The sequence below is a fragment of the Talpa europaea genome, assembly GCF_964194135.1.
Source record: "Talpa europaea genome assembly, chromosome: 4".
NCBI classification, from domain to species: Eukaryota; Metazoa; Chordata; class Mammalia; order Eulipotyphla; family Talpidae; genus Talpa; species Talpa europaea.
In genome coordinates, this window is record NC_140070.1 from 91,686,993 (window position 1) to 91,831,171 (window position 144,179).

At 38.0% G+C, this 144,179-nt stretch overlaps 1 protein-coding gene across 3 annotated transcripts; it reads left to right on the top strand.

Annotated features, from left to right (window-relative positions):
• Window positions 1-28,237: 28,237 nt before the first annotated feature.
• BBX (BBX high mobility group box domain containing) lies at window positions 28,238-113,740 on the top strand (the record flags this gene model as incomplete). 3 transcript variants are annotated; one of them, XM_084231188.1, is made up of 15 exons in its annotated part: window positions 28,238-28,403; window positions 32,908-33,150; window positions 40,664-40,859; window positions 44,361-44,428; window positions 55,297-55,377; window positions 58,982-59,056; window positions 67,336-67,416; window positions 81,695-82,703; window positions 83,667-83,805; window positions 86,727-86,875; window positions 98,275-98,364; window positions 99,684-99,743; window positions 107,056-107,250; window positions 109,193-109,382; window positions 113,653-113,740. In XM_084231188.1, exons 1-15 carry the CDS (start codon window positions 28,242-28,244, stop codon window positions 113,738-113,740), a joined length of 2,826 nt encoding a protein of 941 aa, XP_084087314.1. In that variant the 5' UTR covers window positions 28,238-28,241. The 3 variants fall into 3 exon arrangements, with proteins under 3 accessions (XP_084087314.1, XP_084087315.1, XP_084087316.1); XM_084231189.1 differs by lacking the exon at window positions 98,275-98,364; XM_084231190.1 differs by lacking the exons at window positions 98,275-98,364; window positions 99,684-99,743.
• Window positions 113,741-144,179: the final 30,439 nt, after the last annotated feature.

Sequence of the window (144,179 nt, forward strand, 5' to 3'; positions counted from 1 at the left end):
TTAAAGGAAAATAGCCTGAAATTCAAATAGCCTTTCAGAAACCCTAAGATTTGTAAAGCAGGGACCAGAGAGTGCAAGTGGCAGTAGCCATGCAAATAGCAAGGGTGAATAAAATAATATTATTGATTGGTTTGCAACTGGTGACAGAGCCAACTCGTAAAAGTATTTGCATTTACTGTACCTGATAGTATAATAGTATATTATTATTGGAGGAAGGGGTAGAAAGAGGCTGGGTTTTCAGTTAGAGACACTAAAACCACTACATGTAGCATTTATAGACCATTTGTCACTCTTGAATTACTAAACCTTGCTATTCCAGTTTTTAAAGACCTCTTCAGTTGCTGACAGGTCCTTTAGGACCTGCTGCTCAGGTAGATAAGAGAAACACTCATGTTTCAGCTTCCACTCTAAGTGATCATTCTGTTCTTATAATTAGAAAAATGTACAGATTTACAATTACAGATAACTTTTCATTAATTGAACAAATTGGATCTTTGTTGCTCTTCTGAAAGTTTTTAAATTGTACTTCCTGTCTCAGAAATATCTTAGCAGCTTCACATAGCTTGGCTGGCCAGAGACCCTAAACTTAAAAACACATTTCTCACCAGGCTTTGGAGTGTGCATTTGTGTGTGTGTCCTATGGTGGTAGCCTTGCTCAACGGGAGTAGCAGTACACTCCCTTCCCGTGATGCTTTTTATTTACATTTTCTGATGGCCAAACAAGTGAAAGTTTATTCTTCAGAAGAATGATTAGAAATGCTTTTTACAATCCTTTTAAAATTATTTTTTCTATTTTTGAGGTAATTGGTTTACAGCACTGTACATGATTTAGAGGAAGAGGTTCCACATCTGAGAAGGCATGATGCTTTTTACAATGATAGCTAAATAGTGTAAGCCATGATAATCATGGGAAGAAATAATGATTTAGAAACCTGTTTTAGTGGTCAGAGGGTCACATAAAGAGAATGTTCAAGCTGACCAAGCACATCTTAAGAATATAGTATAGGGCCTCCCTGGTGGCACAAGGGGTTTAGCACTGCACTATGAAGCAATCCGCAGCCTTTGCAGCACAAGTTTGATCCCAGGCCGGCCAGGGAGAAACCACATGGTGAAGCAGACCCCTCCTGTCTTGCCCGCTGCTCTCCTCAGCAGTGTATTTCAGTCAGTCTGCCTGTTCTGTTGCCCACTCTGTCTCTGGAATCCTCTTAATCCCCACATCTCTGGCCTGTACTCCAGTCTTGTGTGCATGTGTAAATGGATCTTTTTTTTTTTTAAAAAGAATATAGTATAGGTGAACTTTGCATATTCCTGAAAATGGGAGCGAAGTAGTTAATGTAGTCATTGAGGGAAAAACACAATGAAGCTTATTTCTTAGGGAGTTTTAATTAAATTATCTGTAAATTGTGCGTGTTTATATTTTGCATTTACTTAAAACAGTAATTCTCAACTTCCACAAGGAGTGTTTGGAAACTTGTGCAACATAACTAATCTCAGTGTTCAGGAGATGCAGTAGCCTACAGTTGGGCATGAAGGTGAAAGAATGGGGAGGGAGCCTTGATATATGTTGACTTAGCAGTGAGTGAAAATCTTGATTAGTAAGTGTTATCCCACCCAAGTTGACAAAATTATCCTCACTGAGGTATTCCTGGCAGTGGAATCAAATAAGCAATTGGATTTTGGTCTCTTGAGAATGCATGCCACGTACATCAAGAGTGAAGTGTAGAGGGTAAATGGTACTGTAATGCTGTAGAAAATTTGGAACTCTCAACCTTCACAATTTTATTAAGGTGGATTATCTTGTGAATGGTGTTTACTGAATTGCTTAAGTGCTGGTAAATTTTACATCCCAGTCTCACAGTAAAACTAGCAATAAGGGGGATTGCGAATAAGAATTTCCAGAATTTAACATCTGCTTGCTGGCTGTAGAAGTCTAGATCATAGAAGAGGCTGCACCTAGAGCTGCACATTAAGCATGTTCTCAGCAGCTGCTGGTAACACTAGCATGGTTATCAAACACGAGCACAGTGGCACATGCCCAACATTCTTTGTAACAGAGTGCAGTGTAATGAATTCCAAAGGATAATTCATAGTGAGAAAAAATGAGGTGTTGTAAATGTACTTACGGTACAACTAATTTTATTTTTATTTATTTAATATTTTATTTAATATAATTCTTACATCACTTTTCATTTTTGCACAATGTATGCATTTTCATTTTGGTTATATTCCCCATACAATTGCACCATCCCTTGTTTTGACCCTAATCCTTCCCCCCCCACCCCTGGTCCCATTGTGTGTCTCTGGTTTATAGTTGCTTGTTGATTTTGATTTTCACTTTCTATTAATTAGTCATTCTCCTGGTCCCTTATTTAGGTTTTCTAAATTCCTGCTATGAGTGAGATCATCCAGTATTTTTCTTTTTCTTTCTGACTTATTTCGCTGAGCATGATCCCTTCTAGCTCCATCCATGTTGCTGCAAACTGCATGTGTTTATCTTTTTTGATTGCTGAGTAATATTCTATTATGTATATGTACCACATCTTTTTGATCTAGTCATCTATTTTGGAGCATTTGGGTTGTTTCCATAGCTTAGCTATTGTAAATAGTGTTGCTATAAACCTAGTGGTGCAGGTGCCCTTTGGAATTAATGTTTCTGTGTCCTTTGGAGTGGAATTGCTGGATCATATGGAAGCTCTATCTTTAGTAAATTGAGGAATCTCCACACAGCTCTCCATTGCACTCCCACCAGCAGCGCTGGAGAGTTCCTTTTTCTCCTCAACCTCGCCAACATTTGTTGTTGCTAGTTTTTTTAATATGTGCCATTCTCACTGGTGTAAGATGGTATCTTACTGTAGTTTCGATTTGCATTTCTCTGATTACAAGTGATGTTGAACATTTTTTCATATGCCTGAGGTACAACTAATTTTATTACCCCCCCCACCTACCTTATTTTTAAAAAAGGTAAATGTTGAATAAATTCATGAAGATGTTAGGACATGGGTGCCATGGGTAGAAGTAAAGAAAGGAAAAACTTAAATTGTTTGAGACTGCTTTTAAGGATGGACTTTTTTGTGTTACCAAAATTATAGATGATGCACTGTGATTTCTTGAGCGCTCCCTCATAGTGTTCCTAAGTTTAGGGGTTTTTAGGGCTGTTCATTCATTCATTCATTCATTCATTCATTCATTCATCTTTCTTTTATTACATTCTTTGTAGTACATATGCTTCATACAGTATGTAATAAAAATATGTAAACATGAGAATTTCGACTCATGGTGACAGTATAGTAGCTGTGTGAATAACATATTATGGAGATAATACCACAGGGGCCAGTGAACACAGTCTTAACACACCAAGTCTGGCTTCTCATTACCATATGGAAATCATGTAAAGTTACCTGAAAATGAGACAGAATAGTGTGTCTACTCTCCCACTAGACTCAGAGTATTGGGTAATAAGCTAGGATGACTGTGGTATAAATAGACAATGGAATTTAAAATTCACTGTTAATTAGAATATGATATGTTGGGAATCTGCTTTATTTCTATATATAGTTAAGTAAATGCTTCACTTCTTAATACTCAAACTATAAAACCTTCCACAGTAATTGAATTACATACAAAAAGGGTCATTTGCTGTAGTTGTAGTCATTATGTAGTGAAGCAGTTAATTTTGAACAAGTGTGAAAAGATGTCAGTCACATGGTCACAGACAGGATCAGAAAGAGAAAATGACTTTCCACTGCAGCATATTGATTTAGAATCTCAGAAACCTGTTGCTCGTTCTCTCTAAATTACATATAAAATACTTGATTTTAAAATATAAAGCATAGCATTTCTTTTTTGCTTATAAAATGTACATGTCAAAAACACTGAGGAGAATGTAGACAAGTAGAAATCACTGAATGCATATACTACTCCATGTCTACTGTGAACATTTTGTTGTTTGTCCTTCCAGTGTTTTTCTAAGCATACTTTTACAATCTTTTAAAATATCAGAATCATGGAATGTAAATATAAGTGTAGTTAATGAAAAACATTTTTCATTTATGTCTTATCTGATTTCAATGCCCTTTCTTATTAGAGTTTTCTTCCTATTTTAGCATTTTATTTGTATTTCACAAAGATAATGAGATTCAGGGTCTGATGTGCTGTGGAGTTGTACATTTTAGAAATGTATACTTCTTTATGTGTTCCCTTTATAATTGATATTTTGCTGGAGAGGAGAAGCTTTGGGGGCACATAAGGATTTATTTATGACATTAGTCTGATGCTGACCGAGACAGTGACACTTTTGATTATCTTTCTGTAATTCTGCTTCCTAGGGCTTGACCACAGATGTGCTGAGTCACTGTGTTCACATGCTGCTAAGTCATCAGGCTGTCAGTCAAGAACATATGAGTACTGACTGTAGGATGAATCTCAAAAGTTAGATTTGGCTGGGGTCTTTTTCAAAGAAAACAGTATCTTATGAGAGAATGGGATACTTTACCATCTGAGAGCAGATAACACAATCTTCAATATCGTATCTGTCTACCAGGTCTACATTTTGTTAGTGTCTGTGTGCACTTATGTGCATATGTGTGTTGACTTTAAAAGCATGGCTCTTTTCATTTGAAGGTAGTTTTTCTTGCCTACAAAGATTCTATCATTGTGTGATGGGGGACTTTTAACCTAGGATTGTGAATCTTCCTTAGGTTTCAGTTAGACACCACTGTTTCTCTCTAGCAACTGAATTTTAAGGACTATTTGTTACCAAAGATAAGAGCTTCTTCCATTATTTTACCATGTCCAATGTCTGTTTCCTCCTTGCATCAAGAGATCCACAAGCACTGACACTGTTAGAGCTAACAAAAATGTTTTTGAATAAATGATATCATGCAGTGGTATTTATCTTCTTAATTGTGAAAATGGATCCAGGAGACAATTGGAGATATTTTGTTTACGAATAGACTTATTTCATTACTGAAGTTATATATTATTATTAGACTTTTGCTGTACTAGAAAATGTCACAGGTCAGGAATACATCTTATTTTTAAACCGGACACTTAGAAATTCTGTTTAAGGGCCTGAAATATTTTCCCACAGTTGTAATATATGTCTTAGTGAATAATAATCCTGTCCAAGGAGATGCTGGATGTCTCTGCCAGGTGGTCAGCTGGTTGCTGTTTCTCCTACCATTGTAGCAGGCAGAAACACCCTGGGCAGCATCAGTGGTGGAACGTAAGCTGCTAGTTGTAGGCTGACAACTGAAAGCTAATAACTCACATGATTGAATTTCAGGGGACATTTTTCCCATAGTTGGGAGCAGGATGCCGAACTGAACTGTCAAGGTCATCTATGAACAGTGAGAAAAATGCTTTTTCAAGATCAAAGACAGATATTGTATTTGGAATGTGTTCAAGAAGAGTAACTTTGCAATTACAAATATACTTTAAACTGTGGTATTTTGTTATCTGCCTTCAAAGGAGAACTGCTTGTTGATAGTTAGGCCACTTCCTGCCTTTCATCTTTTTTTCTGATTGTGACAACACAGGAGAAAAAAAAGCAGCACAATAGTAGTGGTGATCCTTTTTTATGAATTGTTTAAAACATGGGCAACTAAATTAGGTACTTTAGAAAGTAAAGTTGGCTCTTGTAGAAATGCAGTTCTAATTTTGTGGTAGGGCTACTACAAATGGATTCCAGATAACTTCCTGCCAGATCAAAGCAGAGGTCAGCATTGTATTCTGTAGAGAAATTGGAGAATGGAAAATGAGAATTTATAAGCTTTAGGATATTATAAGAGGACATTATATAGACATTTATAAGAGGACATTATAAAGACTGACAGGAGGCTGTCAGAGTGGAGATGTAAGTTTTAAGAAATAGGAAACTGTTCTGACAGGAGAGAGTATCCTACAAAGTAAAGAACACTGATTTGTCAACTTGATAGGTTCTTGTTCTTGAAATCAGCATAAAACGACCTTAATCCGCTTAACCAGAGGGTATTTAATCAGGTACTTGTTGTAAGGAATGTTAAAGGTGGCCATTAGGGACCACATTAGGCTAGTTGCAAAGTCACACTCAAACGACCTAACCAATATGATTTTTCTAAATGAGATTGAGGGATGGAAAGGAGGGAAAACTCATTCAGAATTGAAATTCATCCAAGTTTGCTGAAAATTACATGTAAAAGATACACTATTCCCATCCCTTCTTAGCCAGCATTTTTCTTCATCACACATCTCCAGTGATGCATCTGTAAGAGGACAATGCAGGTTATCCTGCCGTGAGTAATGGACCCTGATTTCCACTTTCCTGATTGCATGCTATCTGCTAGTAGTAATGCCTTGTAGAAATTCTCCCTATGTCCTAGAGCTTTTTAACTAATGTTCTGTTTTTGGCCAAAGTTGCAATTACCATAGAATCCTTCATTCAACTTTTTGATTTCTGTCATTATTTGATTTCTCAATGCAGGTGTTTGTTCTCTTAACATTTTGTGACCACAGGGTTTTTTTTTTTTTGTTGTTGTTGTTGTTGTTGTTGGCATGTACTTATTTATTTGAGATATTTTATCTTTTCAAATAGCAAGAATCCTTGACAATTGTAAATTATCCTCAAAACAGACCATTTCTTCCCTGTTCCAATTTGTAGTGACTTCTCTCATTAGGATAACAGAATAAAATTGCCCTTTAGAAGCTTTTTCTATATTGATCTTGTTCATTTCAGAGGTTGAAAGTGAAGAAGAAAGAAACCAAAGACTCCTGTTACACCATAAATAAACCTGACAATTTAGAATTTTAAAAAATAGCAGTTAATCCATTTGTGTCTTAACTAATAATGTAACTTCAGAGCAATCTAAGATGTGCAATTTAGTAAAAAAAAAAAAAGAAAAGAAAAGAAAAGAAAAGAAAGGCAACCGTTTGCTCAAAAGGGACCCACATCCATACCAACTCAGAGAATAAGAACATTCAGTTTTATTTATTTTAAAAGCACTTAGCTTTAAATTTAACCTCTTGAAGCTTTAGTTTTACAGATCTTTAAATTGATGGGGTTTAAACTATGATTTCTAAGGTCCCTATCAATGCTAATATTGTGCAGTTTTAATAGAGAAACAAGACTTATCTCATAGAATCCTGTGTCTAGATAGCCATGAAAGTAAGTAGCCTTTTGGTTTGCTTCTGTTTTAGCAGTAGTTCTCTAATATAACTTGTCCTTTTTTTTTATACCTTTAAGAATAATTCCTTTTTTTTAGTTTATTCTTTTTTATTTTTCCCCTATATATATTATTTTATGTATTTTTACATCATTTTTCATTTTTGCACAATGTATGCATTTTCATCTTGGTTATATTCCCCTCCTTTTTTTTTTTTAATGTTTGGGACCCGACCAGTAATTTCTTACTGCAGTATGTTTAGGGAGCATTCCAAATACATCTTAGGAACTATGGCTAGAGAAATCCAAATAGCTAGCTATTGGTAATTGCTCAGATCCTGTAGTGTTTATGATTGAAGTAGTTAGGGCTCCTGCATCCCTCCCAGCCCCCAGCAAACTTTTCTTTATCCTATCCAGTTAACCAAGAAGGGAGATTAGCATCAGTAGAGGAGAAATTACAATTTAGGTTTTCATGTAATTCTTAGGTAACAGTGATAAATTTCAGATGAATTGTTTTGATAAGAACAAAATTTTATAATTTTTTATATGAAGGTAACATTTTTGTTAATATTTACTTGCTATATATAAATCATTAAATGAGCTCAATAATTATTTAATAATATAGCACTGTATAAACTACCACTTACAGTCAATGATTTAATTGTACTTCAGGTTCATAATGCTAATTAAAGTGACCTGAGTACTTTAGCATGTCACTTGAAAAAGAAAATCACAGGTTAAAACTGACAAAGGCTTTTATTTCGGAGAACTTCATTGGAACCTTTTAAATTTAATTCTATTTTTAAAAATGTACTACAACACTCTCAGAGTTTATAATTTTTCAAATGCTTCTTGAGCCACCTGTATATGGACAAGCAGTGTTGACCAGCAGTATAGTGTGGCAGGTGGACCACCTGAGACCTGGCTGCCCAATGTAGTAGCATTCCTACTTGTGTTACCCTGGGCACATTTGCACAATGTGGATAATTATGGTTCCTATTTCATAGAGTTGTTTTGGAGATTAAATGAATTAATGATTATAGTTAAAAGAGTGCCTGGAATGTCAGCAAGTCCTGAAAGAAAAAGATAGCAGGCATATTTAGCCCCGCTTTTCTGTTTTGTTAATAAACGAACATTTTATTTTCGGTTTTAAACTACACATCTTCCCTACTTGAAATATAAAATGTAAGTGAAAGTGCCTCTGTTTCTGAAAAAAGTTTTTTTTTTTATCATTTTGAATTTGTAAATTCTCAGTATTAACTACAGCATATTCAAATGGACATAAGTTGACTAGATTTTTAGTGCTATAAACCTGTGGTAACTTTCAAGTAGAAAAGGTTTTTAAATTGGTCTGGAACATAGGTGTTGAAAAAATAGTGACAATAGATGCCTGAACTTGACAGAATTAATGGTGTATCCCTTTTAGTTGTCAAGGATGTATCCTTTGTCTACTGTCCATGTATGGGGCTCTTGAAATTCCCTACTAATCTTTTCATCATGAGGGGGCTTTTCAGTGTTCCAGGTAGTATCTCTCTTGGCACATGAGTGGTTTGGATTGTTTAGAAGTGGCCCAAGATTTAAAGTGTAGATTTGGTCACATTTATTATCTGTTGTGTAATATATTGCTAGTATTCAAGTTTTCAGCATCATGGGCATAGTTCTACTGCTCCGTATGTGGCTTGTGTGATTCTTTTTTTTTTTTTTTTTTTGTGGGGGTGTGTGTGTGAATGTCTGTTTTCTTTATTGAATTCTTAATAGATGCAAAAAGTAGGGTTAAGGTGTCTTAATCCTGTCCAATCTGCTAGAGGTCTAAAATTCCTAGTCTCAGAAAGTTTAACATCTACATGATAAAGCATATATTAAGTATGCATATATTTATTACGTAAAATAATTATAAAGGGCTTGTTTTAAGGAATTTAGAAATTAACCTTTTCTTTTAAGGAAAAAAGGTGCTTTTCCATATGCTCTCTAAAAAGATGTTGGCAAGTATTCATTCAAGTGCTGCAAAAGTTACATTTCCTTAATACAAAATTCTAAGAATGCACATGCATATTTTAAAATGATAGTAATTATTAACAATTTAGGGAAGATATACAAAAATTAAAAACTGCTCATTTTTCAAATTATAGAACCTCATGTTAATTAATGGTGGAAGGGGATTGGAATAAACTATGAGAAAAACAGTACTGGAAAAATGCACAAAACAACTGTTCCATTATTTAAAGATCTACCTGTGTAGGTAAGAAATAGTCAGTGGTATATAAAGACTATGTGAGGGATTGTGAAAGCTGGTGTAATGGGTCTTCATCATCCTGCAAGGGGATGAGGAGGGAATGGAGACTCATACACAGGAGAAGGGGGCATTCTGCAGTACAGCCTGGTCTCAGTTGGAGATAGTGAATCAAATCATGTCAGAGAATGATAATATTGGGCCATCAAAATCATGTAGACCTATGTTAAGGAAAGAATATAGATGTCTAAGAAGCAGACTGAACCCACATTTCTAAATGTGAAACGACCTATACCAAGACATATCATTGTTAAACTATCAAAACTTATTGATTGAAAAAAATATTAAAGGCGACCCCGAAGGGGAAAAACATAAATACAAAGGCACTTGGGTCAGGCTGTAATCAGACTTTTCAGCAAAAGCCCTATAGGCTAAAAGGAGTGGAATGATAGGTTCACAGTTCTGCAGTAGAAAAACTGTCAGCCAGGAACACACTCTGGCAAAATTATCATTCAAATATGATGGAGAAGTAAGGACTTTCCTAGACAGACAAAAACGAGTGAAATTTATTACTGCCAGACCTGCCCTGCAAAAAGTGGTGAAAGAAGTTCTTCCATATGAAAAGAAAGCCAAAAACACAAGACCTTAAGCAAGGTGATAAACAGAAACACAGAATCAGAAATAAAACAAGAACAATGTGGACAAGAATAAAACATTAAAGGGGAGGAAGAAAAGGACAGAATGTATGAGTCAAAAGATGATGAACTGGTACCAGCACAAAAGAGACTATTCTAGATACAGGAAGTTTAATCCCTCATGGTAACTACAAAACAGAAATCTGGAACAGATGCACTTAGAAGAAGAAATGAAGAAATTGAGAGAACCACAAGAGAAAGCCATCGAAAATTAAAAAGGTAATGAGAAAGGCATGGGGGGTAAAACCAGCAGAAAGATAAGACAACTTAAATCTAAAAGATAGATGGAAATAAACCCCATATAGCAATAATCAACCTAATTGTGAATGATCTGAACTTACCAACCAACACACAGAAAGTCACATTGGATAAAAAAGCATGACCCATCTATATTTTACATACAGGAGTCTTACATCAGGTCTGAAGATCATCTCATCCAAACTTCCAATGTTCAAAGGCTAATCACAATTTTCCTACTTCATCTTTTTCTTTTTATTATAGGCACTGGACAGCCTAGTCCAGCCTGTCTGGTACTGCCATTGGTCCCATTGTTTTTAATCTCTTGTGCAAAAAAATAAATAAATAAACAAAACCACAAGCCAGAGAAAACAAGTATGAGAAGCATCAAAATGTTTTTACACTTTACACCTATTCTCAGATCATCATTGATGTTTCTGTGTGAATGCCAATAAAATTTCCCTTTAGCATTACTTTCTCATAGTACCATGTAATTCTTCTCAAGTCAAGTCTGAGGTCTTAGGAATGGCTATTCTCTTCCAGCTACTTCATTTTCCAAACCTACCCCAGTTTTAAATAACTGCACAACAAGGATCGGAATAGTTCTTTTCAGGATTTTTTTCAAAGGGCTATTTTTGCTGATACTCAGATTAACAGAAGCCAGGCCAGAGTTGGTGAAGTTTGCAGTGGTAGGGAAGTCCCAGAACCTGGAGTTCACTCCTGACTGAGTCCTCAGTGACACAGATAAGTTTAGCTATTAGTTAAATGGTTAACAGTGGAACAAATCAGTGTCATCAAGGTAAATAAAGAGAATTGAACATTCTCCATTGTTTTTTTTTAAACAACTTTTTTTTTTTTAAAGATTTATACAAGAACCGGGGCACAGGCCAGATGCGTGGGAGGGTGAGAGACTTCACCAGAGACAGAACAGGGAACAGAACAGGCAGACTGACTGAAATACACTGCTGAGGGGAGCATTGGGCGAGACAGGAGAAGTCTGCCGTGCCATGTGGGACCCTCGCCAGCTGGCCGGGATTGAACCGGCGCTGCAGAGGCTGCGGACAGCCTCACAGCACGGTTCTCAACCGCCTGCACCACCAGGGGAGGCCCTCCATTGGTTTTTGTAATTGCCAAGTATCTGGGTGCTGAGAATGTTTTATATGCAATCTACTCCCCGATGGTTTGTACTACATTTGTTTCTCTTACTACATGTTGTCTAGTTCAAAATGTGCCATTGTTGGTCTGTGTCATCTGTTATAACCACTTTCATCTTTCTTAATGCTAGTCCATTAGTAGGTCCTCAAAGGTGATTTGGGATCAGGAGGTCTCCCCACAAGAACTAGGTAAGGATGTAGGAGGAATTTGCTTACCTCTCAAGTCAAGAGTTGATAGTTATCAAATCCAAACAGCTGGGTGTTCTCAGGCAGCAGAATTCTTAGACTCTTTAGTAAGGCTTACCTTCCATTGTGAGAAATGCTATCATGGGATATAAATAATGGGCCTGACATTTGCTGTTAGACTGTGATTTCTCATACAGAGCAGTTTTTATTTTTTTTCCTAAAATGGGAATGGTCATTCTTATTTCATTTATTTTAGGCTGTACCTTTTTCAAATTATCATCCAAAATAACCTTTATAATCTCATGTGATGTACTACTACATATTTTAAAATCAAGTAAATACTTGGGCATATGTGAAAACCTTTTTTTGTGTGTTGAATATGTTCTGAATTTTTGCTTGAATCTACAAATATTTACAACAAACATAGGAAGATACATACTGTTCTGGGATTATATGGCAGATATGTATAGTGCCTTCCTTTACACATTGTGTTGCTTATGAGAAGTGACATGCTTTCACGGTATCTGTTAAACTGTAACCTGTCTATTGTGTTCAAAGCAGAATGCTGAATTTAGTTGAGAAATCATGTTGTTTGTTCCACCTCTGCCTCTCAGAATAATTACATGGAGATGCATGTGCTTTCCATCAATAAAGCATATTTGTTTTGAAAGACACAGCACTCATGGGCTGTCAGTCACGACGACTTCGAGAGCACTTTACAAGCTGCAACATCAATATTTACAAAATGCAAAGTGAACAAAAGTACTCTGCGTCACAGATACATATGCTCTCTTGTTTCCTTTCTCCCCCATGTATTGACAGTCTATATGATTAATTTGAAATATGAATGGAAAGTTGGAGATTCTTTAGCCTAATGTAAAGACTGAGAAACCAACTAAATGCTAAAAAGACTTGTAAAATGGAATTACTTTTCTTTCTAAAATACATGTATCAGTTAAAAACAAAAATCAATGATATGGTTAGATGGAAGAAAGTGTCTGTGTTTTGGGATTAAAATCCGGGACCTTTAGACTCTATACCTGCTTTGTCCGTGAGGGCATTGGAAAGATGTGTAAATCTGAGGATCCACTTACTCATCTGTAAAATAGGCATAATTACAGCCACTTCACAGGATTGTGTAATATTAAATACATTAACATATAATATAATGTATATATAACATATAATAACATATAATACATTAACATATAAGTAAGTTTATAAAGCAGTGTAAGTTTATAAAGCAGTGTATAATTAGGCAGTAGTAATTAAGGTAGCCCAGAATGTTTTAAAGATAGTTCATTTTTCTTATTAGAAAATGCATTTAGGGGGGCCTCCCCGGTGGCGCAGCGGTTGAGCACTGGGTTGCAAAGCTGCCCGCAGCCTCTGCGGCGCCGGTTCGATCCTCGGCTGCTCCCCGGCCACCAGAGGTGGGTCCCGCATGGCACGCGGACCTCTCCTGCCGCCCGCTGCTCCCCTCAGCAGTGTACCTTGGTCCTTCTGCCTGCTCTGCTCCCTGCTCTGGCTCTGGTGAATTCTCTCACCCTCCCGTGCTTCTGACTGTACCCAGTGCTTGTATGTATAAATAAATAAATAAATCTTTAAAAAAAAAAAAGAAAGAAAATGCATTTAGGACTCAAATTCCATATTATAAAGTGTTTTATTATAAAATTCAAAACAAATTTCTTAGATGTCAGCAAAAAGAAAATGAAAGAAAAAATGGAAAGGGAATATGGGTGACGCTACAGTTCCTGTCGGTGTTGATTATGTAATTCATGTGACAAATCAGTGTGGAAGTGCTGACATTTCTACCTGGCTGCCCGCTCTCCATAATGCTGTGTGTAAATAGAGAGAGATGTGGTTGGATACTCGTTGCAAAGTACTGTGGAGATTTTCAGGTAGGAAGGTATTGAATTAATGAGACATGATCTCTGTAAAGAATCTTGCTTAGGGGAAAAATGACATTCAGTGGGAAAATTCCTGAGTTTGACTTAATACTTGGATGATTGCTTACCCCTATCGTCAGCTAACACCATTCCTTATTGATGTAGAAGAGGTTAAGTGATTGTGCAAGCTTGTATGGTTTATAATTCTTCGTAGAGGAACTTTTACTTTCTTTGTAATTATGTATTATCTTTTTTAAAAAAAGAATTATGTATGTATGTATTTATGTATGAATGTATGTATGTATTTATTTATACAAGAACTGGGGTACAGGCCAGATGTGCAGGAGGGTGAGAGGATTCACCAGAGACAGAACAGGGAACAGAACAGGCATCCTGACGAAATACACTGCTGAGAGGAGCAGCGGGCGAGACAGGAGAGGTCTGCCGCGCCATGTGGGACCCTCACCAGCCGCCTGGGATCAAACTGGCGCTGCAGAGGCTGTGGTCAGCTTCACAGTGCCGCACTCAGGGAGGCCCAATTATGTATTATCTTTATAGTTAAATGGATGCTGGATAAAATTTTGGCCAGCACAGGGAGCAAATTCATGCAAATTAGGCTATAAGAAAAATAATTCAAGATGTCTCAGTAAAATGTGTATTTTGTAGGTAATGTCCATTTTCACACTGTGTTTTAAGAGAAAAATGAAAGGAAGGATTAATGGATTTAGGGTCATAATAAATCACCTATCTATATTCTCACTTTGGTAGTTTTTAAAAAGGAAAAAAAAGTCAAGTAAATATACAAAAAGGAAGTCGTTTTTTTAGAATTCCATGAACTGAAGAACCTTTAAACACAAATACCATACATTTAAGACACTTAGTAAACACACACTTTCAGTACTTGACACTGAGGTTAAAAGAATATTCAGCCCAAATATCTAAAAGGAATATAATACATGAGAGGAATACATAAGGAATGGTTAATGTTCTGAACAGGGCATAATGATGAATCAGCAAGTAGCACTTAGATTTTCCATCATGCGTGTTTAATTGAAAAACAGGAATATATTTAAGAAAAATATTTTACCAAGTGTGAAAAAGTATAAGACACATGACTTTCTCCTTATCTGTAGTTAAACAAGAAAATGGAGGGCCTCCCCGGTGGCGCAGCGGTTGAGCGCTGGGTTGTGAAGCTGCCCGCGGCCTCTGCGGCGCAGGTTCGATCCCCGGCTGCTCCCCGGCCACCGGCGGAGGATCCCACATGGCGCGCAGACCTCTCCTGCCGCCCGCTGCTCCCCTCAGCAGTGTACTTCAGTCCTTCTGCCTGCTCTGCTCCCCACTCTGGCTCTGGTGAATTCTCTCACCCTCCCGCGCTTCTGACTGTACCCAGTGCATGTATAAACAAAACAAACAAACAAATAAAATAAAATAAATAAAAAACATGCCTCTATTAAAAAAAAAAACAAGAAAATGGATATATTTTCAAGTATTATTTATAAAATGCATATTATATTTAAGATATGTATCCTAACATTTGGGAATATAAAGACAAGCAACATCCTGCCCTCATGTGTAATGTGTAATTCTAGTACATGATATTTTAACTCAGTTCTAGTGTGCAGAAGTATAAGGCAGGTGTTACAGAAGCTAGCATACTGTAACAGGGCTTCCCTGGTGGCGCAAAGGGCTAAGACACAGCACTATGAAGCTATCTGCAGCCAATGCAGCATGATTTCGATCCCCCGCCAGGGAGGTGACCCTCATGGCACAGCAGACCTCTCCTTACTCACCCGCTGCTCTCCTCAGCAGTGTATTTCAGTCAATCCGCCTGTTCTGCTCCCCACTCTTGTCTCGGGTGAATCCTCTCACCCCCACACCTCTGGCCTGTACCCCAGTTCTTGTATGCATAAATAAATAAATCTTTAAAAAAATAGAAGAAATAAATACTGTCACACTAAAATAAGAAATTGTTTTTTTATTTTGGGGAAAAGAAAAGCTTTTTGCTTTGCAATCATTAAGATTGAGAGATTTGTTATTAAATGAACTAAATTTAGCTAAAATTATTTTTCACCTTTTAAAAGAATAGTAGCTTGAAAAAGGGTTCCAACTGGAGATTTTTTGGTTAACTGAACCATTGCTTCTGTTTTCCTTTTTTAAATTTATAATTAGAGATCAGGATGATGGAAGTTTCAGACCGTTTCATCATTTTTAAACTTAAAAAATAAGTTATATAAATGAAAAATGGTTCTTTTAAGCTTTTGCCATTTTAGACAAAGGTTAATATATTTACTTTTTAATAATGTGTGATCATTCTTAAAACTTAAATTTAAAATATAAAGGGCCATAGGTAAACTGATGCACAGAACATTAAATAATCTGTGTTTGGTAATGGGTACAGGAAAAAGGGATGGATAATTTTTTCTGTTGTGAGGTTAAAATTATTAAGAGCCCTTCCCCTCCTCCCCATTCCCTACTCTTTTATCACATCTGCTGTATAGAAACTATTTCCAAGTAAGTAAATTTGGCATGTGTTTTAGTTTGGTAATTTGATTGTAGTGGAGGTCATTTTGAGAGTGAGGATGAAGCAGATTCATGAGCTGTAAAAGTAAGCAGGGGCCAAGTTAGGAAGTTCTGTGTGTGGTATGAAAGAGTAAGTCTGGGCATTTTCCTGAGTATATGGTGGGTCTACAAAGAGATTCATACAGGAGGAAGTCATGAGCAGATATTTATAGCGCGGAGAATTGAAGTTAGCACAGTTTTAGGTAAGCCCACCAGATTTCCGAAACTGTATGATTGGGATAAAAGAGAGTGATTTATAAACAAAAGGTAGAAGGGACAGAACTTGGTGAAAGATTAGCTATCAGGACAAGAATCCAGGTGCAATGATAACGAATTTATGGAAAGAAAAAAAAAATACAGGTACAGTTGACCCTTGAGCAGTGTAGAGACTAGGGGTGTCATTCCCCCTCATAGGAAAAAGCTGTTTACAACTTTTCACTCCCCTAAAACTTAACCACTAATCAGATTGCTGTTGACCAGAAATCTCACCAATATTTTGTATATGTATTATATATTGTATTCTTACAGTAAAGTAAATAGAGAAAATGTTAAGAAAAATCCTAAGAAACACACCTATAGTATTGTACTGTATTTATTAATGCTCTGAATTTATGTCACCTATTTACAAGAAAAATCCATATGTGAGTAGATCCATGTAGTTCAAAATCATGATGTTTAAGGATCCAATTATATATACTTTCTAGATGTTTATATGAAGAGAAAAATATCTAATTTCTGTGCACGGGGCTTTGCATACTCTCCAGGGATCTGGTAGAAGCAGAGGCCTCGCCCAGACAAGGTATTTTCTCTGAAAGACTAGAAATCAAGGGTATAAGCATGAATCATATTGAGGTGGAGAAGCTGTAGCCTGTGGCATGCTTGGAATTAGTTATGAGTACTTTCTAGGAAATTGATTCCGGGGTTTAGAACCGAGAAGATTAGGAACCAAGTCAAGTCAGTGAGAGCAAGGTGGAATCTATGAATCAGGCAGGCCAGTTTGTGTGGGTGCATGACTTGGGGTTAGTTTCCTGACTTGATGACTGTAGGATAGTGTGTGTTTAAAAAAAAAAAAAAAATTAACCTAGGAGGAGAGGGATTCAGAGAGGACTTTAGACTTGAGACTGTGAATGGGCCAAAAGAAGAGGTAGTAACTAAAAGAGATAGTTGACAGTTCATCAATAGCTCATCAAAGAAAGAAACTGGACGACTAATTGCCCGGGGTAGCAGGAAAAAAGATTAAAAGCACAGATTGGCCATGCAAGGAGTTGACCTTGAATTTGTGCTTTTAAAAGATAGAAGAAAAGAGGTTTGAAATTGGTAGGGAAGGTGGGACAGGGCGAGTTCACATATGAAGACCTTCCTGTTAAGCACTAGGCAAAGGTATTTTCTTTGAGTGACTAGGATTATATGGTGGTAAGGAGAGGCTGGAGAAGTGATTGAAAACTTCAGCTCCGGGGACAGAAGACATAGGTTTGACTCCTGGTTTTGTGTGCTGGCAAAACGCTTTGGGCACGATTAAACTTGACCGTTCTCAGTTGCCTCACATGTAAAAGATGATCAGTATGGTACTTTTCTATAACGGCTTGTGTAGAAGATTTTAAAAATTAATTCATGTAGTGTTTATCATATAGTGCAGTGAAGTCCATTGTTAGGAGTCAATATTGTATAATGGCCAAGAGGACCGTGGAGGCAGACCATCTGAGTTCAGATTCAGCAGGTCCTCAAACAACTTTGTTTTGTTCAACGTTGTTTCATTACAACATTGATGAGAAAAATCCAGGATTACTTTGAATGAAATGATGTTGTTTGAGGATGAAAGTCAGTTTCCAAGAACCTATAGTAACTGAGGACTTGATGTGTTCGATCCACTAATTATGTGCTAACAGCGTGACCTTGGGCTTTACATAATTTATATACATAGTGCGTAGCTCACCAGGTGATCAACAAATATCTATTCAGTGCATTGACAATAAATAAGGAGATTCCATGAGCTTGTCTTCTTGCACTTCAACTTCTTGCCCTTGTGATACTTAAGTAAAAACCTTTCTTAATTCATAAGATAAAAAAGACAAAAACTGTATGCTCTCTGTGCTTAAGTTTTCTCATCTGTGAAGAAGAGAATAATAATATCTACTTCTTAGGCTTGTTGTGCGTTGAGAGAGTAAATATAAAGCTCTTGGCTTCTGGCACATAAATGTAGGCATTATGTTTATGTATATATATATAGCTGTCATTTTTCTTATTATCCTCACTCTTCATCTGTAAAGGTTGAGGAGAAACTGAGATTTTGTAGTGGATACTGGACTAAGCAAGACTGCTAAGATAAGTAAAAGGGACCTCTGACTAACATTGGACCAAGATGAGATTAGAAAGTTTCTATAGTAGTGTCAGACCCCAGAGCAGCCGGCAACCTGGGGATAGCCTTACAGGAGAAAAATCATTGGATGTGTTCAGAGTTGGGGTTTATTAGAAGAGCAATTATGAGAGCAAAAGTGAGCCAGTGAGCTGAAGGTAATTTGCGTCATTGACAAATAACCAGGAAAAAAAAAGAAAAAGCTACTAGAACACGTTTTTAGACTAGTACTGACAGCTGTTTGGAAATCACTTAGATTTCATTATATTTATTATATTGCTCTGTCAGTTGCCTGTTTTGTTCTGTTTCTCCCTCTTCTGAACAATCCTTCTTAGTTCTTACTTTTTCCTTCTCTGTATATTTTCTTCTCAAGTCTTACATCTCTTCTGTCTTTTACCAAAACAACATAAAGGAAAGCATTAGAAAGCACAGTATTGTTTCCGTGTTCCCTTCCTTACATATTCTCCGACCATCTATTTCCTGTCTAGCATGGGTTTGTTTGCTCTGACAGATACAGAAAAAAGCATCTGTCATGTTTATTACTCTCAAGGGTCTCTGTGGGAGGAATTCACATGAAAGCATTGTACACATATTGTACAGAAAAATAATAATTGTTATATAATCTAGTGTTAAAAATATGGCACAGCCATTAACTGTGGATGGTTAAAAAAAAAGGTGCTCAGGAAGGAAAGAGACATGAGCTGCGGTAAGTAAAGACAGCATTTTAGAAATGGGAGTTCACAGAGGCCTTGCTCAGAAAGTGAGAATTGGGGTGTGGAGGATGGCCCTGGGAAAGCAGAGGCAGGAGAGGGCAGAAGCACATGACAGTTGCGATGAACGGGACAGACAACTGCCTGGCAAGAGAGCAGAGACAGGTGATGAATTGACTGGAAGGTAAGACTGGACACTTAATTCCCACAGTGCATGGCTCACCAGGTGATGGATGAATAGGTGTTCACCTCCTGTGTTTCAGAGTGTTTTCAATATGATAATTATGTCCTAACCCATATAATAATGCATATTAAAAAGGTAAATGTTTTATAGTAGGTCTATTAAAGAACAGGAATTTGGTGACTTTCTTAGGAGGAATGTACACTACCATAAAATTATAGAAAGCAGAAAGTTCGACTTTTGGGGGGATAAAAGGGAGAACATGCCTTGGCCTGTTACTGAATTTCTGTGTAGCAGCTTTTCCTCCCTAAGCAACTCCTTTTTGGTCTTATCTTATCCTACGTTGTCTCTATATGTAGCCTAGAGCAGAAGGCATTTTGAGAATATGTTAAGCTTTCCCAAGGCTAAATGTCATGGAGTGTAAGCATTAGAAATCTTTTTTTTTAAGGATTGATTTATTTATGAAAATAAGAACTGGGGTACAGGCCAGAGTTGCAGGGGGTAAGAGGATTCACCAGAGACTGAGTGGGGAACAGAACAGGCAGATTGACTTGGCTAGGGAGCTACCCAGCATTAGAGGTCTTAAAATGTGTATTTCTTCATGAGGTAAGGCTCAGGGACCAGAGCTGCCAGTACAGCTAAATAGTAGGTGCCTTGTTGCTATTCATGAAGAGCATATAGATAACATCTTGACAGAGTTAAAGTTTCAACTTGATAAGAGCTACTGCTTTTCAATAAGAAATGTGTTTAAAGACACACTTTGCATAAAGAGTGAGTGAATTGTTTCTAAAATGAGAGTTTTACTTTATTGAATATTTTTTCATTTAATCTATCTACAGTTTAGAATCACCATTAGAATTGCAATAAATAATAATGGCTAGCACTTTGTAGGGCTTTTATCTGCAAAGAGTTTCAGAGTTAATCTAATTGGTTTATGAAGTCATCAGAGGTGTGTACTTTTTGCCGCCTATGAAATCCAATGAAACCCTGTTAGTGTTCACTTTCCAGCCTTTCATGGTATTTCTATGGCCCATAAGCTATTTGTTCTGTGGGAAATGCCTGGAAAGTAGACAGAAGGTTTTATATTAGAGCGCCTTGTCCTAGGTAAGCATTTGGGTTCTAGAGTTAGACTTCTTGGATCTAGTGCTAACCCCACTGTTACCTTGCGTGACACTAGGCTCTTCATCTAGGATTCATAGGACTACCTGTTTCAGAGGGTTCTTAAGAGTATAAATGAGATAACAGCATGAGCCTAGCAAATATCTTTTCTACTTACTAGCTGTGTATTTAAAAATTATTGTGCACACATATTTCTGGAGAGTTATAGTTAAGTGTTAGATGAGAAAATTACAAGCCAATGAATACCCATTTCAGGGATTGCTATTACCAGACTCATACTATGCCCTGGGATGGAAAGGAAGAAACTGTGGCACCTCCCTTCTAGAAGTGCACAATGTGTTGCAGCAGGGAGTGCACAGATAAGACGGTGAATCGCTCTAAAGTGCTTGACCTGAGCCTCCTTGGTGATGCAAGGGGTTAAGATGAAACTTATGAACTATTTGCAGCCACAGCTGCATGAGTTCCATCCCTAGCCAGCCAGAGAGCTACCCATGTGGCGCTGCAGACCTCTCCTGACTTGCCCGCTGCTCCCCTCAGCAGTGTATTTCATTCAGTCCACCTGTTCAGTTCCCTACTCTGTCTCTGGTGAATCCTCTCAACCCCACACCTCTGGCCTGTAGCCCAGTTCTTGTATGCATAAATAAATCTTTGGGGGAAAAAAAGTGCTTGACCTAACAAGGTCAAGTGTAATCAAAGCTCATGAGCAAAGGTGGATTTTAACCAATGGTTCTCACAGGAAGCTTTAGAGAGGAAGGGATATTTGACTTGGCATGGGAGGATGGAAGAAGTTTGATGGAAAATGGAAGAATTTTTTAGGGTGAACAAGTCTTCAGAGTTGGGTTTTTTGCCCAACCTCTGTGCAGGATTCCTGAACAATAGAAAACAAGAGGTGTCTTGAAAATTATAGGACTCTCTTGGAAGAGAGCCTAATTTATGTGGAAGCTCTAGCTATCACTTTGTCAGTGTGTCTTTGGGCTGCTCACTCTTCTCTGTTGACTCAAGAAAACCAAGAGGCTTTGTAGTCTCACTTTGACCCAGCAAGACCTTGCTTGTGGTTAGAATATGTAGTGGTCTGACAGTGAGATTTCATGAGTTTCCCTCTCCTTTCGCTGTCTCATTGGGTCTGAATTCCTATTAATGTGGTTTGATGGGTGTAGGGTCAGGAATGGACCACTGAGCAGGTTTTCTGATCCCATGCAGACAGGTTAAAGGAGGAGTCAGAGTCCTCAGTGGGTTTTTGCAGGTCTTTTATTGGGGTTCACCAGGCATATGTCAGGCAGGGGTGCTGGGGGGCCGGGAGGCTGGCAGCCTCCCAGCCCCCAGCAAATCCTCACTCTATCCGGGCTCTCTGCCATTCTCTGCTTCTCGGCTTCTCTCTTGGCTTCTGCTGCTGCTGGCGTCCCCGTGACGCCGCCCTTAAAAGCCCAGTCTCAGCCCAGGTGAATCCCATCTACCTATGCCCACACTCTACTCCAGGTGCCCGCCATCAGGCATGCATTCAGGACCTCAAGGATCCATCATCTATCCTGATGGCGGGAGGGCAGAAAAGCCTGACGTTTTTCCTTACCCTACAATGGGGATTTCATTAACCATTTTAGAAATAGTTTGAACTTAACCCCTGTGATAGTTAAAGTTATACAGTGTTTTAAAGACTGAAGTGTACTGATTACTTAAGTTGTAAGATAAGTCTAAGAGGATCTTAAGTACAAAATTTGTGAGTGTGCCAAGGCACTATTTCTGACTGTGTATCTTTTAGATAAAGGACTGGAAACTTTTCATCTTTCTTTTTTAGTTTCTAAGCCTGGAGATTGGTTATATCACCTGGAAAGTATATCGACCACTGTTGATGGGAGGTGTCTGGACTTCCCTTGAACGGCATCCGAGGCTGGGTTTGAGTCAGATGCTGTCTGTTAAACCTATTTTCCCTCTAAAAAACTTGTGGGTAAAGAGGATTTACTAACAATGAGTGGGAAACTTCTAGGTGCAGGCACTATGCCAGGTAGTAAATCTAATGTGTTCTCACAGTAAAGCTGTTATTATACACATTCAACATATGATGAAAGATAAGCAAGCTTAACAACCTTATAGCACCTAGTTAGTGAAGGATTCTCCTTTAGGCAGGATACTAAAGCAGGCTGTCAAGCTCCAGTGTCCTTTTTTTTTTTAAATTGGTTTTAAGTGTGGTGTTTGCTTTCTACTGTTTCTATGATACTCCTTTAAATTACTTGTTGAGATTGATCTCAGTAAAGGTCTTCTGTAGGGGCAGGAATGGCCACTGAGCAGGGTTTCTAGGATCCCATGCAGACCGGGTAAAGGAGTTCTGAAACCCTCAGGGGTTTTGCAGGTCTTTTATGAGGTTCACTAGGCATATGGCAAGGGTGCTGGGGGGTCGGGAGGCTGGGAGGCCTCCCAGCCCCCAGTATGTCTTCACTCTGGGCTCTTCAGCATTCTCTCAGCTACTGCTTCTCTTGCTTCTCTCTCAGCTTCTCTTTTGGCTTCTACTGGCGTCCCTGTGACGCCGCCCTTAAAAGCACAGTCTTAGCCCAGGTGAATCCCATCTACCTATGCCCACACCCTATTCCAGGTGTCTGCCGTCAGGCATGCATTCAGGACTGCAAGGATCCATCATCTATCCTGATGGCAGGAGGGCAGAAAAGCCTGACATTTTTCCTTACCCTGCAGTCCACCCCTTCAGGGTTTTCTGCCATATAGTCTTCATCTAAACAATTAGCAAACAAACAACGCAGCCATGGCCCACAATAGCAAATACATCACACTGTAACAACAAAATACAACAGAACATAAATAAGTTCAGGCAGGGCCCCAACCTAGTGGCAAAACACAATTATTGGTACCAGCAGTTGGGTAAAGGAGGAATTCTGGAGCCCTCAGGGGTTTTGCAGGTCTTTTATTGGGGTTCACCAGGCATATGGCAGGCAGGGGTGCTGGGAGCCCGGGAGGCTGGCAGACCTCCCAGCCCCCAGCATGTCTTCACTCTGGGCTCTTCGGCGTTCTCTCAGCTACTGCTTCTCTTGCTTCTCTCTCAGCCTCTCTTTTGGCTTCTACTTGTGTCCCCGTGATGCCACTCTTAAAAGCACACTCTTAGCCCAGGTGAATCCCATCTACCTATGCCCACACCCTATTCCAGGTGTCTGCCGTAAGGCATGTATTCAGGACCGCAAGGATCCATCATCTATCCTGATGGCAGGAGGGCAGAAAAGCCTGACATTTTTCCTTACCCTCCATCTTCCTCGGTGGGATTGTTGCAATTGAAGAATACAGTTCAATGAAGTTTTTCCTACTTTATCACCAAGTTGATTTACATTTAATTCAGTACAATGAGTATCTAATTAGGGTCACTCATCCTGGCATAGAAAAGGGCATAAGTAGGTTGGTTTGCTTTTACAAGGTAAATATTTAGTATTTTGGATAGGGACCTTCAGTGTCCATATTTGACAATCTTAGCAGCATAATTTGATGATACTGACTCAAGTACAGATCATGAAGTAACTTGATCATTGAGTAATGTGATTTTAGTTATTCTAGAGTTGTATCAAGGGGCCAAACTTTACAACTTGTGGAGTTTTAGTGGCAAAATAATTACATGGGTAGTCCTCTGTTAGAAAAATTAACAATTTTTCTTCCTCATTGGTGAAATAAATAAGGTGTAAGCCATAGGTTAAATCTCAAACTTCTGCCTTCTTTGCCCTGTCTTTCCCACTTTTTCTTCCATTTTTTCATTTCCTTACTTCTGGATGATAATCAGGAGCATCATTTACCCCCACTTTTGGTCTTCTTTCAACAGTTTGAAAACAGATCCATAGGGAATTAAAAAGTAATTAGATCATTATAAATTATTAAAGTATCTGGTTTATAGTTTGAGATATTTTGTAGTCATTATATCAGTTACACTTCTCCTGACTCTTTTTTCAAGGTATACTACCTGCAGCTCACTTATTTATACATCTTTCATTCATGCTAAAAATATTTATTTTGCTCCTCTTCTGGGCACTGTGCCAGGGATTGTCAGCTTTACTTCTCCTGAAGCTCAGATTACTGATGGTTCTCACACATACCATGCACCTTGTCTGCACACCAGTGTTATACATAGTTTCCAGCCCCTGCACCCTTCCCCCTCAGAAAAAAAAAATAGCTGAATTCAGGGGAAGGAAGAAGATGGGGGTTAAACTTGAAGACATTTTAGTATAGGAAGTATCACTGTAATTTAGCAAGGGTGTTCATATGATTACTTGTAACAACCCTCACAACTAACTGATCTTTGGATCATTAAGGAAAAGGCCTGGTGATGAAGTTATAGGTTGTTCCAAATTAATGTAATTTAAAAGAAATGTAGTGTCATTAGCAATACAAAGTCTTTCTGGTATATTTCTGGGAAAGATTAATTTTAGAGTATCAGAAAAGATAAAATGTTTGAAGTGGCATGTCAGCTATAAAGAAAGAATTTAAGCAGTGTTTTGGGAGGGCGGGTGGTGGTGATCATGAAAGTGATTATTTTAAACCCAAAGCCACATACACCATCCATTAATTTGATTACTGATATTTTTTTCTATTTGAATATTGAATTTATGTGCATAAGTGTGTATACACACACACAGGCACATAAACTCTTCCACATACAATTAAATAGCAATCAAAACTCTTTAGGCTAAGTGACTTTTTTTTTTTTTAGGCACTAGCAATCATGTAGACATCTCTAGTTGGTAACAGCTGCCTGACTTAGAGTTTCCCATTGATTTCTTTAACTGTTTAAAAATGTGTTATCTTATAAAATATTGGGACCCCAATATGGGTTTAATTACCATTCAAGAAGCTCATCCTGACATGATTAATAAGCCACAAAAATAACCGTTTCTTCTTTTCTCTGTAAAGCTTTGGTAATTTTGGAAATTGAGTTTCCTTCTTTTGCCAGATTTTATTTGTAAATAGAAAGGGAATTGTTAAATGGTCTGTAGGCTCACAAGAAATCTTTGTTCATTTATTAAGAGCACACTATATAACTAAATCCATTTAGAGTTTTCAATAACTTCTTATACTCTTGAGGCAACCACACGAATCATGTAATTGTTTCAGATAATTCAGCAGAAATTTCTTGCTAAGAAAACCACAGTAACATGTTTTTCTTATCTTCCACTCACTTTTTTTTAACTAGACATGGCTCTTAATAAATTAATGGAGGATTTTTGTTATAATGACTGTTTCTTATAGTACAAGAAATAATCTGAATGTCCATTAATAGTAGAATGATTAAATTGTGATACATTCTTACTTGGAGTATCACCTAGTTACTTCATGAGAGTCATCAAGGTATAGTGACATAGAAGAGCATGACTGATGCAATTTAAAAGTTTAAATGGCTATGTTTACTGATATTTTTGTATATAAAAAAGTACAGAATGATATAATCCCTAAGGATATTGAAATTTGTCAAAGGACAGACAAATCAAGGAGATGATTATTAGCAGAAGAGAATTCCAGAAGTAGACTCATGCACGTGTGGTAATGTTTTTATAGAATAAAACTGACATTTCAAAGGAATGGGGGACAAGCTGAATAATTTAGTAAATGGTGTTAGGACAGTTGCCTGTCTATTTGGAAAAAAGAGCACACTTTTATCAGAATGATGGTCAGATTTATCAGATACTTAAATTTTTTTGAGAATTAAGTCATGCAAATTCTAAAAGGAAATAATGGTGAATATATATATTTTTTATTTTGAAGTGAGGAAGACCTAAACACGACACTGAATCTAAAAACAAGAAGGATAAATTTTCCTATGTCATATCATTTTAAGGCTTGAGAACTGGATGAACCTTGAAGCTTTATGTTCATGGCCTCCAGTTTCACCAGCATGGCATTGAAAGTGTTTTTGCTATCACCTGCAAGCATTTGGACCAATGCAAACATACACTGATGAAAAAGAAATCACTACCTTGTGATTTCAGCACCAACCATTGAGATTGATGGCAACTACTATTTGAATATTTGTATGAATATAAGCAATATTTGTATATTGTTACTTCAAATAATGAGTGAGAATATCAAATCAGAAAGAAAGTTGTGATAAAGCATATAAAAAACTAGTTTATTTCCGGAATGTGGGTTTGGAAGTGATAGAGAAGATAAACCTCATTTTATGCTATTTTCACCTTTATAATTATAAATGTATTGTTTCATCATTGAGAAAATAATTTAAAAAATTTTATTGAGATAACATTAGTTTACAGCAGTATATTATTTAGGGGAGTAGGTTCATGCGTCCTTAGATGTTGGTTGCCACACCACTCTGAATATCAAAGCACCCATAGTCCAACAACTGGGCTCCATTGTCTCTTTACCCGCAACCCCACAACATCTCTAAACCTCTAGTAACCTCAGTTCTGCAGACATACTTGTAAGGTTTGTTTTGGCTTAGTTTTGTTAGTTCATTTCCTTTCTTTGTATTTCATATATGAGTGAAATCATCCAGTATTTATCTTTCTCCATTTGACTGCTTCACTTGGAATAATTCCCCCCAGTTCTGTCCATGTTGTTAACATATGACAAAAGCTCATATTTTTTTTTTAAATAGCTGAGTAGTATTCCATTGTGCAAATACACTATATCTTCTTAATTCACCAGTCTGTCGTTGGGCACTTGGGTTGCTTCTGTGACTTGGCTGTTAAAACTAGTGTTGCAGTGAACATAGGAGTGCATATTTCCCTTTGAATTAGCGTTTTTACATTGCTCGGGTAGATTCCTAAGAGGGGAATTGCTGGATCATATGGTAAATATAATTTTCAATATTTTCGTAGGGACTGGGTCAGTCTGCATGCCTACCAACAGTGTACGAAAGTTCCTTTTTCACCAAATTCTTTCCAACGCTTGTTTAGGGTATTTTATGGGAACTGTTTTCATGGGATTGAGGTGGTACCTCACTGTGGTTTTGATTTGCATGTGCAAAATAGTTTTAAAGTGCATTGAAAAATAATTAGAATCTAAGGCTTCTAAAAGATTTTGTCACATTCATAACTTGGCTGCTACTTAGCTGTGTCAGCCAGTCACCCATTCAGAGGAAAAAACGCCTAGGGAACTATACTTTGTTACCCGATTGCAGTACAAATGTAATGAAAAGGTATTTGTGATTTCTTGCGCCATCCATGGCATAGAAAGTGCTCTTTTGGCTAAGTGACCTACAGTGTTGAAGTTCTGGATGCTTGGAGGCTGCACAAAGCTAGTTTTAGAACAGTGTTTGTCATCCTATGAGACAATCTTATTTTAAATCTAAAACATGTACAAAGCATTTATGTTACTTAGGAATACTCCAAGCTCAGATTTATCATAGTGTAGGATGCAAAATTCATGTAAATTGTTAATAATAAAATAGAAATCCTCAGAGAACATGTGACGGGCCACCTCTGAGCTGCTCTGCTCCCCTAAGAGACATCACTTGTATTCTTCTGATGTAAAACTGCGAAAAACACTAACTACCCTGAGTAAATGTGTACAAGTGACTGTGACTTGTAACCATCCTAAAGTTTTATTTGGGTTTTGAGTTCTGAAGTTAAAGAGTGGAAGGAAGTAGAATTCATTAAAAAAAAATTATTAGCCCAAATTTGCCCCACTGAAATGAATGTTTAATTATGTACTTAGGATTCTCACTGAATCCAATAAATGCTTGAGCTACTAGATAGTTTAGTCATTAAAACTATAATGTGATTAAAGCTAAGGAAACTAAATTTACTTTGATTTTTCTCTATTTTCTCTTTTCCCTTCTGTGACCACAGGTCTTAGTAATGAAAGGCAGTAATAGAAATAAAGATCATTCAGCAGAAGGAGAAGGGACTGGAAAAAGACCAAAAAGAAAGTGTCTTCAGTGGCATCCATTACTAGCAAAGAAACTTCTTGATTTTTCAGAAGAAGAGGAGGAGGAAGACGAAGAGGAAGATATTGATAAGGTAATTCCTCTGTTTACTATAGAAATTTAAAATTTATGCTCATATTAGAAACTACGGTGAACATGTATGGTGCAAAAGACGCATTACTAAAAGTCTGCTTAACGTGCATCCTTTTGCAGTAAATGGCAACTCCCAACATTGAGGTTTACCAGACTTGCTCAGATGTCACTTCCATCCGTCTATCAGCAAATTCTCAGTCTGCCACAATAAGTTGTTCTCAATTTGAAAAAGCTTCTCAACCATATCATGACTGCAGTCTTGATCCGGGCCACCACCATTTCTACTGCATATTACTGCATTCTGCCTCTCCCCCTTCCTCTGCTCTTGCCCTTCTGCAGTCTGTTCTCAGCATAGCAACAGAGGGATCCATTTAAAATGGAAGGCTGGTTTGGGCTGCTTTTCTGCTTTTGCTTCATGAGGGCTTCCTGAAGGACTTATGTGCTCACTGCTGTCTGCATCACCTGGTCCATATCAGGTGCCCAGTAAACAGCTATTGTGTGAAAGAATAAAGTCATTGAAACCTGCTTTCATTCTTCATTCAGTGATTTCATCCTCACCCTTAGTCTTACTTCTCTGTACCAGTGATGCAGTTTGCTACCCCAGATGAGGCCTCCCTTTAGAAAGCCTGTGTTGTTTAGTTCCTATAACACCCCATATCCACCTCAGGTTCAGCCTACTCAATACTAATCTTTCTGCTCACCTCAGATCTAATTTCTCTCATTTGAGCAAAAGTATCCCTTTTGTGCATGAAGGAATCTTGCCACCCAGGGTAGAAACACTTTTATAATTTGTAAATCCACTTATATCCCAGTCAGCCTTGGTTCTTTCTCATAAATATGGTCTCTGTTCTTTATTCTCATTATTGCTACTCATTATTTGATTCAGCCCTGATCTTTTTCGAGCCTAACAAGTAGAGTGACTTTTTTTATTGGTTTCTCTAGTTTTGGTTGCTTCTAGTTTTGCTAGTAGGATTCATACTCTATGCTGTAGACAGGAATTACCTTAAAAAAGAGATCTAACAATGCCTTTTCCTTGGCTTAAACCTATTCAGAACTCTCCATTGCATCCAGATGTGGTTTCCCTGTCCTGGTCTGGTACTAGTGTTGATTTAGTACAAAGTGTAACTGGGTCCTAAGTGGAAGATAAATAATTTAATGTTTTTAATTTAATGAAATAGTTATAATATTAAATAGTAGTAATAACCTTTTTTATTAATACTAAATAGTAGTTAATAGTGGTTAATAACTTGCTCATACTTGACAAAAATGGAAGCCCATGTCTACATTGGTCACCTATTGGTCCATACAGTATGAAACCACTCACTCATAGGATTAAATGTATGTTTTGAAACATGGCAGAGCACATTCTTCAGGAATTGGCCATATCTTCTTCTATAATCTCATGTTTTAGATCCCTGTTACAACCTTTTGTAAATCAGTCCTACTGAACTACATGTCTGCCTTCAAATAAACCATCCAGGGGCCTCAGAGTTCGATCCCCATATGGCCAGGGAGCTAACCTACATGGCACAGCAGATCTCTCCTGCCTCGCCCACTGCTCCCCTGAGCAGTGTATTTCAGTCAGTCCGCTGTTTTGCTCCCCACTCTCTCTGGTGATTCCTTTCACCGCCTGTGGCTCTGTCTTACACCCCAGTTCTTACATGCATATATAAATAAATCTTAAAAAAAAAAACAAATAAACAATATAGCCTTAATTCCTGTCAGTTCTCTGTCTCTCCATTTACTACCTGACATATTCTGATTCATCTTCAAAATTTATCTCCAACACCACCTTTCTAGGGAGACTTACTGTGCTTCTACCCATTCACTCATGCTTCATTATCAGACTGGTTCCTTTATGCAGTCGTCATACTGTTTTCAAATTTATTTGTTTATATATCCTTCTCTCCTCTAAGACAGTAAACTCGTTGGGCCAGAAGTTTGTCTTATTTATCTCTTTTTCTAGCTCTTGGTTTGAGCTTTATAATTTAGTAACTGAATCAAAAGTTATTCTTTTTTGTAGGGGAAAATATAATTACTTTTCAGCCTACTTTTTAAAAAATTCCTGATTTTTCTCTAACTTCTTAGTTTTAGAATGCTAAATAGAAATCCCTTGAAAATGCAAATCATTGCTACTGATTGTATACATAATGAGGAAGATGCATCTTTAGCCTTTACCCCAGATAATAATCCCTAATGCATTTCCAAATCAGATAGCTACGACTTCAAGATTGTTCTGTAATATTTGTATGTGCAGTTAATTGATGATTAATTAAATGCATTTCCAATACTCATTTAAACTTAAAAATCATCTTAAAAACTTCCAAATTGAATTAAGCTAGTCATTTGTCCTAGAATATCTTTCTATAACAGTTTCCAATAGACATTTTATAAAAGAACATGGTTGCCATATAGTAGTGGTGATCCTCGAAGTGTGATCCTCAGACTAGCAACATCAGCATCACTTGGGAACTGTTAGAAATAGGAAATTCTCAAGGCCCACTCAGATCTCCAGAATCAGAAACTCTGGGAATGGAACCTAACAATCTGGGTTTTATCAAGACCTCCAGGGATTCCAGTGTACATTCAAGTTTAAGAACTCCTGCCCTACTATATAATGCAGACTAACAGCTACCTCAATCCTTCTTGATTTTAACTATGAAATAAGAAGTTAGAGAAATGGTTTCAGTAACCATTCTGAGCTTCTGTCATAGTTGTACTATTTCCAAGAAATATCGTTGAATCCTATTTTAACCTTAGAAGATATTTAGCAACCCTAAGGTATTTTGGGATTCTGTGATCAAAGATGTGCCTTTAGAAATTTTAACTGCAGTCATGTGCAGGAGGTATTACAAGGAATTAAAAACAGGAAGAATAGGCCTTAAGTCAGAGCAGTACTAGGGCAGAGGTAATGAGAATTACACGAATGGAAGGGGCAGCATGAGAGGTTTGCAGAAGACCTTGAAGACCTTAAATTGAATGAAGCTTAGGAAAAGGGAGGGTAGCTTATTCCTATTACCATAGTATTTCACTAGACAAGTGAGTTTGATATTAAGGGACCTTTCTTATACTCTTGGTGGAAATGTAGACTGGTCCAGCCCTATGGAAATCAGTGTGGTTTCTCGAAAGACTAAAAATGGATCTGCCATATGACCCAGTGCTTCCACTCCTAGCTATCTATTCAAAGAATGTAAAAACACTACTTTGAGAGGAAACCTGCACTCCAATGTTTATTGCAGCTCTTTACAATAACCAAAGTATGGAAACAACCTAAGTGCCCCAAAACAAATCAGTGGATAAGAAGATGTGGGATATAGTCATGATGGAATGCTGTTCACTGATCAATAAAGATAACTCATGTCAATTGCAGCAACACGGATGGAGCGGGAAGGGATTATGCTAAGCTAAATAAGACAGGAGAAAGATAAATACTGGATTGATGGTGTCATATATGAAATATAGAGAAAACAAAGGATCAAAGACTGACTTTAAAACCACCCCTTGAAAACTGACCATAGATCTGAGACATCCAAAGGGGGAAAGAGAAGGCGGAGGGGGTGCTCACAGGACTTTGGTTGAGGACTGTGGGTGTTTTGGTTGTGGGAGTGCTACTGCTAACAGTGACTCCGTCCGAGGGGGGACATCCTATATTGTCAAAGAACTAAAAAGGATGTAAAACAATAATACTTCCCGTTAAAAAAAAAAAAAAAGAAAAATGTAACTACAGGATGAAGAATAGATCAGTGGTTATTATTTTGTATCCCAAAATAATGCTTGAGAAATGTCGAGTAGTTCTTTATCTGATTGTGATAGTGATTACATAAATTTATATATGTGTGTTAAAATTCATAGCACTGTATATATCTATCTCCTCAAAGGCTTGGTTTTAAAAAAAAAAAAGTTTGGTATTTCCGAGCTTGAAATTAACTACGTAGTTCTTCCTTCAAATAATGTCGGTTTGGATTTTTATGGTAGAAGGCTCTACCTACTTGTGATGTGCTCAAATATTTTGAGTATTCTCTATTTTTTATTATTTAATTTCATTTTAAACATTTTCTTCTTACTGTATGCAGAAAATTACATTTTACAGATGAGAAAGAACTAATATTCATGTATTTGGTGTGAATATTATTTATTTTGAGATCTATATACAGAATGGAGTTATTCATCAGGAGTTAAGTATTAATTTTATACTAGATGTTGAACTAGACACTGTGGTTGTAAAGGTAAATAAGAGAACTTTTGTCCTCAGCTCAGTCACTATTCAAGAGAAAAAAAAAAGCAATTATAGCACAATGTAATATATGTTGTAATAGAGCCAATCACAAGTTGCCTTAGAAACTGATAGGAGAATACATCATGACATTGGTTACTAACCACTAACAGTTGATTTTTTAGAGATCGTTTTTTTCAATTTGTAAGTTGTAGAGTGGATTAAGAAGTACAATCTGAAAAGACTTTCAAAGAGATGTTAAATATCTGGCTTTTGTTTTGGTTGGTAATAGGTTCAGCTTCTTGGAACTGATGGCCTAGAGCAAGATGTTGGTGAGACTGAAGATGATGAATCTCCAGAACAGCGAGCCCGGAGACCAATGAATGCATTTCTCTTATTTTGCAAACGCCATCGCTCCCTTGTACGTCAGGAACACCCTAGGCTTGATAACCGAGGTGCTACCAAGATACTAGCTGATTGGTGGGCTGTTCTGGATCCTAAAGAAAAGCAGAAATACACAGACATGGCCAAGGAGGTAGGTCATAATGAGAAAGTTTTAGGGTGGCTGTGGGCAACCAATCTTGTAATCCCCACTCAGCAAGTATGAAGTATCAGCTGAATGTCTCTAAGCCGGAAAGTGAATTCTGAATTGAGTGTTAAGTGAAAACATAAGAGCCGAGTTTCAAATCCACCTTGCAAATACTGGTGTAGGTGTCAAGAACAATTACTGCCAAGAAGTTTTTTTTTCTAATTATATATACCCCAGTGATATTGAGGATGAATTTTTATGAAACATGTCTTATTTATTATGAATAGTGTTTTTTCTTTTTTTTTTTAAGTTTTTCTAGGAACTCAACTTCTGGTGTCAGATGTAAAGATCACAAACTTAGGTTACTCTAGTTGTGTCATGGGAAAGAGTCTTGATCTGTCTCTGATGCTAAAAAGCTTTATGATCTTATTTAAGTCAACCTCTGAGTCTCTGTTTTTTCTTTTTTTTTTTTAAAAGATTTGTTTATTTATGCATGTAAGAACTGGGGTACAGGCCAGAGCTGCAGGAGGGTGAGAGGATTCACCAGAGACAGAGTGAGGAGCAGAATAGGTAGACTGACTGAAAACACTACTGAGGGGAGCAGCGGGCAAGACAGGAGAGGTCTGCTGTGCCATGTAGGTAGCTCCCTGGCCGACCGGCTGGGGATCGAGCTTATACTGCAGGGGCTTCAGATAGCTTCATAGTGCTGTGCTTAATCCCTTGCGCCACCAGGGAGGCCCCTGGGTCTCTGTTTTTGGTTTTTTGTTTGTTTGTTTGTTTGTTTGTTGTTGGAACGAGGAAGTTGAACAAAGGTTTGTATCCCTTCTAGCTCTAATATTTTAAAACTTTGTCATAAACATAATTATTAAGAGATGTGCTTTGACTTGTTTCTATTCTGCAGGTAGTGCAGCATGAATATTTAAAGCCAGTAAACGAATGAATGATGGTGAACAGGATATGTGTGATGTGTGCTTGCGTGTAAACATTGGGTAGGTAGTAGTTGGTGAGAATCATTTCCAGGCAGGAAGAGTAGTCAAAAAGGTGGGGTGTTAACTCCAAAACGATAGTAGTTACTGAATTTTTTCAAAAATTGTATATCGGTCTCTCTGTGCATTTATCTGAAATTAATGTGAGTTCAGTGTGGGTCTAAAAAGTATTATTTAATAGACTAAGCCAACAAGGGAAAAGCCAACAATATTGTGGTTAACTTGAAAAGAACAATTCTAACATTTCTTCAGCATTGCAACTTATAGTCTTGATCCATCCAAACATTTTAAGTTCTTTGAAAAGATGAACCAGCGGGGTGCAAAGTATAGTTTCAAGTGACACATTTTATTAGACATCACAGTATGTGAAAAATATTATCTTTAAATTTCTGTGGTTTTATTGAGTTGTTAACAAGGTACATGGAACATAAAATTTTCTTATATAATGTTAAGGGAAATTTAAATCCCAAGTAAGTGAATAGCATAGTCGCTGTGTAATTAATGATCACATAAGATTTCAGGAGTACATCTGAAACTAATATAATGTATTTTAATTATATGGCATTTTAAAAAAAGACTTCAGTTGTTGACTATTGTTAAAGATGGGATATAGAAAATCAAAATCTTCCAGTAACCTACATGATTGTAAATGTTTCTATAGATTTTCAGTAGCATAGCAGTAATTAATAGTAAAATTTACCCATGAAGTGTTCACAGGTCTTTTCATACTCATGCTTATGTGGTAACATAAACAGTATCTGAAACCTCATAGGGAACTGCATTAGCTTCCTATAATTAAACTTTTGAACTTGTTTTTCTGTTGCTGTTTTTTAATAACATGCGGCCTGTCTCCTGTATATTGTTTGCCTTTCTTAAATAATGCTAATTTACAACCCCAATAGGTGGCCTCTTTTAAGAGGAGGAAGTATTATTCTCATACAGGAAATCCCTCACTAATTACTTAAGTAGGTTTACAATATTTGCCATTGTGGTGCTGTTAGGTGGCCCCCTGCAATCTACTACAAGTGGCTAATACTTTGCGTTGTTTTTAGTTGCTTTTATGAAATGTCTTGTCCTGTGAAAAATGTGGGAGGTTCAGTTACTTTCAGAATCATCATACAATGGTTTCTAATCAAAATGGTTTCTGAATCAAAATTTTCTAAGACACTGTTTCAGTGTATTTACTAATTGGTTTTGAAATTACATTACAGTGCAATTAGTTGTGTTAGTACCTTTTTGTATTAATATTGCAACCTTAATTGGAGTATCAGGGTAATCAACAAATACTTTTTAAGTCACGTCAATATACTAGGTCCTGTGGTGGTTGTTAATGATACATATAGTCTCTATTAGTTCCTTAAGGTGCAACCCCCAACAACTCTCTCTCCCCAACTTCCTGGGCAATCATTGAAAATTCTGTTTTATGTGGGTCACCTTCTAATTTCAAACCCCTGATTTTAAAACTTCTCTACTTAGGCACAAGACATATTCTCTCAGCATAGTATGCATGTGAATGCTTGCCTGATATTCGACAGTATCTATCTGCCATTATTAGTTGAGTGAGAAATACCTTATTTTTTCCTCTCTTTTTTTTAAAAATGAAAAACCAAAGTGAGTTGTAATTAGTAGAACTTTGGAAAGTAATTAATATAACCTTTTTTTTCCCCCTGTAAAACATTTCCCGCGACTCCCCTTTACTCCTGATTATCTTCTATGAGTTCATCTGTTGAGAGGAAGCACTCATTTTGGATTTGTTTTCACTTACTTGATTTATTGCATAGTGCTGATTTAGACTGTGGAAAAAAAAGGTTGAATGACGGTATAATGTTCTCTGATGAATCTCACTAAAGCAGTAATTGGTTATAAGTAATTAAAAAAATACTATCCTGAGAATATAACCTGGGCTGTTTCCTTCAATTCAGCAATGTTGCACAATGGTGTACCGTAGATGTTCACAGGTTATGATTTCTGTGTCACTGCTCATTAGGTGCAGAAGTGTTTCACGTTTCCTTTTAGTATCTTTGTGTATGTATCCTTAAAGGACAAGAATACCAGTCTACATTTAGAACTTTCTGTTTCTGTAGCCAACTCTCTTGCAGTCAGTTATTCCTTGATGACTTGTCCACGTTAAGATAAGTAATTACTTAGTCAAATCACTTTTTGAGGTGTGTAATTTTTATTGCAGTGGCACAGAAACATTTTTACAGGCTAATGCATAGAAAAATTTGTTTTGACAAAACCATAAACTTGATGTTTTGTCATTAAAAAAAGTCTGATTTTCTTACTATTAAAGATATCTGGCAACAATAGTTCAGATCAGATAGTACTTTTGAATCTTATTATCTAAGTGATAACTTTTAAATTTTTATGAGGGAAAAATCCTAGAGCTAAGTAGTACAGATTGGTGTAATTTCTAAAATATCTTTCTCTCCTCTTCCATCCATATATAATGTCATTTCTGCCTGTTTATGAGGTGTTACAGCTGTCTCAGAATTCAGAGGTATAGTTGTCTCAGAATTCAGAGGTACAGTTGTTTCAGAATTCATTATGCTAGGGCTCTCTAATCATCCCCTGCAGAGTTATAAAATAAAAAATGTTTTTTATATCTTAAAAAATCAGATAATTTCCTATGTAATCTCTCCTCCACAATTCTGGTAGTATTTTCATAACACTATTTCACACATTTGCCCTAGAATCGGTGGTCTTTCTGTAGACATTCCCAAGGTGTCTCTTAGTACTGATCTCACGGTGTTGCCATTCACTCTCACTTAGACTTTAACAATAGCTAGAAATACTGCTGGATGTTTAGATAGCACCTTCTCTCCCCCCCCAATTCCAAGCTGACAACAGTTGGTACCTTTCATTAGCATTAAGGTGCTTTAGATCAAATTCCCATTCTTGTAAATGATCTGGAAAACTATTTGATGTTGAGACCCAGCTTCTAAAACATTAATATAATATTGTCTTTTGGTACATAATAATGCCATTGTCATATACAAGGACAAACGGGGTGTGATGAATACTGTTACTAAATAACAGTGACCTGTTGTTGTCAATGAAATGTGATGGTAACTGAGAAGGGAGCCAAAATTCCTAAATACCTTGTGTAAGTCAGGAGCTGTATCTGTAAAGTAGATTCATTTAGGTTATCTAATTGGTTAGAAATTTATAGAAACAAAGGAAACCATAGTTAAATTTTTACTTCAGTGGAAGATTTTGAAAATCAGTTTTATCAAGAGGTTAGTTTATCTGTGAGATAGGACTAGTAGTTTGTGATTGATGTTCTTGGAGGATAATGAGCTTCCCCTCCCACCCCTGTATGAATAGCCCCACCCTGGAAATCTGTATGAGAGGGACCTGTCTGTTTGCCTCTTCCAGTCCTGTGATGATGGATTTTTGCCCACATGGTTGACCAGCATGCTAATTTGTTCACTCAGCTATTTGCTTCAGACTGTATCAAATTTCCCCTCATTTTTCCCTTCCTCAGCCTTCTCTGTAATTCCTTTCCTAATAACCTCATCACAACAAGTGATTAAGCCTTTCTCTTGTCTCTGATGAGCTGAATCAGAGTAAGTGATTGATGAAGTGCCAAGTTCCAAGGACAGATAGACATCCTCACATGCTGAGGCTCTCTTTGCTTTGGTCCTCACCCTCATGGGGCATTCATACACTGCTGCTGTTGACATGTGTCTTTACATGAATTTATGGCATCTTCAGGCAACCTCTGAATTCCTTAAGGACAATGATTCTTTTCTCTATTCTCGCATTCTTAATCCTCTTGTGCAATATAGACTTGATCGAACTAGTGGATCTTGCCTTGGCATTGAACATTTACATGGAGTTTAAGAATATGGAGTACGAATATTGGGATAGAGTTAACTCCCAACAGCGAATTCTCAGTTACCTTTTTTTGTTCCATAGAACTCCACATACTCTCGGCTTTTCTCTTACCCTTAATTCTTCACCTCATAGGTTGCTTTCCCTTTAATAGGCCCTTTGCAAAAACCAATTTTCATGCCTGAGCCAGGGTGAGACTTATTGACCATATGTAAAAAGAAAAAATATGTGTGTGTGGCTAATTACGAATTAGTAAACAATTTGAAAAGAGACATTCATGTTCTTTTCGTCTCCAGGAGTCTTTATCATCTAATTGGATGCTCAGAAAGTATTGAGATTGAGGCGGGTGGGTGGAATATATGCAAGAAAGAGAGAAGTGATTATGGGGGAAAGGATTTATCTAGCAGATCGATGTTAGAGTGGGGAGAGAGCACGATTAAGAAACAGGAAATCTGAGTGCTAGTGACATCTGTTTAGCATCTTTCACAACTGGGACTTTTTAAAAAAATCCAGGCTACAAAAAAATAATTTTCGCATGACAATATGTTAATCAGCTTGCTTAAAAATCTTACAAAATAATGTCCTTTGTCTAATGATTTCATGTGACCTATTGGTGTGCCTTTTACAGGGACACAGTCACTATGCATGTGTCTGTTACTTCCACTGCACCCTACCATTTGTCACTTCCCACCTCCAGACAGCAGGCAGGACTATTTGTCTGCTTCAACTTAATATGTAAAATCTCTGGTGCCTGTGAATGCACTGGGGAAGGGTGTCGCTTGTCACGTTTGATGCCTCATATTGTGATGGTATATAGTAAATTCTGGCTTGACTCTAGCCTTGTATACCATTTTAATTATTTTAGTAAGAAAAGTGGAACTGTGTCTTACAGTTTTTTATGCTTACTTTCTTTTTATATGTAACATGTATCAATATGCAAATATATAGCTTTTAGCAAAAGGGGGGAAGGATTATTCAGAAAACGAGTTAAGATCATTTGGGCTGGTCTCACTCATAGCAGGAATCTAGAAAACTTAAATAAGGGACCAGGAAAATGAATAACTATAAGAAAGTGAAAATCAAAATCAACAAAACACTATGAACCAGAGACACTTTTTGGGGGATGGGGGGCGGGAGGGGAGGGATTGGGGTCAGAATGGAGGGGGTTGCAATTGTATGGGGAATATAAAAATAAAATTTATTATTTAAAAAAACAAAAAAGATCATTTGGGCTGTTTCTAACCATTGCCTATTAACATTGCATTATGTTTTCTACAGTACAGTTTTCATATATAATTTTAAAATGAAGTGGTGAAAAAAGTCTAATTTGGACTATGTATACTGTCCTTAACACCAAGGATAAAGGAAACATTTTTCCCTATTGGGTTAAATCATAAGGTATTTGATGCTTATACTAAATTAGTTAATTTTACACATAATCATTTTCAAGAACAGACTTATGGGATTGAAAGAATTCTAGTAATTTAATAAAGGAGCAATAATAACATACAGAGAATACATAGAAATGTACATCTTATCAGATGATCTAACTTTTGGCAATATGAAATTAATAGCAATAAATGTATTTTAATTTAATTGTTGTGAAAGAGGATAGAAGTGGCAGAGTTGGGAGAAAGGGTTACTGAAGAAAGCCACAGAAGGAGGATACTGCCAGTACAAGCAGAAACCCCCAAGACAGATGTAAAGTCTGTGATGAATTAACTGCAACATCCCATATCACAGTTCTTTGCACTTTCACATTGTGATCATGGTGCTCATTACTAAACCCTGGCATGTTGGCAGGTGCAGTTATACTTTATAGACAGAGGAATTGAAATTGACAAAGGCTTAACAACTTGCTTAATGTCCATAACTGATTAATAACAGAAGTGTATTTCGAACCCAGTTCATCAGACTGCATCCCTATTTTCTCTTCTCTACGTGACTCTGTGTCTTTAAATGACTGAAGAGTTAGATGTCAGTTTGCCCTGCCTTGTTCCACATCTCCCATGCTCAATCTTGATTTGTTTATCCCATCACTGATTAATTTGGCTTGTTAAATTTACCTGCACTGGTTTTACTAGATCACAAAAACACAGAATTAATTTTTGATAGTGCTTAACATATTAAACATGAGCAGAATCTGATTACTGGCCCCGATAGTGACTCACATTTTGTAATGTGTACCTGATAATAGGTGCTTTGAAATAGGTGCCACGAGATCCACCACTGTTTACACTAATTTTTGTAAAAAGACACAAAGATATGTGTTTATGGAAACTAAGACTGAGACCCAACCTTTGTCACCACAGCCCTCAATGTACTAGGGTTTGAACTTCGGTTTTTCTGTCTTCAAAGCCCTTGGCTCTTTTCCCTTATAAATAAGTTCCTCTCTCCACCAATGTCAAAAGCTTTTTGGATACTGAAAGTTAGGGATCAAAAGATACAAAATGATCTGCTTCTGTCCTGCATTCCACAAATGAACTTTATAGTAGATAAATTCACCTTCTATAGTAGATAATGCACGTTCTCTAAATCCCTGTGTTGAGATTGCCATTCTTTTGTGAGGAAAACCACAGAAGTTCTTAAGGGTATTTTTTTCACTCATTATTTCAATGGGGGGATGAGGTGAAGACTATTAGGGCTTTTCATATCTGTATGTTAATTGTAATATCTTACCTGCTCTTTCTTTATAGTATAAAGATGCATTTATGAAAGCAAATCCTGGCTACAAATGGTGTCCTACTACAAACAAGCCTGTGAAATCTCCAACACCCACTGTCAATCCACGAAAGAAACTGTGGGCCTTCCCATCTGACTCTTCAAGAGACCTGCCAAGCCCCAAGAAAGCAAAAACTGAAGAAATGCCTCAGCTTAACTTTGGAATGGCTGGTGAGTTTAAATACTGTTACATTTCTACCTGTTTTTTAAGGGGTGGGGGCAATATATTTAAGCAGCATTTTTAACAGTACAAAGTGAGAATGGAATAAAATTGATGAATAATATGAAGCAATGGCAGATACATAGCATATATTAAAGCTTCGGAGTATGACATACATAGATTGTGTAAAAAAGTAAAAGGTATATATGCTCAGTAGTAGATTAATAGAGACATACGTGAATTGCCAACATTGACAGTATGGAAAAAAAGAGCAAAGTGAAGATAATCAGGAACTTAGGGAATTCTGTAATGTAACAAAATAGTTTACACGCACATATACACAAGCTATCCCAGTAAGCACTTTAGTTACAAGGATGCTTGAAAGTCACAATTACATAGACCATCTGAGGATCTGAAACATGGAGTGCAAGAAAATGAACAACTCCATCACAATCTGAGATGGATGTTGACAGCTGTGTCTCAGGGAGAATTCCCATCCTGCCCCCTCCCACCTTCATTCCTGAAAGTGCCAGGCCAATTTAAAACTCCAGATGGTCCCATTTGTTATGGGACTTTAAATACTCTTTGGGTGGTAAAGGAATGCTAAAGCCTTTATTACCATGAAATAAAGTATTTATATTCACCCTGCAAGGGCTCTATCTTCCCTGGCTATTGCAGTTTGGTAATCAACAGAGGAATTTGCCAGGGTGAATTTAGGATGGAAACAGTGGTGTTAAACTATAGGGTTCCTTTTTCATTATTTCAAACAAGTTTTCTTCACATTTAGAACAGTGAACCATGTGTAACATGAAAAGTTTGGGAAAGGAGATTGAGCAATATTGTGATGACACTTCATTTTTATGTAGTAGCCAATAGGAGCATCATATACAGATGCTAAGAAATGTTGTCTAGTATAATGACAACATTCTAGGCAAACAGAGTCTTCAGGTGATGGCTTGTAGGTGACTGTAGTGTAATTCTAGGTAAACCCTCCCAAATGAAGCTTCTACATATCCCAGAATAATCAAGACATAGAGATCTGTCTTTGTTAGCTTTAACCCAGTTGCTATTAGTCTTGGTGAGTTCTCTGGAATTTCCAAGTTATATCAGAGTATTTTCTAAAATATTTTATTACGAGACCAAAAGAGGATATATGAGTGATTGACTTCTCATTGAGTTCCTTTGATTCTCATTTGTCATCCTTTACTTTTTTCTCCTAATTTTAAATTATATCAGTCTGTGTAGGTTTTCTGGCATCACAACTGCTACCTACAGCCAAACAATAACTTATCAATGAACTGTAGAAAGCCATGAAAGCTGTCTCTTTGTGGCACCATTTCTGATAGTTTATTAATCTACCTTTTACCTAGAAATTGAAAGCACAACCTCGACTTCAGTGAGATATTTACAGGTTAGCTTTTAAAAATAGTGTTCTTCCGTGTAAAATGTAGGACAGAAGGAAAACACTTTCCTCAAATTTATCACATCCTGTAAGGGCCTGTGTTGAATACTGGTGATCCGTGATCAGCCCTTGTTAAGCTTGTGTATAGTAGAAAACATTGGTTTGATATTTCTGTTATGTGCCTTTGAACACAAGAAAAACAAATTAATTGGCTTTTACTTGTAACGTGGTGCTTAGTTTTTTTAATATAGAGGCTGTTACAGGGGTGACAGAGGCCAGTTTAAGCTTTTCGTCAGCATGGATAAATCTTTGTTTGTGCAGTAGTCCTTGTCATAACCCCTTTGCTATTTTGAATACACCAAAATAGTCAATTATTTTCAAGAAGGCAATGCTGCGTAGAATTTAATTTAGTACAGACTCAGTGATGGGAAAGTATGCTATTTATATAACTATATTTTTATATTTTTAAATAGTATATGTAAGTGTAAATTAATATAATTGATGGAGGATGGTGATTTCTTGGTCTGTGTTTTAGTATATGTATAGAAACATTGTAAAATTACTTTAGATATATACTTAAATTATTATGTTAAAGTGTGTTTCCATTTTACTATACAATTGGAACCAGCACATTTTTATCTTTATTATAAAGCATTCACTCAGTCCTCCTGATCACTACAAAAGTATTGACAGCTACGAAAGTATTGACAGGTACGAAAGTATTAGCTGTCCCCAAAATCAAATCAGACTTTTATTTTCTGTTAAATTAATTCCCCTCTATTGATTTTTATTTTTAAATAGATTTGTGTTTATTTTAATCATCAAAAAAATTTTAGTTAATACTTTAGTAAGGATGGAATCATAAAACAACAAAGAACTTCGTTTCATCAAACCAGCCAGTGTTCCTAAGTATTCAATAAGTCTGTCTCCCTTTGTGGCTACCTTCTAACTTCTAAGTATTTCTTGACCACCCTATCATTTGGTGACATCTTTTCCTTTCTAATAACCTCTTTTTTAAATACCACTTCAGATTCTTAATTTTTTTTAAAATTTGACTGTATATAAGATGTGGTCAGACTTTCTGCATGATTGAGACAGATTGTATACAAAAATGTGCGTAAGGACACATCTTTAAACTAAGATACCAAGCTAGAAACCAAAATATAAAGAAGAAAAAAAATCTACATTTCATCAGGTAACATTATACCTAATCCTTGTTTTTAATTGTAGAGAGATTCTTACAATTAAAAATGCATTATTGAGGACCTGTAGAAGCTAGGATAAGCATTGAATTAGGTGTTTTTTTCATTACAGCTCTGAAATCCACTTCATTTACGACAACTTTAAAGGATATTGGTTTCTTATTGTCTATAATACTTTCTTTGCTTAGATATAAACTGTTATAAATATACCACTTTGATGCTTTTATTTTATCTCACTGTTTCTTTTGATTATTGAAAGAATGAAAACAAAGACCTTAGTAATATAAAAAGGATTAATTTTAAGTCTTAGTTATATCAAGCAAGGTCCTGATTATACCCCTAAGATTGAAAGTGTCAGAAATACATCATTGTTTAAATTATATTTCTTTTTAAAAGTTTTGACAAAAACATGATTTGAACAAACTCACTAGATTTTAGAGATCTATTTTTAAAGTTTCTCTCTGTTCTCCAGATCCTCTGATAGCCTGGTTCTTTTTATCAGCCTAGATTTCACATGGCAGAAATAAGTCTCTTGGAAGACAAACATAAGCACTCTTTTCTTTTTTAAAAAAAAAAAAAATCCATCCAAACTTCACTCATGCATTAAAGAAAGAAGCATCACATTATAGATAATTCTTGTTTAAATGGCTATAATATTGACAAAGTGCTATGATGTTTTATGATGGGACAGCAGTGAAATTTAAGACTCACAGAAGTGTGAGTACTAAATACGTAAATGCCAGCCAGGTTATTGCTACATATATATTGTTAAGGAATTTGAAAGTTTTCTCTAAAAAGTTTTAGATAATTCTGTTGAGTTTTTGATTGATAATCTTTGTAATAGTTTTTTTATACTCTGGATCAGACATCATGCTTGTAAATTGATTGTTTGCTTTTGACTTATTTAGATCCTACTCAAATGGGAGGCCTGAGCATGCTGCTTTTAGCTGGGGAACATGCTCTTGGCACACCAGAGGTAAGCCAGCCCCCCCACCCCCACCCCCAATCCCTCTACTCTGCTCATGACAGGGGTTGAGAACAGTTTCACTGTTTACAGCTCATGAACAAACTTGTAATTTTTTCCATTAGGATCTGTGTGTGCGTTATATTGTGCCTGGAGTCTGGCTAAACCTGAGAGCACAGACACTGGTGCAGATTTTGAGGAACCATGAGGCTAGTAGTTAGAAATGCAATATACAGATCATTAGCATTTTTTTACCATGACTGTTTCATAGGTCTGTAGAGTGGGTCTTATGATTCATTCCTTTACTCAGTGACATTCCTTCCTTTTGTGACATTCTCCTTTAGATTTGCAAGTGAAAATATGAGAATTAAAAAGCATGAAACTGTTGATCTATTATAGTATGTGAATAATTTGAAACTGAAAATCAGGAAGCATGGTGTTCTAAGATTGTTTCGTTATTTAAAGTAGAAAATGAAAAGGATCCAGGCCCTCATGATCTTGGTTTCATGTTCTTTTATTCCCTTGTGTAGTTATTGGACTGTTCTTGCTAAACATTTTTAGATATAATTTTGCTGTGCAGGTAGGAGCAGTTAACCATGTGTAATTTGCATTTGTGGAAGTCCTCTATTTTCCAGACCCATTTAATAGAGGCCAGAAGAATTAACCTGCATGTCATGTTATTTTACCATACTTAGGGACCTGAGATGGACATTTTTCAATGCCCAACCTGGGCATTGTTGAGGATAATAATGCAGTCTGCTCAATTTTATCACATGTACATATTTTTTACTTGATTTTTTTAAAAGTTGGGACTATGTCATACATATTACAGTTGAATCCTAATCAAATGGTGACTTTAAAAGATACTGTGTAATATAGTTACATCACAAAAGGGTTTTTTTTAGTTTACACTCATAGTTTACATAATTGTTGACATTTGTGATTTAACTTCATTTTGTTTCCATTCAATTCAGAGTTGCAAAAACCAAAATTTGTCAATTGGTGTGCTGGTAGTTATTTACGTTGTATTAATAATCTTCAGCTAAAAAAAAATAAACCTGTCCCTTTGTACCTTTGCATAATTATTCAGCATGATTGTACTTCCTAAAACAATAGCAGTCTGGACAACAGTTCATTTATAACACATGGTGGCTACTGAATAGAAAATGAGACCAACTCTCACTTGGGTGTAGAGTAGCCTAAGCATGTTTCAAAAGGTGAATGTTGGAATAATAATTCACACTTGACCTTTCCAGAGTCTCACTCATGATTTCCAAGAATACACGCTAATGTCAAAGTCAGCACCATCTTTTCTAACAAATTAGCTTATAATGGTGTTTTTCTTCCTGAGATTTATTGGCATTCTTTTTAACTTTCAGAAGCAGATATAAGCAAGTAAGAATCTATAAAACTTAACAGATAGATGAAAATGCTAGTCAAAGAAAAGAATGCTTTATTTTTCCTTTGCTTAAAGGTTGCTTCTTAGGTTCCTTCCAGTGATTTTTCTCCCTCCTTTTAAGAACAGCTGAATTTTAGACACAAGCAATTTAAACAATACAGTGGTTGACCTTTTATTTCTGATGAACGTTAACTGTTTATAGAATTCTTAAGCTAAGGAAACAAAGCTAAATGATTCAGAGAAGGGAGTCTATGTTAAAAAGTTTCCAGCAGTTCAGTTCTTAAGAATCATTTCTAAGAACACAACTCTTTCTTCATATTCTTAGACATCTCATCTCACCAACAGCCCACTATTGAAAAGAATCTGAAAATTCTGAAATAGTAAAGCAGTTTTAAGTTGTATACAATAGTGCTGTCTCTAAATAAATTAGTTGGAGGGTTCATGTCACATAGGAGAAACGTCACTTTGTTTAGTATCAATAGACTTCATTTAGTATCTGATTTTCTATGCAGTCTTATTCCAAAATGTGGAGATTGTCATAGAACTTTAGGGGCTTATATACGCAGGCAGATGATAAACATAAGACAAATATAGTAAGCAGGCACTTTTATTTCCCTAAGAAAATTGTCAGGATAAGGAGATAGGAGGAGAGATACAGAAATTTCATACTTCTGACATTTAGAACAATTACTGTGAAGTCTGTTTATACTATTAGGTAGGACCAGTCAAATAAAGTGACATTGGACAAAAAATCCTACCAAATAGAAGGTCTAATCATAATGACTTTTTAAAAAATTATTATTATTTTTTTATTTTTTACATCATTTTTCATTTTTAAACAATATTTGCTTCCCCCACCCCCTCACGTGTAGTCCCCATAGAGTTTCCTTCCCCAGTGCACCATCACCTCAGTCCCCTGTGCTCCTCCCTCCCTCCGATCCCTTTCCCTCCTCCTCCCCTGCAGGATGTCTCTGATTTATAATTGTCTGTTTTTGCTTTGTTGTGTTTAGTACTGTTATTATTTTTTTACACTGATGTCTTATTTGGTTTCCCTATATTCTCGCTATAAGTGAAATCATCCGATATTTTTCTTTTTCCTCTGGCTTATTTTGCTGGTGGAAGTGCAAACTGGTCCAACTACTATGGAAAGCTGTCTGGAGGTTCCTCAGTCTACTAAAAATGGAGCTACCAAATGACCCCCGCAATTCCACTCCTAGGGATCTACCCAAAGCACACATGACTTTTTCAAATGCCATGAAAGAGGGGGCCTCCCTGGTGGCACAGGTGGTTGAGCGCAGCCCTTTGAACCTGTCCGCAGCCTCTGCAGTGTCTGTTCGATCCCCGCCGGCTGCAGAGCAACCCACATAGTGCAGCAGACCTCTCCTCTCTCGCCTGCTGCTCCCCTCAGCAGTGTATTTCGTCAGTCTGCCTGTTCTGTTCCCCACTCTGGCTCTGGTGAATCCTCTCGCCTTCCCGCACATCTGGCCTGTACCCCAGTTCTTCTACAAATAAATAAAAAAATAAACCTTTTTAAAAAAAAATAGAAATTCTAGAAATAATTTTCAGGACTAAAAATCTCCTATACTGTCTTTTGTTACTTACTTTAATAAAAATGTTAAAGCTAAGTTAAATTTTAACAAATAAGCTAGTGATACTATTCACAGAGTTAAAGAGATGGTATTCAACATGTAAATATGAACAATTAGGATGACTATGGGGAAGGACAACGTTCATGTTACAGACCAGGAAGTCATCTTGGCTAGAACAGAAAGGTTTGAAAAATAAGGGAAAATAAAAATTAGATAGAATAACCATAGCTGAAAGAAAGATTTGAAGGGATCCATATTACTTGAATAACTGAAGACAAACATCAAATATATGGGAAGTACATTTTGTTGGAACCAATAGACAGTAAAGTTATAATTAAACCACTTTTTTTCTTTGCCTTCCATTAATAATAATACCTGCTTGCTTCTAACTCCCAAGACAACTATGAGGATTAATTAAATAAAACCTTAAGGCATTTTTAAATCTCCTGAAATGCATTCTTGTAGGTACATAAAATTATTGCCATAAATTATTCTAGGTACTTCATACTTAACTTGAACGCTTAAATTATATCAGGAACTAGTTCTATAGGCTGCATTATCTTCACACACACAGAGAGAGAGAGAGCGCGCGCGAGAGCATGAGCGCTCCTTGTCCATTGAAAGTTTGTAGGAAATTGCAGTTTATATCTCTTTCATTTTATAGCTGAGTAGTATTCCATTGTGAATATATACCACATCTTTATCCACTTGTCTGTTAGTACTTAGGTTGTTTCCAGTTCATGGCTAATTCAGATATATCTCTTTGAATTGGTGTTTTTGTTTTCTTTGGTTAAATATCCAGAAGGAGATAACTGGATCATACAGAATTTCTATTTTTAATTTTTTGAGCAATCTCCATATTGCTTTTCGTAATGATTGAAAATTTCTATTCCCATTTCAGAAGTTAAGTCTTAATTCTCATAACAGTGAGTTAATCCATACTATGAGTTAAGTCTTATTTCCCTCATAAGTAAATATTGAACCATTAGGTGAGAAAACAGTGGCAGAAAAGGGTTAAATAACCCGCCCAAGATTGTGCAGTTGTGAAGTGACAGAATTGGGATATTGAACCCAGAAGGACTAGCTTCAGTCTTCATGTAGTATAAAGGGGCCTTTGTGGTTCAGCCTCCAACCACTTGACCTCAAGTTGGGTCACTACTTTTATGGTGTCCTGTGCTGCATCCTTATGGGAACACTTCATGAATGCTTCTTGGGGGAATCAGGCTCTGTGCTAAGCACCTCCAATGATTACCTCATTATATCCAAGAACCCTATGATCTAAGTTTATTGTTATTTTGTTGTTGTTATTGTCCTCCTTATTTCATAAATGGAGAAACTACACTACTGAGTTTAAAATAGCCTCTCCACAGTTTCCGAGCAAGGAAGTCCTAACAGTGGGGTTTAAACCCATATATTTTCCATTAAATGATGAGATAGGTGACATCGGAGGTAAGGAAAAAGTGGTTGTAATCAGTATTTGTTAAGTAATGATTATGTTCACATTTTAAACTGAGTTTTAAATAAACGTAAACAACAGGGTTAAATAAAATTGAAGTTTTCATCTTTATTATAATATTTGACATCAGTGAAATGCAGGAAGTTATTTTCTTACCTTGTTGGTACATGAGCTAGTTTGTGCATTTTTAAGGCTACTACACTTTACTACTCCTAGGTAGGTGCTTATTAAATTCATTGAATTCCAGTCCACCCCCATCTCGTTAAAACTTTTATTATCTTCTTGTAGTTTTATAAGTTAATTTTTTTTCTTTTTATGTGAGGAAATCTACTGTATTTAAATTTTACATTAATTAGAAAATGGGCTCTTGGAGCTTTCTCTCTTTTGGGATAGACACCGCCCCCATTTGTGTCATGGTTTTCTTTTCATTTTGCCTGGAGCTGCCTCTCCCCAGCCTAAGGACTCATTCTCTACCATCTCTGAGCAGTGGGGCTCAAAGCCCAGAGAATCAGGTCCTTTTCCCAACTTGATTGCTAGGCATCTATCTGGAATAGTTCCCAGATGGCACTCTTCCCAGAATAGTTCCCATCATGGCAATGATGGAATTATATCGACTCCTGTCTCCCAAAAATGATGGAAGGATAGTATAGAATGTGGGCAGCAACTGAGATAGGCTAGAAAGAGGAGGATGGAGATCAAGAAGATGAAAGAGAAAGGTGATTATTGCTGCTGCTGTTCAGAGCATGCTACATACCTCTTTTCTGGAGAATGCACTCGATTGCATTCTGGTTCCATGGCATCCTGTAAAGAAGGCATGAAGGTAGTAAGCATTGTTATTTACTTTATCAGGTGAGGAAACTGAGGCAGAAAGATGCTGTGATTTGTCTTATCAGCAGTTATTTGTGGAAGTATCCTGGTGTGTGTTCTGGTCTCTCATGCAAGTGCTCTGCCACAGAGCTCATTGTGAGAAAACCCGACTCACAGTGTGAAGTCAGTACCTGGTAGCCCTTCTGCCCTAAGAAAAACTAGAGACTTAGTAGTCCTTCCAGCCAGCTGACTTCACATGTATTCTGATTTTGGGGAGCACTCAGCTTAATGCAGTGTTACTTGGTTATACTCCCCAGGGTAGCCCAGACTTCTTCCCGGCTGTCGCCCAGTCCGAGTGTGAGCTAGCCAAGCGCAGTGCTTTAGTACTCGGCTCTCAAGACTTAATCTAATTTAGGTCTAATTAAGGGTGGCTTCATTTTAGTCCTTCAAAATGTTTTGAAAGACTAACTTGGATGTAATATGTTTATGTTTAATTCAACAGTTTAAACTCAAGTTCATTTTAGAGCTTCATTTAACATCTCATAGTAAATGTAGATTAAATGGTCATTCAGGTACTCTTGTCACAGAGTGATACATGATAGAAGCTGCCAACTATAGGAAGGCTGGGTCAGACTGGACTAGGCTGAGAGTCAGTTCATTGGGCCTTGGAGTCATATAAGATCTTTGCACTCCAACTCTGAAACAAAATGCTCCACCCTCAAACCCTTTCCTCCCACAGAGTACAATCCTTCTTCACCTCCAAGCCCTCTTCTTCAAATTCCTCATTTTATAAAAGGCTCTAACCTATCTTAGAAATACAGCAGACCTAACCTCCTTCCAAAGAACTGCTGGTACTTAGCAAATGCCATTTCTCATTTAATAGAGGCCCCATTACCTCAGCTGATTTCCTTAATTTTCCAATTGGTCTTCTGCCTCCAGTCACTCCCTCGTTAGGGTCATCCTGTCCTCCAGTGACAGTTACCTCCCTGCACATTTCTTCACCACTGCTCTGACTACAAACCTTGATTAGGTCCTCATTGCCTTCTACCTAGGTTCCAAACTTTTTAGCATAGAATTCAAATTTCTCTCAGTCCAAATCACTTCCCACTACACTCCCAAGCATCTTATTTATTCATCCACACTGGAAAGTCATTGTTTCCCAAGCACACAATATACTTGTTTGCCTCCATGTTTTGCCTCCTGTTATTTCCACAACTCTGATTCTAGGCATATCTCAGATGCTGCTATCTTAACTTCTTCCACCCCTCCCCAGAAAAAGCGAAGGCTGCTTCTCCGTCCTTCCACAGGCTCTGTAATCTTCCATTATTATGCACTTACGTTCTTAATATGTGCTACTGTAATGCACAATATTGCACAGAAGTGAAATGTAATCTGCTCAAAAGCAGTCTTTGTCAATAGGTGCTTGTTGAGTATTTGTGGGAAGAGTGGGTAATCCATAAATGTTTATATGAGCAAGAGCAGTAGTATGTAGCTCAAATAAAGCCAATGTACTTAACCCCTATTGTTGAGTAAGTATTCATCACAGTCCAGATGCTTGAGGCTGTGTCTTGTACCGTCTGAGGTAGGAATGCACTCTTGATAAAACCTAACTTATACAAACCACTTATAGTGCATCTAACTGGCTTAATCTTGTTATATCAGGAGACTGGATCAAGTTTCTATCTCTACAGTTTTCAGAAGTGCCGAAAATACTACTTCATCGCAATTCTTAATTACATTAATCTTTTTCCTTCCTTGGATTTTTAGAGTTATAGCTAAATCAAAGGGAAGATTAGATGTAAGGGAAGTTGAAGATGAGGTTAACAAAACTGCTTTTAAAATCCCTTTAACTATTTTCTTTCTTGGGTATATAGCAACACCTAGTGGCCTTATGGATTATTTCAGAGACTCATTCTAGAAGCAGCTTCTTGGGTATTTTTCTCCTTTTATTTAATCTCCGCTTATTTGGTATCTTTTCTCTTAATTAATGATCAATATCTTTGGTTCTATATTCTATTAGAAAACAGTCTGGCTCTAGCTTAGGAATGGTTGTCAAGGGATTATCCATAGAAAGCATGTCCCATCTACTAAATAAATAAATATATATATATTACGATACATAAAAGATTAAGATATATATGTATATTTCAGGATATGTACAAAGATACCCACTTAAATTGGCATTGTATGCCTTATTTATCAAGCACTCAAGAATGAATTTTACATGATTACATTTTACATGTCATTGAACCATTGTTATATTTTGAGATTTTAGAAGGAAATATGTCTATCATGGTATCACTTGCACTTCTGCCTTTTAATGAAGGATATCCTTTGTAATTATCCTTATCTCAACAATTTAAGATCATAGTTATAAGTTTTAATTACTGCATTGAACTGATGCCTTCAGGGGAAACTTTGGGACTAGTTTGCCCTACTTTAATTTGCTTGTTATACATTATATTGCTTTATAAAACATTTGCATCTGTTCTATACAGTTTTTCTGTCGTCTCTTCTTGCTGCTGGCCTTGTTCCTTTTACAATCCTCTTCTTATCCCTCATCCTGATCTCTCCTGATTTGCTGCTTCTGTTCTAATGTGATTATAGAATCAGGTTAACCGCATAGTTTAGTACCCATTTTTCTTGGTTCCTAATTTTGTGTTATTTTTCTGTGTTATACTTCACTAAAGATGTGTGTTACATCCACAGTACATTAAGAGTAAGTAGATTTTTGAGAGAGGATCTCATCCAGTGGAGTAAAATGCATAAGTTTACTGATTCTGTTACTGCTTCTGTAACTAGTGGGCAGCCTTTGTTGTGTGATTTCTGGTCATTGAGATTCGTCATACTTACAACAAAGACACGGAGAATCAGGCCAGTTATAACAGGTATTCATTGTGCATCTGCCTTACAGTCAGGTCCATGATGAGCATAGTGCACACATAGACTCCTTTGATTGCATAGGGAAATTGATAAAATGTGGGCAGGATTATTGATAATGCATTGATAATTACTCACATTTGAGTTCTCATTCAAATAGTTTTATTTAAGAACAGATCATAATGAATTACAGAGGGTCTTCCATGTCACTTTTTAAAACTTTATGACTTGATGTATAGCTATGGCCAAATCATCTAAGTGGCACATAAAATAAAGTTGACAAGTTGACTTTCTTATTTTTTTTTAAAGATTGATTTATTTATCCATACATATAAGAACCGGGGTACAGGCCAGATGCAGGGGAGGGTGAGAGGATTCACCAGAGAAAGAGCGGGGAACAGAACAGACAGACAAAATACACTGCTCTGGGGATCGAACCGGCTCTGCAGAGGCTGTGGACAGCTTCATAGCCCTGCGCTCAACCACCTGCGCCACCAGGGGAGGCCCAAAGTTGACTTTCTTTTTATACTTAATAAGAACTCTGATTAAGTCAGAGGGTAACTAATCTCATAAGTGGTAACCATTTCTTATACATTGTGGGGCTGAAACAAGAATACATATTATATATACTTTATGCAATATAACTACCCTAAATGATAATATACTTAATTGTAAAATCTTTTATACATTTCTGTTATGTGTACAACCTATCATCTTATGAAAGGTTTGTAGACACTACAATTTTCATTTAGTCCTAGTCTTGATTTTTAATCAAATTTTGATTATTTACCAGGATATCCAGGGGTAAGAAACACTAGATTTCTTTATAAGCAGAGCAGTATTGAATAATTGTTTTCATTACTGCTAAATTACAAAGGGAAAGACATTATTTTGTATAAGTATTTCTTCCAAGAAAGGAATTTTTTTGGTGGCTAGTTACTTCAGGATTAGTTGTCCTCCTTTTTAGTGTGTCTTGTGTCTACTTGCCTTCAAATTCTGGGGAAGTACAAGCATGATTGGGCCATTTGGCACACCACTCCTCCATCAGGTGACAGCAAGGGACTGAGGCTTGGCAGCCAAACCGCAGGTGGCAAATTAATTGAAGTTGCTGCACCTTCTCGATGGAGCTTATCACTGAGAAAAGGTGGCCTAAAATTTACTCTTTCAAATCCAAAGGTGACAATTAAAATTTCAAATGCTTACTCCTGCCCAGTGGCCTGTGACACTGTTAGAGAAACACATCATTAATATCTAATGAAGAGGTTCAGTGAGAAAGTCTTTTTAGGCGCATAACCTGGCTAACTGTCAGCTCTTCCCATAGGATTCAACCATCCATATCACATACATCTATTAAAATTGCATTGGAAGAAGTTTAATACAGGAAAATTAATGTTTGTTGAAAAGGAATATTCTGCAACTGTAGCATAATACCTACTTTTCTTGCAAAGTTATCTACATATGAAACTGGAAGAACATACATGGAACAGGAAAATCCGTTATCTTTAGGAGGAGATTGTAGATGATTTTTCTTAAATATTTGTCTTTTCCCCCCCTCATATTTTCTACGGTGAACTTGGATTATCATCAGAAATAGATCATTAAAAAGTGTTTTGCACTTGTGTTTTTCTCTTAAAGCAAACATCACTATTTCCCTACGACTCCCTAACCTTGACATTCAGGAAAAGAAAGAAAAGGAAAGGAACAGTCATTTGGGGTTTAGAAAACATGTTGCCTTCTTTTAGTTACTCAACAAATACTTGCTGAGTATCTACATTGTGCTCAGGCAGTGTTGAGGATTCTGCATTAAACAAAGCCCCTGGAGAAGATGGACAATAAACAAATACTAATGTCTCTTGATAAGTGCTAAAAGTCATGTTGTAAAGAATATGGGGATTATTGAATGTTGAGGAGGGGAAGTGTCATTTGCCTGTCTGGTCCTGGGTTTCATCATTTGTCAAAAGGGTTAGATCAAAGGAATAATGAGATCCTTCCTTCTCTACCATTCATGGACTCCTGTGACTTTTGAATTACAGTCAGCGTCTTAAGTGCTTATGTCACCCAAGTGCAAAATGGGTCAATTTTAACATGGAGATAAAAGAGGAAATGTGAATCCTGAGAATTCTTAATAAATAGCAAGAATTAAAAAAAATGACTTTTGTTACTGTAAATAGCGATTGCAGATGAAGATAGTAAGGCATTAAATGTCCAAAAGAGTAAATAGCACAAAGAAAAATATACATTAGAAAAGATGCTTCTTTTATGTAAATACTAACCTTTCTATTATTGGTACTTTGTGTATAAACACGTGAAAACAAGAATTTGACTTTAGTTTTGTAGTTTTTCCCAAAGGTTCATATTATCAAATCTCATTTGTGTTTCCCTGTGGTAGGATAAATATAAAACATTGGGGGACACACAGAGCATGGAAGAAGTGGATTTTCTTTGGATTTAGTAGCAGAAGACTTAAAAGATCAAAAGGGCTTTATTGTAGAAATTTCTCTTAGGTGAATATTAGCTTTTCTAAAGTGCTTTACCTTATCCATCTCCTATTTATGGCATTATTTAGTAGTTGCATGGCCTCTTGTGTAAAATTTTGCAGAATATAACTACTCTTTTCCACAGTATTGTCTCAAATTGGGGGAATCAAAACCATTCTTTCCTCAAATAGAAACATTTTAGGTGGCATTTATCTTCTGTTACCTTGCAGAACTATTCTTGTGATGTCTCATACCATCTTATTTTGTTACAGATATCCTCTGGCACTTGCAGGCCTGATGTTTCAGAATCTCCTGAGTTGCGTCAGAAGTCACCATTATTTCAGTTTGCCGAGGTAATATATTGCAATTCATCCTTAATGAGGAAATTGGAAGTGAGTTTAAATTTGGACTGATGACAGTAACATAAAACAGTGAAGAACTCTACTTAGCTCAATTAGCCATAAATGGGTAAAATAGAATTAAATTTTAGAAACGTTATTTTTGGAACACCAGAGTCTCTTAATTAAAGAAAAACTCTGTGTATAGAAGCTTATATTACTGTGTCATACTAAATATTATGCTTAAGCCCCATCACTAATTTTTATTCATGGATAGTAAAGTATATAAAATGAACTATTTTTAGAACTTTTGTCATTTATCAGGTGGTAATTTACCAACTGTTAAAACAGAAAGCAGAATCACTTATGGTTATTGGCTCCACATTCCTTGTTATTTTTTTAACTACACTTTCACTTTTTCAGAATTAAAACTGTAGCATGACTTTGGCAGCTTCCAAAGTCTTATGTTTTGTGGCATAACTCAATATGGTTATAATATTGCTTACAAAAGATAATGTAGAAAAAGCGCACTATCTTTGATTTCAAGTCTAAAGGTCATGACTGCTTCCCAAAATATCATTTAATCCTAGACTCTAATACAGGTCCATCATTGATGGATTTTTTTCCTAAAATTTAAGCCTCATGGCCTTCCTTAGTCATTTGAATGCTTCCCCAAAAACCAAAAAGTGACTTCCAGCACTGTCATCCTATTATATACTCATTGTGTTACGCTTTTACAGGAGGAAAGCATATTTTTAGTTTCTACTATTTTTCCCCTTTATTGTTCTTACCTAGTGCTTTTCAACATTTTATTGGCAAAGCTACTTTTCACGCTGGCATATTAGGCAATTCCTTTTAAGACGTTTGTAATGTGCCTAAATACTTGCTGGTATCACCAGAATACTGTATCTATTTTGTCACATGGTACTCTTATCTGTTGCTTTCCTTTCTGCCCTCTGTAAGATGTGCAGGAATTCCCATTACTATTTTTTTAAAGCCTCTTTTTTTTTTTTTAAAGATTTATTTATTTATGCATACAAGAGCTGGGCTACAGGCCGGAGGTGTGGGAGGTGAGAGGATTCACCAGAGACAGAGTGGGAAACAGAATAGGCAGATTGACCGAAGTACACTGCTAAGGGGAGCAGCAGGCATCAGGAGAGGTCTGCTGCACCATGTGGGTTTCTTCCTGGCAGGCCGGGGATTGAATTCGTGCTACAGAGGCTGTGGACTGCTTCACAAGTTGTATCTTAACCCCTTGTGCCACCAGGGGTTATTTTGTATAGTGTGTTCAAGCATTTAATATAATGAGAATTCACTTTGCCCTTCCTTTTCAATAGTCATTACAGATGTATTAAATGATATTTAGTCCCAGCTTTCCTCAGAGATGCTTAACCTATGATCCCTAAACCTATAAAGACCTATAAAACTCTTAATATTTCAGGTGAAATTTTGGGTATATTGGCATATGTACATATTTGTGGGTTCTACAGCATAGCTAAGATTAAGAGATCCTTGATGCTATTTAATATCTGTAGTCTTATAGTTCTTCAGGAGCTCCTTGTTCATGTAACTAAATGAATATCTCCTTAATCTCAACATCAATTTTTGAAAACAGTTTTTTTTTTTTTTTTTTTAATAGAGGCATGCTTTATTTATTTATTTATTTTGTTTGTTTGTTTTTTGTTTATACATTCACTGGGTACAGTCAGAAGCGCGGGAGGGTGAGAGAATTCACCAGAGCCAGAGCGGGGAGCAGAGCAGGCAGAAGGACCGAAGTACACTGCTGAGGGGAGCAGTGGGCCGCAGGAGAGGTCTGCGCGCCATGTGGGACCCTCCTCCGGAGGCCGGGGAGCAGCCGGGGATCGAACCGGTACCGCAGAGGCTGCGGGCAGCTTCGCAACCCAGCGCTCAACCGCTGCACCACCGGGGAGGCCCGAAAACAGTTTTTTTCTTAGAAACTTGTGAAAGCTTTTTGAGAAGTCTAAATGGCTTGTATCACTGGTTCTATTTTGTTCATTGATGCACTTCTTGAAGAAATATCAGTTGTATTTTGGCACTTCATATTATAAGAACTGTCTATTTTTTTATTTTATAAAGGGTTGTTAGGAATGAAAAGGTATATATGAAGTAAGACCTACCCAGTTTAAAACTTCCAGAATTTGAGGGAAATCCTCAGGTGTCATATTTGTGGTTTTTCACACTTGCACGTGGTTGTCATTTGAATTGGTTTCACTGATAAGGCTTGTTCTACAATTTACCCTCCAGTCTTCAGAAACACTTGATTCTTTGTCATTCATGATGGTTGGTTTACATCTAGATTATTAAATAGGATCTGGGGAATCTCTTTTTCTTGTAACTGATAATCTAAAAATGTCTGATTCAAAAGATAACCTTGAAATTAAATTGTTCCTCTAATGACTTCAGCAGTGTATAAAGTCAGTAATTTCATCAGTCTTTCTCATCCCTAAATATTACTTTGATACCATATTGGTTTTCTAACCAACTTAATTTAAATGAAAGGATAAATGATTTTTGTGATTGAAGAGCTATGATTAAGGTCATTTATTGCTTAGTAACTACCCTTTCATGCAGTTGGTAAGTACGGTTAATTGAAGAAAAAGACTTTTATGGGATTGGAAATAGTTGAATCTGTAATGTCTAGACTTTCTGCTTTTGTTACTCACTTTCACCATGTTTTGTAACTGGACAGAAACTTTGTTTGCTTTGGAACCAAAATTGATAATTAACCTTGTTCTCAAAACATCCTTGGAAAGTATTTCCATGTGGCCCTCAGAGGAAAGTTTTAATATGGTTACCATAATTATCAAGTAGAAACAAAAGGCTTCCTAGTTGAACCAAGTGTGGTGTGGCACCATTTCTCTCCACACTCAGATACCTGAAGAGTGTGTTTGGAGGGAGGGTTCATATGGTGTTATAAAAGAAAGAAATGATGTTCATCACATTCCGTGAACAGTTTCTTGAGTTCTGGTGCCGGGCCAGGCAATGTTATTCCATCACTTACTTTCTTCCTACTATAATCCTGTAAAATTGAGATGATGATGATAATAATCATCATCATGTCAATTTACAGATGGGAACAATAGATCTCAGAGATATTAGCTGACTGCCCCAGGTTATGTAGCTAGTGAGTAACAGAACTAAGATTCAATCCCAGATACCCTGACCCACATCCGCATGCTTTTCCAACACTGTTTCACAGCTGCCTATAAGCAGAGAACAGCTTGGGGAATGTGGGGGAGTGCTGTAGAGAAAAGAGTGCCTTTACGTGCTGCCTCCAGCTTTTAATAATATTTTAAAATCATTGAAATAAGAAAATTCATCTCTACAAGTCCCCTCAACTGCTGTTTGATACATACCTGGTACCTTAACAAGAGCTAGAGAAAATAAGACAAACTCAGTCATTTTGTTCTTTCCAATCATGTTTTTGGAAACATGGCCTTTGTCTTTCTTTATCATTTATACTGCTTTAAGAGGGATTGAGGGTGATGACTCATGTCTTAACCTTTATCGGTGTCTACAGTAGAAATATATGGCAGAATCTATTAGTCTGATACGGGAAAATGTCCTTGTGTATTAAAAATTACTTGTTTCCTTTTAGATATCTTCAAGTACATCCCACCCTGATACTCCTTCAAAACAGTGTCAAGCATCAGCCTTGTTTCAATTTGCAGAGGTATGGCCTTTTTAATTTTTTTTAATGCTTATGGGCTCAGAAAATTGAGTTCGGGAAATATGTGAATGGAGTTTTAATAACGTATATTGAACTTTAGGCATGCTTCTTGCCATTACTAACATAATACATGGGACAATACTTATTGCTTTTTGCTACTTTGGCTTTAATCATAGTCAGATCAGTTTCAGATTTTATGCCATTTTATAAGCATCATTAAAGAGTTCGTTCAGAATAGACACTTTCCAATAATTCATTTATTTCATTTTACCTTTTTTTAAATTTTATTTTAAAAGCTTAGAAAAACTGCTGTCAACATGACTGCAATAGCATTCCAATTTATTACATTTTTCCAATAGTGAAATTAGGTGCTGTAATTCATAAATAACTCCCATGGAGAAGGCAGTGGTGAATTCAACCTGTTAAATCATCAGTGCTTAGCTTTTGATGTGATATAGCTTCAGCCAGTATATTTTTATTAGTGTTTAATCCCAGGCTTCAGTCAGGTCTTGCAGGATCTTAGATTTCTTTGGTTTGTCAGCAAGAGAGAGCATTTTCTTGGTTGGTATGATGAGGAGGCAAATCTGATATGCTTGACTTTGCCACAAAATCCTTGGTGTCAACCATATGCTCATTTCCACTGAGCAGTACATGACAAATAAGAAAGTATATACAGTTCATGAAAATAAGATGCTGTCAGCTGTAGGCCTTTCCTATCTTTAAAATTCCAACCAAAAATGCATATCATAAATTAAGCAGTTTTTCATAGGGTTGAGAGAAAACGACGAGCAGGGCCGTTCTGTTTAATATTGATGTATTGAATCATTTTGGTTCATTTGAATAAAGAGTTCTGCATAAATGAAATGTAAAATGATATCCTTTTGGCAGGAGAAAATCCAGCATCTTACTTTGAAAATGAGAAAAAAATTACTTTCAGTGCTTACTTTAAAGAAAAAAATTCTGCTTCCTCTTAGGCCATTTGTGTCAACCTCCATTCATTGGTCTGCTTATTTGTTAAACTTCTCTGCCCGATGTTTGCTTTAGTGGTGAGGGCTATTCTGTAAAGCTGGTAACAGAAATATCATGTAATACTATCATTTTAGGGGGAACAATTTGCTTGATGAATCGAATAAATTAAGATTTTATTATAATTTTTCATTATGATAAACAGGCTGTTATTTTCACTGTCTGGGGAAGTAGTGTTTTTTAATACTTACTTGGTTTCCTCCAGTTAATGACATCCATGTATATTTGATAGTAATAGTTTTTTTGAGTTAAAACAGAATTTTGGCATGGTAACGAAATTATCTTTTAATGATTCCTGAGACACTCCCATTCAACTTTTTAGAAACTTTGCTTTCAAAACAATTTATTTTCCATATAACTGTAGCATGAATATTAGAAAATTAATGACTCATCTTTGCCATATCTGCTATTTGCATATGCATTAACTACTGAGAGTGTGCAACTTAATTTAAAATGTCAGAATGGGATATCTCAGCTGCTGCATTTCTAGTAGTTATCACCACTCAGACTGTGATTGTTAGGTAACAATACCATCATTAGACTTATTAGGAGCTCCTGAAGCGGTGGATAACTCTGAGGGACCAGTTTAATGGTGTAATAGTTCCTGTCCTGTGATTCTGAAAAATAAGATTCTGTGTCTCAAACTAATTTGTCCTTGCAGCTCAGCATAGTTACTCATCAAAAAATGAGAAGGATTTCTTTCCTGGGGAAGAAGAGGTCTTTTCTTGGAAGTTGTTCAGGGAGATGTTTCCATGTGTCACTCCTCTACTATATGGCACTTGTTTCCTGAGGATATTTGGGTTTTGACTGTGAAACATAAAAGATTTGAGGAAACTTAGAGAAATTAATTTGAAAAAGTATTAGGAGTTATTCCAAGGCATTGTAACAAAGGGAAGAGTACATAATGGAAAAAAATACAAAATAAAATGTTTTCACTAGAATCAAATGCAGTTCCCCCTCCTACCTCTGTATATTATTTTTCCTTGTTATATTTTGCATAGGTTGATAATATGAGCCCCTTTAATTATTATGTAAATAAAATTTCTACATACCTGGTTATTTCATTGTAAATACTATATGTGATTATAGAAGACAAGTCCATGGTGTCTCTAAGGATATATAACTTCCAGTCACTTTTCTAAACTGAACCAAGAGAACCCCAAATTTTAATCTTGACTATCTTAAGACCTGACCATGCTGTCAGCCCAGTACTAGGCTGACTTATTCAAAGCTAAATAAGAGCTGACTAGATGAACTAATATCTACTAAAATCTGCTATAAGTGTGTATCTATATAAAACAGTAGAAATAGAATAGGCTATAATTATTATGATCATATCCTTAGAGCTCTTAAAATGATTTCTAAAATGTCCATTACTTTTGAGAAAAACAAAGATTCTTAAAATTCTTCTAATTAGTCTATAGTAGAAGTTCTGAAAATTAAAATACATCAGAGTTACCTCAAAGTTTTGTTTAAACATAGATTACTGGGCTCCACCCCAGAGTTTCTGGTTAGACTGGGATGTGAGGATTTGCATTTCCAACAAGTTTCCTGTTAGGAAACCATGGTTTATGACCGATGCTCTATAGTTTATAATTTGGAGATGATTTGCTTTTTAAAATGTTTAGCTTTTTAATATCTTAAGATCACACATGCAAAATTCTTAGACACCATTCCTGCTCGTGTCATTTTTTTTTTTTTAAGAGTTGACATGGAAGATCCTTTATTTTTTTTATTACTATTTTTTTTAATATTAAATTTTATTTAAACCTTCATCACTCTAGGAAGAGATTAGCTAGATTTCCTCTTAGAAATGAGTCATTTAAGGCCTCCTCGGTGGTGCAGCGGTTGAGCGCTGGGTTGCGAAGCTGCCGGTGACCTCTGCGGCGCCAGTTCGATTCCCGGCTGCTCCCCCGCCACCAGAGGAGGGTCCCACATGGCGCGCAGACCTCTCCTGCCTCCCGCTGCTCCCCTCAGCAGTGTACTTTGGTCCTTCTGCCTGCTCTGCTCCCCTCTCTGGCTCTGGTGAATTTTCTCACCCTCCCGCGCTTCTGACTGTACCCAGTGCATGTACAAACAAAACAAACAAACAAATAAATAAATAAAAACATGCCTCTATTAAGAAGAAGAAAAAAAAAAAAGAAATGAGTCATTTAATGTGTAATATAATTACCCTCAAAACATACTTTTAAAAAGCAGTAAGCCCTGGACATGTTAAGTTAAAATACTTTTTTTCATTTACATCAATTCCTGAGTTTCTCTGCCTTGCAAACTGAGAAGGATATTTTTCCTTCTTAACTAAATCTGATAGTTTTACAACCCATTGTAGTTAACCTGTATGTAACCATGAAGCTGAATAAAGAAAAATGTTGCTTATAGATGTCTCGTGAGTGTCTGCATTTAAATGGAGAAAAATATATGTGCTTTATAAGAGGTACGTAGAAAGAAATAGTGTCTTTACACATTTTGACCTGTCTCCCATATTGATGCTCATAATTCATCGAGATCCAGCTTGGCTCATTTGAAGAGCCATCACTCTGTTTCCAGACTATGATCCATTAAGTTGATCAGAATTAGTTTTCTCTCTGCATCTTTTGTTGTTCATAGTAGAGTGGAATATCCTTCACACTTTCAGATCTCGTTTCCTGAAGAACAATGACCAAATGTAATGCCAGGAGGGACTATTGTCTTCCATTATTTAACAAGTCTGAAAGTCATGGCTAGTCTGCTTAACCCTCCTCTCTATAGTGTGGCTAATTCTTACATTTGGAGTTTATTTTTACACTGAAAAGTTATATATTTCTATTGAATACATAGCTAATCTGGATGATTTTCACAAATACACATTAAAGCTTTCCTTAGAAGGTATTTACTTTGGCAATATAAATACAGCCATAATCTTACCTAATTTGAGATATTGTCACTATTGGATATAAGCAATAGATGAAAATTTAAAGCATTTTCATGATGAAATGCTCAGTATGTTATAAGGTATTTATGCTCAACAAAAACACCATATACTCACACTGCAGCTAATCAGTGTGAAAATATTATGTATTTTATTGCACATATTAATATTTCTGTTAAGGAAGACCAATCATCTCATATTTTTCATTTAATTCATTTATTTATTCAATAATTATTGGTCATTTCCTCCCTGGTTATGGTGTTTATATTCCCTAAATAATTGCAAAAGACTTCCACCATTACATTTTTTTTAAAGATTTATTTATTTATACAAGAACCAGGGTACAGGTCAGATGTGTGTGAGGGTGATTCACCAGAGAGGAGAGGATTCACCAGAGACAGAGTGGGCAACAGAACAGGCAGATCTACTGAAATACACTGCTGAGGGGAGCAGCGGGTGAGATAGGAGAGGTCTGCCCCACCATGTGGGTATCTCTGCAGCTGGCAGGGATTGAACTAGCACTGCAGAGGCTGCAGACAGCTTCACAGCACTGCGCTCAACTGCCTGCGCCACCAGAGAGGCCCCATTACTTTTCTTTTTATCTTAACCACCTGTTTCCTTAGCGTACCCTCCCCTACCTCACACAAAACATAAAAATTAACAATTTAACAATCAGGGTAGTTATTTTTTGTAGCACCTTTGCTGTACCTCACATATTCCCACTGCGTTTTTTAGAACAAATACAGAATAGCCAAGGAAGAGATTGCGGCAGACATGATGTCCAGCATGGGAGTGTACCTCACACACTGTCCTCCACCACTCACCAGTTATTGATGAACATATTAACTATATTGCTCTTACTTGAAAACATGTAAATATCTATTAAATGGGAAAAATAGGGGGATGAACAATGGTATCATAAATCAGAATTGTACAAGCTGTATATAAGAGCCATCAGAGTAGATGAGATTACTGAGAGATAATGTGCAACTAAAAACAAAGATGGCCTTAAACAAAACCCTGAGGAAAAACATTTAAGAGAACACTATAGAGGGAAGAGCCAGCACAGGAGATGAGCAAAAAGTGGCCTTGTTGAGAGGTAAAGGGGAAAACAGGGAGTCTGTGGTCATGGAAGCCTGGAGAATAGTTTCCCAAAAGATAAGGTCAGAGAAATTAAGATAAAGTCTTGAGCCATAGACAATAAACATGTTCAGTTTCACAGTCTCCTCTCATTAAGAAACCAAAAGAGAAAACACATCTTACTACTAAGTCATTTTATGAAAATTTTATTGTTATGTGAGCCTGAAAATGTTAGACAACCAAAATAATTTGACCTCTTTCACCCTTCATCATGCCCCTTTGGAAATCAGCCTCCCAGGAACCTTGACCTTGATTTTATTTTTAAAGGTTTTTAAATTTATTTTTACGTAAAACAGGGGTACAGGCCAGAGGTGCAGGGGTTGGGTGGGGTTAGAGGATTCACCAGAGAGAGCATGGAGAGCAGAGCAGGCAGAGCTACTGAAATACACTGCTGAGGGGAGCAGTGGGTGAGACAGGAGAGGTCTGCTGTGCCATGTGGGTAACTCCCTGGCTGGGGATCGAACTCATGCTTCAGTGACTGCTGATAGCTTCATAGTGCTGAGACTTAAACCTTTTGCGCCACCAGGGAAGCCCCACTGACCATTTTATTTTTATTTTTTTTTAAGATTTATTTGTTTATTTATTTGTTTGGTTTGTTTATTTATTTATACAAGCACTGGGTACAGTCAGAAGCGCGGGAGGGCGAGAGAATTCACCAGAGCCAGAGCGGGGAGCAGAGCAGGCAGAAGGACCAAAGTACACTGCTGAGGGGAGCAGCGGGCGGCAGGAGAGGTCCGTACGCCATGTGGGACCCTCCTCCGGTGGCCGGGGAGCAGCCGGGGATGGAACCGGCACTGCAGAGGCCGCGGGCAGCTTTGCAACCCAGCGCTCAACCGCTGCGCCACCGGGGAGGCCCCCACTGACCATTTTAAATAATACCCTATAGGTAAAAATCTTCCCATAGTCAATGAGGAAGATTGTTCTTACTAAACATATGTGGTTCCTTTTGAAAGACAAGGAACTATTCCCAAGCCTTCACTGTGGCAGCTGTGCTTTAATTCAGATGATAATCCATGCAGTCAGTTCTTCATTGAGTCTTGTCGGTGTTCCAGGTATTGCATTAGCAGAGGGTATAAGGTAGTGCACAAACACACACACACAATGTGAGGGAGCAGTAACTATGGCAGCAAAAGCTACAGCAGAGAGATCCAGGGGAAGAACTAGAAACACTGTGTAGTACAGCACCACCAAATTCATCTCCTTAAGTAATTCTTGAGGGTTCTATGTGATTATGCAACAAATTGAATATTCTATAAATTACTAAATTTAGCAAATATCTCTTGACATTGCAATCTTTAATTCTGTTTTCAGTATATAACCAATTTTGGGGATGGTACTAAAAGTTTATTAGTGTTAATAATGACAAATGCCTATTACTAATAATTGCCCCATTTACTGAGGTAATAATATGGACTCGAACTCTTCAATAACATAAAATCTAATTTTTACAGCAGTAACAAAGCAGCAGGTATTATTGTTTCTATTTTGAAGATAATGTTAAAAGTCTTAATTATTTGCTTAAATTCACAAAGCGAAAAGTAATGAAGCAGTGTCTATTGACACAAAGGCCATGTCCTTTCTGTTACACAACCTTGGTCAAGGGACTGACATTTATATTTCATTCCCTCAAGTCACTGAGAGTTGATGATTATATTAATATTTGTTTCTCTTAGTCTAGTGATAAAGTAAGTAATAGAATTCAGCTTATCTGGGGCCTTCCTGGTGGTGCAGGGGTTAAAGTCTCAGTGCTAATCAAGCTCTCACCAGCCACTGAGGAATGAGTTCGATCCCCAGCCAGGGAGCTAACCCACATGTCGCAGCAGACCTCTCCTGTCTCTACCATTGCTCCCTTCACCAGTGCATTTCAATAGATACACCTGTTCTGCTCGCCACTCTGTCTCTGGTGAATCCCATTACTCCTCTTACCTCTGGCCTACACCCCAGTTCTTGCATGCATAAATAAATATTTAAAGACATTTAAAAAAAAAAAGAATGCAATTTGTCTAGGAAAAGTAGAAATGGAATTTATCAGAGAAAATACAGCTAGAGGAAAATGTTCCAAGCCTTAGAAAGACTAAGTCCCATACACTGATTTTTCTAAAGAAAAAGTAAATGATCAGGATGAATAGGAAAGGACTCTGTTAAAAATGATTGCACCTCAGAAGGACATGGAGTTTAAGAACTAGACCCTGGAGAGTTCCCTCTATAAGCAAACAACCCAGTCTCCTCTGGAGCTGACAGCTTCATAGAGTTCCCTGTGGGACTTGGGGTTACCTGTAGTAAGACAGGATTGCCTCTTAAAACTGAACCTGTTAGCTCTCTTTTAAACCAAGAATGAATTCAGTATCATGAAGAGTCTCAAAAGGTAAGTCACAGCTTTAATGATGATAAAAATTCTCTAGAAAAAACTTTGTAAGATCCTTAAGAATGTCCTCAGCTTCTTACTAAGTTTGGCTAGAAATTGAAAATGAAGTTATCATGTAAAACAATGCTGTCTGTCATTGCTATCAACATGTGTGGTTGCTGTTTAGCTACATTTGCAGACGCGTATGCAGTCAGTGTAGTGTTGTAGAAATGTTAATGTACCATAACATAGGGCCTTAACTCCAAAATGTCATTAGATTTGTGATCTTGTCAATCCTTGTGTGTAATTTAGAGCACACTCTTAAAGCCAGGACCAGTGTTGTTTTTTTTTTTTTTTCAATAAAACTCTTAATAAAAGTTTCTCTAGATCCTGTCATATTGCCTATCCCATTAATAATGGGTTCACAAATACTTGTTGACTGATTGATGCTATCTTTCCACAGAGATCCCAAAACCAATCCTTTAACCGTTTTAAGTAATTGCTTTGATAAATACAAACTGATTCAAAATCTCTGTATTGGGCCAACCTGTGAGTTGGTACTTGTATAGAAATGGAAATGCATATCTGGTTTTAAGGTTATAGGGTTAAATTTAAAGCCTGGAATATATAAGATAATACTTTTGTCACTAAACGACCGCGGAAGCCATACTTTTTGTTACTATTTTTTGAGGTTATTTACTAACATTGTTTTCAAAATTATTGTTTCAAGCATGACACATTTAAAGTTATTTGCTACCTGAGAGCAATATTTCCACAAATTAAAGAAAGTTCCTAAAAATGACTGAATGGAAAGAAAGGTTTCTTATATGACAATATTCTTTATGTGAATTGTTTTCATTATAGATTTCTTCAAACACATCGCAGTTGGGTGGTGCTGAGCCTGTAAAACGCTGTGGAAAGTCTGCACTCTTTCAACTGGCAGAGGCAAGTTTCTGAATAATATATTGCACTAAGTTCTGCAAAGGAGGGAACAAAAAAGTTTATCTCACTAATGTTCCTTAAACTGTACCATCTCACTTGTGACTATTAAATGTTGTTATATCTACCTTTCAGCAATGAAAGTGTTAACTTAATTTAGAATAAATGAGTTTTGCTACTAAAAGTCATGAGGCTTTTGAAAAAGGAAGATTGCAGAATCTTTCACAAGTAATGTTTAAAATATTTTAAGGTCACCTTTTGTCTCTTCCAGATTTATTAAATAAGTTCTGCCTGAACCCAAGAAAATCACCCATACCATTTTCCTCTTCTCTGATTTTCTTATAGCATTTACAAATCCCTAGAAAGCACTATTTTTACACCAGGTGGCTGTGTTTTAATTTTTTTTTTAAGTGAAGAACTCAAATGACATGTTTTAAAGTCTCATCTGTTAGTTGTACATTTAATGTGATATGACATGGGAATAAAATGCTACATTCCTTCAGCAGAGTAGGAAATGTGATTTCATAAAGCCTGTGAGGGCAGATCCCTCACTTGGTAGGGGATGGGTTGGAAAAGAGAGTGCCAGAAGCAGGTGTTGATAAGGTAGGCAGGAGGAAGCTGTGACCGTTCTGCTTTAAAGGGAACATGTGGGAAAATGTCTTCCGCACCAATGTAAAATGTAAAAATGTCATTTACACTATAGTAAAAATGTCTCTTACACTGTAGTGACAGTTTTCTCCTTTATTAAGACAAATTAGGAGCTGCAAAACAGTTGACCAAAATCTCTTCTGTTAAACTCTTTCTTTCATCTTTCTGTCTTTCTTCCAATTAATTTCTTGTGAGACTTCAGAAATGATGTGGTTCTTTTATAAATCCCTTGTAGTTTACTTAGTGGGACAACCTGTCATTTTCTAAAATTTATAGTAAGCTATAAAAATTAAAGAGTTATAAATATTCTAAAGATGAACTTTTAAAGTCCAGCCAGGTCCAAATTAGCAATATAAAAAATCCAAAGGCCTGAAACAGTAAAGAAGTATATAAACAGTAAAACAAACTAACCCATTGTTGTCTGACATTAAGCCAACTGCTTCTTTTGTAAGACAAATTCAGACCCATAGAGGACTTCCAGTAGAGGGCTGGAAAACTTATGAAGTCAGCAGGGAATAGTTCTAAAAAGAACTGGCTGAGTCACTGCAAGTTACTACTTCAGATGCAACTGAGATGGTAAAGATCTGGCAATGAGTGTGTCCTTGGAATTAGTTGTAAATTCGTCTTCGTAAACAGAATATGAGGTCATGCATTTGTCTTAGTATCTTTAAGGCTGTATAAATTGTCAAGAAAATTTATTTGAAAGAAGTTATTTTTTTTCTTGAATAATATGAATGTATGACCTTCCATATTTCTTGAGGGGTGTGTGTATACACTTATATAAAACCATACATATACTAAAAAAATCTAAACTAAATTGCCAACTAACTTTCAACATTAATATGTCTTTATTAAACGGATCTGTGTTAGAATATGTGAACCTTTGTGGTACTTAGCTGTGGGGGGTGCTAAAGACATGAATTTGTCTTCTCATTTTCTTTCTTTGGCATAACAGTCATAAAAAAAAGGATTCCCTATTAAATCAGCGCTCATTAAAAAGAACACTCTTCTAATTTGTAGGGATGCATCCCAAATATGAAACAGATGCTATGGTTTAACAGATGTTTGAATGCTGGTATCATAATTTAAAGGGGTGAAATGACTGCAGTAAGCCTATTCCAATTATAGCAAATCAGCTTATACTCAGACTTAGTTTTTTATAACATTTGAGTAAAAATATATGCTTTTGATGAAACAGGGTTGCTAAAAAAGAACTTGCCAAGCAGATCTTCACATTATTATTTGTATCACTTGAATATGAAGCCATGACGCTAGTAGACTGTGTTTTAGAATAACATCCTAAAGCCTTCCTAGTTTCTAATTAAACATAAATACATGCAAAATGGGTTCATCAGTATCTCCAAATAGTCACCAGTAGAATGCTTCCTCAATATTTTTATTCCATGTGTCTATAATGTTCATTTTTTTTTGCAAAATATAATATTTAATTATTTTGGATGCCTATTTAAATAAGTAAATACAACAGTATATGGAAGAGGATTTTTCACTGTTGCCCAGAACTGGTGCTGTTGTCTGAAATCTGAAGGAACAGCTTTAAATTCACACATTCCAAAGGGAGAACTGCCAAGAAACTACCTTCAATTTGGGTCAGACACTTCTCTTACAATTTATAAAGACATGACCTGATCCAACTACTACTCTTGTAGGGGTTTCTCCTTTTGTCCCCTCTCCAATCCACATGTTATCAGTGTGGAGGAGATGTCATAGACTGTCCAGTCATCTGGAATGTTTGGCTTTTCTCTCTGTTCTGAGGAGAGAAGGAGGACATTTTCTTTATTCATTACCTTGCTCCCTGTCAAAGTGGAAGTAGCCCCAAGAGAACCCCTGTTAAAGATTGGAGGTGGAGGTGGTCCTTGCAAGATGTGTCTTCTCTTTCTTTGGGAAAAAGCAAGAGATGTTTTAATCATAGACTTACTATTATACACTTCACCTGTCTAACCAGGCAAAAAGAGAACTGCAGGAAACTGGCAGCAAGGAGAGATGTGGAATGACCCGCTGCATGCTCTGGTTTGGCATTGTAAAGATCTGTGAGTGTCCCAAGGGTCAAGTGAACAAATAGAAAATAGTTCTGCTTGATCAGACAAAAGGCCATGGGATAGTCATGGGAAGGGGCAGACTCTCACATTGACAAGTATGCAGTGCAGATGCCTTTGCTCAGGATCCTCTGAAAGAGCTCCTGCAAGCAGGAGTGGTGTACATCTGGTTTGCTGTCCTGGGACCGAAATACCAAAGTACTTCCTATTGTTAGTAAGATGGTGACTGAAACTCCCTGAGGAACCTGGCAGCAACACTGCCAGCATTCCTGGGCTCCCCCTGATCCAGCAACTGGAGGGCTCAACAAGGGGTGTACAAGACCCTCTTCTAGCTCTGAGACCACATCCCTTCTGAATAATTGGCCCCCTGCCTGTTAAATATTTTTGAGTATCATCTCTGCCCTTGGCACCCCCCTTACAAGGTCACTCAACCTTTTGTGGTTAGTAGGAACAAACAAGAAAAAGGAAAAGACGTAAATTATTTTTACCTCTACGATTCCTTCCTCTGTCTTCTAAGCCAGACATTCTTCCTTGTAAAGTAAAGGCCAAGTATCAGCTTAAGAACCAACTACTTACCCTTTCCACCTCCATTTCTGGGGGCTACCATGCAAGGAGTCAATGAACAGGTCTCCCCCACTAAAGATAAGGGTTGTTGTTTATAAGAACTGTCTTCTTGGCAAGAAATACTGTGGGCATACACACTGCTGTGCCAGCACCCACTGGAGCAGGCAAAAAGAGAACTATGAATGCAGTCCCCACAAAGAGCATTGGGTCAGCCTGCACACAAATGGGGACCTCTCCCCATTTCCTGGGATCCCAGCACCAGGAGATACCCTGGGGAAGGCTCTGCTTCAAAAATTTGATTGGTATTTTAAACTGGGTGGATTTTAAGTAGCTGAAAGTGACCTGCAAATTTTGGGATCTGTTCCAGGTATTTTTAAGGAATCTGCTTCAGCTAGGAAGGGAGATTTGGCATGGTGCTGCTGAAGTCAGGGGATTGAGGAAAACATAATCCTTTGTTTGAACTTCCAGGCAATTCACTGTTCAGTTAATCAGTTTCTTAATTGGCACAGGTAATAAAATGTATTGTGTTCCCTTTCATTTTGAAATTAATTAGTTTTGATTATGTAGAGATCATCAAAGCAGCAAAGCATACTCAGAGATGATTGTGTACAGTAGTTGCTATCATTGGAAGACACTTTGAAGAGGGTCAGAGACATCTTAACCTTTATATTTTAGCAAATGTAGAATTTTGGCAACTTCTACACTTAGAGATCTCTAGAAACAAAATTGTCTAATGTAATAAGGGGAGCAGTTTATTCTTTTATTATAACTAATGGTAATTATTTATTGTGGCTATTCTCTGCCAATAAAAGGCTGCTGAAGCTGCTTGCATATGGCAGTGCAGATATTTTTATTGAAATGAGATAACCTAGGAGCCTTCCTCTAAGATCAGTGGTATGGGAACACTTTCACCTCCATGCACAGTTTTGGTGTTTTGGAGTGCCTCCAGGGACTGGAGCATAAGCAAAATGTTACTATTTGTCTTCTCATTTTTCTGAAATAATCTCATGTGTGATCTTTAAATAGATTATACATCTTAATAGAATTTATCTGTATGTAATTTTTATTATCTTAAGGGATGACGTAGTGTTAGGTATTTTTTTTTGAATATGTTACATGGTCTCATTTATTCTGACAACTATCCTCAGAGATAGGTACTGTTGTCATTTCTTTAGAATACATTAGGAGACCAAAGGGCAGAGAGGTGTTGTGACTTGGACAAGAAGCATTAAGAATCTCAGTGGAAAGGTGGGCAGTCTGTCTCCGTAGCCCAGACTCTTAAACACTGGGCTGTTGTGTCGTCTTCTTAAGATGATATAAAAGGGCCATGCTAGTTGCCTGTTCTAGGAGTTTGCGTATTATAGAAAGCTCTATGGAAGACAGCTTACTCCTACACATATGTGTATAGCTGAATAAGATGACAGATTGTTCAAGACTGCTGTCAAAGAAATGGAACTGATATTTCCTTTTTAAAAAAATGTCTGTACTTTTGAAATTGCCAAGATACTTGTTACAACTTTAAGTGCCTGTGTCAGAATATATTTTGTTAGATACTGTGAGGGTTATAGAAAATGATAGCATATGGCTCCTGTCCTCTAAGAGCTTATTCTCTAGTTGCAAAGTGATGAGATATGAAAAGTTAAGAGATAAGAAATAATTAGTACAATGATTTCACAGGCAACCATGTACTGAAATGATGAAGCTCTTCTTCAGTGATGAGTGATAGACAAAGTGAAGATATGAAACCAGGGAGGGGAGAAATTAATGTTAGCTGGAGTGTTCTAGGGACTCAATGCAGGGAACAGAGCATGAAGGTCATTCTTGATGAAGTTATTTAGGACAGTGGTTGAAACTTGAATTTTTCGGATCACATCCAACTTGCAGAGATTCTTTGTATGACCCACAGTTTATTATGCTATACACATTTGAATTAGTGGATCCTATTTTAAGTTTATATTTTAATTAATATAGATTTGTGACCTCTTAGGAAAATTTAGAAGCTCTGGAGAAACTGGACCAGCCTCCTTACCTGAGAATGACTGGTCAGAACTGTTCAGTGGCTGCCCCTGTGTGTGTTCGCTGTACGGATATCACTGTCCTTTCCTTTTCCTACTCAGCCCTAACTCTGATGCCAGCAATCAGGGAAACATCCACTTACACTTGCCCACTTCCCTCTTAAACAGTCCACTCATATACCCACTGTGACCTGTGTATAATTAAATGGAGACATAGAGGAGACAGAACAAAGGGATAAATAAAGGCTGTCAACCATGAGATTGGTAGAGAACAAGTAAATCAGATTGGCAGGCACTCTACATGCGGTGTTTGGAGATTTATGGAGTGTAGTACAAGTCAGAAAGGGAAGAAGGGTAGGTTAGTATGAAACAAAAAAAAAAGAAACTTGTACTTGAAAATAAGGCGGAGTGACTGAAGATTTGGGCAGGAATGTGCAGTGATGAAAACAGCGCTTGGAGGGACTCATTTGGCAGCTCTGTGTAGAATGGAGTGGAAAGCCTCTGTGGACATCCAGGGGTAAGAAGACACGAACCAGATTCAGGGAGTTGACAGTGGGTACGGGAGGCAGAAACAGACACCAGAGGGACTGCAGGGGATTCAGGTGGATTTGATGATGAAGTTGAGATGAGAGGCAAAACAAAGGAGGAGTGAGAGACAACTGCAACCCTGAGATCATGGCTTCCAAAAATTTGGCTTTGACTGTGGACCCCAAATTGGATGTTTGTGAACCAAGGGGAAGCCCTACTAGTAGTAAAAAAGGGGAAAGATGCTAAGGGGAAGAGGAATAACTGAGGAGATCCACTCCTAAGAGTCCGGAAGGAAGGAGAGTGGCAAAAGGTAAACAGCATTTGGGAGCAGAGATCCATGTTCCTTTAGCATGTTCCTTCTAGACAGGTGTAAATAGTCACCACTGGACTGCTGAATATTGTCTGTGGTCCCCATTGTCTGTGTCTATGAAATTATAAAACCAGTTTTGTGTCAAGGTGAAGTTGAAGAAAGGATGCTAGGTTCTTCTGGATATACTCCTCATATATTAAAAAAGCAAGATTGTAGATCAGAGGTAGACTCAAGGTAGAAAAGTTGTCATTAGTCCTATTTGTTGAAAAAAGGATGAAGACACCTTCTGAGAATTCAGCTTCCTAGTTTTTCTTACATTTTACCTGGTAAAAGCTACTTAAAGTTAAAAGCATTTAGGTAGGTAAAGATGAATTTATTCTAGTATCTATAAAAATTAAATCTTACAGAAAATTATGGCTCACTAAAAACAGCTGAATTGTGATAAAATTATGGAAAGTATTTATTATTCCATTTGGAAAAAGTAACTGATCCTTTTCCTCCAACCACATTAGCATTCACCACCACTGCATTACAGGTGGCATTTGACTTGAGGGGACTCCCTTTTAGTTTTTTGTTGTGTACTAATGTATTATGGAGATGCACTAATCCTGCCTTCCTGTTGTTAACCCCAAAAGCCCAGAACCAACAAGTGTGGCTCTCATCTCAACTCCTACACTATCACCATATATGTGAATTCTATATATTTGAGGTTGTCTTTTATTTGAACGTGGTATGTTTCTTTCCTCATCTTTTTATCAGACTTGCAAGTCACTTTGAGAAAATTTTTACTCTAAAACCTTTCATTTCCTTTTCAATTGCTCCAACTTACTTTTTAAGAAACTGAAGTTAGGAAAGTACCTGATAACTTCCTTTGATGCCTTTGGGGAAGACTTTAGTAGATGGCCTTCAGAGCAAACACCACTTCTATCCCCTTTGTCCCGACCTCTCCCCCAGAGTCTTCAGAAATAGTACAACTTTGGAACCAATAGTTAAGAGAAACATTTAAACCACCCAATTAATTGTCTCATTGAATCAAATAGAAAACTGTTTATTACACTCACGTTTTAGGTGAGAGGTGCTTAAACCACTGTCTTGTGACCAGTTATATTATATAATAAAGAAAATTGAATTTTCTTAGCAGCAGTGCTATTCTTTATTCTCTGAAACCATCAGCCAGTTTATTTTTTATGGCAAAAACATTCTGGTTTTATTTAATTATGGGAGACATGAACATCCTGGAAGATGCTGCTAAGTGTCATCTGTGGGTTATGTCTACACTCCGTTGGCAGATAATAAGCCAGTATGAAATGATTGTAAATATACCTTGGCTGCAGAAAATTTGTTTTGTATTAAAGAACATAGATTTTGAAATCGAAACTTCCTGATCAGTGTCAGTGGGTCTGTTTTCACACTGCCTTGTTTTTAATCTAGCTAGGTCCTTGATAACAAGACAAAGCATAATTAAGAGTGAAATGATGTGGTACATTTTGGAACTACTTACCCGTTTCTTTGTACTAGTTAAAGTACATCTTCTGTTATTTCTTACCTAGTACACCATTACTTTAAGAAACGAATCCCTATCTTAATATTTGTAGAAAGGAATACATTTTAAAGAGATAAAGAGGTAAAGTGTGATGCTGCACAGATTTATTATATCTTTAGAGTGAGTCCCCCATATTAATTGTGAACCTCAGGTTTGGTCTTACCTGAAAATGGCAATTTCCTGAACCCAAGAACATAAAAAATAATTCCTCCACTGCACATTGTATCTCACCTTGTCAGTATTCCTATTGCATTATTTCTTTGTAATCATTTTGAAGAGAATAATTATTTAAATATCAGTCAGTCATGTGCATTCTTAGAATCTTGGTTTCAACAATTGGTTTTTATTTTTCTTTTGGGGTTAGGTTGCTTTTTTCCTAACAGATCACTTTGAGACTATTATGACTACACAAAGAGTAATTACCTCAGTATGGTTTCAGTCGTCAAAGGTAAAATTAAAATATTGATGATTAATTTTCACTGATGCTCTTGAGAATTGTAACTAAGGACAGTGTGATTGCTGGTGTCGGCCAAGCAATAGCATGGTCATAATTAGCATTGTTTTTTATAGACTTGAAAAGGAACTCTTTCTTGGTATGAATCAGAATGCATTTTAGAACTCATCAGTTACCTCAGAACTAATGAACCAGTCAATTTAACACAATTAATCTGTTGAATGCCTTCTCTTTGAAAGGCACTAGAATATTCTTAAAGAGAACACAAAGGTGAACAGGATACATTTTTATGCCCCCCTGAGTTGCAGTTATAAAAAACAGAGTAGTACCTGAGGGACTAGACAGTAGATATCAAATACTGTGTCCAGCATTTGATTTAAAACATTAACATTTTAACTTCTTTGAATATAGACATGGGAATTCCATGCAGAAAGTGCCCTACAGATGATTTTACATCCTCACTTTTAAAGAAGGTTATTGTTCAATTTAAAGTAATAATAGAAAAATGAATTGTCATTGTCTAAGGCATGTTCTGTTTCAAGGCCTGATTAACAGCAAACCCTCCATTAAGGACAACCTGACTAATTAATAACAGGCATTAATTCTGTACTTCCCACAGTGCAGTTTTACTCACTTCACATGAGTTTTGTTCCGCTGTGTCTGTCCTATGCTTATCTGTGGGCATGTCCATGCATGAATAGGGAATGAATTTTGTATGTACTTTTGTAAATCCTACTAAGTGTTAAACTTTGCACCCCACAGCAGATGTAAGTAGAAATGCTGGTACCCAGTAGAATTGAACTTAATTATATGTTTAGTAAGAGTTGTTTCTTGAACGATAACTGATGAAGATCTTCCTGACTTTAACTTTATTGTATATGCTTTCCCCCAACTATAGGATTATTCAACCTTAGAATGAAAAATTAGAGGGAAGCAATTAGTCTACCAGAACCATGACCTGTGCTATTAATGATAGCAGTGCAAATATTACTGCTAGTAATAATAGCTAGTTTTTATTCTATTTGGTATAAGACTCCAGAGGAGTCATTGTTCATTATTCTTGTTCTGCACTAGGCACTATTTTAAGTACTACATATGTGTGAGTCATTGAATCTCATAGTATTTCTAGGACAAAAGCTATTAGCATCCACAATGGGTAGAATGAGAAACTGAGGCACAGAAAGGTTTAGAGAAAATGAACTAGTCAGTGCCCGTGCCAGTTTGAATTCCTAGACAATCTGGCTCCAAAATCCCTGCCTTTTGAAACTATCTTTCAATATAGAATTTGCTCCCCTCTAAGAATGATTGTCTTCTGAGACCTGTAGCTGTTCCCAGGCCCTGTTTATTTTCCTGTGGAAATAGAGACTATTAATACCTAGAAACTTTGGAAAATTATTTCTGATACACTGTTTGAACTCACAGAAAAGAAATCGAAAACGGAATTATTGAAATCTCCTCAAAAAAAGGTCCTAGTCAAGTGGACTATTCCAGTGACTGTTTGCCCTGCATGCTGGCTTATGTCCCAGGTGACTGTAGACTGCCTTTCCTGGGTTCTTGTGTCCGCCAGTTGAATCTGGGTTCAGCCAGTGGGAGTCACTGGCCAGAGACAAGAGAATGGAAAGAAGAGCAAGGCCAGGAGTTCAGGGGAGGATTGAGAAGGGTCTGCTGAAGCAAAGACAGTCTCTTCCGTGTTTCTGTTTCTAGCTCCTTCCATATAGGCTTAACCATGGCTCCATCTTCCCCTGGGACCATCTCCCACCCAGCTCTACTCTGTCTTCCTGCTCCTGCTGCTGCTTCTCCCTGGGTTGGCTCACCCCCTCATGTTTGACTGTCTCTGTTCTTCATGATCTGTGTAACCAACCTATTACCTGAATTAAATTCCTTCAGTAGATAAGACTTTAAGCTGTTCCTTGTTGCCTAGTCAGACCCTGACGAGCATAGGCCATTCTCATTTTCTTTTTGATATGGTTTATAAAACAGACTAAGAGAATGCTGCTTGCATACTGCATCAAAATTTCAGTAAGACCTTTGACAGATAATCTTATGATGCCCTTGTGAACAAAATGAGGGCGGGGCAGTTTAGGCTGGATTATAAAATGTCTTACATTGTTGAGATTTTTAAAGGTTCAAGTCAAGCTGACGAAAGGGTTATAGAATTTTGCCAGAATATTTTGCCCTTGACCATGTCTTACTCAACATTATTATCAAAGATTTGGACAAAGACGTAAAAGGCAGCTTTATCAAATGTGTCTATAACACAAAGCTAGGAAGTACTTTAGTTCCAATTTGGGAAGGATAAACTTTATAAGGAAAAATGGAAAACTCTTGCATCTAGGAAAGAAATTATAAAAATTTAGAAGGAAAGAGACCAAACTTACCAGCATATTATATGGGTAAAGAAATTTTATCCAAGATTTTAATTGACCACAATGTCATAATAAATTAGAAACATGAATGGTATTTTGTCCTACCTTAGAAAAAAGGGATTGCTTCTTTGGGTGCACTAAAAGATAAATCATCCCCCCCACCATCAACTCACACCTAGTTCCACAGAGTACTATTGGAACACAGGGCTAGGGACTTAATCTAAGAAAGATAGTGCTAAATTGAAGCATCCACATTGCCCAGTAAAGCTGTATGTCAATTACAAGCTGTGATTGCTCACATCTGTTCTACTTTTACCTCCTATCACTGCAGTGAAGGATGCACTGTACCTCCATTTCTCAGCCTTTATTTCCTCATATGGGTTCAAGTCTAAATACATAGCACACTGAGTGACACTGGACAAGCAAGTTACGGTGCTTGCTGGGGAACCCAACTTATTTAAGTAAAATCCATTCTCACTTCAGGACACTACACTGCATCTAGATTAGAGGGACTCAACTTTTGAAAGGTTGGAAGCCTTTACATGTGATGAGCAGTGATGGCAACTGGGACATTATGCCTTTTATAGGAATATAAAGTCTGTCTTCCAGGACCTGAATGTCTGTCACATGAGAGAAAGAATGGATTTATTTACGTGCCTTAGAGCAGCTAAGACTGGTTGGATGACAGATTTTTGCTCAGTATTTTAAAAATTCAAACAGAGCTGCCTTCTAATAGAGTAATATGCTTACTGTCTTTCTGCAAAAAATTGGATAACTTACTCTCAGGAATATATTAGTAAACGAAATATCTACATTGGCAAGAAGGTTAAATTAGATAACCTATAAAATGACACTCAAATCTGAGAGCCTGATTTGTGTTTATTTTGGGTTTTGGTTGGTGAGATTTGTGATTTGTGGTTTTTGATTTGGAGTTATTTGTTTTACTTTATAGTTTCACTTCCAGCAATGTAATTGTTTTTTTAATATAATTTAGGATTAACACATTCTATTTGTGAAAAAAACTTTTAAGAGCCTGAAACAAGGAAGTAAAGCATGACTAGTGCTGGTGTAATTACCTTCACAAGAAATATTATGCTATTTCCCAGAGTATGTCCCCAGAGTAAATGTCTGATTTGTTCCATTTCATTCCTAGCTGTAGAATCCTATCAGGGGTGATGAGGAAAATCATTTTGAAATATATTGAAGCAGAGAATAGAGTTTGCAGAGTATTATTAGGTTTGCTAAGATGAACCTGTGGAAATGCATGCTGTTGGCATACCCCAAGAGAAACCAGCACCTATAAGGGGAAAGGTCCCTAAAATGACTTATTAAAGGCCACTGGAGTGATAGTTGTTGAAAAAAAAAAAAATTTACCTTGAGAATGCTTCTCGAGCCTTCTTTCTTGAGTAGTATTGTGTTCCCCAAGTGGCATCATTATTCACAAAAGGCTAGCATAACGAAGAAAGGAAAACAAAAATTATTTCAAAATTGACACAAAAGCTGTAGATTTTCCCATGATAGTGAAACATGCAAGGAAGACTAAATGTTTCAGTTTCAGAATTAACATTTTGCTTTGATCTTAGTTTTGGTTTAATAAAGAGATGCCCTCTGTTCTCATAATTACTTGCTGAAGTTAACTCACAAGATTTCCTGAGGGAAAAAAAAAACACCTCTTCTGTAAATCTATACTATTTCAGATCTTCTCTGTGAATGTGAAGGGCTGGGTGCACTTGTCATATTCATGTTTTAAATAAAACTTGTACCGTCTGCTTACTAACCCCACCCCTTCTCCAGTTTCTTCTCAGACTTACTAATCATAACATAATTCTCACAGAAAGACTTGAGATTCATTGCAAGTACCAAATGAAAAAATGAAGTGAAAGCAAGTATCTTACATTTAATTCAACGTGTTATCCATAAAAAAATGAATTTCACAGATATTAGTGGTCTCTCGCAACTTGCAATTTGGTAAAAAGATGATTTTTTTAAAAAGATAAATTCATTTCCTACTCATGTGCTTTATTTTGGGCCTTGATATGTGGGACTCAGCAAACCTCAATGCTCCTTTTCCACTAAATTGCTAAAGCAGATACAGTGAGTAGTGGCTTGGAATTCCTGTGTTGCCCTTGACCTACTTGGCAGCCTCAGCCTCCAGATCGATTCCTCAAAGGCAGAGGGGCCATTTTGATCTTTGTATCTTTAGTGTCCTCCCTGGAGGCTGGTATTTGGAATTGTGTGTAGGGAGTGTTTATGGATGAAAAACCCAGGTTTTTGTCCCAGAAAATGAATTTTACAATAAGCTGTAATTGCCCCTCCTAGAAAACAGTTTTAGACTGATGTTTTAAAGTACCTGGTAGCTGGAGAGGAAGATGGTAAATTTCTCCTTTAATGTCCTATATGTGAAATTTTGGAGTTTAAAAATGTAACCAAATTGCTGCCAGATGTGTTTTGGTATTCAGAATTTTTCACATTTTAGGAAAACGATACAGAGTATGTATTTTACACTGTGCAATTATTCCCTGCAGTTCGTATTCAAATACATGAAGATTATGATACCAAAAGTGTATGAATAGTCACATTAAGTAAGATAAATTAAGACATTAAGCAGTTTCACATTAGTTCTGGTCAGAATTTGCAGTTAAGTTCAGATCAGATTGCATTTGCCACCAAATGAATTAGAAAGGGAAAGAAAAAAAAAACCACTGCCATTAGTTTTCTGAGAGTATGTGAATTTCAAGTTATTTGTCAGCATCTGTGGACTGGTAACATTTTATTAACCAAAACCTTCTGTAGTGATTTAATAAATCGTTTTATCATTTCTAATTTCAAGGGGTAGGTGGAAATTGTTACTGTTTCCTCACTCCTCCAATGTAAGGAGCAGGAATAGACACAGAGCAGGTTTTCTGATCCCATGCAGACCGGGTGAAGGAGGAGTCAGAGTCCTCAGTGGTTTTGCAGGTTTTTATTGGGATTACCAGGTACATGGCAGGCAGGAGTACTGGGGGGCTGCGGGGCTGGGAGGCTGGCAGGCCTACCAGCTCCCAGCAGGTCTTCACTCTATGGGCTCTCCGGCCTTCTCTCTGCTTCTGCTTTGGCTTCTCTTGGCGTCCCCGTGAGGCCGCCCTTAAAAGCACAGCCTTAGCCCAGGTGAATCCCATCTACCTAGGCCCACACCCTATTCCAGGTGCCCGCCATCAGGCATGCATTCAAGACCGCAGGGATCCATCGTCTATCCTGATGGTGGGAGGGCAGAAAAGCCTGACATTTTTCCTTACCCTACACCCAAGAAAAAAGAAAAGGCAAACATCTAAGTAGAGTTTTGCGGTGATTTACCAAGTACTGCCATTAAGTCATCATCTCACTTAGATCTCACAGAATCGTCAACTCATCATTTTTGTTTTACAAAGTTGACAAAAGAATGAGGAGTGAAATGACTCCAGGTGCAAGTAGCAAAGTAAATCTCAAAATCAGGTCTTTCAACTCTGGATCCTACCCTCTTCCCAGCAAATCTTGTTTTCAAATCACCATTAAATGGAAACAAGCACCAGGAAAAGCTTCTGATAAGGCTAGAAAATGAGAATTCTGGTATACACTTGTCCAGAGTTTAATGACTTTATCATCATATGCAAATTCTTTTACTAATTTGAATAATTTATTTCGGCAACAGTGAAGTGATTATTGTAAAGTTCGAAATTTGTTTCAATTACTTCTTAAAAGGGGATATAATTTAAAAGTTTAAGCTAATTTCAGATTTAGAATAATGAAGACATTTTTTGTTCTCTCTCTTTTTAAAACTTTTTAGATGTGCCTGGCATCGGAAGGCGTGAAAATGGAAGAATCAAAGCTAATAAAGACGAAAGAATCAGATGGTGGAAGAATTAAAGAATTGGAGAAAGGAAAGGAAGAAAGAGAAATAAAAATGGAGAAAACAGAGGGAGCTAGGTTACATAGAGAAGTAGAATTTGAAAAATCAACTAAGGAAAATGTAAGAGATTCTAAGGAATTAAGAAATTTTGAGGAGCTGCAAATGGATGATATAATGGCTATAAAAATGGAAGATCCCAAAGAAATTAAAAAGGAAGAATTAGAGGAAGATCAAAAATGTAGTCATTTTCCTGATTTTTCTTACTCTGCCAGTAGCAAAATAATAATAAGTGATGTTCCCAATAGGAAGGATCACATGTGCCATCCTCATGGAATTATGATCATCGAGGATCCCACAGCATTAAACAAACCAGAAAAGCTAAAAAAGAAAAAGAAGAAAAGCAAAATGGATCGACACGGAAATGATAAATCCACACCCAAGAAGACTTGCAAAAAGAGGCAGTCTTCTGAGTCTGACATCGAGAGTGTCATATACACCATTGAAGCCGTTGCAAAGGGAGACTGGGGCATTGAGAAACTCGGAGAGACCCCTCGCAAGAAGGTCCGCACGTCCTCAAGTGGCAAGGGAAGCATTTTGGATGCCAAGCCACCAAAGAAAAAAGTGAAGTCAAGAGAGAAGAAAATGTCAAAGGAGAAATCTTCAGACACCACCAAAGAGTCAAGACCTCCAGATTTCATTAATATTCCTGCCAGCAAGAACATTTCTGGTGAGGTGCCAGAGGGTATAAAAGCAGAACCATTGACCCCCACGGAGGAGGCATTACCACCCAGCCTGTCAGGACAGGCCAAGCCTGAGGACAGTGATTGTCACAGAAAAATAGAGACTTGTGGTTCCCGGAAATCCGAGAGGTCTTGCAAAGGTGCTCTTTATAAAACCCTGGTGTCTGAGGGCATGCTTACCTCTCTGCGAGCTAATGTTGACAGAGGTAAGTGACACCTACAAATCTAAAAAAAAATATGGAAATCTAGCAGAGTTCCTCCTTTAGGCTTATCTAAAAAGAAATGCTGTGAAGAACAATATGGTTCTTTGTGGTTCATTCACCATATGCATTTCTCATTTTGCATACTTGTTTTCTAGCACCTTTGAGGAGAGTTTATATTCGCTTTGTAGGTAGTTCTTTGCACATTGTATCCAAAGTAATTTAAGCCTTGATTGAAAAATTTATTTATCTTACTGGTATGGCTGGGTTTTTTGTCAGAAAGATCTGCATTGCAGGTTTGGAACTCTTATTGTGATTCTTTAAACTGATAGAGTTCCTGAATCAAGCCAGTATGTTTGGCAGAATCTTAACCTGCAGGCTTCAGAAGGAAATGACTTAGCCCTTTCCTCTAGGTAATCAAAAGTATAATTACAGTAAAGGGCCTTTAAAATGTAAATAGTACCCAGAAACCAAATAACGAGTATACCTTAAAGTGTTTTGTATAAATTCACCTATCTTAATATATATAGTCTGAGCAGATGATTTCCTCTGGCCAAGCTAAATTCCTACTAGAGGTGCAGGAATAATAGGTCTGGCAAGGCTCTGAATGAAGATCCTTGGACTACTGAGTTCACCAAGGATGTCATTTACATATGTCCTGGGAAAACTGCAATTAATAGTACCTATCAACAGAGGTTTCCTGCAACTTAGGCTCTTTTTCTAATGGAAAAGCTAATGTTCTTAATCTGTCTGGAATCGTTCAGTACCTGTTAAGGACAAAACAACTGATCTAAGAGACTGTAAATCACTTTTTTGCATGTTTTGTTATTAAGGGTGGTCTGAGGACTGAAATACTAATAGTTATGAATAGCATTATGCAAATTATACCTCAGGGTCAAGTTGAAACAACAAGGTGATTTCTCTCCTATCCCAATATAAATGAGCACATCCTTTCTTGAATTTCCTTAGGGAAACGAAGCTCAGGAAAAGGAAATTCCTCTGATCATGAAGGGTGTTGGAATGAAGAAAGCTGGACGTATAACCAGAGTGGGACCACTGGAAGCAAGAAATTCAAGAAGACAAAGTCAAAGGAAGACTCTCTCCTTGGGTAAGTGCCTGTGAGCACAGCCAGCACTGTGCAGACCCCATATATAGTAGGATTGTCAAGGTAAACCTAGATCACTAACTGCTTATTCTTTTAGTATTTGTTAAGTACTTACTACAGTCTTAGCACATGAGGGAATACAATTCAAATATATCAGGATTCCTGCTGTTAATATGGTTGATGAGTGACAGAGTCATACACACTTTAGACATAGTACAAAGTATGTAGATTTTAGACTGAGCCATAAGTTTGAATTGAGGTCTACCATATGTTAGTTCTGTGATACTGTGAATCCTTTCATATTACCAGGACACATTTTCGCACCTAAAGTTTGGTCATTTATATACTGTATATACTTCACTTATTATTTCTAAATGTGTATGCATGTTTATAAAATAATATGATGGCTGAACACGTAGGTAAAGCAAATTGCTTCTATTGCTAACCTTGTTTTCTTTAAACTATGTTCTGTTGCTCTAAGATGAAAATAGTAGATTGAATATTTTCTCGCTAGATTATTCTCTCTCAGAACATTTTCTTTTTCCTAGAGAGAATATTCAGTAATTAAATGTGTATTGAAATGTATCAAGCTATAGTACATATCAGGATAAAACCATTAGGAATTATTTCATTTTTTTATGTTGTGACAAAAACTCAATATCAATTTCAATTAAAGTACTTTGTTAAGAGAACTAGTACTTTATATTGGTGAGGAAAAATATCTGCATATTCACTTGTACTATTGGAAAATCCTTTGAGATTTCTTATTAACCCAATTTGAAAAGAATACATTGAATAGAAATAACTAACATTTTTAATATTCTCCATATTTTCTCTAAAGTATGTTTAAAGGTATGCAAATTTTATGCATTGGGAGTATTATATTTGGTTTATTCATAAATGTTTGCATTTCTCTTGGTGGTATAATATATTTTTGCCTTAAAAGTTATAGTGTTTTGAAGTCTGATTAATTCTAAGACTGGGTCATCACAAAATGGGAGAATGGGAATTATATTTCTTATGATGATGATTCTTCCAAGATTATTTTGATTGAGATGATGGTATTGATAATTTATTTCCTTCCTAATTTTTTATAAAGCCCAGAGTAGTTCAGATTAGTTTTGCTTACATTATGCACCATCAATGACATGAAAATCCTTAACATTTGTGACTGTCAAGTGATACTTTCAAATAGTGCCTTTTAAGTCTACACATCAAGAAAGGAGGATGTGTCCTTGCAGACATTTTGAAGTACTCAGGAACAGAGAAGGCGCTAAGGTTTCCCAACAGAAAGTTTTCTTTGTTTTCACCAGTCTTTTTTGAGGGATAAGAAAAGTGAAACAATCTTTTGAAAATTTGACCCTAAAGAGATTTGTGTATGGGTTGTTTTTGTTTTATCATTTCTAAGGAAACACATGCATATATGTGGTTTTTCTACAGACTTAAAACAATAAACCTCTGATCTTCCCCCCTTTCACTCATTAATTATTGGCCTGTCAGAGTCAGACCATCTCGGTTTGCCTCCATTAGAACATGGTGACATAGTACGTGAGCAGCGACATTTGCCAGTTCCTGTCAGTTCTCTCTGAGATTACTAAATATGTATTTTAAATCTTTTAATCACAGAAAGTGCGGTACCTGTTTAGCTAACTGTAACCAAGAAAAATTCAGTGTTGACAGTTGTAATTTTATAGACTTGGCCAAGAATAGAAAGGTGACAATTCCAGTTGAAGAAAGGAAAAAAAAATCTTAAGGCACCTTATGAGTTCTATCTTGTATTTGCACATTTTTGTTTGGGTTATTCAGACTGAAAATTCACAAGTTATAGATGGCTTTCTAATAGTATCTGATTCCATTCATGAAAGAAAAAAGACAATTAAGGGAGGAGCATCACTTCTACCCATGACCCTCTGCTGCTTTGGTAGACTATACTAGTAGCCTTTCCCTTTTGACCATTCTGCTGGTCATCTGGCTGTCTTGTCTATGCTGCCCAACTTTTGTGCATTCCTGCAAAACTAAGAACAGTTTTAGGTGGATCCATCTTAAGTTTTCCTCCCTTAGGTAGCAGTCTCATACGTTAGCTTCTTGTAAGTCATGGGCTCAAATCTGCTCTCTTTGCATTATGCCTTCCATTTACCAAGGACAGCAGTTGTCCTACAGCTTCTCCCATCTGTTTGGGTGGCATCTTAGTTAATAAGTCTCACTAAATGAAAGCCAGCAGCCAGCCCCAGGCCCAGCAGGCATGCTGCCATTGCTGTGTTAGGACCTTAGAGGCAGTCAAAACCAGCCCAGGGATTTCCCAGTTTTGCTGGTGGCATTTCTGAAATCATTTGTTGTTTGCATTAAAGTGGTGTCGCCTTTCTGCCAGGGTGTTCACTGAAAACTGGCTTTGTATTTCTCATTAAGTGGTTTATCCTTGTCCTGGTCATCGCTGAGAGAATTTTTTTCTTAATATTCAAGGATTTGTTTATATTTTCTTTCTGTTTTAACCAAGTACTAGTCAATAGGTTAAAAAAAAAAGCCTAATCTTACAGAATTTCTAATACCATGTTAAGCTTTCAAAATACATATATATCAATAAGAAACCGTTTGGAAAGAATATGCCTTGTACTGAACTTTATGAAAAATTCTTATGCACATGGAGAAAATGGCAAATTCACCACTTCAAAAATAATTTTACATGTTTCTATTTTTCTAAGGTAATAATGTGACCTGTCATGTGAGTTTATTAAGAAAATTGTGTTGTTAAATCTTCTCAAACATTTCTAAATAGATGTGTTCTACCCTTTCACAGAATTTATCAACAGTTCCCTAATTCTCAGAGACTTGTTTTGAAATGGAATATCCTAATATATCTTGTATCATTTTCTGTTCAAATATTTACATCATGTACTGATCAGCTACCTTCCTTTCCCTTTCTTTAGCTCAGCAAAGCTGGATGAAGAATTTGAAAAGAAATTCAACAGCCTCCCTCAATATAGTCCTATTACATTTGACCGGAAATGTGTCCCTGTCCCAAGGAAAAAGAAGAAGACAGGAAACATGTCCTCAGAACCGACTAAAACCAGCAAAGGTTAGATGTGTGCTGTATCTTCCTTTATTGTGTTCAGAATTTCAGCTAAACCCCTCTCAGCTGGACAGCTCCGTCTCAGTATGTAGATGGTTAGAACTGAGACCCTAGTGAGTTGGAATTTCAGGCTACTTTATCTCGGGTCCTGTCTCACTTCTCTCTCCCTTCCTGATTCGTTCCTTTTAATTCTCTACAGATTCTGTCCTTTGGCATTTCAATCTCTATGTTTGCACTTAAAGGTATATAGCTTTTTTGAAAGTGTTAACACATGGTCTTCTGCTCTCCAGAATTCTTACTTAGGATGTTGAGCTTTTGCTGAGCACAAACTGCTGGGTTTAATTGTTCTGTTCCCTGTGTCTGCAACGGATTAGACTTCTGTTCACCTAATAGGCAGTATAAATGAAATGAGATGGAACTCCTTATAGTACTTCAGCAAAATATATTTTTAATTGGCTTTGTTAAATTTATAAAAATGGTACATTTACAATATTCATTTTTAAGAATATCAGGTTTTTGCTTGTGTATATGAAGGAAACTTTAAAAATGAAACATGACTTGTGTAGATCTCAGCACTAATGAGGGCCAACACAGTAGTTCCAAGATGGGGGTGGGAGGGTGTTAAAGAGTGTGGGAGTATTTTGAGTGGTCTCAGCACCTGGGATCACTGTTGGTTTTGTGAGGCAAGGGCTGATTTTCTAAACTTCGTAACCTGCCTACCTTCCTAACCTGCCTCAAGCACAATGAAGGATTGTCCTGCTCAAAATAACAGTATTCCTCCCTTTGAGAAACTTGCCTTCTGGTTTTACTTTAAAGATTGGTGGGAAAAACATACCTCTAGCTTACCAGATAGCCTGAAAGACTTCATCTGGTTAGCTCTCCTATAAGAGCAATGAATGGAGAGATGAACTGGTTTGGCCAAGCTTTTCATACTTTCAGGATTAAATTTTCATCAAGATTCGATGGGGGAGTTCTTATTATTAATTACCCTGTTACAGTAATTGCCTATTGCCTGCTTTATGTCAAATCAGATTAACTCCCTTTTGTGTATTTTAGATAGATATTTATCTTTATATAAATCTTGGCTAAATTCTAACAATCATGGATAATGATTTCAGATAAATATTAATGAAGAAATACTATTTCTTGAATTTTGAAAGATTAAAGTATATACCTATGGAAAATTATGGTTTCTCCTCTGAAGAAACCTAAACCTTTGTCCCTCCAGACCTAAACATCCTTTGTGCACTAGAATTGACAGGACTGAGGAGGATTGCTTTGAGATCTATATCTCAAGATGATTCTGAAAGGCTGAAGAAAATTCCCCCTTTGTGATTAAACTCAGAGAAGAACTTAAAGTGATTTTAGAATTAGTCCAATTTTCTGTGTGGTTAATAAAAACAAGTCTAGTTAATAAAGAACTAAAAAGAAATGTTACATTACCAAGTTTTCTCACCTGGGAAAATAATACAGAGTTGTATGGAGAATCTTCCAAAATAGGTAGGAAAAAAATGAAGTAGCCTTATTGGCCGGTAGGTAGCTGAGCACCATAATGGATTATCAAATGTAATGACAATCTCTGTGCCCTAAAGTTATTTAGGAATAGGCAAAGTAGTTCATGAGCCCCGAGATATTAGTTATCTTGAGTTCCTGTAATTCTGGGATTTAAAGGTGCTGATAAATACCTGACCAATCATTAAAATGGAACTTGATGGAGGTGCAGGATGTAGTCTCTTCCTTCACTTCCTGTAATTCTTGACATTTACTTGAGAGCTCTGAAGTTGATCTATCAAGGAATGTAACAACAGACTTGGTTTTTATACGGCTATAAAACCCTAAAGTTAGGATCTATTTTCTTAAAATCATCTTTTGGGTGTTAGTTTTCTGTTATTTTTCCCTTCCCATCCAAGATTAATAGTATTTCTTTTGAAGAGAAATAGCTTTTGGAGCTTTGGATTCTTTTTCATACGGTATTATCTTAACTATTCCTTATACCTCTGAAGGCACAGTCACTGGTTCTTTTTCTTTTTCTTTTAAAAAATATTTTATTTATTTTTGTGTAGAAGAACTAGGGTACAGGCCAGAGTTGGAGGGGGTGGTGGTAAGAGGACTCACCAAAGAAAGAGTGGGGAGCAGAACAGGCAGATTTACTGAAACACACTGCTAAGGGGATCAGTGGACAAGACAGGAGAGGTCTGCTGCACCATGTGGGTTAGCTCCCTGGCTGGGGATTGAACTCAGGCCATACAGGTGATAGTGCTGAGAATTAACCCCTAGGCCACCAGAGAGGCCCTGGTTCTTCTATAGTATATCAATAAAAATGTAGGTGGGAAGTCTTCTAAGACTTGCATTTTTGTTCTGCTTTCTGACTCATGGAGCAAAGTGCAATTAAATAAAGCAGAAATTAAATAATATATTCTCTATTTAGCAAACTAAAGAAATAGTATTTGTCGCTGATTGTAATTTGGCATCAGCACCAATGTACTATCCTACAAGTTATTAATGAAATTATCATACCAGCTGTGCTGTAATTGCCTGGTCTTTAGAGGATAGAGGAGATTGTTTTCTTAGACTCTAGACCTTTTGCACCTTTGCATAATGAATTGTTCGAAGCAAACACTGTGTATGAGATCATTAGTTCATTAGTAAAAGAGCATTTGTCCATGGGAAAGCTCATTTTCCTCTAATAATTTTGTCATTTATCTATATTTTATTTTCTCCTATAGTTATTCAGAATTACCCTATATTTTTTCCCAGACTTGAACTATTTTTTTTTTTAGCTACTCCATATCATATAAAATGTATATAGAAATTTTTCTAAAATAGGATTTCTAGAAGAAATGACTATGAATGCACTTACACATTTAGGAATCTCAAAAATCATAGTACTTGCTTGGGTTTATGCTTCTTTTTTCACAGTGGTCCCTCATTTATGTCTGGAGTTTGAGGTAGTCTCTTTCCCTTTTCCATTGTTCCCTCCAGTATCTCTTCCCTGTCCTTTATGTCTGTGTAATGGGTCTACAGTGATACTCTATAATGAAAATGCCACCTCCTTCCAATTGTGCTCAGGCAGAGCCTGATGACTTTAGAATTTACCTTTACTTCTATAACAAATTATGAAATTGTAATCTAACAAACAATGCAGTTCAGTTTAAGCAGCCCATTCCGACAGTGTTTTTTAGTGTTCATCTCTCAAAATTGCTTTTGTTTATTGAAATGAAAGCTTTAAAACTTAATCCAGATTTAATGTAACTTCTAGATTTGTTTTGACATGATTTTAACTACACTGTGTATGAAGCACTTTTTATGGAAGTATCAGGAATCACAGTGCTCTGCAAAATAGTAATTTTCAAACAAAGTAGGGTCACAGAGAAAAAATAAATTGGATTCAATTTAGAGTCTTTAAATTATGTCCTCGCTTGACCCTTGACTTCACTTCTCCTCTCTTTTTTCCATTTTCTCACATTGTTCCCTAGCCTATAATTGAACATTCTCTTGGTCTCTCCCATTTTGTTCCAGTCCACACTTACATTTTAAGATTGGAATTTCAGATGGTTACAGATTTGAGTTTAAAAAAGGAAAATCACAGTGGTATGCAAAAAAGCAGGTTCACAAAATGTAAGGTTGGGGACAGAATGCCTTGTTTGGGATCCAGTGAACCTGATGATAGCTAGGAACAGAGAACTGTGCCATGATGACAGCCAGGCCAACCTTCCAGCCAGGCAGCTACAGCTTCTCGGTTGGACAGAACTCTGTAGTTTGCCCTGTAATTGTTTGAGAGTCTTCATTGCCACCAAACCTTTTCAGGACTTGGTGAGACAGCACATTTTCAGATGTCAAAGGTATACCTGATAGAATCCCCGGTTCCTTAATAAGCCATGCCTGTACAGCCCAATGAGGTGGCTCCTTCCCCTCAAAGAGCCTTAAATTGATTGTGGTTGATTACTTGAACTTAATCAAGTAGCAGATCCATGCTGAGCAGCTGCGAGCACTTTGCTGTAAATTATTGCGAGTGAATTTATTGTTTTACTGGTTATTCATGACTTATGTGTCCATTACAAAAAAGACAGCCTAGTCTGAGAATAAAATCCCGGAGCTCCCTGGTGGCCAAGGGGTTAAGTCTCAGTGCTATCAACACTGTACCTTAAGTTTGATCCCTGGCCAGGGAGCTAATCCACATAGTGCAGCAGACCTCTCCTGTCTCGCCTGTGGTATATCTCAGTAGATCCGCCTGTTTTGCTCCCCACGTTATCACTAGTGAATCCTCTCTCCACATCTCTGGCCTATACCCAAGTTCCTATATGCAAAATTTTTAAAAAAAAGTGTGAAAAAAAGAAAATCCCTGCTCTTTATAAAACTTAAAAACCTGAAAGTGTAGCACCTGGGCATAATTTGAATCAAGCATTTGTTTCCTACAATAGCTCTAAAAACACCATGGTTCACTTAATTCTTCTTACCTGCCTACCTTGAAAAAATTATCAGACCAGGCTCTTTTCTCACTATGGTTTCTAACCCCTCAAATGTCCATTTCTCAGCAAACTGTGAATAACATTAATGTTCTGGATATTAATGTCTTGATGACAACACTTTTATCCTCTCAGATTGTGGCTTGTCTCTTTTCTATGCAGTTATGAAATTGGGGTGCAGAGAAGATTGATAATTCTGAAAATACAGGCCTACCTGCCTAAAACCTTAAGGGAGTCACAGTACATGTCAAAAACAAGTGATTTAGTCAGAGGAAGCAGAAAGCGGATGCAAAGACTCTAAAGAAATTTGTTAGGAAGATGAGGGAGGGATGGGATGGAAACTTGAGGTGGTAGTTTGGTGAAAGCAGTTGCCAACTCTTTGTTTTCTGAATGATTTCTTCTCAAAATTCTTTCCTCTGCTTTTGACTTCCTACTTTCTTTTTCCCACATGGACATTTCTACATTAATACAATTTCTTTAGACAGAATATCAAACATATGTCCCATATTGGTGGGCAGAAATCAAACTGTTCGCTTCTTGACTCTAAAATTGCTGCTTTTCAGTGACTACAATTATACCTATCTCTTACTCCTTCAAGTTTGTCATTGTAGTTTTTTTATCTAAGTTGTCATATACTTAGATTCATTTTATAGCTGTAGTGTAGGGATGGTTATGAACAAGGAAGCTTAAAAATGTTAGTTTACAAAAACTCCTTGTCTAAAACAACTCTGGATGTTCTTTTTGTTGCTGTTAGTATTGACAAGCTCTATCTTTAGCTTTGTCCTTAAATTGTACTTGTTAGATTTTTCTGAACGTGGTTGGATCTGAAAATAAGTATCCTTTTCTACTTTCCTAACCCATTCCATGCATCAAATCAGTGTTCTTCTGTGAACAGTAGTTCATATACATTGTCTTTATATACAGCAATGAATACAGGAATCATTCTCCCTATAAGCCAGCTTTATTATTATCTTCCTATAGGTAAATCAGTAGGCTCTGTATGGTCCCGAGAAGTCTCAAAATTGTTTTTCTTCTTTCTTCTGTGATTGTCCATGTATCTGTCATGCAGGTGCACCAGTCCGCAGTTTCCTGGGTTGTATAAAATATGCATGAGGCATTGATTGCTAATGGATTATAAAGAATGCCTGTAATATTAGTGCAGTGTGTACACCTGATATATTTCCTTTGTGATTGTTAAGTTTATTTTCTTTCCCTTGTTGCTCACTCCCCCGCCCCACCAAAAAGAAGAAAACTAACAACGAGGCATTTTCTACTTTAATCTCAAACCACCAGCAGCAAATTCAGAATTATTTGCTATTCATTGCTTAGAAGGATGATGTGGTGTAATGATTAAAACACACTTTTACAGCTTTGTAGTAAATAAAGTAATAATAGTAATACCTGTCATTTCTTGAGCTTGTTGTGCCAAGCAGTGCTTTATTTATTTATTTATTCATTCAAGAAATATTGAGAACCAGTCCAATACTAAGCACCTTTCTTGGCACACAGAATGAAAATAAGGAACCCTGCTACTATAGAAGTTACATTATGGTGGGGATAACAGATAATATACAAGCTTGAACAGTAAGGAAAGCATATCATGGGTTAGATGGTAAAAAATGCTATGGAAAAAAAGAATAGGTTTGCTAGAACAACTAGACAAGAGATAAAAAAGGAAGAAGACTTTAATACTATGTACCAACTAGATCGAAGGGACATATTTAGAGCACTCCACCCAACAATAGCAGAAAAGACATTTTTCTCACATGTACATGAAGCAAACTCCAGAGTCAACCATATGCTAGGCCATACAATTAATCCATAAATTTAAAAGGATTTAAATAATACAAACTGTTTCCTGACTGTAATGAAATGAAACTAAAAATCAACAGTGGGAAAAATTGGGGAAACTCACAAATGTATGGAAATTAAAAAACACGCTTACAAATAACCAATAGACAAGGTCATAGAAGAAACCAATAAGGAAATTAGAAACTGCTTTGAGATGACAACATCCATACCAAAATTTATAAGAGATAGGTAGCACAATGCTTAGAGCTTAGTTATAAATTTATAGCTATAAAGGTATATATATTAAGAAAGAAGAAAGAGGGCCTCCCTGGTGGCATAGGGGCTTAAGTCACAGCTCTGTGAAGGTATCCACAGCCACTACAGTACAGCATGAGTTCGATCCCAGCTGGCAGGAGCTAACCCACATGGCGCAGCAGACCTGTCTCATCCACTGCTCTCCTCAGCAGTGTATTTCAGTCAATCCTCTTGTTCTGTTCCTTACTCTGTCTCTGGTGAATCCTCTCACCTCCACCCCCACACCTCTGGCCTGTACTCCAGCTCTAGTATGTATAAATAAATAAATAAATCTTTTAAAAAAATGAAAGGGCCTCCCTGGTGGCACAGAGGGATAAACAGTGCACTATAAAGCAATCTGCAGCCTCTGTAGCACAAGTTCGATTCCCAGCCGGCCAGGGAGTAACCCACATGGCGAGGCGGACCGCTCCTGTCTCGCCCACTGCTCCCCTCAGCAGTGTATTTCAGTCAGTCTGCCTGGTCTGCTCCCCACTCTGTCTCTGGTGAATCCTCTCACCCCCCCCCACCCCTGTGTCTCTGGCCTGTGCTCCAGCTCTTGTATGCATAAATAAATAAATCTTTGGGGGAAAAAATGAAAAAAAGAAGATCTCAAGATTAGGTATAGCCTAATCTTATACCTTCTTAGTGAAAAAAAAAAAAAAAGAAACATAAAGGGAGCAGAATCAAGAAAATAATGAAGACTAGAGAAGAAATTAATGAGATAAATCTATTTAAATGAGAAAACAAATGAAAATGAAAAACCACAAATTTGAGAACTTTTTAGCTAGATCAAGTAAAAGAGAAAACTCATTGGTATCAGAAATGTAAAAAGGATTATTACTACTAATCTTGCAGGAATGAAAGGAATACTATGAATACAATTGTATGCCAATAAATTCTACAACCCACATGAGATGGGCCATCACTAGAAAGACACAGACTATCAAGACAGACTTAAGAAGAAATAATCTGAATAGAGCTATAATTAGTCAGGAAAATGAATTTGGTAATCATTAAGCACCCAGAAAAAAACAACAAACCCAGATAGACCACTTCACTGATGAATTCTACGAAACACTTAAAAAGAATTAATTTACCTTTCTTTTTACAAACTCATTCAAAAATTAGAAGAGGAAGAAATACTTTCCAATTCATTCTATAAAGCCAATGTTAAAATTAAGCAAATACATCACAAGAAAGAGAAACTACAGTCCAACCTCTCTTTCAAATGTGGCCACAAAAATCCTCAAATAATAACAAACCAAATCTATCAACAAATAAAAAGAACTGTACACTATTATCAAGTGGGATTTTATTTCAGGAATGCAAGATTGGTTTAATTTGCAAAACTCTGTTAATGCATTGTACCATGTCAATAGAACAAAAAATAAAAACCACATCATGTTATCAGTAGATGTTAAAAAAATTTGACAACCCCCACCACCCTTCTGTGGTAACATTAAAATACTCAGAATAGAAGGGAGCTTCCTCAGCCTGATAACGGGCTACTGTATTAAACCCATAACTAGCATAATACTTAATGGTGAAAGATTGAATGCTCTCCCCCTAAGATGAGGAAACAAGATGAGGATATCCACTCACTCCATTTATATTCAACTTTCTATTAGAAGTTCTAGCTGGGGGAATTAACAAGAAAATCCAGATTATAGAAATGAAGAAGAAAAACTGTTTCTATTTACAAATAACTTTTGTAAATAGTCTTTTATGTAGGACACCTAAGCAACCCACCAGGACACTTTTGTAGGTAATACAAAATAACTTTTGGCTCAGCAAGGTTACAGGATGGATACAAGAACATTATACAAAAAACACTGTACAAAAACCAGTGTTTTTCTATACACTCGGATCCAACAATCTGGACAAATAATTCCATTTACAATAATGTCAAAATGAATAAATTCCCTAGAAATAAATTTAACAAAAGAAGTCCAACACATTGAAAACTATAGAAATGTCAGTGAAAGACCATTGAAGTAAATGGAAGTATCCGATGTTCATGAATCAGAAGACAGTTGTTAAGATGGAAACACATGTCTTTATAGAGGTTAACATATGGTCCTAAAATTAATTTGGAATTGCTAGGGATTCAGAATAGCCAAAACAAACAACCCTCTTGATATCAAAAATGGCTATAAAAAAATAGTGATCAAGATAGTGTAGTACCAGTATACAAATAGAAATGTAGGGAATGAAATGAAAATTTTATTTATTTATATATATTTTTTAAATTATTTTTAAAGATTTATTTATTTATTTATTTATATAAACACTGGGTACAGTCAGAAGCGCGGGAGGGTAAGAAAATTCACCAGAGCCAGAGCGGAGAGCAGAGCAGGCAGAAGGACCGAAGTACACTGCTGATGGGAGCAGCGGGCGGCAGGAGAGGTCCACGCACCATGTGGGACCCTCCTCCAGTGGCCAGGGAGCAGCCGGGGATCAAACTGGCATTGCAGAGGCTGTGGGCAGCTTCGCAACCCAGCGCTCAACCGCTGCGCCACCGGGGAGGCCCTGAAATGAAAATTTTAAAGGGCTTAGAAATGGACATATATCATTGGTCAAAATATTTTCAGTAAGTATGCAAAAACTATTCAGTGGGGAAAAAAGTCTTTTCAAAATATGATGATGGCACACCTAGATATCCACACATAAATAATAAAGCTGGATCCTAATTTTTTAGCTCACACAGTATACAAATATTAGCTTGAAATAGGTCAAAGACTTATATGTAAGAGATAAAACTGTTGAACTTAAAAAAGAAACATAAGTCTCAGCGATGATAGATTTGGCAATGGATCCATCTTATGATTTGACATCAAAATGCCAAAGCAATAAAAAACAGATAAATTATATAAAAATTTAAATTTTTTGTGCTTCAAAAAACACTAAGTAAAAATCCCACAGAAGGTGAAAAAATATTTGCAAATCACACCTGATAAAAGGTTTTTATCTAGAATATATAAAGAATTCTATCAGAAAAAATCAACTCAGTTTTAAAATGGGCAAATGATCTGAATAGACATTTCTCCAAAGAAGGTACACAAATAGCCAGTAAACATATGAAAGGATGCTTAACATGGTTAGTCAGCAGTGAAGTGCATGTCAGAACCACAATGAAGGAGATACTACTTCACATCCTTATGATGGTTATAATCAAAATGATAGATAATAACAAGTGTTGTCAAGAATCCTCAACAATTTGGCAGTCAATGGTAGAGTTATCATAGTGACATTGCCAGTTGTACTCTTAGGAATATGTTCAAGAAGAATAATACAAATGCCCACATAAAAGCTTGTTATGAGTGCTCATAACAGTTTTGGTTATAATAATCAAAAGGTGAAAATGACTCAAATGTCTATTAGCTGATAGATGGATAAACAAAATCTAGTGCAGTCAAACAAAGGAGTATTATTGATGTTAAAAAACGATAAAATACTGATAGGTAGTACAACATGATTAAACCTTTCAAACATTATACCAAGTGAAAGAATCCTATGTAAAAGATCATGTTACATGATTTCATTTGTATGAAATTTCCAAAGTAGACAAAATCTATGGAGATAGAAAGTAAATGAAGGATTGCTTGGGGCTGGGGAAATGCAGATAGGAAGAGGTGATAATAAAAGAACATGGGATTTATTTTTCAGGTGATTAAAATGTTCTAAAACTGGTTATGGTTACCATTATCTGAATATTAAAATACAAAATATATTAAAAATTGTATATAGGAGCATAGTTTGCTTCTAGAAGGAAGGCAGAACATGTAAGTGTAGATGCTGGTAAGTGCGTAAACAGGGAAGTTATAGAGCTACTAATTTTTTAAATCAAATGAACCCTATGAGTTATGCACCATTTTTGCCATTTACAGATGAGGAAACAGAAGTTACATTAAGTAATAAGTCAGTTTCAAACAGAAATATCAGCAAGATACACAAAGCAACCTGCTTTGTGGAGGTATTGGCATTGTTGCCATTTCAGTTGGTGAGAGATTCTCCAATTGATTTTCTTCTCCTGAAAAAACTAAGGTACAATCTGAGATTTCCCTCCTCTCTCCTCCCTAGAGAAGAAAATGGGGGGAAATATTTTCTATTTTGTAATCCCCCTTTTCTTCCTAGAATATCTTCAGGAAATCGTATCCCACCAAACTTTTCACCTGACAGTGTTGTCCTTGTGAAAACCAGTTTCTTAGGAGAAGTTAAAATGTCCATGGCATCTTTTCCTTCATGATACTCAATAATCTAAAATAAAACTTTATTACAAAATATAGCTGCTCCACTACTATTGTTTGCGGTCTGTCTGGAATCACTCCATCTGCAGTTTCTGTTTAGGGAGTCGCAGCCCTAATGGACGCTTCTGCTAAATAATACATTTGTAAGGAAAATCTCCCTCGGTTTTATTTATTTATTTATTTATTCATTTATTTTATTTGTTTGTTTGTTTATTTATACAAGCACTGGGTACAGTCAGAAGCGAGGGAGGGTGAGCAGATTTACCAGAGCCAGAGCGGGGAGCAGAGCAGGCAGAAGGACCGAAGTACACTGCTGAGGGGAGCAGCGGGCGGCAGGCGCCATGTGGGATCCTTGCTGGCGGCCGGGGATCAAACCGGCGCTGCAGATCTGCGAGCAGCTTTACACCGCTGCGCCACCAGGGGAGGCCCTCTCCCTGGGTTTTAAAGAAGCCAAAGGAAGGTCACTGAGCACTAGTTGGATGAGTTAAAAACACAAGATGACATTTCTTCTGACTCGGTTTACTTATTATACAGGTGGGAGGAGGGTGTAGTTTGTTCTATGAAATATTGTTAATTTCAATTATATTTATATTAATATTGTCTGTAGGTCCTTTCCAGTCTCAGAAAAAGAACTTATTCCACAAAATTGTCAGCAAATATAAGCACAAAAAGGAGAAGCCTAATGTTCCGGAAAAAGGTATTGGTGCCTTCCATCCTCCATTAAGGTTTCTTAGCCACTTCCATTATGTCTTCATCTCTGAGCATTGCTTCCATACACTGCTTTGCCTTTTCCTCCCCTGTGCTTGCTTCAGCATCATCCACTCCTGATGCAGGCGGATTCATTATTTCTAGACTCTGCAGCTAATTGCAAATAGAGATCTCCTTCACTTGGATTTCTACTCAACTCTCATATTTATGTCTATTTTCAGAATTCCATATGAATCCTAAAATTGTTCTTTCTCATCTATATTTGGTACATTTTGTAATTTAGTCTTTTTGAGCTCCTATCCACTTACTTTCTTTGACTTTTCTTATTTGGCAGGACCACATTTTCCTCCTTCCTGAAACCTTACCAGTTGCATATTCATGTGAAAGTCCCACGGATTTTATACTTTCTGTGACACTTGAAGATTCTTGTCATGTATCACTTGTCAAGTCATAACCTCTCTCTTTTTTTTCCCCCTCTGTGTACTTCATCTCTTGCCAGAGTCTTCTTCCCTGCTCTTGAGTCACACAGCTGTTATTTCCAAGGGGGCACTAGAGACACATTGCACTCTGCCCTCCCTCTGCTCTGAACATCTGTCTCATTGTTAGGATCTTGATGAGCTCTTTAGCCAGGGCTCATTTGAAGATCTTTTTCTTAAGTTCAGGACTCCTAGTCCTCTTACAAAAGACAGATCTCCCCATCTCATTCAATGAAACCGGCATCTGGGACGTTGGGCTCCATTGGCATCTCCTGCATGTTACTCTGTGATACCCATGAACCTGTTCACTCGTGCCCCTTTGCACCCTACTTGCATGGCCAGAAGTGAAACCTTTCATGTTTCCGAAATGAAACTTCAAATGCCACTATCTTTCATGTGTAGGAATTTGTGCCTATGTGTTCTACTATGTAACCTTTTACTTAAATTTGTTTTTTTTTTCACCTTCCCAGCAGCCTCTTAATTTTGTTTTATATATTAATAATATTTCTCTGCTTCCAGTGGAGAAACATCACTCTTTAGGTAAAATGTCTCATCATTTCCTATTAACCAATCTTCATATTATCTTAATTAAAATTATCCGGCAATGTATTTCATAAAAGGCAAATTTGTTTCTTTAATCCCATTTCTTGTGTCATCTGATTATTTTAGTTGGTAAATGTCCTTCTGAGGATTAAATAGTTGGCAGAAAATTGTACTTTATTTGTGTGATAATGTGTCTGATTTCAGTTGTTTTGCATACGTCCTACACTATAGTGCTTGTGTCTGTATCTCAAGTAGAGTTTTCACTTTCCTTTTCTGTCATTCTTTTTAGGAAGTGGGGATAAATGGTCAAACAAGCAACTCTTCTTGGATGCTATTCACCCTACAGAAGGTAAAAGAGCGCAATATTCATTGTATAATTTTAGGTAGCCTCTGCTAGAAATGACTTTTTTTATGTGCTTAAAGGGTATAATTTTTATTTTTAGCTATTTTTTGTTTTATTGCAGTAATGTTGGTTTATAACACTAAATATGATACAGAGGTGTAGGGCTATGTTACCACACCACACCCACCACAAGGCACCCATAATCCTCTACCATACATAGTCCATTGTGTCCTTTTCCTCTACTCCCTTCTACTTCCCCATTGTAGCCTCAGTTCCACACTCAGATTCTGAGGGTTTGCTATTGATTTGTTTTTATCTGACCCTTTATTTCGTTTTTCTGTATTCCACATAAAAGTAACCTTTTATGATATTTGCCTGTTTCCTTCTGACTTAACTTCACTTAGCAAAATCCCCCTCCATTTTCATCCAGATTGTTGCAAATGGCAAGAGTTCATTTTTATTTGATGTCTGAATAGTATTTCATTGTATGTGTTTATCACATCCTCCGAATGTGTTTGGACACTTAGGTTGTTTCTGTAATTTGGCTATTGTAGTGCTGCGATGAACTTAGTAAGAATATCTCTTTGAATTAGTATTTCTGCATTCTTTGGATGGATACCTAGGAGTAGAATTCTTGGATTATATGGTAGATCTAGTTAATATTTCGAGGACTTGCCATACTATTTTCCATAGGGATTGGACCAGGCTGCATTCTCACCAACAGTGCAAAGGTTTCCTTTTCTCTACATCCTAGCCAACTCTTGTTGTTTCTGGTCTCTGATAGGAGTCATTCTCACAGTTATTAGAAAGTACTTGGTTGTGGGTTTTGATTTGTATTTCCCTGTCAATTAGTGATGATGAAAATTTTTCAGATGCCTGTTTTTGGATAGTGCCTGTTTAACTCTTTTGCCTGGTTGTTGATTGGTTCTTTGTTTTCTTTTTTTGAATTGTATGAGTTCTCTGTAGATCTTGGAAATCAGACTCTTGTCAGATCTATAGTGTGTAAATATTTTCTCCCATTCAGTAGGGTGTCTCGTTTTAGTGGTAGCTTCTTTTGCTGTGCAGAAGCTTTTTAATCTGACATAGTCCCAATTGCTTATATTCTCACTTATTTCTCAAATCCAACAAAGACATCACTAAAGCCTATTCCATGGAGTGTTTTGTCTTTGTTTTTATTTTTTCTTTTGTGTATTTTATGGCTTCAGGACTTACATCTGAGTTTTTTATCTATTTTAAGTTAAATTTTATGTATGTGTGAGATAATGGTTTAGTTATATTCTTTTATGTGTGAATGTCCAGTTTTCCTAATACCATTTGTTGAAGAGACTTTCTCCAAGGTATACTCTTGACTCCTTTGTCATGGATTATTGTCCATATAAGTGAGGATTTATTTGTGGGCTCTCAGTTCTGTTCCATTGGTCTACATGTCTTTTTTCCACCCAGCACCATACTGTTTTGATTATTATAGTATAGTGCTTGTTCTAGTTTTTTGAAGAATGCCATTGAAACTTTGATACAGATTGCTTTGTGTAAAATGGCCATTTTATAAAATGGACTAATTTTTATTGTATCATCCAGTAGCATTACACTTGAGTATTCATAGTTGTGTTATTTTTAATTTTCAAATCAAAACTGACATTATTTTTGACCTGCTAAGGTTGAGTCAGGTAGTATATCATGTGAATTTTAATCAAAGGGGGATTTCATTTCATTGAACTTCATTAACCTGAAATTAGAGTTTTTCATAACTAAAAGTAGTCAACATTGCTGTTCATGTTGTAGGCACATGCTGTTAGGAGTCAAATTAGGGCAGCATGCTGCATTCCTGGTTGACTGAGCACAGGCAAGCCTGAAGAAGTGGTTCCTGACCTGAACTTTTCCCCAAACTCACCTTCTAGTATTCTAGTATTTCTGGTTGTGTTCAAACAGATTGCTCCTAACGCTTATACATAGCTAAAGAAAAGTCACATATTAATTAGTATAATGATATCGATAGTAAGTGCAGATTTTATTTAAAAATTTTACTAGTCATATGTATTTGTGATTTTATCTAATTTCTGTTAAATATTGAGCCCACAGGTGAATGTCAATTTCTGTGATGGTTGAGGGGCCATATTCTCACTGATGCCCTTTTTTTATTGTAGATACTTTTAAAGACCTGAACATTTGTCTAGTATTTAATTGGAGTCATTTAATTTGAAAACTAAAAGGAATCTTAGTGATCATCCAGTCCAAATGTCTTTGACTTATTTATGGCCAAAAAGAGGAACTTAATAAATCCATGTCTCATGCCTCACAAGTGCACTCTTGTTCCTTTGCTAAAAAGAAGTTTAAATAATGAAAATTCACATTTGACCATTCATTTATCAAAAATACACATGTTAAAGACATCAAAAATATTCAAATTTGAGTTCATAATAAAAATGAAAATTTTAATTTAAGGTATACAGCCTAATGACTTGGCTTTCTTATTTTGTGAAATAATTACCACAGTAAATTTTGTTGACATTCACTGACATGTATAGATAGAAAGAAAAATTGCTTTTTTTTTCGTCATGATGAGAACTCTTAAGATCTACCCTCTGCAGCTGCCAGGTTTCCCACACAGCAGTGTTAACTATGGTCACATGTGTTCATGTTGTACATTTATCCCACATCTTCAGTGCTTACTGAACTTACAGATGGAAGCTTGTGCCTTTGACCACCTTCACCCAATTCTTCCTTCCCCACTCCCTACATCTGGTAACCACAAATCTGATCTCTTTTTCTATGATTATGTTTCTGTTTTTGTTTTTGTTAAGATTCCACACGTAAGTGAGATCATACAGTTTGTCTTTCTCTGTCTGACTTCATTTATTATAATGCACTCAAGATCCATCCATGTTGTCACAATGGTAGGATTTCCTTTTTTATGGCTAAATAAAATAGATATAAAATAGATATGTACCACCACTTCTTCATCCATTCCCCTGTCAACAGACACTTAGGTTGTTTCCATTGTAAACTACCTAATTGTAAATAATGCTACTGTGAGCATGGCGTGCAAATAACTCTTTGACATTGTGCTGTCATTTCCTTCAGATACATTTCCAGAAATGGGATTGCTGGATCACACGGTAGTTCTATTTTTACTTTTCTGAGGAATTTCCATAATGTTCTCAATAGTAACTGTACCAGCTTATAGTACATCTGTTTTGTGCCCTGTTATTTCACACTCACCTCTATAGAATATTATTTCTGTACTCCGCTGGCAAAAAAGTATGAATTGTTCTGATATTCTCAACATTAAGTCCTAATATCCCCTAATTGATACAATAACTGTGTATTTTCAAAACTTATTCTGTACTTATTTGATAAATGTAAGGCACTTTATAAACTACTAGAGAAATCTAGAAGAGGCATTTAAGATCACATTGCTCTTTACTTGAATGATACTATTTTAAATATTGTGTTTTTTAACCAACTTCATTGAAAAAGGAAGCATTACAGCATTTGCAGTGTGGGCAAAAGGGCACAGTAGGTAGGAATTAGGAAACCTGGGTCTCAGACCTACCACTAATTATTCCTGTTAAGTAGAACAACACTCATACTCCACATTTGTACTGTGGAGTTTAGGGTTGGGGCAGACGATGAGGTATTGTAATAAATGAACAATAAATTTCATTTCTCTTTAATACTCTAATGAAATCAAGTAAGTGGTTTGAAGCTGAAAGTACCATATTGTGTGACCCTAATTTTATGCCCTTGGAAGGTTAGAGAATTAAATGAATTTTGAATCTTCTAGGCAGTGCTAAGGGTATAGTGAAAATAAAGTTATTCTTAGTGATATGTCATTATATTTATTACTAATGGATATGGAACAAAACTTTGGAAAGCATGCACAGAAAATTGCATACCCTTTAGTGTACAGTGAAAATTCATTTTTACATGGCAGGAAAGAAGTAATCAGTTTAAGCATTGGAAATTACCAGTTATTTAGTGACCTTTTTGGTTATTTTCATACCATCCCCAATATTAACTTGTTCAGGTGGTGACTGTGTGCTTTGTGAATTATCTAGGTCCTTTTCTTCATCATCTCTCTCACCGGTGGCCATGTCATTGCTTATTAAAATTTTACATTGGAGATAATGTATAAGGACAGAAAATGAAGCCATAATCAGGATAATTTTAGCTCGTGTAAGCTGTTCTGGACAAAGATTAGAGAGAAACTGTTTGTATCTAATGCCTATAATAGAAATGTTGGTGCAACCGAGACTGTGCAGCTGTTAACTGTTTCTGACTTCTGTTTAGGTGGTTGGCTTAAAGTTCACTTCCTTTCTTAATACCACCCTAAGTATAATTGGCTTGCAATCCCTATTTTTACCCCCAAAATATCAGAAATCTTTAGGTGCTTAGTAATACATCAGAGGTAAATGCTAACTTATAACCTGTTTTATACATTCCCTATGTTTTTTTAAAATTCAAAATCACTGAACCATTTCATGAATTTTTTGTTGTTTTCACACCATCCCCAATATTAACTTGTTCAAGTGGTAACTATGTGCTTTGTGAATTATCTAGACCCCTTCATCATAAGCATAAAAAAAGATTGCCTGGGGCCTAGAATTAAATGTAAAATTTTCAGATGAGCCAAGGCTATATACCTCTGCCACTGTATTTATCTTTTCCACCTAATTATGGTGACATATGCTTACACTTAAGCTAGAAGTTTAAAATTGTAATGATGGTGATGATGATGATAATTAATCCTTAATATTGCTTTATAGTTTCCAGAGGGCCTTTGTGTATGTGTGTGTGTGTATATATTTTTTTTTTTTTGTAAAAACTAATCTTGGCAGCTGCCCCAGGTAAATTAAATAGAGTTTATTAGCCCCAAATACATGATAAGGAATTGAAGCCTGACCAACATAAGCAGTAGAAAAGAAGCAAGGACACTTTTTATCAATATATAGTGCCTACTAGAATTTTTGGCTTTTAGGCATATCTGTAGACAGTTAACTCTCATTTGGCTTTGAAATTATGAATGTTATCTTACAAGGAAAAAAAAAATCTTACACTGGGAGTCTGCATAAGATTAGTTTCTCTGCAATGTGTAAATCTAATTACAGGTGAGAAAAGTTGGTTTTTTGGTTAGATCCTTAATCATGATCCATAGCACTCAGGCTTACTCGATCTCTTTCCACTAGTTTGACGTAGTTGGTATGTAACTTCAACAAGTCTCCCAGGATATTAGATAAGGCTCATTCATTTTATTCTTTTTCCTGTGTTTCATTCAGCATCTGACTGCTTTTCTAGCTCATGGGAGACCAACTGAAGGCAATGAGATTCCGGATTTGGCTATAATAATTTCAGTGCAAATTTGATTCCCTTGTTGAATGTGAATTTATAACTCTGGAGTGCTCTTGTGGTCTCCTGGGGTACAGTACAGTCTCAGTGCTGCTACCTAAAAAACTTACCCACATTTTGGGAGCAGAGTTTGGAAAACAAGACAGTCTCTTATTACCACATTCCTAATGTTACTCCAAGAATGAGCTCACATTATGACTCTCAGATGATACACACCAAGCATGTTACGATGATTGTGGAATGTAAAAACGAGCCCCGTGGACTTGTTTTTCAGTGCTTGGTTAGTTTTGTGTGTTCAATTAAAAGCTGAAAGAGAAATGACTAATTCGTTTTTAGAGAACAAAACTTTTCTTTTCCTCACATTTCTATTACTTTGTCAGGAAGAAAAAAAAAAGGACTGGCTTGCTGTGTTGGTTCTCAACCTTGGACCTATTTCCTTCTCTGAACATTTCCCATTTCCTGTCTCTCACCACCAAACCTTTGTGGAGATAACCACCACTTCTTTGTCTTAACTTCCTCCCCCAGTTCTTCTGTCTGAGAAGAGGTTCATCTTGAGTGATGACCCTAAAGTCTGTCCAGGCTGCCAAACAGGGCAGTGTTTCTGGGAGTACTCCTTGGGGCAAGACACTCTAATAACCCTCTTCCAAATGCTAGCAAGACCACTCTTTTATGTCTTTTTCAAATGTGGACAATCTACAGGCCCTGTGATGCCTGTTGCTCTAACAGGGTTTAGAGGAGATGAGCTCTAGATGGGTGGTGTTGCCTCCTTTGCAGTGACTTATGAGAACTCCCAATGTCTTCTCCTTTTTGCATCTTGGACTTAATCTGCAACCTGAATCACTCCTTTGCTGTCTCCCAGTACACCAAGCTCTGGGACTTGAGTATCACTGGTGTCTGCTGTCTAGTCACTCTGCCCTTTACCCCTGTCCCCTGTTTGCTGGTTTCTGAGCTTCCTCTACTTCCTCTAACCCCAATCTTCTTAAACTTCTTCTAGGCCTAAGTATTTTAGGCCTGAACGGCACCTCTCATTTGCAGTCCATTTGCAGCTATGCCCTTGGCTTTTTTTTTTTTTTTGGGGGGGGGGGCTGTTTTTCTCAATTAACTTGGAATACAAGAAAAGGAACAACCATTGAAAAGAAATGAAACTATTTGAAGGCTCTCCAAAAACAAACAAAAAACCCCAACAATGCTAGCTAGGGGAGTAATCTTCCTAGCCCTGCCACTCTGGTGATTACTTGTTTTTCCCTGACCAGGACCTAGAATCTAGTATGTTCCTTTCTCTTGACACAGAGTATCTTAGAATAAAAGTGTATGCTGTGAAATGATTTGCTGATACTACAGCTGCAATTAGGAAACCTAAAAGTAACCTCTCCTCTCCTCCAGCCTGGCTGACCTGTAGTCTTATTCAGTTGTGTCACTAAAACACATTCATCTGACCCCAGAATTCAGTGAAGGGGATTCAGTTCCCTTACATATTTCACCTGTGTTTGTCATGTCCTGACTGGCGGTCAGTACACAGTCAGGCCTCACAGCTTCTTTTTTTGATCAGTCCAACTTGGTGATTGAAAGCAAATATTCCAATCAGCATATTTAGTCTCAGTCTCCCTGAAGAGAAATGTCTTTAATCATCCTCTCCAGGCCAACTCACCAAAAGGATCCTACATAAATATACTATCATTTCCACCAATCTTCAACACTTAGAATGTGTTATTCCAATAGCCTCTTAGTTCAGTATTCTGGTGTAAGAGAGAGAGAGCATCTTAATTTTGTTTAATTTATCAAAAAAGATACAAATAAGTATATTTGTTTATCATTATGGGCAACATTCTATTTTTTTCTATCAATATTATGTAAATTGTGAATGTAATTTTTCCTTTCAGAGGGATCAGGCATTTAGAAATGTTTCCTTCCAAGAGCAATGTTGGTGCTTTGTGTTTTTGTGTGTAACTATATATGGTTTGTCCTATTTCAGCCATATTTTCAGAAGACAAAAACACCACAGAGCCTGCTCATAAGGTTAAAAATGCCCCATCCATTCCCAACACTCCAGAGCCAACAACGCAAGAACCCTTGGTGGGCAGCCAAAAGAGAAAAGCAAGGAAAACCAAGATCACACACCTTGTCAGGACAGCAGATGGCCGGGTATCACCAGCAGGAGGTACTTTGGGTAAGAAGAGGGAGTTTTAGACAGAGATAGCTAGAGCAAGCAGTTGAGCGTTGTGGCCATATTGGCTAGTGAATGACTATAAGCCAACTGTGGGTCTGTTCTGTGGGTTTGGTCATAGTGATATTCTTTTTCTGTGCTTCTCCTTGAGAGCTAGTTTTCTACAAATGTCTAAATGTACAAGTTGCATTCCATGTGTTAAAATCATCTCTCTTTAAGAGCGTATCTGGAATTCTTAGCAAGGAACAGTATCAGCTTCACCTTTCTGGCATGTACTCAGTTTGAATTAAATAAATTCTCAGAGATTCTAGACTTTTAAAAATAATGGATGAGTGGGTATTTTTCGATGGCTTGCTATTCAAGTCACTACAAACTAGATCATCAGTATTTAAACCAGTGGATTACAAAAGCATCTAGCATTTCTTTTAAGCTGATTCAGACCACTGAGGGAGTCTAACAATGCTTCTGTATTTCTTTAGTTCTCTAGGTTATTCCTTAACTAAATCTTAACTTACAGTAAATATCTCCATTTTCTATTTCTGCATTTTTGTGGACTGCAGTCTGTTTGCTGTTCCTGGTGGCCTCTGGAGAAGCAGAGTTGCCTTGATGCCTAAATTAAGAGAGACACTAAGTATCTCCCCTCCCTCCGATCTTCGATCTTCGGGTGCTACACCAACCAGGCATTAGTAGCCATTCTGCGTTTCGGCACCTCCAGCATCTCATTCTGTTAGCCCTGAAGGAAGTTTTCCTCCTGTTCCCCACCCAGTGCAATTTTCAGGAAAACATCAAGACCTTTCTATGACTTTTACACATAGAAAGAAATATTTAAGAGCAACCTTTTTGAAAGTGATTTATAAATACCTGATTGGGATTAATCTAGTTGTTAATAGAGATTATTTATGGAGATAAAATTAGAGGACAACTAGTGAGTTGTGTATTTTTTCTTGTATTTTACACATATAGGTCATTTAAACCATAAATCATTAAAGATCCCCAATTTTACCCTGTCATATAAGAGATAGTGCTCCAAGAGGTATTTTTGTTGCTGTGTAATTCAACTAGTGAGAAGTCAGACAGGAACTACTTTTCCTGATTTTTAGTTCAACAGGCCTTTCCCTCTAGCTTCTGTTCTGTGATTTTCATCTCATAGCCTGTTATGGCCTTATTTTCACCTGTAGGAAGAATGAAAAGACTTTAGAAAATGCTCCCTTTTATGTAGAAAAGTACCTAGCACTTTCGTATCCTAATATATGACATTTACAACTTTTAACAATTGCTTTCTATATTTAAAATATTTTAAAACCATGATAAAGATTCCTTTTGTGTAATGACTACATCATAATTATGAAAGTGTACTCATTTCCATTATGTATGTATATTTACTAGCATTTCATCCACCTCTCCATTAATACCAGTGGGCCCTTTGCCTTCCATCTACTAGGTTTTCAGAATAAAAAAATAACGTTTTGGGATCTCATTGAGACTGATGAATCTCATTAGGATTAGTTTCAGTCATCCAGAGTGTTGGCGTCACAGCATTCCAAATGTCCACGTTGCCATCGTAGAAAAAGCTGTGGCTTCATCAGAAATGTTGGATCACTTAAGAACCTTTTTATAGACAGTCTCTCTGCAGAAGTCACTTGGGTTTTATTTTACCGAAGCCTTTTCTCCTCCTCGCTCCAATGTCTATTCTTTGACCTTGAATAAAACACATCTTCTTTTCTGCTCAGCTTCAGCACTGCCCACAATTGCCATTGAGCTTAATAAAAGAGTTTTATTATTGTGGGAGAAGAGATCCTGTAAAAGCCTTAATATTCGTTGGATGACAAAAGTGAACAGTAAAGAATATTAGCTCATTTCACATTGTCTGGTGCAGTTTTCTATGGGTCTCTTCTCTGGAGAGAACAGAGTGATTCTCTTGTGATGAATTTCCCTTTTGTTACAGATGACAAACCAAAGGAGCAACTGCTGCGGAGTCTCCCCAAAGTAATGGAGACTGGCTGCAGTGATGAATGTTCACACAAGTGCACCGAGGCTACAGACACGCGGAGCAGCACTCCCGAGATGCCGGCTGTGTCTGCATTCTTTAGCCTTGCTGCGCTGGCTGAAGTGGCTGCCATGGAGAATGTACACAGGTCAGTGGTGAGGAACCTTGCCCTACCAGGGTTCTGAGGCTCCTGTGGAACTTCACTCCCAACATGGAACATGGAGAAAGACACAGAAACCCAAACCATCCTTCCTGACATGATTCGTGATAATTTTCACAGTGCATTAGGACTTGTGACACTTAGTTCAAGAGGATTTTTATGGCGGGTGTTAACAAAAGTTAGCATCGTGGAAAAATACACTGGAATGTAGCCAGCCAGGTGTTTTATTTTGAATACATTATTCTGTGGCTAAACTTCATTTGCACCCAAAGCCCCAGAACAGAGAAGCAGTCTTATCTCATGATTGAACATGAGCTTTGAGGCCAGGTCTGAGACCTGGCCCAGCTCTATCTCTATAAGCACCAAGGTTGTGAGCAAGATCATAAATCTCTCTACTCTGAATTTTTCCTCCTATAAAATGGGGTTAAGTGATACTTCATGGAGATTTTATGTGAAGCAAATCTAATGTCATAGTGCTAGCAGGTGGTAAACGCCCCACTAAGGATGGTGTTGGCGGCAGTGGCTGGCTGGCAGAAAAACAGGACATCATAGTTCTGGGCACAAGAGGGGGTTGAGGGAGGATATCATGACTGGCAGAAGGCACTTGGTTTTTTTTTTCAACTCTGTGTTTGCTACAGAGTAATTTATTTCAGGGTCCTCAGTTTTTCATCTTAGATCCAGCATAGTGCCATCCCCAAAGAACCAAAAAGTTATAAGGATCAGACTAGATCATAGATGTTGAAAGCCTTTTGAACTCAATAATACCCCAAAGAAAGTATAGTAAGTTCTAAATGTGTAATTGCGGTTTTCTGCTCATTAATAGGTCCTTTGGGAAGGCAAAAAAAAAAGCCTTTTGGTAATTCAGGTATTTCAATTTTTATTGAAAGTGGCTTACCCACAGAAGAATTGCTGTCTTAGACAACCATCTGCAGCACCAAAGTGCTTGAGGTCTAGCTCAGTTTGTGGACCCACCTGTCAGGCTCCATTCTCCTCTCTTTCCTCGAGGGATGGGAGACCCTGATGTCCTCTTTGTTTGCTTCTTACTCTTTACCTGTCATATTACAATTTAGCACTTCCTCACCAATAGCCTCTAGATAATTATAAAAATGAAGTCAAGTTTCCTTTTCATGTGTACATCACAAGACCCTAATAGCAAGTGAATGCTGACAGATGCCGTTAAAATGGCTCAACTCTGAGGAAGGTAATGCACACACCCTTCTCTCCCCATGGAGTTTACAGTGAGTTCAGAGGACACACTTCATGCATGCTAAAGAGTTTAATATGTGCCTGTGTGTTACTAAGTGGGCCTGTGAATTAATGGCAATAAGACTATTAGAATTCAGAGGGAAGATCACAATTGAAGGTTCAGAAAGGGCCTCCATAGTCACCCTTGCTGCTGCCAGGGTTCCTTTCTAAATATGGCTGCGGCCCTCCGGTGCTCTATTAACCAACCTTCCAAGACAGCGGCAGAAAGCCTCAGCAGATCTTTCCACTGTTACCACCATGCCACCCCGCTCCTCCCTGCCCTGCTGGCATGTGGAATTTCTTGCTCCTATCCAGTACTTTGTCCTCCTCATGAACTGCTCCTGCTCCTCCTGGCTCCAGTTCTTTGTCTCAGGCTTCTTCCTGAAGCCTTTACGTTCATAATGCACACCTCTGTTAGCCCAGCTGCCACACTGGGTTGTAATTTGTTAATGCTTCTGCCTCCTATTATATTTGGAAAGCAAAATATACTTTCTTAGTTCCCATGACATCAACGGCTGAATGAACAAATGAATGAGTAAATGAGGTGTTCTTGACATTTGGCTGCCTTAGCTATTAGCTAGCATAGAAAAAATGGTGTGAGTAAATGTTCTTCTTTTTCCAAAACCTCCCTTAGTTAGAACAATATTGCTGACTAGAATTTCCCTATCAACTAAACAAATGACCAGTGCTCTTAATATCTACAAAGACAAACGCCCTTGGGAAATCTTAGTGGTAACTTTAGCCCTTACCTATTAATGCAGAACTACCAGCCTATGCTCTCCCTATAAACTTAATGTAATTTACCTGTGCTGCACATCAATTAATTATTGTTTAGGCATCACCTTGGTTCATAATTTAGAGGGTGGCCAATACAATTAAGGGTAGGAATATATTTCTTGCACTCTTATGTGTAGAAACCCAACATAGGAAGAGAGTTTTACAAAATGCAGGAATAGAAGTTGGAATAAACCTTTGATTGAGAGCCTGTTTATTTAGTAGGAGTTTTATAAGGAGGAAAACTCATTACACTTAATCCTAAAACCAGCCCTGCCATTGGGTTTCTTTCAATCCCATTTAATGATGGCGTAGATGGTTGACTTGCCAAAAGCACACAGCTATATTGAGTCAAGATTTGAACTAAGGTCTTGAACTCCAGCATACTGTTGATGCAAGCCTCTGTTATTCCATAGGAAGTCCTGAAGTCTCGCTGGTTCTGAAGACCTCAGTTGGTTCCAGCCACACCATGCATCGACCTCCTTTTCTTTATTAAGTGGTCTTTCACCCCATTTTTTCTCTCTCTTTTTTTCATGTTGTGTTTCTTACTTTTCACTATTTTTTTCTCTATTCTTTTCCTTTTCCAATACTTATAAAATTCTTTTGGCTTTTGCTGCACTATTTCAAATTCAACCTTACAGATAAAAAACAGCATTTTCCTTTTATTTTTCTTGAACAAATAGTTGAGCATATTGAACAGTTGGTGCTTACAGCATCCCTGCATGAATAAACAGATTAATCCAGAGGTTTGATTGTAACACATGTTTTGTTTCCCTAAAACCCTAATATCTTATACTGTTAAGTGATCATTGAATTCTGAAATTCCCAAATGTTGTAATTCATCTACATTATTTTTCTTCTCGTACATCAAGAGAAGGAAATGTGTGGTTATAGTGATGGAGTAGGTATCATCTGAATCATAAAAGTTACTACATAATTGGAAAAAGACGTTGAAAGATGAAACCAGTGAACCCCTGGCAGTCACTGGTAGGGGTGGAGGTGCCGGGGGGCATCGCCTAGTTGTGGGAAACCTGTTGGGATGCGTCGAGGGTGTCCCCAAGCCTGTCTTTTTAGAATAAGAATGATGAGAATTCCACAAATTTCCTAGTCTTGTCTAGTGTCCTCTTATACACTGATTTCAACCCACGTTTGACTGGATCTTCTCAGACTCTGAAATCAGAGTTCGATACTCACTTTGACAGCACATACACTAAAATTGAACCATACAGAGATTATTAGCATGGCTCCGCCACAGGAATGACATGCAAATTGGCAAAACATTCCATATCTAAAAAAAGAAACAAGATAAAATTCAGAGTTGGTAATGGGCCTTCTTCAGCCCCCTCCGCTCTCCACATGCCTGTTAGACTTTACGAGAGTTTCGTTGCTTTCTTTGTATTTATTTATTTATTTATTTATTTATTTATTTATTTATTTATTTAAGATTATTTATACAAGAACTGGGGTACAGGTCAGAGGTGCAGGAGGGTGAGAGAATTCACCAGAGAGAGCGGGGAGCAGAACAGGCAGACGGACTGCAGACACTGCTGAGGTGGGGAGCAGCAGGCGGGGCAGAAGAGGTCTCCCACGCCACGTGGGTTTTTCCCTGGCTGGTGGGGAATCGAACCTGCGCTGCAGAGGCTGTGGACAGCTTCACAGCACTGTGCTCAACCTGCTGTGCAACTGGGGAGGCCCTCTTTGCATTCATTTTTTTAGAGTTATAATCCAACTCTCTTTCTTCAGGGATCATTGCTTTTATTTGTCTTTAAAGTTTTAAAATTAGGTTTCTTAGTAGAGATCTAAAGAAATGAGTCTGGTGGTTATCAATTAGCGTAGGTGAGTTTTCCCTGCAGGCGAGTCAAGAAAAGGCGCTCATCATTGGTAATATCAGTGGATCAAGAGGGAGATTGTTGTTCCAGATCCACAGCCCTTCACTGAAGAGTTCTCACTTCTTAGGGAATTTCCCCAAATTTCTTGGTGCTTTAGGCTTCATCTTTACAAAATGGAGGTGGTAGGTTGGGGATGGAGTATATTACTGAGTTGTCTAAGAGAAATTGAGATAAATTCTTTAAAAAAAATGTATAGAAGGAGAAAAGTGGCTTTAAGAAACGTAAGTAGTAAGTCTACAGTAGCTATTAAGTAAGACTTTGGAAAGCTTGTATTAGTTATCCATCATCCTGTCTTCTTTCTCATATTGTACTCTGAATAAGTACTTTCTTTTTTTCCTTTTGTTTTGCAGAGGTCAGAGATCAACTCCACTCACCCATGATGGACAGCCAAAAGAAATGCCACAGGCTCCTGTACTTATTTCCTGCGCTGACCAGTGAAGCGCTATTTAATTGTAAAACGTTGTGCTTTACCTACTACCCTAGCCTTGTCTTTACCGAGGGATGCTAGTGAGTCCAAGTGGTGGAAAATATAGACTGCAAACAAGTGCTTGTTGCCCGACATGGCCCAGATTCACTTGAAGCAGAAGTTAGCATCCTGGGCCAGTTTGTTCTTTCAGAACCCAGATTCCTTGAGGGTGATGTTATCTGTCTGATACTGAGCAGAAACAGAATGCTCCTGGAGCTTTGCTTTCTATTGAAGGCTTTTGACGGTAATAGGTGGTAACTTGGTAAAAGGCTGCCTTTACTGTAGCTCATCCAGCATCTCTTTTACCAACCAGAGAGAGTGAAACTAGTTTCGTATATTACCTAGTTATTCTTTCAAAACAAAAACAAAAAAACAAACAAAAAAAAAAAAACAACAACAAAAACTGACGCACTGCACTAGTTATGATTAGATATTCTTAGTCTTTTTTTGTACATGGAGATTTAAGTTCTAAGATGGTTTATATAATAGGTTATACCTACATTTATATTGTAGAGTAATATTAAAAAGCCTGTTCCAGAGACTCCCAAGCAGCATGGGCAGGCAGATGTACCATTGTTAGCGGTGTGCTCGGCCTCGTGGTCCATATATTCTGCACTTTTCTATTTGCCACCAGAGTGGTAGTTTGCTGGCAAAAAAACAGAAAAAAAAATTACAATTCTTAACAAGCTGAATTTTTTTCTTAGCCTTGAGTGACCAAGGAGAATTTGCTTGGGGCAAATTGTGGCAAATATTTTCCCAGACAGGGGAAGAGTCCTGCAGATTACAGATTACTGATGTTTTCATGCCTTGAGGATTCTTTTATTTTTACACAGGGGTCCAAGTGACCAATGGATAGTTCATAAAAGCAAACAAACAAAAATGAGAGAAATATTATTCAGAAGTGACCTTAGTATTACTTCACTATTCTGAACACATTGAAGACACTCACTTCATGTGGACTTTGAGCTGCAGATCTTTTACATTCTCCCCAGACAGACTGGACGGGTAGCAATTGCTATGCACAGCCTAATTGGCACTGCAGGTTTCTAGAGCCATTTTGAGTTTGTGTTGTGAAAGGAGGTAGGGAGTAAAATGATGAGGGAGGTATGCCTGACCAGAGTGGGACTCTTAGTCACAGATCCACCTGCAAGTTTCTGTTTCCTTTTTTGTGTTTTGTTGCTTTTGAACATGAAACCAACCATACATATGCCAGTGCCAAGTGGATTAACTGGCTCAGAACATTCAACATATTGACTTAACCACCTGATGTTCACAGTGTCTTGTTTCCTAGCAACAGATGCACAGTGATAAATCAAAATTAGTCTGAGGCCACAGATTTTACAGGGTATTTGTTCCATAGCACAAAGTATTTCCCCACTCTTGCATCACAGCACAAACTACCAAATTTTAATTATTGGATTCCAGCAATAATTTTTATTGATTTTCAAACTGGCAGAATTTTTGATAGCATTAGTTGGAGTTTGAAGCTTTTGGATTAGATCTCTAAATGGTGACAGTTTACAAGGTTTTATCTAGCTTTCTTATTTATACTTGACTGAATTGTAATGATTTTTTTTCTAATCATAATTTGACCTAATAGCCATACAAAAAAATGACTCTATTAGTACTCACTTTGTTTAGCTTTTCATGGTTGTAGATATTACTTCAGTTTCGGTGCTGAAAAATATGTACAACATACTAACAGAATTGAAAAAGAAAATAAGAGTTTTTTTTTAAAGCAGGTAAAGAGGGCAGCAGAGTGTTGGAATGGTGTCCTCAAAAATGTAAACTAATTGTTGGCATGGAGGAAGAAGGAATTAGTGAGCAGGGATAATCAGAGGTTAAAGCTTAACCCCATTCACATAGAAATAAATGAGGTCAGCAGCCCCAGATTTTAGCATAATATTTTTACTATGATACTCTTTTTATTAGTATTTTCTAAATTTCAGAACACAAAGTGAATGTTTGGAAATTGCTGGGGCCAAATGTTGGTGGCTGTTGGTGTTTTGGACCACTTGCTAGCAGTGATTTAAAAATTATAATTAGCTGAAATCCCAAAAACATACCCAACATCAAAATTCGTCTGGTGCAGACCGTGCACCTGGGCAATGGTACTGACTTGTTATTCTATAGGACACGTTAGAATAGATCTATTTTTGCCAGAGCACCCTCCTTCAGTCCTCCGATTACATTTCACTAGAGTTCCTTAAGAAATTGCTGTATATTCATGGGACCTTTTTTTTAAAAGAAGCAAAACAAGATTACTTTTTTCTATGTGATTAATATCTTACTTGATCTGCTTTTCCTAAACCTCAGTGGCTTTTCCCTTAGTCAGGGGTAGGGGTGGGAGGGCAACCTACTGGATATGACTGTTTTCAAATACTTAAAAAAACCTTTTTGTAGAAATGCTTAATTTTTAAGCGGTTAGGCACTGAGAGTAGCAGAAATCCTGCAAAGCTTTATAGTCCTTTAGACACTCGCCTTGTCGTTTCTGAGTCAAGTCTTGATTTCAATAATAGTGCTTTTCTCTTGCCCTGACTCCACGGGACAGGGGTGTTGGTATTTTCAGGTAACATTTGTTAGCACAAATACTTCAGACCAACATGTAGTGCCCCCTTCCTCCCCCCCCATTTTTCATTTGCATTTCATTTCTCTTATTCTTTTTTATTTTGGAAAATCATATTGCTATGGTGTGTACGTTAATCTGCCAACAAACAACATCTACACTAACATTTGTCCTGCAAGCATCTTCAAGAGAAAAAATTGTTGCACCTTATGTATATCTCAAGCAAACCAAAAGATGATGCTGTTCTGCTTTGTTTTATTCTAAATTGTTGTATCATATCTTTCTGAAACCATTCTGAATTTAGTTGAAATTATCAATATTTATGCTTTTAACCTGAATTTCTGTATTCAAACCTGTATATAAATCTTTTGAAAAAAATTGTCCTAGCCCTTCTCTGTGACGCTGGAAGTGGATGATTTAGTCTCAGATGGAGACACAGTACTGTTCCAGTTTTCGTTAGCCTTTTATTTATTTAGTTACTCTGGGTATTTCCTATGTAATTTTGAAGTGTGTAGAGTATATTATAGTAACTGAGCTGCAGCTCTAAGAAGCTGAGTGAAAGAAAAAATACTGTAAGACATCCTTTTTAAGTTTTTATTTGTTTGGATACTGTAATGAGATCAGGAAAAGAGAAAATGTCCCATAGCCACGTTGAAGATACAGGTTCTTAGCCCCAAATTAGGTTAGTTTTAGATCAAAATGGTTATTCATTAAAGCCCTTTTTCAAAGGTAAATCCTACTGTTGTAATTCTGACAGTCTTTTCTCCACAAATATCAGAAATGTATGTAATGTATTTCTGTCAGATGAGCTTTCCATCAATGCCATCCTGAAGCCATGCTGAGATCCCTCCACGTTATCACTGTTACTCTAGTTCCTGCCATTAAATCTGCTGGAGGAAAAAAAAAAGTGATGGAACACTATGAACAAAAGGGAGCGTCTGAACTGGTCTGATAGTTTAGAATCCAACATGTTTATTAATGCCTGTCATTTTCTTACTAAGTCAGATGCTCTTCTACCTGCGTCATAGAGAATTGTGTTTGCGCTCTGCAGTCTTTGGCTCATCATATGGAAATATTTGTACTGATGTAAAATCTCAAGCAAACTATGTATTGATGCAGAACCAGTAGTAAGCTGAAAACTGATGTTTTGCTCATACAGTGTGTTTTGGGGGGAGGGCGGGCAATGGGGAGTATCAAATAGCTCTGTTCCAAGTTTGGCATTTGGCATTAATGTGAAGCAGTGGGACCATGCTGTCTACTAAACTACTGTATGAAACCTAAGTGTTCTGGAGCCCAGTGGCTGGAGGTTGGAGGCCAGCATCCATCCCTGCAACGAAGAAGCAGCAGCCATGCTCCGTTGGGAAAAAGGAAGGAAGTCAAGGGAGACCTGGAGTCAACATTTGTAAAGGAAAGTTGAGGTGTATGTGATGCTGTTGAGATTCACCTTTGATTGCACTGCTCCACAGAGCCCTCATGTAAGGCCAATCCTAATGGGCTACCTCGGCTTTAAAAGTTAATTTCAGTAAGTTCTGTTTCAAAGGTTTGTCTTTTTTTGCTTCTACCTTCAGTGCCATTAGTTTCCACTGCAGTGTTTTGACTTTACAAACCGCCTTCTCCAGAGAGAACAATGTATTGCTGAAAACGGGCAGTAGAAGCATATGCTATAATTGCATTTGACCTATAAAGTATTCAGAGTGACTGTTAGATGGAAATTAAAATTTAGTTCTCCCCACATAGGACCTTGTTTTGCACCTTATAAAGATTGTTAATTAGATGTTACTTTTATTTATACAAACATTCCCAAAGAATTAGATTTGAATTTTGTTTTTGAGTTTTGGGATTTTTAAAAGTTATTTAGATTGACTAACATCATAATTATAACAAAAGAAACTTGTTCAGTCCATCTTACCAGATATATCTGGTAAAGTATTCAGGGTTTGATGGACTGCCATGCTTTAGTTTGGAAGTGATGTTAAGTTTATTATACTCCACTTTAAATGACCCCATCCTTTTCAAAGGGTACATTATCTTGCTCACATTTCAGAATAGAAAAGCAACAAGAGTGACTAACAAGACAGAGATTTGACCCCTCGTATCCCTCCATCTATTTGTGCTACACTTTCCTTAAAAAATATAAACACATACTTTTCTTCACACAAACGAGAGTTTCCTATCCTGGCAAATTTTACTTGTGATCTGATTTATACTAACAAATTGAAAAAGGAAACTTTATACTTAAAATTTCTATGGCCACTGTTACCTTGTTTGTAGCGAGTGGTCAAAATTGATCCAGTCCTTAAATTGATTTTTATGTACAGAACTAGTTGTTGTGAACATTGTTACTCCTTCCAAAGATTTCCTAATAACTTGGGCCAGAACTGGTTACTGAGTAACAGGACCTAATCCAATGCCTCTAAACCCACCCACCTGCCCTGCAAATCTTACCTCACAAGCTCTAACCTGAATCACAGAGACACATATGTGTCATGAACTAACACCCATCTGCGGCCCCCCAGAAGGGCTGACTTGTGTCCCCCCGACACCTCCCATTAGTGCCTCGGCTCTAATAATGGCAGAACTGGGGGTAGGGAAGGTTTGTGATCTGGAGCTCAGCACATGCTCAGCAACATTTTTCTCATTTCATTAGCATACAAACAAGTCTCTTGCTCTCAGGAATTTGCCCCCCCAAAAGAATAAAAACCACCTGAGATTCCACATACCAGATTATAAACTTTTCTCATAGGTTTAAATTGCTTGTCACAAATTAAACAACCTCGTTTGACCACCAGGTCTTAAAGTCTGTTGACAGTTTCAGCATGACCGAATCGCTCATTTTTTGCTTTCAGAAATTGGCTTGGTTCTCTTTAGAGTTGGTGTAAACATGCCATGTAATAAATGATTTCCACTTAATGGTACAACAGAATTATTGCTTTCTTAGATGTATGTGTAGTAAAAGTCAATATACACATTTATATAATTTCTTTCTTCAAAATCTTATACTTAATTTGATATTTCTAAAAATTGCACATGTAAGTCATGTGTATAACATGCTAAAGTACTTTAACTGTGATCTTAAAACTGAATAAAATATTTAATAAAAATTTGAAATATTTTAAAGATATTATTTTAAATATATTTCTTTATGTTCACACTACTGGCCGTAGGGTATATGTGCCTTCAATGGTCTATATCCACTAAACGCAGCCGGGGAGATACTTGAATACAAGTCAGTGAAGCTGCTTCAGAACGTCCAATGATGGTCTTCCCTAAACTGTTCGCCTGAAATTCACCTTTGTTTGAGCAGCTCAGGTTGTTTGTCTTTAATGTGGGGAGTGGAAATCAGCTGGCTACAAGAAGATCAACCTTCGGCTGCAGCTCAGTCTGAAAGTCTTTGGGGAACCTCCTTTTGAAAAGCTTTACCTGAACATCCATCTTTCCCTGAACTGTAACAAGACGATGGGAGTGATTTAATTTAGATTGTAACCTGAAGTATTATCTCAGGGATCAGATTCGCTGAATAAAATGTTGCTGGGCCATTGGGACACACTCGGACTGCATAACTGTGCATGTAGTATAATTAAATCACAGGCTTTGCATTCAGGCAGCCTTGGCTTCAAATTCCGGTTCCACCCATTTCCCACTGGTTTTTTGTTTTAACACTTCTGAACCATGCTTACCTAAGTGGTGATGGTGATAGACCTTACACTGGATTAAAAGGAGAATATCAATGAAAATGTTGGCAAGGGGCCTGTAATATAAATGCTCATTCAATTTTAATTGTTGACTTCATGATTTTTATTCCAACTCTGAGATTGTTGGATTTAAGTATTCAAGAGAGAGGCTAAGTATAGCTTCCTCTTCAAAATATACTTGTAAGGGCCTGAGGCTTTAGTGAACTTTTTAAGAGCGATCTTGTAGAGGTAAGCTGTTTTAGGAGATGTGCTAGTGTAGAAAATTCAGGATAGATTAAATTCACATCACTAATGTACACTTGTATGTGTCCCACTATAAAATTTTTCTGTAAAATTAGTTTGCCTAATGAGTTGTATTTTCAAATACTCCAGCATACTTTATTTGATTTATTAAGAATCAAATGTGATAGTGGCGGGCCTCCTTACCAAAGAGATAAATCCTGTTAGGAAAAAAGTGACCGTATACATATGTGTGGTTTTATGGTCCTCTATATATTATACAATTACCTTTTTTAGTAGAACAAGAAGCCACTTGCAAGAAAAAGTAAAATGGTTATTCTCAACAATGGGGGCAAAAGTAGATTAACTTTTTTGGTTTTTTTTAAGATTTATTTATTTATACAAGAATTGGGGTACAGTCAGGCGCGGGAGGGTGAGAGAATTCACCAGAGACAGAGCAGGGAGCAGAACAAGCGGATGACCGAAGACTGCTGAGGGGAGCAGCGGGTGAGGCAGGAGAGGTCTGCAGCACCATATGGGAATCTCCCTGGCCAGCCAGGAATCGAACCTGCACTGCAGAGGATGTGGGCAGCTTCATAATGCAGTGCTCAACCTGCTGCGCCACCCGGGAGGCCCTAGATTAACACTGTTTATAGCCATCAGGAAGTTTCAACAAATACCAACATTTCTTTCTGTTCCTGTTTGTTTCATTCCTTTCCCTCCATTTCATTCTCAAAATGCAGATGGGCGCATCCCAGAAGTGTGATTTCATGTATAAATGCTTTAAATAGTCTTTCAAAACATCTTTGATATGCTTTTTTTTATGTATCGCCTTCTCACATTTCCAAAAATATGTTTGTCTCTTGTCCAACACAAAAAATCTATGAGCCACAAGAATAGTAGTGTAGGAGTGCAGTTCATTTAGAATTAGAAAACACTGTTCAAATTGAATTTCTATTTACCTTTTTGATCCACAGTTTTCTAAGAAGATATTTGATCGAAGAGAGCTCGCTTACTGTGGATTGGGTTTTTTTTTTTAATGGCCTTGCTTTCTATTTTTTTTTCCCCAGAATCAATATTTTAAAAGGCCCAAGGGCTAAAACTTTCATAATTTTATACAAAACTTTTAAAACTTCTGTATATCCTTTATACTTTTTCCTCCAATCGTGTAACCATTGCATTTTTTCCTCTTCCAAAATTGAGTGAAATTTATTGTAGGGGAGAGGTAGAGACAAAATTTTAGATGAGCACTTGAAGGCAAGTTGCCAAAGATTAAAAAAATCTGAAATCCTGGGTCAACAGGTCAGAAATTAAAGCATAAAATGAAATCTCTTGCTGACAGAGATAAAATGATAATTCCTACTTCAAGGCTCACCCCACTTGGAGATCCCTTACCCCAGGGAATTTTACAAAAGGTCATTTCATCTCTGGGTTGTGTATTGAGAGAAGAGAAAGATGTGAGGATTAAAAGTTTCTGGAGAATGATAGAGGATGAAAGGGGGAAGGGGAAAGTTTATACAAATAAGCCTTTAAAGTTCTGTGTCTGAAAACCAAAGGTTTTAAAGCCAGCATGAAATATTCCCCAAGAAATTTGCTCAAGTATGATGATTATTTTTTCTTGATCTTTTTTGCTATTGGGCATCATATCGGTGGTGCTTATGAAAGGTGAAACATACATATATTCCAGAAACAAACATGAAAGCACTGGAAATACATCTATATATAAGCAATTGAACTATAAAACTTGGTAAATTGCAATATTATAGGTAATAATTTGATTATAGTTGGAAGCATTGAAGTATTTTGAGTCGAAAGCAGTATTGACACAATTATAATTTTTTCCTTCACAATATATAATCCTTGTGATAAATACAGGAAAAATTCAGACATTGTTATCTTTTAAGTTTCACTTCTGTATTATAGCTTGGCTTGAATATTTATAGCAGCATACTAAAATATACAAGCAATATTCTAAACATGAATCCCTGAAAATCTCAACCCTTCTTACAAATAGAATACAGTGTATTTAACACACTGATACTAGTCTCACCTGCATTAAACCCAAATTGTATATTAATCAAAATAAAACGGCTTTGTTCCACTTCTGTTTCAAAGTCCATGAAAATTATTCCAACTCATTTGATTGGACTCCAGAAGTGTTCTCTGCTACCCCTACCTTATGTCCATTAAATTGCTTTTTTTCATGCCCTTATAGCAATCCAATCATTCAGCAAATCTGCATTGTGTGCCTACTGCTGGATGCAGTGTACCAACAACATAGTCTTCTGAGGGTGTAGAGTGGCGATCAGAGTCCACTGAAATGTAATGCACATGAGGTTGGCAAGGAAATTAAAGGCTGTCAGGAAGAAGTGACACAAACACATGAAACTTGATAGTCTGCATTTAAAAGACTAAGAAAAAATGCTGTGTTACTGTTCTTTCAAAGAATAAAATTCTTTTTAAAAAAACTCTCATGCAAGAGATCTTGGCATGAGAAATGAGCCACTAAGATCTCAGCCTGACAAAAATGTGGTGTTTGGGGCAAGACTGATGCAGTGTGTGTTTCCTGTGTGTGCACTTTGGGGTCTGGACCATCCCTGGCACATGGCTTCCAGAGGTGCGGAGCAGCTAGCTAGAACGTTAGCTGCAGCCCTGGCGTGGCACAGGGATATTCGAAAGGGTAAGGTCAAGCCTCATGGTTGAAGCACTTGACCTTGGAGAAGTCATTCTGGCAGCCAGGTAGGGTGACTCCCTGATTTCGTCTGCCTTTTCCTGTGGCTGATTACTTGTCTCACCTTTGTCCCAACTCTTGGCTGAAGTGTTTCAATTGTTGGCATTTTTCTTCAGCAAAGCATCCCTGCCCACTTTCCCATCCTCCACACAACAAAATCTGTTAGATTTTGCTTTCTTTTTTGCTTCATTCTCCCTGAAAATAATTACAACGTTTTTATGGATGGGTGAATGACTCAAAAACTCCTTTGCTGCAGGATTCCTGCTGCAAAAAGGAACTGTTTAAAGGCTTCTGGATCCTGATGTGTCTTGCCAATATTTCAGTTGAATCTAAATTGGGTACATGACTCTTCTTGTGCTAGCCCTCAGCCTTTAAAGAGGACTTCCCTATAAGTACCACCTATTCTTACCTCGGATTCTGTGGGATGACTGCCCCTGGGGAGTAGGAAGGCTGGGCATCTGGGGGTGGGGGGGGAATCAAGATCTCTTTAGGGATTGATAGTTACAGAATTCTTTTAACTCCCCAAAGCATCTGCTTTGAAAAGCAAGATTAGCTCTCTTAGGTCTGCAAACTGCACTGTAATTTATGCATGAATTCGGAAAAGTTTCAGAAATGTAAAGCGTTTATTTGAAGTTCATCAGTTATCCTTAGTCCCCAGTCAATGAGCTCTGTGCTTTCAAAACACCTAACTTGGCCTTCCTCTTACTTCCAAATATCTGATTTTAAATGGACAGGTCACAAGGCAGCAGCATTCCCCCATTTCCAGAGAATCTAACTGTGCCAAGCGCTGTGGCTGAAGCAAAAGCAAAGGCCCTGACCTTCAAATAAGCCTCACCTGAAAGTTGAATGGGAATGCGGATGGGTTGATTCCACAGTCGTCACAGTCTGCCCTGGGATACTGCAAACTGGAATCAGGCCAAGATCTTTTCTTCTACGTATGGGCATTTCTCCATGTGAATTACTTTTTTTGGGTTCCTTTTTCACTCCTACCCACACATCCAATATTCCATATGCCTTCTTTTAAAAAACAAATGGTTTGTTGGTCTGGGTGTGCACTTTCCTCTTCGGTGTTGCCTTGGTGTGACATTCTAGCCTGGCACCGCCACCATCTGCTCCTCAGCCAAAGATCTATTTTAGATAGAATCTGTCCCAGCTTTTTGCACCCACTGCAAAGAGCAGTGTCAGTAACTGGTGGTGGCAAGATGAACCGAGTTATAAATTAACCGGTGATCATTATTTCCAGGGGCAGAGTGGGACTTTGCCTGCAGTCAAAGAGGAGGCAGAACCAACCACGTGGCAAGACTGCATGGCAGGTGGGGCCCTGAAAGTTGCCCCCGTCACGAGCTGGGAACTCTCTTCCCGAAGGTTCTCATTTCTCTACAGAGCAGCGCTGGCTGCCTTCACAGTCCTCCAAGTCTTGGAACAGAGCCGAGGTTTCCAAGATTAAACTGCTATGGATGAGCAACATGATTCACACCTCTTGGTCTCATTTTCTTCCTAGTCAATTTTATACTAAGATTCGAACTTTTTGACTCGAAGGTTAACCTCATAATAGGTTTGCTTAAGCCATTTGTCTTCAAAACTTCCACCATGCACGCACAATTCTCAGTTTGAAAGTCTGGCAGGAGGGTGACCCCTTGTTATGTAAAAATGACCTTGAGTCACTAGGACACAAATGGAAGGTAAGGAGAGGCCTCCCCGGTGGCATAGCGGGTTGCGTGCTGTGCTGTGAAGCTGTCCGCAGCCTCTGCAGCATGGGTTCGATTCCTGGTCAGCCAGGGAGATACCCACATGGCATAGCAGACCTCTTCTGCCTTGCCCCTGCTCCCCTCAGCAGTGTCTTTGGTCCCTCTGCCTGTTCTGCTCTCTGGTGAATTCTCTCACCCTTCTGCGCCTCTGGCCTGCAACTCAGTGCTTGTGTAAATAAATAAATCTTAAAAAAAAAAAAAAAAGGTAAGGAATGGCTTTGTCCCACCTCTCTCTTTTTTTTAAATCAAAGTTTGTGTTTCATAGCACTTATTTTGGTCTGGGTGTGCACCTACTTATTACCCAAGACATTTAAGTAGAATTTTATGTGTTTCAAATTCACTCACAGCCTGATCCTCCTTTTGCAGTTTTTAAAAAAAGATTTATTTATGTATAGAAGAACTGGGGTGTAGACCAGATGTGCCAGGGAGGCCCCACCTTTTGCAGTTTTAGAAGAATGTTTTATTTCCCCTCAATTACACATGAGCTGCCAGCCTCACTGAGGAATCTCTGTTACAAGGTTTTATTAACCTAATTATGTCCATTTCTATAAAGCCACCTTTTCTTTGACATCCATGTAAGATAAGCATGACTCGGTTTATAAATCACTTGAGGGTTGTCTTCGCTCTTCACTTCCACCTGCATAGTGGACCTATTTCCCAGGTACCCTTAGCGGTTGAACGTCCAGCTCCTTCCAGGACCCGTCTGAGCACCTGCCTTGACGCCTCCAGAGAGAGGGAGGAACTACCAATAGGCCTTGAGTTCATTTATACATTCCACTTGGCTGTGATTATCAGTCAGAGAATATTCTCCTGAGATGGCTGGGACCGGGTCTCTTTCAAATGCCTTCGAAAGGACAATGCTGTCATTTCAGGCTCAGGGAAATTGCTGGCTGTATGGAGGAAGAGAAGTGACTTCTGAAATGTGATAGTGAAGCATCATATAAGATGAAATGTAATTTAAATGTATTACTGGACAAAAACCATTAGCCCAATGAACATAAATAGCCACGCTGAGGAAGGGCATTATTTCCAGATAACTTCTCCCTCCCTTTGGAGGAATTTTCTCTCTTACTGAAGGCTTTTCAGTGTCATCAAAGGGGTTTGCAACTGAAACATGTTATCAAGGAGTCAGATTTTTCCACTTGTGTAAACAACTCCATTGGAATTACTGTGACATTTTTGCAGGCAGGGAAGCCAATAACAACTGATATAACCAGAACTAGGCAATTTTGCTCTCTGAAAGAAGGGTTGTCAACTCGATTATTCCTCTCAGATTATCCTCCCAGATGCTACCAAATTCCTACTGACATCACCCACACCATTAACCACCTCATTAAATTCTTCATGTTGCTAATGCTGTCTTTATGTAATCTGACTCAGCAAGAACTAGAAGAAAAGGAACTTTAAATCTGTAGGTTCAACAAAGTAGCAAAACTCAGAGACCACAATACTGCCTTAGGCTAAACCTGTGCATCCGGGTGGGTAGAAGTTGTGCGACTGGGTAGCGGTGCAGAGACAATGTTAATGTGCATAGTGCAGATTTGTCCCCCTTTGCTACACCAGCAATGCACCGCAGAGTTCATGCAGCTTGCTAATGTGCGGGAGTATGGGTGTGGTGCGCTCCTCCCAAGGAGCTAAGACTAAGCAGTAAAATGGCAGTCAGCCAGCAAATGAGTTCACTGCTGAGCCCAAATGCACCTGCTCCTTCAGAAAGAGTATTTCACTTTTTTGTTTTGTTGTTGGTCTTTGTTTTGGTGTTTTGTCAAAGGAGGAAAGAAGGTTCCCAGAATAATCACTTCAGACACTGAAAAAATACTTCAAATCTCTGTTCTCAAAGTATTGGCTACCCAACCTGTTGAACTGGAGCCATAAGAACCCTAAGATGGAGGCTGAGAAGTGGGGGAGAGGGTTACCCCACATGAGGGATGTGGCATGAAGACGCTGGATGTGGGGTCTCTGAAAGCCAGGTCTCTTGAGGCCTATTGGATGGTATGATTTCAGACTCGTTCTAATGGTTTACATTTTTATTCACCTCTGTGCTATATAATTTTGGTGTCCATTATTCTAGCTGAAATTTGCTATAATTTTTAATAATTCCTTTAGTATTCATTCCAATTCTAGCTTGGTGGTGATATATTCTTTTAATTTTTGTATTCCTATAAAGCTCCTTATCCCTTCTTCAGTCCTGAGTGGTTGTCTAAATAGTTGTGGCACAGGGAGCAGCTTTGGTGGAGCTGGAGTCTAGGCCAGGGTTTGTTGCCTTTGCCTTTTAAGTACAGAGCCTTGCCCTGAGAGTTTGCTCTGGCTGCCAGGGCCTGGTTCTTTGAACTCTGGTTAATGGCAGGGTGCACCTTATAGAATTGTTATCTGCCCAGTGGGCGTGAGGCAGATGCTTTGTGTATTAGCTCTGCTAGTTTAGAGAAGAGCCTCTTCTGCACGGAGGCACAGGTGAGCAGGTCTAAACTTCTCCACCGATTCAAGCTCCAGCTGTTGATATCTGGGTGTCCCAGCATAAGCTGACAATCACCACCTTATGCAGCTCACATACCAGCAGTCACTAGACTGTCCACTGTTGTCAAGCCCCCGCACCCCATTTAGGTATGCACAGTTACCACTCTCCAACTCTAGCTGGTTAGTTGCTATGTGGCAGTCTAGTGCCTGCTTTTGCAGGCATTACTCTACTTACTGCAGCATTGTCTTGGTATCTGCTTATCTGTTCTGTAGTTCTCCAGAGGCAGAACCCTCTGTCCTGCACAAACTATGTGTACCCCCTTGGTGTAGTCTCTGGGTTCTAAAGCCCCACTGTAGGCGTGAGCCCTTGAGTTAACTACAGCCGAGGGTCCTTGTCACAGGACCCCTTCCCTCTATTAGATTGTGACACCAAATTAGTAACCCTTCAAACAATTTTAGTTTTTCCTACCCCCTCTGTCATATAGTCCCCCTTTATGCAAACCAGGCCATCTGGCCATTATCCAGGGACTGCTGTCTTTATTTATGTATAATTTGGTTATAAATACGTGGAGGAGGAGGAGAGTCTGGTGTCTTCTCTCTTCCACCATCTTGCCAGATTCCCTGATTCACTAACTGTAAGAAAGGTACCCCATTAATACAAATGAGGGGTTGGAGAGGGAGGGGAAAACAGATATTCTCTGTACTTTCTGCTTAATTTTTCTATAAACCTAAAACCAGTCTGAACAACAATGGCTATTAAACAAAAACCCAGACACTTTCCTCCATGCGTCTCTTTTTAAAATATCAACAAAGAGGAACAGTTTAGTGGGTCAAAAGTCATGTTCATTTTCTCTTTGTTATTCTTCTGCTTAATGAAGTAGGGAAACTAAGTGAAAATATATATTTTTTCCTGTTTTGGAACTCAACAAGGTTTTTTTTTTCTATTTTGAATGGAAAAAAATAAGCCATTTGTAAGCTGTTCCTTTTCCAGAATTGACACACAAAAAGATTGATAACTACTGTATCTAAATGAAAAGAAAGCTATCTCTGTGTAGAACAGCTGCCCCATTTTACACTGATGCTCTAGCCTGATTCCACATATAAAATAATGTTTTAGAAAGTGTGATCATCAGAAAGCCCTCTTCTGCTCGGTGGGAGGTGGCTGTGCTTTGTTTGACTAAACCACTTCAGTGTTTTAGATCTGGAAAAAAACTACTTACAAACTTTACTGCTATTGTGGCACCCATTTGTAACAGGTTTGGTAGTAATACAACATCTTTAGGGCCTGGGAGAAATATCTGAGAATTATGAATCTATTTTGAGGGTGATAGACCTTCACTCTCTCACGAGTTCATTTGTCTATCCACTCAGCAAATATTTACTGAGGCTGCTGAAAATGGGGTTTGAGATTTATGTAGGAAATAACAGGAGGAAAGCTCTCATTTCTGCTTTAAAAAAATCATGACCCATTGGGAAATTGGGAAGACAGAAATTTGAGAATTACAATATAAAATAATAATCCTTCTAATGTCTAAAGAGCACAGAGAAGAAAGTCAGGAAGGATTCCCAGAGGAGGGGACTAATTAAGCTTGTAATCGGGATGAGTTGTCTAGAACTCTGTCTCAGATCCAGGGTATAAGAAAGTGCATTTCAGACCAACACGTCTTTCACTGGGTGTGAGTGGGAGGGGTGGGGGATGGGGCAGAACTACCCCTTGTTTCTTTTCTGCAGAAGTGGAAACACCATGGCATAAAGAGAGAAACAATGCATGGATGGATTTCCAAGTGACGACAAATGTCACAAAATTTGATAATTTAATCCTATTTCTTTACAATGTTTTACATTCCCTATGGTGTTGTAGCTGTAAGTGATGCCAAACAGCATTTTTATTTAAGTATTTGCAGAAATGCCAATCATATTTATTTAAGTGTATTTTCATAAAATCATTTATGATCTTCAGTGATACTAAATTAGAAATCATAATCACTCTGAATTTTTGTAGGAGAAGTACTGGTTCTTCTGTCTGTCTTTTAAAATTTCCATCCTGTTTTCTACACTGTCTGCACTTTAGTCTATCTGCCCTGATGTGATGATGGAGGGGCAGATGCTCTGGCTTGAGATTCAAGAGCTATTTGCATTACAACTGACCATCACTTGTGACACTGGATTAGCCAACAAAAATACACTCAGGATGTTCTTAAGGCACCAACAATACTGGAGTCCCAATGAAACATTCTGGAAATAATTTGACATTTGATCTTGCATTAGTTAAGCCCCAGTAGGAAATGGGTTGCATAATTACATTGGAGAAATTTGAGTTAATAAAGGGAACTATTTACCAAAGTATAAGGAAACCATGAAAGATAGTACAAGCCCAGAGGTCTGGTAACTTCTCTTTCTCCTAGGTCTACAGAGTCTAGGTTCTAGAAAGGTAGTTCGAACTTGGAGTCACAGCTGAGTGGAGGAGGTGGCTGATAGAGAGCCACAGGCAGCACAGGCAGCACTGACCTCTCCATCCCCCCTTCCTCTCCTTTCCTGCTCAGTTTCCCGTTGGGTAAACCCAGCTGGAAGCCAAGAGCAAGAGAATGGGGTTCATGTAGTCTTGCAGTTCTGTTCTGTGGAGAACAGGCCTGGGGAAGGTGGGGAGTGGAACAGGTCAGATATTCATGTATTTACAGATGGCACACAAATGGTCTTGACTTATTTTATAGACTAGTATGTTATTTTAAAATACATGGTGAGGGAACAACCGTACTTGTTGTTACACGCTCCAGGCCTCCCCATTTGCCATTTTAAGCTGAAGAGTAAGGGTGTGGTAATCTGGTGCTTTTCAGTGAATCCCAGCCCAGAAGAGCAAAGGCTCCCACAGTTTAACTCAGCCTAAGTACAAGGGCTTTGGCCTTGAGAAGAGCTGGGGTGTCAGAGTTGCCCCTGACCCCCCAGGCCACACACTGTACCTCCATCACCCTCCGAGTCTGCCCGGTGAAGTTGGGGTGTTTCAGACCATCAGGAGCAGAGAGATGCAAATTCCAGAAGGCAGCGGTCTCCCTGGAGGCAGGAAGAAGGGAGAGTCAATACACACTAGTGTAGAAAAAATCAGAATGGGTACACAGCACCCTGATGGACTTTTCCAGGACAAAACATGCGTGGTTATTTATTAATGTTGATAACTCGCAGCAGTGAAAGCAGCAGAGAATTCTCATCTGTATTGGTACCAAAACAACATTTGTATTTAAATATTTGCGTTACACATATCCTGTGTTTGTAGAGTATTAATGCTGTTGACATTGTTCCATAGCTGTGCTCTTTAGGGAGTTAGAATCTGTCTTCAATATTAGTCAACAAACCTTAGAAAACATTTGAATAGGAATTAGGAAACTCAAAGGAGCCACTGAATTGGAGAAAGGAGAAAAAGTCCAGTGGTGGGATGGCAAGAAAGTCAGGGCCCTTCGAAGCAGATGTCCTGGTTGCTCTCTCGTGAAGGCTGAGCGTACTGTCAGTGGCTACACGTTGGGCCAGACAGAGCTCGTCCTCTGGGGAGATGCAGCTCTTGTCCCACATGAAGCGTGACCTTCCTCTTCTGGCTGAGCTTCTGCTTTGGATCCCTAGAGAACTCAGCTCCAGCCTATGGACACTGAGCCCTCACGTTTCACTCCCTGCTACTCTGCCTGTGCTGGCCTCTGAGTTCAGAAACTACATCTTAGAATCTTGGGAAAGAAAGCATTTCACGGTGGGAGCTGAGTCACTGAGCTGCTGACAGAGGCAGCCGAGGCGCCATAGAGGCTGACAGCACCTACTGTGCCTGCTGTGACCCCAGACCACACCCACATGTCTGTCCCTCAGAGACCCTGGGTGCCAACTGAGGTCCGGGGTGATCAAACTGCAGTCCTCAGAACCCAGGCAGGCTGGACTCCCAGCTTCTTTCCTATTCTGACCACACAGCCCTCTGAGATGCTGTCTTAAGAGGCTGAGTGTCAAGAGTACTTAATGGGCCTCATGCGGGCTAAGAAGGAAATTAGAGCACCGAGAGCTCTAACTTTTCATCAGTGATTTGGACCTGACCTGGGCAGCAAGTGTGAAGGAGGGGGAGCTCGCTAAACATGATCTCTTTTATCCGGAGGCTCTGACGGAAAGGCAGGTGGCCAGGGTCCATGCAGGGGGGCAGACGGCACCAGAGAGGGAGTGAGATTGAAAGTATTAAATACCCCCTCTCTGCCTTTTTCTTTTTTGTTTTTTAAGATTTACTTATTTATTTATACAAGCACTGGGTACAGTCAGAAGCGCGGGAGGGTGAGAGAATTCACCAGAGCCAGAGCAGGGAGCAGAGCAGGCAGAAGGACCGAAGTACACTGCTGAGGGGAGCAGCGGGCGGCAGGAGAGGTCTATGCGCCATGTGGGACCCTCGCGGGAGGCCAGGAATTGAACAACTTTCCGTCAGAGGCTGTGGGCAGCTCCCCAGCCCAGAGTTCAACCGCTGCGCCACCAGGGGAGGCCCTCTGCCTTTTTCTGCTCTGCCTAAATCTTTTTTTTTTCCTCCTGGGCCACTTCCCCACCCTGGACTCTTCCAGGACTTGGGGTCACTGGGCCTCCATGCTCCTGACCACACTATTCTGTGCAAGGGAGAATCTACTTGTCCTTGTGATCTGAGACATGGGACCAATGGGGAGGTGGGAGTGTCCCTTCAAGAATATGTGCATGGCAGCGGTAACTCCAGTGCCCAGCTAAAATGGGGGCCAGGCAAGGGTCCCCGTGGTGTGAGGACTTAGGGTTGTCTGGGGAAGCTCTATCCATGCCACTTACCAGGGCCCAACAGACGTGATCTGGGCAATCTTTGTCTGCCTCCCCCCTTCAGAGAGTGTCCAGTCAAGTTCATGGCTAGCGAGGGAGTTGCAGGCTGGAGAAGCAGCTCTCCCTCGACAGCCTCCCCTTTTTAACTTTCCCCATGGGACCCTGTCACTTGGTTGCTCAGCCTTGGAAGGGCTGATCTTTAGCTCCCTTGAGCTGCTTCTTCTGATAGAACAGGCACTTGGACAAACACTGTTGCTGCTCCTGAAACCTTGAATAACCTGAACCCCCATATCTGAAAATTGTGACCTCCAGACTCACTACACTTGACTCTCAGTAGCATTCTGTCAGTAGATGCCTCGAAGCCTTCTCAATGCCCAGCTTCCTGCTCCTTCTACCTGCCCAGCTAAGCCCACACTGTCACCTTCACTAGTTCCACTAGGTTATTGAGGCCCTTTGGTCACGCGCTCCTACCACCAAATCAGTGCCTGAGGCTGCTGCATAACAATCTCCTTCCTTGATTAGAGCATCTTAATTATGCTCTAGGAATTTGCTTAAACAGATTAATCATTCTCGAGGACAAATTTAGAAGCTGTGCTTACTGAGGGATCTGCTCTGAATATCCCCTGGGAAATTCTGATTACACCTGTCTCTTGGGCCCTTGCCAGGGCCGTGGGGGCATCAGGGACTCGGACATGGGCAGAAGACGATAGGCCACCCTGGCTCACTTCTCTTAGTTTCTCTGGGCCAGAAAAGTCGGCTCTGAATGGAGCTAACACTTGATTGTACAATGTGGCTGGAGATGGAAAGCAGGGCTCTTCTAGGGCACTGGATTTGTGGACTTCTCAATGAAGTTTAAAGTCTTAGTCTGTCCCTAGAGATTTTAATTAGAACCCCTAGCATTTAATAACTACTGGCATTGGTGCTTCACCCCAGGCCAACCTAAGCAGAAGTTCCAGGATGGGCCAACTTTATTTTGAAAAGGCAACTGAAAGAGTCCATCTTGTATTTCCAATATACAGTCAGGTAAGAACCACAGCAAGATCTGAGCATGACCACATGGTGTAGTTCTATGCACATAATAAAGGGCGTTGGCTCCAGAGGCTTTGGTCTTAAGGTCAGATCTCAAATAGTGTATACATGTGAACTACCCAAAGTATGTGTTCACAAACCCTTGAAATTGGGGAAACTATGTAGCATAATGATTAAGTCAGGACTTGGATCAGACTGCATGGATCTAAGGGCCCTTCCACCATTTCCTAAATCTGTGACCTCGAGAAAGCCACATAACCTCTCTGAGCCTCAGTCTTCTCATAAAGACTGCACTGACTTCAGAGCATCCGTAAGGAGATAGATGAGATTATAGGAGAGCTTAGAAAATGCTGGGCTTATAGTAAACTCTCAGTAAAAGTTAGCTTTTACTTTCCTCACTTTTCTCCTTAACATCACCATTTGGCTCAAGGATAGAACAGAATGTTCACAAGCGGTGAGACCAGTAGACTTTTTCCAGTGTATTAGTCAGTATTCTCCAGACACACACACAGCATATATATATGTATGTATATATATATATATATATATATATATGGATATTTATTATGGAAATAAGCTTTGTGAGATTATGGGAGCAGAGAAGTCCCACAATCTGTCATGTGCAAGCTGGAGAAACAGGGAAGCTGGTGGTATAATTTAATCAGAATTTGTAGTCCTAAGAGATAGGAGAACCATTGTGTAATGGCAGCAGAAGATGCATGTGCCAGTTCAGGCTAAGAGAGAAAACTTGCTCTTTCTTCACCTTTTTTGTTATATTCAGGCCCTGGATGCGCTGGTGAGAGTGATCTTTACACAGTCTACCAATTCACATAGTGATCCCTTCCGGAAGTACCTTCACAGTCGTACAGATAGAATGCATTATGCTAAGCCCAAACTGACACATAAAATTACCCACCAGATTTCCAGCCCTGTTAGCCTGGCACCCGTTCACATTTCCTTAAATCATATTTAATCTTCAAGTAAAGACAATAATAGCAAGGTCATAATTCTGCCTAACATAACTACCCTGTGTGCAACCCAAAATGCACAATTCCCCTCCCCCCCCCCCCCCCCCCCCGCTCCAGGAGAAGAAAGTCCTTGAGTGGTATTGACTCCTTTCCTGATATCCCATAGCTTGAATATTGGGATGTAAAAATGAGCAATATTTGAACACTGCTACATGTATGGTCAATACATCTTAATCACATGACAAGGGAATAAAAGAGGAAAGAAAGCAAAGATATTCACTTAGTATGTAGTTATACACACAGACATATTCAAAACAAAGTAAGGAGCTAATACTTGGGACAATTGTCCTCATGTCTGTTACTGGTCACACGGGATATAGCTGGTATTTTTGTAACTACCTTCTCCACTATGCATTCCACATTCCCTTTGCCTTCAGCATCACCACTGGTCTTTGTTCTTTATGTAGGGGTCATCCAGTATTTCATTCCCAAAGTGAATGGCCATCACTATCTTGACTGGATCAGGTTGTTCTAGTTCTCCACTGACAGTCACAGTTCATGCTAACACTAAGCAGCGCCGTAAGGGATCTCAGGTATTCCAGCCGTTCTTTTCCTTCCCTCCACTCTGGCATTAAAGTTTCATTTCCTCTTGTGCTTGCTTCGGCAGCACATATACTAAAGTTTCATTTCCTCTTGATAGTATAGATCAATCACCCCAGGCAACACCATAACCCATTTTTTCCCACTGGTGATTCCAAGGCTCAGGAGTTCAGAGTGGTAGGGTAGTAGTCTCACTTTCAGTTCAGTGCAATAATTGTGTCTTCTGGTGGCAACATTCCTTTCTTGGAAACTAAGGCCTCTTGACCAGTAGAGCATAGAGTCATAGGGTCAGGAAGCAAAAAATCTCTAGTGGGTCACTGGAGGTAATAGCGATTGGTGCCACTCCCATATCCATCTCTTAATTTCTGGAAATTAAGGACCCAGGGAATCCTGGTTATCAGAGAAGCAGCACCATTGGAGTCTGATTCAGAGCATCTGTAACTTTCTGGAGAACCTTGCTCCAGTCTCAAAAGGTATTGTCATCTAATTGACAATGTAACTAGTCTTCAGTAGCCATTGCATGCTTCCATCGAGCTAGCTGCTTCAGGGTGGTGGGGAGTATAAGACTAGTAAATAGGCCCATTACTACACTTCTTTTGCTCTGCAATGTGCTCTTTGATCAAAAGCAATGCTTTGTGGAATATCACAGTGGATAGGAGGTCAGTGAGTCCACAGATGGTACTTTTAGCAGAAGCATTGTGTGTAGGGAAGGCAATCCATGTGCAGCGTGAAAATGTCTATTCCAGTAAGGACAAAATGCATCACACTGAAAAGCTTCTGCACAGTGAAAGGAACTGTCACTAAAACAAAAAGACACCCTATTGAATGGGAGAAAATATTTGCACACCATACATCTGACAAGGGGCTGAAATCCAAGATCTACAAAGAACTCATACAAGTCAACAAAAAGAAAACAAATAATCCAATCAAAATGGGCATAAGAGCTAAATAGACACTTCTCCAAAGAAGACACACAGATGGCCAACAGGCACATAAAAAAATGCTCATCATCACTTGTTTTATTATGTAGGAAGAGTAGTGTTAAAGATATTTATAGACAGATTTGGAAAAAAGAAAGATCGGAAGCAGAGAAACTGATCAAGAACATGTTTAGTCAGAGAGGTGGAAAAATACAAAATATTTAGGATTTTGTTTAGTGTTTAATTAAAGCATTTTTATTTTTAGGGAAAAAAGTATATAAGTGATCCAAGTATTTAACTAAGACATATCTTTGGCACCAGCAACTATGTGCAAAGTAAGACCATATTAAAAAGGAAAAAAAAAATTACATTTCTAGATTGAAATTATTTTTTTTTCTTGTATGGCTTCTATACAAAATTTGTCAAAATAAATATATTTGACTTTTCATTGCATATCAGTAAATAATTTTTTCAGGTCTCAATGTATGTGATATTACAGGAAATATTAGATTATACTATAGACATAATTTCCACCATTAAAAACATTCATATCCTCTTCTTTGGGGAGAAGAGTTAGAGTAATTCGATCTTTAATAAAAACTTAATGAATGCCTGCTGGGTGAAGAAAGGTCCTGGAATGAGTCAGACATAGTCTTGGTCTTGAGGAATATACCATCTAGTTGGTGAACTGAGAAAGGATGCAAGCAATTATAATACAAAGCAAATGAGAGGAGCCACTCAAGAGTACAAAGTGAAATGAGTTCAAAGGAGAGAGTGCTTACAGCCTCTTGGAACAACAGAATTTTTCTGTGCGACTTTGAAATTTAAGATTGGCTTCAAAGATGAGCAAGATTAAAAAAAAATATCAAATCCTAACGGGGGAATCAAGAGAAGTCAAGGTGCCTTGTTAGAGAGCTCCTGTATTGTGCGTGTTGGCATGGGAGGACAACCAGCTGGATATTAAATTGGAAACTTTAAAAGATTGTAACAGACCAGAGTGGTGAGGGGGAGAGACAACAGGGCTTCACCTGAGATGATCTGGTCAGTGTCAGTCATGCCAGTGACCAGCGTGGGGAGTACTGGGTTGTCCCTGGTTTTCACCTCAGCTGCTTCTTCTGAAATCAGAGCTAATCTATATGGGCCTTTGACTCATGTTTTCCAGTCTTGTACTCATGTAGCTTATTTCTTGGGTCCCAGTAGAAAACTTTATATTTATCTTAGTAACATTTCATCTTGGTAGCAATTTTCAAATATGTGAAGGGTTAGTGTATTTGTGGAGGGATTATATATGGTCTGTTTAACCAGGGGCCAGGAGCAAGAGAGATATGGGCAACAGAGAGAGAGAGATAGAGGCCAGCATAAAAAAGCAATTTTCTAACCTTCAAAACAAAACTAGGATGCATCCTCTGTGTCAGGAGGGGGTGTGTTTCATGTCACTGGGGGTGTTTAGAGAGGGCCACGGTAGAGATGATTCCAATATCAGACGATATCTTTTCCAGATATGATGTTGAATTAAAAATGGCACTAGATAAAATCTCATTAACATGGAATGAGAGTAGAGGGAGGAAGTGGCCTTCCGGTTAAAGACTAATGAGGAGGTTTCCATTTGGAGGTTTTTACTGCTGTGAGCTGACTTTGAATTTAATACCTTTTTTGCTGTTTTCTGAGAAAATGCTATTTTAAGTAATTCCTAAAATACATCTTACTTGGTGTAAATATAAGGCTTTCTCTCTGAAAAAGCTTTGTATGTAATTCATAGAAAAATTATTTAACCTTAAAGTGCCAAAGGTAATCTTAAAAATATTAATTTAAAAAGAAATTTCTATTCGTATCTAGAAACTTCTGTATCTGTATATTGAAACATACAGATATAGATATGTCGATCTATACATTGATATTAATTAAACTATAGAGAAAATTAAATAGGTCTCTTAATTTTCAATACATTGAATTAATTATTAAGAATTTAGTAACAGGAAATAATTGTTGACAACCTAATCTTTATAGTGGATTTACTTCTAAGGAAAAGAATTTTTTTTTCAAGATTTATTTATGCATACAAGAGCTGAAGTGCCAGAGATGTGGAGGGGGGGTGAGAGGATCCACCAGAGACAGAGTGGGGAACAGAACAGGCAGAGTGACTGAAACACACTGCTGAGGGGAGCAATGGGTGAGTCAGGAGAGGTCTGCTGCACCATGTGGGTTTCTCCCTGGCCGGCCAGGGATCGAACTTGAGCTGCAGAGGCTGTGAATTGCTTCACATTGTGGTGCTTAACCCTTTGCACCACCAGGGAGGCCCAGGAAAAGAATTTTGAAATAATTGTTGAAATGATTTATTGTATTCAGTCTGAGTACTTGATGAAGTGAAAACATTTATTGCTTTGTCATAATTATATACTTATCTGAAGATTCCTTGAGATAATCACTTGGAATATTTATTTCAATGAAACTTATTAGGCAAAAGTTCATATAAAATATTATGTACCTGAAATCCCAAATTCAACTCTCTGGTCTAAAATACTCTTTCTGGGCAGAACTGAACCTCTGGCTGAGTACACGGTCCCCTGTCAGTCAGTCTCCTGACCATCACCTGCCTCTGCCCGGAGGAACACCCATGTCCTGGGATGGGTGATGTCCCCTCCAGAGAGATGGCACATCTACTCTGGTCACTAAGCATGACCTCAGTGTTTCTCCTCACAGAGGTGCATTTGACGTTTAAGGGACAGCACCCTATCAATGGAAGTTTTGTGTGTTTTTCTGTTTCAGCCATTTCTTTTTTTTTTTTTTTTCATTTTTAAAATTTTAACATTTATCATTTTTATATTTTTTTAGACCATATTTTCTTCCCCCCACCCCCTCAGATTGAGTCCCCATAGAATCTCCTTCCCCAAGGCACCCGTGTACCATCACCACAGTCCCCTGTTCCTGCAATTTCTTTTCTACACCTCTGAAGTCATACAGCACTATTATCTCAGTGATTCTCAACTCTGGATTTTAATCTTTGGAAGCTTTTAAAGAACACAAATGTCAGTGCTTAAAGCAGTGGCTCTTGAACTTCAGCAGTACTGGAGAGCTTTTCTAGCACAGATGGCTGAGCCCCAGGTCACCACTCACCACCCACTCACCGCCTAAAGTTCTGATTCACTTAGGTCTGGGGGCGGCCTGAGCATATGCATTTCTAGCAAGTTCCCAGGTGATGCTGCAGTCCCTGGCCCAGGGACCATACTTGAAGAATGAAGACTGAGAGATCTGGATTAACTGGTCTTAGATGGTGCCTGAGCACTTATAGTTTTGAAAACTCCTGATGTAATTCTAAGGAGCAATTAGGGTTGAGAATTACTGTTACATCTGGTGGCTTTTTTTCTTAGAAACAAGTCCCTTTTAGTTTTTATGTCAAGGTTAAATGTGATGTGGGAAATCTTATGCTGAATACAAAGGTAGCATAACACCAACTGCTAAATGTTGAGTGTGACCTAATTTTAAATGCACTTATTGACTTAGCTATTACACCAACAATAGCTCTGGCTGTTAGCACATATAGTACTTGTAAGGCTACGAATATCTTCTTAAAATAATTCTTATGACATAACTTTAAAAAATAAAACAAACACATGGCAAGTTCACTAAATTTCACTGGTGAATAATTTTCATTTGTTCTACTCAGACCTCATTAAGATCCTTATAAGAACATAACATAGTGTTGAACAAATACAGAAAAGCTAAACAAGCAAATGTGTTATTGACTATAACGTGGGAGCAATATAAAGTATTTTAGATGAAATAGGCTCATTTCAAATTAACGCTGTCACTAAAGAGCTTCTAAAACTTTGTTTTAGAATTAAATCTTATGTTGTTATCATGTATCACACTGGATCAATAAAGATGGAATAAGCAAAAGTGGTTTGGGAAATTTTTTCATTTTTTTATTGCTAAATCATTGAAACAGTATTGGGTAGACATCTTTAAAGGCCCAAGGGTGTGTTTCTCTGCATACATGTTCTGGGAACCCTACATCAGAGTTTGCTTTGGTATAATGAAGATTTCCAGTGGAAATTATCCTAGGGAGATTTTCACCAGAAGGCTGAGATGTTGTATTTGGTGTATAACTTCGCTTGTCAGGGATCATGGGAACTTCAGGTTGACTAATCTGCAATTTCATACAATAGCGAAGTACCCTGAATAGAACTCTTTAAGGGCAATATGACTAAAATTATGGCTAAAGGAAAAATGCTATGGAGTATTAAGAATGTTTTTTGGGGAAAAAAATCAAAACCTAAAGTGAGTAGACATGTCCCTGTAAAAACTTTATTTCTACTTGCCAACACAGAAGGGCGCCTTGAGAAGGCACATAACAGCTATTGCTTGCACAGCACTTTACAGTTTGCAAATGCTCTTACATATAGGACTCATACGATCCAGGTGTGATTAAGAAAAAACAACATGTGACTTTTTAGAAAAACTATTCTGAGAGAGTAGAAAATAATTTGCCTGCTTTTGTTCAATGACCCTTATCTATCAACTGTGTGTGTTTGGTACCAGCTGGGCCACAAGCTTGTGGGAAATCCACAACCTTAGCAGGAACTGATAGGTGGGGAGAGAGTGGTGAGGCATCCTCAGGTACCTGTGAAGTCCACTGCCCTGCGGGCATTGTCCATGGGTGCTCAGCTCCAGCATTGGGTGGATCTGAAGGCTGCAGGTGACCTGGGGCAACTGAATGCAGAACAGGGCTGGATCCCAGGGGTTGTCCTTCCCCTGAAAGGAGGCCCCAGTGGATGGATGGAAATGGCTGCTGATGGGATTTCAGATCAAGGACAACAGAAGTGGGTCAAGATAAAGAAAACAACAACAAGCAAAAGAAAGCAGGAGGATTAAGAGGAAATAAGGTCGAGAGCGCATGGGCAACAGGAACTTGCCCTCCTGGGCCAGAAGTAGGCACAACTGTTTCCATTCTTTTGCACTCCACTTCCTGCTCTGTTCCCGAGCCCAAGCTCAGCACTAACGTTGTTTTGGAGGAACCAATGTTATAGTTTCAGCTTAAATTTTCCACTGGCTTTTCTCTTCATTTTAGGAGTGAACTCATACCTTGGGTAATAGTTTCTTTCCAGTAGGAATTTATTGCAAGCTTTTATATTTTTATCAAACTAATAGTTCACCATCTCAGATTATCTGAATATGCTTAAGAGATATCAACTCATAAAATTAAGAAATTTTTTTTCACAGTTTTTATGTGGCAGAAAATTTGGAACCAGGTTAATCTACATCCTTTCTTATTGTCATAGAAAAAGGAGCCCACACAGTTCTGCAAGCACATTTTTAATCCCCTTCATTACTAAACTAGAAAGGGTGTCAATTCCTTTCTTCCTACACATACGATAATGAGTCCCAGGCAGGAGCCCTTATCATCCTCATTCCTATGCACTAAAGAAGCTTACCCAGCCAGATCCTCTCCACGTGACTCAGCTCCATGTTCCATCCCTGGGAAAAAAAAAAAAAAAGTATGAGGCTGCTGCTTCCTATTTGCAAGACCTATTCCTTTCACTTTCTGACTCACATTTGTTATCGCCTGTCACAGAAACTGATTCAACAAACACATATTCAGTTATACCTTCCCCTTCATCTCAGGCAGTAGCAGGAACAGAGACAGAACCAATGTGGCATTGATAGCTGGGTGTTGAGAGGCCTTGCATGTGGGTTAAAGAGCCTGCAAATTTTTCCTGTGCTACCCTCTCAGTGACAGCTGCTTCTCGCTGATCCTGTAGTCAGTGCTTCTGGAATGGGTAGACTGGCTATTTCCTCATAGCCTTGATCTTGTTGTGGGTGAGCTTCTGTGCATTCTCCTTAAGTGGTGCTTAGGGGAATATGTCCAGAGGTTCTGAAAGCAAGGCCAAATACTGACATCAATTTTGTACATTGATGGAATCCTGTTGCTGGTAGCAAGACTGAGAAGCAGCAGGTAAGACGGGTGGGGAGCAGAGGTGGGCACAGAGGCAGGATAACGTGAAATAACCTGGAAATGAATCTGACCCTACTGCAGGGCAATGTGGGGAGAAGGACCAGCTGCCATGGAGGTTCTTGGAGACTGTTGGGGGGAGCTGGTGGGGTACAAGCTGAGGGCTTTAGGGGCTTTAAGTAAACCCCAGCCATAGACAGGCAAATAGGTGGGGCCTCGGGTTGCACTAAAGCAGAAGGATACCCTGGGGGATATGCCACACCTGCCGGTGGGAACGAGGCTGGTAGTTCAAAGGAGGGGAGGTGTGGGGGGTGGGGACAGTACTGCCCTCCGGGGATGGAGGTGGGTGCGAGTACATGGGGCTCTGAACAGGGCTTAATTCCCTCTCGCAGTTTTGAGATTCAGTTATTCTTTTTTTTTAAACAAGGAGCCTGACATTTTCACTTTTCGCAGGAACAGTCTCGAGTGGTGGCACGTGACCTGGGCGAAGGGGGGAGGGTGTGTTCTTAGGTGACAGGCCCTAGACAGCAATTTGGGGGTTGAGACAAAACTCCATCCACCCCACAGTCTCCATCATCTCTGGCTCCTTACCTTCCTTGGCATGGGGAGCATTTATTGTTTCCTTGTTTCTTGCCCACCTCCTCTTTGCCCACATTAACCTAAAAATAAGGAGCTCAAATGAGAAGCAATCAAATATATTTACAGATCAAATAACTGCAATATGGGATGCACAGTTTAAGGGCAGAAACCTAAAATATGCCCCAAGAAGGGGTAAATCAGAGGATTTTTATGGGCAGGAAAAGGAAGCTGAGGTAAGCAGTTGTAGGAGAGCTAATTAGTGCTAACGAGCTTAAAGGATTCTTCCTTTACAGCATTGGCTACTGATTCTGGCAAAAGTCCACCATCATCTGTGCCTGCGACTAGGGTGTTCATTCTCCTGTTCATTCTCAAACAACCGTTTGTGAAACAATTACCGTTTGACCCAGTGCTAGGGTCTCTTGGCCCAGTGCAAACACAGGGAGCAGTTTCTCCACCAGGACAATTTTGACCCTATTTTAAAATGGCTTCACTTATGCTTATTTTTCACATCCTAAAAGGCAAGGACTTAGCTCATCCCGCTTGTTGCGCTGTCCCCAGATCTTACCGCAGTTCTGATAACCTGCACATATACACACGCGCTGTGTGAATGGTTAAGGAAGCAAGGCTGCCAGGAGCCCCTAGCAATTGCTGGACTCCACAGGGGTCTCTGAGGAACTCAGAAGGAACTCAGTCCTATGCATGGTTCAGATGTGTGATCTAGAAGAGTGGCTCTGTTTCAGGGAAGGAGGAAACATGGTGAGAGAGATTTCTAGTAAAGGCAAGATCCATGTTTATGCCACTTACCTGCCTTTCATCCGGCTGCCTGGGCATCTAGACATGGAGGGGTGCATGTGAGTGCAAGAAGCACTGCGCCAGCCTGGAAGTAGGCAAATGCGGCTAAGATTGAGAGTTGCTGGTACTTAAGTACTTTTTGATTGCCTAATAGTAATGTCTAAATCGGTAAGTGATATGCTAGTTTACAGTGGCTGAGTTTTCAAAGGTAAAACGGAAAGGAAAACCGGTTGTGCTGGTGTTCTCAACCCAGCGTACTGATGGCAGATTTCCAAGTTTCACAAAAGCATGTACTGATTGGAATTCCCTAGGGGATTGGACTTAAGACCCCACTGATGATGTCGTCCTGCAATGTTTTAAGATTGTCTTAAAACTAGCCTTTGTCAACACACTTCTCATTACCCGCCAGTGCTCTGGGATCACGAGGCCCTGTACCCATGGCCATAAGTGCTTCAAGAGGCGACCTGACCCGACCCCAGAGTGTCTTCGGACCAACGAGTGATGGTCTGGTCCTTTGGAACTAATGCAAAATGCTCAAATGTTTCCCTTTGGATCTGAGTGCCTCCAAAATCTTTCCTCATCACTGGATTCCCCCAACCCCCCCTCCCCTGACTTGTAGGATGAACGAATTGAGGTACCGCAATGTGATCCCAATACTGATGGTGAGCTGGTGTCCCTATGTGCAAACCGTGCTGCATATGGAGGCACGGGGGAGAGAATAATTAGATTGAATTCTGATCAGCTTAAATGACATGTTTGGGAAACTAGTTAAGCCAGGAAAGGGTTTTAATATGGGCAAAACTGCTGCTGTGCCCAGCACTGTCTCTTCTGGTCTCAGGTTAAATAGATGCCAGCCACACCTCCAACTGGAGGTGGTGAGGATGGGTCAAGGACAAGCGGCCAGTGGGTTTATCAGGCGGGAGGGGAGTTTCACTTAATTAGGAAGTAGTCATTTCAGAAAACATTTCATCCTTGCCTTCCCCTAAACATGGTGGTTAAGTCCAAGGTCTCTGAAGTCATCAGTCCTGTGTTCAAATCCCTGCTCTGACACTCATTACTTCTATAACATTTAACAGATAATTTAACTTCCCTGTGCCTTGGGTTGTCTGAAAAATTAATTCCTGTCTTGTTGGGGAGGGATAATTAATTATCTCAGTGTCAACTATTATACCAAAAACACCAAGACTGGGTTGCTTAAACATTTACTTCTCATGGTTCTGGAGACAGAAAGTTGATGGTCAAGATGTTAGCAGATTGGGTGTCTGGTGAGCACACAGTTCTCGACTCATAGACAACCATGGTGGAGGGGCAGGGAACCCCCTGGGGCTCTTTTATGAGGGCACGAATGCCATTCACTTTCCCAAAGGCTTCAACTCCT